At 40.0% G+C, this 144,179-nt stretch overlaps 1 protein-coding gene across 6 annotated transcripts; it reads left to right on the top strand.

The window, feature by feature from the left end:
* The first annotated feature begins 30,981 nt into the window (after positions 1 to 30,981).
* On the top strand, positions 30,982 to 128,787 carry pde4ba (phosphodiesterase 4B, cAMP-specific a). 6 transcript variants are annotated; one of them, XM_029500931.1, is made up of 15 exons: positions 30,982 to 31,582; positions 81,370 to 81,564; positions 82,735 to 82,771; positions 83,040 to 83,110; positions 84,052 to 84,095; positions 88,572 to 88,580; positions 109,904 to 110,016; positions 119,650 to 119,743; positions 122,578 to 122,861; positions 122,958 to 123,122; positions 123,687 to 123,786; positions 123,894 to 124,048; positions 124,161 to 124,283; positions 124,787 to 124,969; positions 125,085 to 128,787. In XM_029500931.1, the coding sequence occupies exons 1-15, from the start codon at positions 31,359 to 31,361 to the stop codon at positions 125,523 to 125,525; spliced, it is 2,238 nt and encodes a 745-aa protein (XP_029356791.1). In that variant the 5' UTR covers positions 30,982 to 31,358; the 3' UTR covers positions 125,526 to 128,787. The 6 variants fall into 6 exon arrangements, with proteins under 6 accessions (XP_029356791.1, XP_029356790.1, XP_029356794.1 ...); XM_029500930.1 differs by lacking the exon at positions 88,572 to 88,580 and having other exon boundaries at positions 84,052 to 84,104; XM_029500934.1 differs by lacking the exons at positions 30,982 to 31,582; positions 88,572 to 88,580 and adding an exon at positions 44,433 to 44,521 and having other exon boundaries at positions 84,052 to 84,104.
* Positions 128,788 to 144,179: the final 15,392 nt, after the last annotated feature.

The following is a 144,179-nucleotide window of genomic DNA, read 5'->3' as shown; positions in this document are numbered from 1 at the left end:
ACAGCCTGCTGAAAGCCATCGCTACAAGGGCCTGTCAATGGCAGTGTGAACATAATGTAAGGTGATGGTGGTTGTGTTGGCAGGATGAGGAATTACCTTAGGCATTATATCAATTCAAGATGTTCATCAAGATGCTTCCAGCATACACTTATATTGAAAAAGAACTGGTGGAGTACTAGGGCTGCAATGTTAGAAATTCAAATCCTTGTTAAATGGGACATTGCTATATGAAGAGACAGAATTTATTAATCTGCGAAATCAGTAAACTGGGCACCCCCCAGTTTCAAACAAACACAACAGTACAATGACAGAGCTGACAGAGAGATTTGTTAAGTAAACTGCTATTTTCATGACATTACAGCAGGATGATGGAGCAGAAGGATATGTTGAAATGAATTTGTTAATGGTTGGACAAAATATGTTGTGGCTATTTCTAAATATGGTTGTACAGCTGGGCTGAGTGATGAGATACTGCTACTCATGCGCCATAGCTGGAGACTCTTGGCTGGACTCCAAAGCAGCTGATTGGCAGTCTTGATGGCAAACTGCGTTGACGCATTCACATTAATATAAAATTATATAACTCCACCTAATGAGCGAACATTCACACTTTTACTGCAGCCTCACCTCAAGCCTTAAGACACTTTGGGAAACACTGCATTCAAACGCAACTTGACAACATTTGACTTGTTAGATGGACACATGGGTCATCTTTTGATGACAGTTTGATGGCACAATTGTGGAAGAGGACATTGGAACTCTACCAAAATGTAAACTTCATTATTTGTTTATTTATTGCAAGTCATATCATCGGCACAATATTGAGCAGATCCTCCTCTGGCAAATTTGCATATCAGCAGGAAGTGTAATAACAGACATGCATACATGAATTAGTTTGAGTAAAGATTTTAGAAAGACATGAGGAATAAGAAGTTGAGTGGCAACTCTAAAGCTGCAGTGACCGTAAAAGCACATTTCACAGTTTTTTAAAAATCTTTGCTTCCAAGCACAGAGTGAACTAAAGTACTAACATTTATCATTAACTTTTTAAAAGCTGAACATCTGCACACTTAGTCGCTGTGAGGTCTGGCTGAAATTGTGTTTCAGATGTTTGGACATTGACACGCAAATCTGTCATCATCTTCATATATTGCTTTGGAAGATTATGAGATGATAAAATTGAACAGGATATATGAGTTTCCTCATAACTCCAGCTCCTTGAATGCTTTGAAGCAAGGATGGTGAAGATCCAATGCAACTGCATATACAGAGATACATTTTCCAGACAAAAAAGTTTGGACATTGTATTTCTTAGTGATGTGAGAAGAGATGACTGGCCTCAACTGAATTTCCTAAACTTGCTTCAATCGCACTTGTACACATTAAGAGACAGTCATATCACTGTAGCTCTTCTTGAGCTTCAAGATGCAGTCTGCTCAGTTACTGTTGTTGGGTTTTGGCAGTGTATTGGTGATTGTCTATCAGAAGTGGACAAAACATTAATATGAAATAATAACTTTAATATGAAAGTTAATCTAGAGGCACCACCTTAAAATGGGAAACAATACCAAAATAGCCAATTCAGTCTAATTAAATATTACGTGTGTTTGTGCTGCTGTTAAATTGGGTAGTAATAGAGGCTAATTTGAGGCTCTTTGATTAAAGGAACCAGCAGAAAGTTTTAACATCGAATCCTCTGGGGTTAAGCTTCACTTTTAGGAATCCTATGCGAGACCTCGCCACGCTACCATGGAGGAATGTGAATATTGGTGGAAGGGATGAGGGTCAACAGAGACCTCCAAGCCAGGAGAGAGAATGAAAGAAAGAGGGTCCATGAGAGGCCTGAGCGGAAACAGGGCAGAGAGGGGGTTCAGGCCCAAGAGAGAAGGGAACCAGAGGATTAACGAAATAAAAACAGATTTTGTCGGCCTGGATCACATGTTTTTACGTGATCAATAACAGCTGCACTTGGGGTTAGTGGCAGGCTTCTAGTGGCAGCAAAGGAGCAAATTGTTTCATCTATTTCTTGATTGGGTTCTATTTCGTATTTTTTTCTAGTCTTGTCATGTGAAAAGCTGACAACTGTAGTTGATAAGAGTGTCACCACATTCATTTCATCAATCTTGTGGCTTTTCGGATATTGTCAACTTATTATATATGATGTGGCAGATATAACCAAAAGACAAAGTGGAGAAAAGGCAGCTATTAAGTGTTTTGGTGTAAGTCCTGGAAAAAATGAAAAAAGGCTTTAGTTTGTTCAGCTCCATTGTTACATGCTAGACCTATACAATATTTTTGTTGTAGGTGGCAAACTAGATGTGGTCCCTCTGATATACATTCCTATTTTTTTTTTACTCTCCCATTCCTCTCTCTCCTCTCACTCACTGACTCTGAGAAAGGATTACCCCAACAAAGCCTTAGCTGACAGAGATGAATAGAGATTGACGGAGGGCTAAGAGGGTAATTAACCTGCAGCGCTTGCATGTGTTCATATTCAAGGGAAGCAGGAGTTAAAATGGGGTGATAAAACTGTAAACGATTTAGGTCTTGATAGTTTTACTAACTTATTATATGCTGAATATATTCTAGACTGTTCTATTTGTCATATTTGCATTTAAATGATAAAATGAGACTGTGCTCACCAACACAAACTCCTCTATGTCCATTTCCGTGGTCATGAGAATACATAACCTTTTTTAGTGAACACTGTTGGTGTGAAGAGTGTGAAATCTCAGCCCAGAGTTTTTATGCTCTTCACTACATACTCAGCAGGAGTGCAGCCCTCTCTGATTGCTCACCTCTATATTAGAATGTCTCTGCTTGGGGGAATGAATAAATAACAGATGCAGGGCTAATCAGGTTTTTTAATTGTCTCAACAAAAACTTATGAGGCACTACTAAGTGATTTCTTCAAGACATGCAAAGGATGGTCAGACATGAGAATGCATACACAAACTGTGTCTGTGTGCTCATCAAATGACAAAAGAGAGTCTCTAGTGCCACCAGAGCAATCATTTGTCAGTGGTGTTGGTGTAAAGCTAGTTTAGGACACAGAACTTCAATTTGTCCTATGATGGTTTGAAAACTGGGGTTTTAGGAAAAAAAAAGGTGAAAAATCACTGATGTAGAAAATGTAGAGGCAAGGAATCTATTTCCAGAGATCTGACCTCTTGCTGAGAATTGTTTTTGTCCTCTACACTATTCTCATGTGGGGGCCTTTCACAGGCTGTAGGCAGCAACATGATGTTGTAACATAGTTTCTCATATATCCATCTGGAATAAAGCAAAGCAAGTGTGTCATGAATTATGAATCACGAGTGGGCTAAAAATTTCAGTATGACACCTGAGGACCACATCACTTCCCGTCAGGTTGTGATGTTCCTTAATTGTGTGTGCATGTGTGAGCGCAGCCAAGGCCACTGATTTGGTTTTACAAGTTGCTATTGTTGTTGTATTTGTTGTTGCTGTCTGAGATGGAAAATGCAACACTCTAGGACAGAGGTTGGCAAAACGGTGCCTGCAGGGACCAAGTGAAAAGCCCACAAGGCATATTCTAAAAAATAGCACAAGTCACCCCCCCCAAAAAAAAAAACAAAACACATTTTTTTTCCTTCCTGTTCTTTTTTAATAAAAACTCTTGCATTAATGTCGATTTTTAAATGACAATATTCAATGTAAAAATGTCTAAACAAAAATGTTTCATGTATGAACTCTGGTCTGAAGTCAAAGGTCAACATTGTGCGCCTGTCACATCACCACCATCTCACGCTTTGCTGAGACAAAAGCTAGAGTAGTCTCTGTGCACCGTGCAGCTGTAATAGCTATGAAACAATTACAGAAAATGCAATAAATGCAAATGGGCTCTTTAATGACAGATACTTATCTGCAAAAGACTTAGTATGGGGTAAAGATCAGAAAATGGTGTTTTATTTATTTGATTTATTGTGGTTGTACTTGTCCTCACATTCCCTCTGCTGCGCTCTTCGTCGTGCCAGCAGACAATAAGCAAGCTCAAATACAGATCATAGTGAATTCATAAATTCATCAAAACAGGCTGGATTCTTCTTGTTCATGTTGGTTGCATTAAATACACATCTGTAGCACTAGTTTTCCCTAATTTGCACCTTAGAGTTTTTCCTGAAAAAGTCCTTAAAAAATGTCTCTGAGCCTTCTAGCCATCATGCTGATTTGTCCCCTGTCACACTATGCCTTAGAAATCTTGTACATAGCTTCACCCTAAGGATTAATTGAACAAGAGCCCAACATTTAACAGGACTAAGTAGACAAGCAGACAGTTTCAACATCAAAACAGGTTATAGAAATGTCAGCCAGAATGTGGGCAGACAGAAAGATGGACAGCTGGTTCCTCTCCCATGTCCGCGGTCTCAGAAAGCTTAAAGCTACCCACCGATGTTTCATTGATACAAGTGAATTGTCTCCCCCTCCGTCGTATTTGAAATGAAATACCTGGGAACTGGTGTCTTGACAACTGAGGTGGCCTTTAAGGTACTGCGTATGATTCATGGACTGATGGCTTGGAGTGAGGAAATGTTTGCCAAGCAGCTGAGCGTTATATACAGATAAATGAATAAAAACCGATCTGGTTATCCCACAGATTACGCAGCCATAGACTTTGTAGTGATCCCTTGAGAATTTCCTGAGTGAAAACTTTGTGTAACTAATAGCCAGGAGGTTTAGATTTCGGATTCATGAGCATGTATTATTACACTATACAGTACAGCAGAGGTCTTCAACCGCGGGTCCGCGGAAGTCTGCAGGTGGGGCGCGAAATTTTTGGCGACATTTTTTTTTTTTTTTTTTTTTTTAAATCTTTTCTCCACGAATTCAAATGTCTTTAAATACACATTAACGTGAATCCAACACTCTGTAGCGAACAGATACACGGAGGCAGGAACTCTTTCACGCGGCGCACCGGTTCATTCACAACACCTGTCCCCGCCCCTATCGCTGCTGAGCCAATCAGGAGGCCGCGTGTGATACGCCGGAGATTCTAATTATGCTAGCAGCTAGCATTTTTTTTTTCTTCACAAAATGGATCGTTTTGTAGCACCACAAAAAACCGAAAGCAACAAGAGAGATGGGCCTCACGTCACCCTCCGCCCCCAGACACCGCAGCTGCAAAGCGTAAGACCCGGAAACACACAGACAGTTATTTGAAGTTTGACTCTCTGCTACAAGCTGAAAAGTTGTGTGCTGCTCATCTCACTAATGTGGCGGTATGACATCCAGAGATGGCTTGATGATTCTGCATGTTTAAAATGAAAACATGAATCTGTCAGCTGTGTTAATAGTACAGTGTTGTATGCGAGATAACAGGCATGTTCATGCATGCCGGTGGCACAAACAAACCACTCATTTTCGTTTCCACACTTCAAAATGCCTGTTTGAAGAGCTTTTATGCGTGATTGCATGCAATTGACAGACATTGTTGCTCTTGGCAGGTATCGGTTTGAGGTATGTTTATAAACGGCGGTGCACTCACTGTGCGTTCAACATGTTGAAAATAAAAACGTGAATATTTGAACCTGTGTATTATTTGAATAGCTTTAGTATTGAATGCGCAATAAGAAGGTACATGTATACATGGCGCTACAGGACCAGTTTAATATAAAACGTAATTTTCAACATTTTTTATAAATAGGGGATCCCTGCTCCATCTTTCCATCATTTTGGGGGGTCCTTGGCCTGGGAAAACGTTGAAGATCCCTGCTATACAGTGTTTTCATGACGCATTACAGGACCCTAAACACCAACTGACCAATGGGTTATTTTAATGCTACAGTTGTGCTAACCAGATCCAAATTCATTCCAATGGCCAGTCCTGTTCTCAAGTCTCATAGGGATGTAGTCGCATGAGAAACATTAGAAATACAGGGCTGAGGAATACTATCAGCTATTTCTTATAAACTGCAGTCTGTCGGTTTTCTCTCTACTTTTTTTGCGTTACTTCAGTGCAAACAAAAGACACAAAATAAATTGTGACTAGCAGATCATCTGTAATTGCAGTGATTTTCTGGGAGAAGTGCTGCATTATCCGAGAAAAGTGTATAGGTGCCAGTATTTTTGGCCATGCCTGATGTATGCACATTGTTGAGACTAGACAGCTTTCAAATGCATTCCCTTTGAAATTCTAAAGAAACACAAACAAAACATAAACCCAGGAGGCATGAAACATATGTTCAGTCGTCAAAATTACTAGTAGTTGATGTAAATTTCTGTAGGGCCATATTGACACAGTCCAGTATTTACATGGAGTTCGCAATCCCTTTTTTGCTTTGCAAAAAGCCTTTGAAAAGAGATGTTGTACTGAGCGGCCTCTCTGAGAAAAGCAGCATATGTTGATGGTTTTGAATTAATTTCACGCACAGAGCCACTTTCTGTTTTGTTGAAGCTTAATGTTTTTGGTCATGTTTGTGTGCGCGCTTGTCTCCTCTCTTCACACCTGTCTGCTCTAATACTGTTAATAAGGCAAAAGAAATGCTAATTAGGGATACCCCACAACACATGCGCGCGCGCGCACACACACACACACACACACACACACACACACACACACACACACACACACACACACACACACACACACACACACACAGAGACTCCACTCCTTGTTAGTGCCATTGTGTTCGTCCTCTGAGGTTGCAGTGCTAATCTGTTTTCATATGCAGAAAGCATCTATGCTACAGAGCATAATTTTCAGACCTGCTCTGAAACACAATTTTCCTCCGTGCTCACTAATTATCTGCTCATGTTGCTAACTGGAACAGGTCGTCATCCCTACTGAGACGCTGAACTGTTCATAATTTCCTCCATGAAATTTATATGCAAGATAATTTTTTTTTTTTTTTTTTAATGAATTACCTAATTGATGTCATTCACCCTCATCTTGATTATCACAACAGTTGCCAAACAAAATGATTTGAAAGGTTATCCATCATAAAATGCTTTCAGGGTGAAACTGCTACTTTAAGAAAATGCATTTACACTCAAGTGTTTTTGTCATAATGGAAAGTATTTGTTCATTATGTTTCATGATCCAGGAAGCCCTGAAGGTACAGTAATTCCAACAAACACATTAGCAACTATTTGAACAACTCTTATTTCTAAAAAAAAAAGTTGTTGTGGACAACAGTTTTATTTAACTCGAAAGAGGTATAGGAATCCACAATTAAGTTTCCTGCATGAGAAACATGATTATTCATCATCAGAAACTTTGCTTTGGCTGCAGAAAGTTTGTACACATGCCCTTGTCATCATAGTTTTTTTTTTTTAAATTAAATATCAGTTCATTTTACCTATCTCTTAACTTTTTGCTCCTCTTTCGCTGCAATACAGTGCTGGAGGTGTTTTTATGTAACAGTGGTGCTTACTCTGGGCTTCAATGTTGTCCTGCCCATTCAAGCGGAAAGATGTCCATCTGCTTCAAGGACATAAACGCTCCATAAATATTTGATTTCCTATCATCAAAAAGAGTACATATGTCATCTGCAAATGGCAAGTGTACCCTGTGTCCAAGCAGGTTAATATAGGAATAGTTCAGTAATTTGGAAAACACGCTTTTATGACAGCTCACCATGGAGAAAGTTGATGTTGTTGAGCTACTCAAGGTGTGCTGATGATAGTGTTTCCATGAGCCTGTTCATTATTGTGTTGGCCAATGCAGATGCAGGTTCCATTTTTGTGAATGTAACATCTCAGTAACATCAAATTTGTGAAAAACATTCATTTGGACTGCATAATGAATGGGTACAATTTTGGTGGTCAAAGGTCAAAGTCACTGTGACCTCCCAAAACCTTTCTCTGCCATAATTTATGAACTGAAGATATTCATATAAAAATGGCCAAAGGTCAACCTCACTGTAACATAAATTACACATGCATTAAATGTGATAATTTTTGAGCTAGATAGATGTGCTGATAGTAGTAAGAAAGGTTAGCCTTTTGTCTGTTTTCAGTTTTTGCGTTAAGCTGAATTAACACCCTTCAGACCTTCGGACAATTTAGAGTCATCAATTAACCCAAACATGATGTCTTTGGACGGTGGGAGGAAACCGGAGTGCCCGAGGAAACCCACGCAGGCGGGGTGGGCATGCAAACTCCACACAGAAAGGCCCCGAGCTGAATAATTGGTTGTTTGCTTGTGGCTCTGTTTTCATTTCATTTTGTCCATCTCATGACATTTTTCAAACCCCTCCTCATCTAATTTTGCCTATCCTAATCAAAACAGTCTCCTTAAAATTGTCATCCATCTTCTTTTCCTGCTTCTGTATCCTTCAAACATTGGGGAAGGAAAAAAAAAAGTGGAACGTTGTGCATTCAGGGGCTTTTAATGATGCCTGAATTGGTTTGTTAGCAAGAGGCTCAACGTTTGCGGAGTAAATCTTGTCTTCTGCTTTTGAATGATTAGTATGGGGAAATGAAAGCTTGCTGTTTCGTCAGGAAACACTATTGAGAGGACAAATTACATTAAAAAAGTATTATTCCACAAACAAAAGATGAGACAATTTACTGAAAGTAGACTGTTTAATAACGTCAGATGTTTTAATCTGTGATTGGTGTTGTAAAGGAAATGGTGGGATTTGCATGCATGTTTAGTGTGTGTCCTTTTGTCTGTTAAACTCTACCACTGATGATTCATCTTAAAAGCAGGGACTGTTCATTGCAATTTGAGCTGTTGGCAATAAAATACTATTAATGACAATGCTGTTAACTGGTGATATCAAGCATTCATTTGTGTAATTCAGTTCAGACAAGCAACTTGAGCAATTCTTTATTGTTGAAAGTGTCATTCTCTGGTGCTGCTTCTGCTGCTATAACAAGAGGGAATTTATTTACACTTGATTTTTTGTGAAGTAGACATAGTAACTGTTTGCCATATGATGTAGAATAATGAGAAAACATGTCATTTCCCCAAAAAACCAAGGAGATATTCTCAAATCTCTTCTTTCACACCAACATTAACAGCTATTTGGTTTCACAGAAACATATGTACAATGCCTATAAAAAAGTATTCACCCCTTTTACTGCTTTTAGAAATGAAATCATGGTTAACATCATTTGGCTTTTTTGACAAGACGCATTATTTCATTTATAAAAGCAGTAAAAGAGTGAAACATCCAGTGTGGGGGGTGCTTTTTATAGGCATTGTAAAAGGGAAAGCTAAGAAAATCAGGAATAAATAGTTTTCAACAATATATCCATAATCTAAATTTTGTCAAATGAATTTTCTACTGATTAAATAATTGGTAAATTCATTTATTGTTTAAACTTGACAAGCTTCTCAACCAATCATTTAAAGCATTCTGTCCTCTATCTGTAAATGCATAGAGATCAAGGAAGCATGGTGCATTTTTCAGCACTCACCTCATAGTAAGAACATTTTAGATTTCAACCTGCCAGTCAGCCAGGCCTTTGCACCACCATTTGTCTGCATAGATTTCCACCCACAGCCAGAGGCATACTGGTTTGGTTAGTTGGCAACTGATTTTTTTTATTTTTTTTATCCAGCAGATGCGAATGGTTGTTTTTCTCCGTGTGCCAGCCTTAACTTCAGTTTGCAGCTTGCTTCTTATCCAAAGTGATTCGACAGAGTTCTTTAAAAAGCTGGGATAAATGATTGTTTTAGGGTTTCTCTGTTTTATTTTATTTTATTTTCTTCTACTTAACATCTTTGAGGTACATTCTAATACAAGTCTGCCAGGTCTTAAAGCAGAACTAATGCTTACATCACATATCACAGCTGTTTTAGCCTCCTTAAACCAGCTGCCAGAACGTACTTTTTATTGATTTTATTGTTTGTGTGTGTGCACGTACACATGCTATTACAAGTGATGTGGCCATTGTTTAATAATCTGGAGAAAGTTGTTGTCACTCCAAGAGTGTGACAACTGTACTCAGCAATCCTTTAATAGGCACTCCTCATTGGTGAGAACATGGTCAGATGGCCACTGCAGCTGTTTTGATGCCTTGTACTTACAGTTAGAGATGTACTTCAGCGTCCCTAAAGTCTCACTGTGGCTTTGTCCCGAGCTGGAGTTGTGAATGCTTTTTAAATCTATCCTTACCAGACCTATGGATGTATTTCTTTTGTCACTTTGATTTGCTTTGATAATAAGGATTGAGGTCATTTACATTAACTCATATTTCTACATTGCTGGTGCAAATCTGGTGCTGCTGCTCAAAATACTAATGGCGCAGCACCAGTCAAACTCAAGATACCTTTTTTTTTTTTTTTTTTTTTCAGCAGCAACTACCTTTTGCTGGCTCTGTGAGTGATAGCCAAGAAATATAAAACAAAAATTAGGTCCAATGAGAGTGATCACGTTACCCGGGAAGCTAGCCAGCCTGTTATTTTTATTAGACCTTAAAGAATAACTTCTAACAGTGTCACATAGCAGCGCATCATGTGGGATTCCACAGTTCCAACAGTGTTATCATGTTGGTATACTTAATGTCCCTCAATGGAGCAATTTTGAATGCATGGCTTTATTTATTTATTTATTTATTTTTTGTCTGCTTTGCTTTAGTCTTTCTCAGAGAAGCCATTATGGTGGATTATGCTAATCATGAACCTCAATTGACTCAGTTTTTATAGATGATTGTTGTAAGAGGAAGTCATGTAATCCTTTTTTCTATTTGTCTTTCCCAGGTGTGACCATAAAGCTGCTCTGTTTGAACAGCAAGGGAGACTTGTGAAAAGATGAGGAAGAGCAGAAGTGTTCTGACAGTGTCTCCCAACAATGTAAGTCATCATATCCCCAAAAAGTTCCAGTTGTTGAATAACACGCGGCATGTTGATCGATTATTATTGTTATAACGATGACATAGTTCTCATTGTCCTAAATTCAGAATTATTGTTGAAACACTATGAAGTCACAAACAGCAGGAGGGAGCAATGAACAACAATGATCACACGCACAAGCTCCTCGACTGAGAGATTTATTTTCAAATGGTGTGCATAATTGACAATTATGAGATATTCCAGTGACATAATCAGCGTACTTCATGTATTTATTTTGCGGTAGGAAAAAGGAAAGTGCTCAGGGTTTTCCACATAGGCAGAGGATATGTAATGGTATATTTTCTTCAGTGTACTCTCTCATTTGTCCCTTTGTCAGTCTCCTAGTGTTTGACAGCTCTTTCCTGTGCTTTGCTCGGCATCATGTTTTTCTGGCACTAGGTATCTCTTTTGTTACCTCTTTAGCTTTAATGTGCGCTGCTCTCCCCTTGTTTCCAAGTCTTTCTCTCTTCCGTTCTGTTCTTTTCTCTTCTGCTCTCCTTCCTTTCTGGCTAATAGGTACTGCTGTTTGCAGGCGTTATGCAGAGCATTTTAAACATTAGCACAACATATCCTGAACCCCTGCCTGTCTTATCTACTTGTACCTGCTATCAGCAGGTACAAATGGATGGTGTAGCGTTCTAAATCTCAGCAATGTTGGAGTATTTTGGGCACAGTTTGCCAATGTATGCTACATAATACTATTATGATGGCATAGTCTCTCAGCCAGGATTAGATACTGTTCAAGGCAAGGGTCAAGGAGCAAAGAGACATATTTTATGTTAACTTATGAGCCATTTTTGGTTCATGAGACAATATGATGAGCATATGATGACTTTAATTTGTTCTTTACCATATTTGTGAGTGTGAACAGAGAATGATAGTGCAGCATTTGGCACTTGGGCTTAGAGAATAATGTATCTGGCTTTTCTGCGTAGAGTTGCTTACATGTAAAATCAGTTTTAATCAGAGAAATGCAGATTATAGATTTTTTTTTTTTTTCTTGAGGGGAGGGGGTGTATTTTTGTCCGTTGTTGTGAGTAAGGATGGTTTTCTCCCTTTGTGTGTCAGCCAAGTGACTAATTCATGACCTTATCAGCATATACCACGTCTTAGTGCTGGGACCAACTCCAGGTACACGGAGGTATAATTAGTGGATGGATGAACAGTTTGTGAATTCTGCTTACTTAGTTCTTTCGTACAAAATGCAAAACTAAGATTTCCTATTTTTTTATTGTTAAGTATGCACATGTAAACATTTTCTATAAGATTTGAAGCCCTGAGTATTTACATTATATATTTCAGTGAAAGTAAATGTTTCCTGAATCAGTGCAGTTAAGTGTGGTGAGGTGGGACTTTGTCATTGGATTTTAGCTTTATCAGAAGGGATTTGGTTTAGCTGTTGATGCTTAGCTGGGATTAGATAGAGTAGTGTAAGCGTGTGCAGATGAGTCAGTGTGTTTGTTAATGATTTGGCCCATCATGAGGTTGAAATTGGGCTTGGAATATTTTGGTGAACTGTTTGTGTACAGTGAAGTTGCATGCACAAGGACTGGATCTCTACATATTTACATTGGCAGAATGTCTGACTCCAGCTTGCCTCGTAGTGTGTGTTATTCAACTGTCGTGTGCTGAAGGCTGGTTATATTAAATAGTGTGTTTGCACCCTGCAGACCTAATGACCTTATTCTCACACAGATCACAGTTAACAGCTCCGATCTAATCAGCTCTGACTCTCCTTTGCTCTGTGAGACTGTTTCAGTGCTTGTTGGTCAGTGTCCTTACATGCTTGGCACAAATGCATGTGATTTAGCATTTTTGTGTACATGCATTTCTATGCTATAGCTCCATAATCACATACACATTTCAGGAGATGTGAATGACATGGCCCAAATTGATATCACAATAAATTTCTTAATGTGGTTGTGGGTTCGATTTCTCTGCGAGTTTGCATGTTCTCCCTGTGCTTCTGTGGGTTTCCTCCCACTGTCCAAAGGCATCATGTCTGGGTTCATTTGTGACTCTAAATTGTCTGTAGGTCTGAGTGTGAGTGGTTGTTGGTCTCTGTCTGTCTCTGTGTGTTGGCCCTGTGATGGACTGATGACCTGTCCAGGGTGACCCCACCCTTACCCAGTGTGAGCTGGGATTGGCTCCAGCACCCCCAGATAATTGGGAGAAGATGAATGACTGAATGAACCTGTGGTGCCATCTTCACACACCAACATAGCCTGTTGTGGTTTGTTGTTTTTACTCAGCTTAAATGGAATGAAGTGATGGCCACACCCTGTAATGAATGTCAGTCAGTAATAGATGCTGCATTTTACAATTTATTCATCGCAGATTACCATAACAAATAACTTGCCTGCACTAATGGGAAGGGTGAAACTGAGATCTGGCCTGCAGCACGTTTTCACAGCACAGTCTTTGATGAATTCACCCTCGAATCCACCCTTCTGACTTTCAAAGGCCAGATGCCTTTCAGTGTGGAGTTTTCATGTTCTCCCTGCTCCTGTGTGTGTTCTCTCCAGGTACCCCAGTGAACTCCAGCAGCTGCAGCACACATGCACATTTAGCTTAATTGGTGACTTAAGAATTGCCTATAGCCATGAATTTGAGTATGAACTGTTGGCTCTGTATGTTCTTATATGTCAGCCTTGTGAAAGACTAGTTATCCGTCACGGGTGTAGTCCGCCCTCATCAAAGGTCAGCGGGGATTGGTTTGGGAATCACGTGATGGAAGATGGAAGGAAAGATACAGATAAGATGAATAATTATTAGGGCTGTCAAATGTAAACGATTAACATTTTTAATTAGATTAATCTCCTGGCCGCTGTGGATTATTTTAAATTAATCACAATTAATGTTCATTCATTATTAATTGTGTTTCATTTTGGGCCCAAAAAAAAACGTGAAAGAAGGTAATATAAAAATACTTTACGTGTGTTTATTTACACTAAAGGGCAGATGTGGTGTCCAGATATATATATATATATATATATATATATATATATATATATATATATATATAAATATATAAACCCAAAAGAAAACATACCAACCACATCATATTTAGAAACCACTCTTTCTTATACTTTTTTTTTTTTTTTTTTGGTGAACAAACAAATGTCCACAGCTGCTGAGACAGACTCTCTTGTTTACTTGTTTATCAGAGAGGAGAGTTGATCGCTTCTTATGTCCAATGTAACCTAGACTGGTGAGATATTTTTGAGTCAGCAAGTGTGAGCTTTTCACGGGCTCCTGAATGAGCTGACTGCGAGTGATCGCCCATCACTACTGACCCCCTCGCCAAGGGACAGTCCCGCATACTAATACTCGGCTTGGCTTTGCTCTGCACTGCCGACTCTTATCTTGGACAGTGACTTACAGCAACATGCCATGGACACATTAGTGTGCTGCCTATGAGATGCGTTAACTGCATTAAAACATTTTATCAAATTATTTATTATTTATTAATTTTTCTAATTAATTTCGACAGCTCTACTGATTATCATGATTATTTCTTACTCTTACTTTCTTTCCTTTACTTAAACTTTTCTTACTTAAATGTAAACATTTCAGTTTAGCGTTTTAAGGTACAGCTTCAGTGCTGTAAAAATTCGACTGTTCCTTTTTCCTGTGCAGACTGTTTTGCGACAATGAGTCAAAGGCAATGACTGCTGTTCCTGTACGAAGTAGTGACTTCAATGGAAATAATTCATAGAGGAGATATCCAGTCTAGACTCTTTCCCCAACTGCCGTACTTCAACATGGAGATGTAAGAGTGGTGTGATTTTGATACTGATATATTGTTCTCCCATAAATGGAATTTTTGGGCTTTCACCTTCCAAAAGCGTAAGAGTATAGATGAGAAAACACAAACATCAAAACAATCAAGACCCAAACAAATCCTGCTTGTAATGATTGCATGTGTTTTAGTTCTAGAGGGCACTGACCAACAGTATTGTCCTTGATGGGCCTTCCTCAATTTTTTTCAAGGCAATGTGAACAAATGACATGGCTTCTACTCTTCTTCTTTTTATTTTGTATTTTTTTCCTCCTTTTTGACTGTTAATCTCTCTACCCCCCCTCCTCCACCCACCCAACCTCAGTTTCTCTCACTTATTTTAGCCTTCCATCTCTTCTACTCTGTCAATGGCTCACTCATTCGTTCTCTCTGCCGCTCTGGCAGTTGAGCTTGTATTTACAGGGAACATGGATCAAACTGACCAGCTGTTCATTCTCCAATTGGAGAGGTTGAGGTTGAATCTGAGCCAGTGAAAGCAACAGTTCGCCAGTTTTATCTCTCCCTTCTTTCAATCTTCTCTGCTTGTTCTCATTCACCTCTCCTCCCTTCAGTGTTTCTATATTAGTCCAGCCAAACATTGTAATCTTCCTCCACCCTTTCTGTGCTTCTCCTTTGTTACTGGTAAGGAGGAGTGATGCTGGTTACCACAGCAACAATAACTCTTCTCTCCCATGCACCTTGGGATTGAATGAACTTTGACCTCATTGTGCTGCATTCAAAAATAGGACTTTACATTTTGCATGTTGCTTCTTCAGCACAAGCTGAGAGAAATGCTGCTTTTTTTGCCTCATGTTGCCTCTGAAATTCTGTCCAATAAAAGACTTTTTTTTTTTTTTTTTTAATTAAGGCCAAAATTGGCTATGAAAGTAAATGAAAGTCAAGTTTTTATTTGTTCTAATGTAATTGTTGTCAGCGCAGGGAAATAATTGGGATGAGACCTTGGACTGTAGCATGAAGCAAACTCCCAAGGATAAAATCATTTTTTAAACATACTCATTGAAAGTGAGGTTAAAATGGTTCTTGAAACCCAATTTTTAATCAGTGAAAATCACACCATTTATTTTTAGCGTCAATTAATCTGCTGATTATTGTTAATTTATTTATTATTTATTATTTTCTCAACTAACTGACTAGTCATTTTGTCATTAATGAAGGTTTCAAGCTGAAGATACATTTGTCAATCTGAAAAGTTTGAAAATATAATTAGTCAGCACAGGAATGATCCACAGTTCCTTTGTCTCCTCCGTTGTCCCTGTCTGTTCAATAAACAGTGCACAAACTGTGTGGACATGCTCAGTAAATAGAAATCTCTTGAAGATGATACCAAACATGTTTTATGCCTAGCCCTCCGACAAACTAAATTAATCACACATTTTTCTTCAAAAAGGGGGAAAATAGGCAATTTATTTTATCTAATCGGAGACCCAGAGATAAGGCTCTTCATAGTGATAAGGAAGAGACTATGATAAAAGATGGAAAGGAGAGATGGTAATTCAGTTTTATTAGTATCTCGTTTTTCTATCGACCTCAGGGGAATATTTAATTCCTTCTTCCAGCCTATGAATTGAACTGAATTAAGTTATTAGTCCTGAAATTGCTTTCTGTACAAAGATGACAACGCTCTTTGTTATTGCATGAAAACAGGCTCTTGGTTACTTTTGCTACATAGTTTATTTTTATCCGGTTTAATCTGCTTACTCTTCAGCGACTCACTTGAAGCCATTAATATAATTACAAAGTGCAAGCATCCCGTTCTGAAGAAGATATTTTCAGGGTAGCACTATAGTGGTCTTAGCAGGACAGACTCTGCCATAATTAAATATATATATATGCTCAAATAAATAAATAAATTCATAGGCCTTAAAATTGAATAAATGAGGCAGTAAATAAAAATGCACAAAAAATAATTGTAGGCATTAATTAACATATGTGTTAAAATGCCTTTTCTTTTGACATTTACATTCATTTGTACACTTAGTCTATATTAGTGCATGCACTCAATCAATCAAATGGCGAAAGTTCGCCCCGTACATATGTTTCTTTGTGCATTTCTGCACACATTAATAGATTTAAATATGAAAAGAATGCAGGAAGGAATGTAAATGCATGAATAGATGCAAATGTATGAAAGCTAAATGTCAAAAGAATAGACACATTTTATCCTAAATTAATGCCTCATGGATTAATTTATTGGCCCAATTATTTAATTGAAAGACAGACTAATTTATTTATGTATTCCCTCATTTATTAGAATTAATGGCACACACATTTATTTCTTTACTAATGTATGTTTTCAAGTATTTTTTTTTTTAATATACATTTTTTTTATGTTGGTGTTGGCCCTCCATGGAGTGAAGCATTGAAATCCCCTCATTTACTAACCAACTTATAGCAACTGCTATCTGCTAACTGCTATATGATAAAATCTGATGATCACACATAATATATACATGTTTATGCAAAAAGTTGTAGTTTCTTTGTCTAATTAAATCTTCAACACAATAAACTGCAAAAAGTTATAGAGTCAGAATATTTTCTGATGCCACTATGTATAACATTCAGACGGATAATGTATGAACCAAACATGAAGTTGTAAACAAAAAGACCATTTTAGCTTGAAGCCACAAATGTACTTGGGAGCATGCTTATTTGTGTATATATGCATGGATAGGCGGGTTTTTTTTTTCTTTTTCTCTCATGTCTGTAGGAAATGCTCTGTATGTGTAATATAGAGTAGATGTGCACAGTGCTGGAAGCAATACTCAGCTGTAGATGAATATGTCTTATTTCATACCATACTAATCAGTCTCTCTCAGTAGCTCCCTCACTGCTCCCCTCCCTTACTCCTTCTCCTGCTCTCAGTAATCTTAATTTCATTCTCTCCAGCTATCCCGCCTATTCCTCAGCTTTACTCAAACTTCTCTACAAGTCCTCCTCTCATGCCCTGCCTAGCTGCCCCCCCCCCCCCCCCCCCCCCCCCCCCGTGCTTTATTAACTCCCCTCTCTGTAACGCATGGGAAGCAGGTGTTGCTTTACCAGCTCATTTCCTTCTTGTTGGTTTGTTGGTCTTGGTGTCAAAATGGCAAGAGTGCAGTTCGTGGGGGTGGGTTAGAAATGGGAAAGATGCCAGTCAGGGTGTGTGTGATGTGTTTGTATATGCAATTGTAAAAGCTCATTGTTTTTTATCGTGATTTTCTATATATAACGTTATTTTGTGTTACATGTGTTACATGTGCATGCTACACAAGTAACATGCACATGCAAGCAGCAAATGGTTGCTGAATGTTGTTATGCAAACAAAAGACCAATGCCTACGCTTCTCCGTTTATCATCTAGGTATGATCTGGTTTAAATTTAAACTTGACAGGGCGTCAAAGGTACATTATTGTCTCTCTTTTAATCTCATCCAGCAGCTAGCCCTTGTGACCTGACTATTTGGACTGTGTGTTTTGCTGTTGATGAAGTGCATGCTTAAGGAGGTGAACAGCCACTGTTCTCATTTCTATGATGAACATGTGTGTGACACTGATAAGTATGTCATAGGCTCAGCATTTCGTGGTCCCAGGAAGACAGAGAAGCCTTGAGGGCAGTGTTGCGAATACGATTATGGACTTGCACCTGACTCATTCTGGTCCTGCTTCGCAGATACCCGCCTGCATACACGCATTAATCACAGCAGCTGAAGGTAAGGATAGTAGCTAAAGTATGTGGGAGGATTCTAATCACAGTCTCATCACAGAGCTTACTATTGCAAACGATTTCACTTAAGTAAGATATATATTTTCAGGAGCTTTCTTCCCCAAAGTATTTGTGTACTATTGGTGTAAACAGGGGCAGCACCGCGGCATAGTGGTTAGGGGTTTGATTCCTGGCCTGTGGTCTTTCTGTGTGGAGTTTGCATGTTCTTCCCGTGCCTGTGGGTACTCCGGTTTCCTCCTACAGTCTAAAGACATCATGTTTGGGTTAGTTGGTGACTCTAAAAGTGTCCGTAGGTCTGAGGTTGAGTGTGAGTGTGAGTGGTTGTTGGTCTCTGTCTGTCTCTGTGTGTTGGCCCTGTGATGGACTGGTGACCTGTCCAGGGTGACCCTGCCCTCACTCAGTGTCAGCTGGGATTGGCTCCAGTACCCCCACGACCCAGAAAGAGAAAAGTGGTTGAAGACAAATGAATGAATGAAATAGGAACATGATTACAAAGGAGGGAAACTTGACTTTTAAATCACCAACTTTGTCAGTGCTGACCACGTCATGACTTTGCATCAATGTCCAATTCCCAATCATTACATGAGTATTTAATTAAAATTTTAGCTGTTATGTTAATTTTTTTTTTTTTTTAGATTAGTTTATGACATTGTATTGTCAGGGAAACATTGTGTTTTGTTTTGTTCACTGTATTTTATTTTTCTTTGATGCATCGTGTATTATCAGGTTTTTTTTCCTTAATGGTTTCTGTGTTTTTATGTGGGACTGCAGATGGAAATTAGCGACCCGCTATAATCGGGTCCTGTCCTTCCAAGGAGCCAGGGCACAAACACACACCTGGGGCACAACGGCAACAGGCCAGAAGGAATTGTAGCTGACACAGCCTTCCGTTTGCCCAACTGGATGAATGGCAGCTGCTTGTCTCTCTTGAAAAGGGGAAGGAATAGGAGGACGCCTTCCACACTAAAAAAAAACTTTGACATATCACCATGAGCTAATTCTGATAATGGTTCATTTACAGTTTGAGCAAAGTTTGAGGTTAGACTTGCAGTTGCTTTTTGTGTACTATTTTTATCAGCCTGCATGAAACAGGGGGTCCTTCAAGTTCAACCCCAGCCAGCTAACATAATGCATACCAAACGTTTTAACCTCCAGCTTTCAGCACAAGAAAGACTTCTTTTGGTGTTACCAAAATACATTTCTCCCTCACTTCATTCCAGAGATTTATTGTCCCTTAAGGGGAAATTTGATATGCAGTTTGGGCTACAAAAACAATTAAAAAATAGTATTGAAGGAGATAAGGTATAAAGCAGCACACATCACTAACCATACTTCAGTAGAGGCAATCCCAGTCAGAGTTAAAAGCAGATTATAAATAAGAAGAATTTAAGGAGTCATCTTGGCCATCCCTTTGATTGAGTCATAGTAATGGGACCTTGCACTGAGTAAGAGATAGATTAAAAATATCATGTTAGTGTTCTGCACACACTCAGAAGTTTTCTGGTAACCATATTAGGCCCCCGACTCTTCCTGATATTGCATAAAGAACGCAGATTTGTCACCAGGGGCACTCTGGAGAAGCGGAAAAATGTAAGATCACTTCACTTATAAAACAAGTTGATAGATACATTTGAAAAATTCAAATGTTCAAAACATAAATAAAAGTAATTTAGTCCATTTGCAAGCTCTCCTCTATTTTATGTTTCTAATGCAATTTGATCCTCTTAATTTCATGTCTTCCCTCCTTAATGGCTTATAATTTTCCTCTATCCCCACCACACCCTTTATTTTATAACTGCCCTATTTAACCAAAATATGTATTTTAGATAATGTATATAAGAGAATGTCACCTCAGCCCACATCAAGATCAGAAGAGTTAAAACCGTTGCAGTCTGCATGTTCAAGGGCAGCGTTGTTGTATGTCTTACTCTTTCTGTTAGCCCTGTGTTATCTTATCTAACATCACAAGCCTTCTTCTCCCTTTCTTTGCCCTCTCTACTCTGCAGTACAATTCCTATCACTCCCATATCTCACTTTGTCCTTGCTTTTTCACAGCACCATCTCTTTTCTGAACTGTCACTGGGAAAATCGTGTTGTTGCTCCTGTCCTGTTATTTATTCTCCAGCTCTTAGGCCAAATATCTCTGAAAATCATTGAAAAACAATATTTTACTTCCTCCAGGTTTTTCCTCCTGTCTCTGTTTCATGCTTACAAAGTGGAGCACAGAGGGGCATTTCGTTTATTTCTTTTACTCTACTATTAATGCCTACTGCTTTGTATTTCATGACATAATGATCCTGCCTTTTGACTGCTGCCATGCGCATATTTTCAGACAACACTGACCAAGTTGAGTTGTCTCCTTGCTCAGTTTTCTCAAAATGTGCTTCCTCATCTTCAAGACATGTAATGAGACTTATCAGTGCCAATTCTTACTAAGCCTACCAAAATCATTCTCCTCGAAATCAGGTCTAAGGTTTTGACTTGTAAGAATAAAATTCTTTTCCAGCTGGTGCTGGGGAAAATACAAATCTTTGTAAATCTGCCTGTGATGTGCATTAAGCCAGGACCTAAATTAATAACTACACATCCTAGAATCCTAGTGGGATACACTAGGATAATTACAGCTGCAGACACTGACCATGCAGACTTGCAGAATAAGATAAGCAAAACACCTGTACAATATTATTGGCAACAGCATGGAAAGTGATGCACAGCCAAGGTGTGAAAAACTGCCTCACATTATGAACAGTGTAACTGTACTATTCCTGGCGTAAAATCCCCCTTTAGTCAGGGAACAGCTATTGGATATAGACAGTAAAAACTTGTACAGCAAAAATTGTTGAAGCCATTGTGCTCTCAGGATGGATACCGATTACCTGTATCATAGTGTACTACAAAAGAGTCAAGAGTAATGTTAGGGTACCTGACTAAATTGCTGGATGATAGTGAATTCATACATATAAATGATCTATCTGCAGTGAAAATTGCGTAAGGTGATTTTTGCAACAAACAACAGGTGTCTGGTATTAGCAGGATACAGGTTTAGTCCAGTCTATCCATCAGTGTACCTCTCTGCAATTAGCTCAGAACTGTCTGAATTTGTTGACCTTTCTCAAAGAGTGGACGGTAGTTAGTCAGCGAGTAAATTTACTGAAGTATTGTTTTCTACATTTAGCGTTTATCGAACTATCGAACTGTCAGACAGTGGCTACATCAGCTCACATGTAAACTAATGTAAACACTATTATTTTAATTGGTAGTTTTCCAGTGTTGAATTTCATTGAAAGCAACAATGCCTATTCACATAATATTTCCAGTGCGCAGTTCATGCTTTATGCTTGCGCTTCCAAGACATTAGGGAAAAAAAAAAAGAAATCTGTAATAGGTGAACATATTCATGCAAGCTTTTGTTTTAGTGGGTAAGTGATCCTTAGTCAGGGAAAGGCTTTAGAAATGCTGCAGGAAGCCCCAAGGAAAAAAGACAAGTCACCACCAAGGCAGCTTAAAGTAAGCGAGGTCTTTTTCATGCTGTATTAAGCCACATAGTATGAAGTAACAATGAAATTAGGTTGCAATGCTTCCATCACGATCACCGGCAGTATGCAGTCACACAGACGCAAACAAGGAGGTGGAGAAGTGCTGCGGGAGTGGGAGGCTCTATTTACTGCAAGCTGCACTTACTACTGGTGACGCAGTACTTATCAGTCCCAAATGATTTCCTCGTTCAGCGTGAGGTTGCTCTGATACAGTCTTGGACTACGCTTTAGACTGCTGTACACTTTAAAACATATACTTTGTCATTTATTTTGCATTTTGGGTGTTTTTCTCACTTTTTTTCCATGTGACTTCCTCATTAAATGGAGTAGAAAAATAAAAGGATAAGACATAAAGTTATGCATCTTGTACAGTAATGGGTGGTCACCTCGTTGTCCTGGAAAAAGAATTGTTCTCCCAAACTAAATATACCAAGTGTAGCTTCCATTACAGTAAAAAAAAACAAACAAACAAAAAAAAAAAAAAAACAGCAAAACTGTTTTCACCTTATGTATGATTGTTACCAAAGGAGGCAGCAGAATAATAGATAGCAGGGGAGTTTGTTGTGATGCTGACCAAGAAGAGTAGCCTGGCCCCGTTCTCATTCAACACATGGCTGTGCCATAGACAAACACTGATGCCTTCTACATATTACAATTGCACGAGGATTGCATGGCAGCTTTTTTTTTATGCATATATTTTATTCTTGCACAAACACCATACTGCAAAATATTTAAACCAGATTTCATGGTCATGAGGGGGTTTTGTATCAAGTCAGAGATGGGAACTTCACCTTGAACTATTAATTAATTAATTAATTAACTATGAATTGACTTTTGTGAATTGTATTTATTCCTATACCCACTACCACATGCAAACATTTCTCCCTGTGTCTTTTGCTCATGTAGACTTGTTAAGGTTTATTATATTATGTGACAGATGAGGAATAAATGTTATTTATGGCCATGAATTCAGTTTTCACATGGTAATATTAACATTTTAAGACTAGTTAGGTCAGGAAATGAAGCAGAAGGAAAGAAGTATTGAGAAGTATTGTAGGAGAGGTGTTGAAGGAAGATCTTAAAATCATGTGTTGTTCGTGCTTTTGAAGTGTTTTTCAAAGAATAAAAAAAATATATTACAATCGTAGTAGTAGTAGTAACAGTTGTATGAATGATTTTGGGTCATTTTCTAAATGGCCTCATCTAATTTAACATTAGGAAGCAATATTTTGGGTTTTGTAAAAAGAGTTGGGGTTAGCAAGAAGAATGAGAGTATGACTGAAAATAATGTAATTTCAGATATTGTTTAGGTTTAGAAAACCACAAAGACATTTGTGGTTTGCAGTAACACCAGTTTTAGCCAAGCATATGCCTCTGGCGCCCCTTAGTGGGAAAAGAGATGAAGGGGTCGCATGGGAATTAAAACTATCCCTCTTAATGGAAGAGCAGGATCATTTGATTCATAATCTCTGAACTGCCCTGTTCAGTTTCAACTTCTCTTTTTGCATTTTATGCTTATGTCATGCATCTTTTCTGTCCTTCATCGCTTTCTTTCTGCTCTCAGGACAGCAAAGAACCACTGGATGGCTGCCTCACTGAGTCTTCTAATGCTCCGTTCTCCACACTTGGTGTTGATCTGCGCCGAGGCCGACGCTGTTACTCAGGAAGTCTGCAGCTACCCCCGTTGGCATGGCGTCAAGGAGAGAGGTCCCGGACGCCTGACGAGGAGATCATGGCCAGGCCAACATCCCTGCCATTTGGGGCCCCTCCCAGGATAGACATCACACCAGTTGAACCTGAATGGTAAGTGGACTGTAAAGTAGATGATAAATTTGCACCAAAAAGTCTGTTTTATTTTTTTTTGGGGGGGGGGCGCTTGTTATGCCCTTTTTATGGACTTGTAAGTGACAGAGAGAAGGGACTGATACTGCAGCATCGGTCATGGGCTGGAACTGGAGCTGGGATGCTTCTTCAGCTGCCCCTGCTGTGTTTATGAAACTTAACAGTTGGCTGGTTGTCTTAGTTCTTCACAGGTTGAATGTTTTCACCTCAGTGATTACTACTTGTGTTCAGTGAATAGCAGTTAGCACCTCATCTACACATACGCAGTCACTACTTTGTTGCTATTAGAGTACAAGAAAATGGTTCTTTGGTGGAACACCATCTCTTTCTGTATGTCCATACAGCGATGACTACAGATGGAGTTGTATTGTTTTCCTGGGGATTGTCAGTCAATCCCATTTTCACTGACACCCCGATGCAGATATTTTACATTTCAAATTTGGCATCAACGTTTACTTGGACTCATCGCTAATTAAACTTTGGTGATCAAAGATTGAAGCTTAAGGTGATGTTTTCTTGCAAAATGTATTTTTGGCCTTGTGTATATCCCTGTAACATTTTGAATGTCTTCCAATTTGGTAAAATGTTCACAAGGAAGGAAGGAAAAGAGCTTTCAGTTCTTTCCAAGGAATTTATTAGAAGGAGATCTCTGGCTTCATTGGCTATCTGAACTAGGTGACCAGTGCGGGGTGGTCCCAAGCGGTGCACAATGTAGTTATGGGGGAAAAAAAAAAATTCAGATGTGAGAAGAGCAAAGGGAGAGCATGTTACCCTGAGTGGTCCTGGCAAAAATGTCACCTGACCGGGCTTCTCTTCAGAATGGTTGGTTTTGAATGGAGATGTAGTCACGTGGTGAACAAAGTTTTTGAGAAGGCAGTGCAAACATCTTCAATGCATGTATTTCACTGCAGCTTGCAAAATCTTGATACTTGCATGTTGGAGTAAAACACTGTCCCTCTTCCACATCCTAACTGTCAATATTGTGTTCATTGTCAGAGGCTTGGTGAAACAGAAGTCAGCCTCTTAAATATGTGTATGCCATTGAAATGGCAACAGAGTGTTTATTTTTTCATACTTTTGAAGTGAGTTATGCGATAGTCAAAAATTTATTTCATGCAATTTGAACAAATAATAATTGGAGACACAGTTATGTCAGCAAACATTTCTGACACTTGTAAGAATACTCCTCCACATCAGTGACTGTTCTGTCATGTTGCATTCAGTTGTTTGGAGCTGCCACTGCTTTGTTTGTGATTCATGCACCGAGGCTTCAGATGCAGTTGTGAAACAAGGTCAGTTTATGGCAGGTAGCCAGTCGTCCAGTCACGTCCAATTCAGAAATGCTATTACTTAAATTGCTAGTCCATCTCAACTGGCTCAGGACACTCTACATTTTGCTGACAAATGTATTTGAAATACAGAGAATAAACACAAAATTAATAAAATAATTGAGTGTTGGAGGAGCTGCAACTTCTGTGTATTCCAGTAGAGGGCCGTGAGCTACTGGTTGACTGGACAGACTGAAGCACACAGACGGTGGTGACTGATGAAAGGAAAAGGATAAATGAGCGCAGAAAAATATATGCAATTGTTGACACACGTTTTATGTTTTTGGAAGAACGATTTCAAGTCATTCTAGAGGGGCTCAGAGTCTCATGGCGCTTCAAAGTCTCTATATAATGATCCATGATATTTTTCGATTGCATAGCCATTATTTGAATAGGATTGTATAATTCCCTTCATTTACAATTTATTTGTTTATAAGTGGCCTGTAGAGGTTGCTCAGAAACCACAAACTCGATTGCATGTGAGACATGTCACTCATCAGTCACCCTCATGTGTGTTTTCCCTTGGCCTCTCCTCTAAAAGCTATCACAGTATGTCTCCTTCAGGCAGCACTGCAGCTGAATGTCAGGTCAGCAGAACCTCCCTGATGGTCCTCAAGTCTGATTATTCTCTTCCCTAGGAATGCCAGAAGTGGGGAGCTGTTTTTATAACATATTCAACTTGTCTGTAAAACAATGCCGTATATATTATAAGTCGTCAGCACCACCTCTTTTTCTGGATCATCTCTTTGTCAGCTTGTTCTTGCTGTTGCTGTCAGCCAATATTTAGAAAGAACAGGAAGGCACAATAATGTGATGATGTGTGGATGATAGATGGATTCTGTGGGTTTTCCTGCTGATGTACACGATTGCTTCGTACGTTACAGGTTGATTTTTGAAATTATGTGTAGTGTAGTTGTGCTTGTGCTACTGTTGGGTGAATGCCTGTGCTGCATTGTGGGTGTTTATGATTGAATGTGAGCACCTACAGTAGTGAAAGTGTATGGATAGGAGAGACACAACAGAACTAAGTGAAAGCCAGTGGATGCACAGTTCAACAAGTGAAATAATGTGTGTATCTTTAATTTTCAAATTTGTTTTGGTTTATTTGAAGTTTTATTTTGGTCATTATCCTATGGGGTGAAATGATATGTTGAATAAATTTTGAGAACTAATTGAATTACTTATTCCACAAATAGTTAATAGAACATGAACATGTTCCATGCAGTGACTTCAAATGTCAGGTATACAATGATATAAACCACAAAATGGCAGCACATCCCTTCAGTGCAGTAGGTTAAAGAGAAGCAGTTTGGATTTTTATCTGGACAAAAGATAAAAACATGCTATTTGTTTCTGGTGTGTTTTCAGTTGACTGAGCACTTGCTTCGTTGTTTGGGCTTTGCTAAACATGGCATATCCTGCAGCCACCTTCGAGACAATCCAGAAATAACTTTCATCAGATGATTGGTTGATTTTTCGTCTGATTTCAGCTTTTATGCTTTATACATTGAGTAGATTGTCCTTTTTACAAATGTAATTAAATGCCATTAAAATGCTGTTTTATATAATAGTGTTACTACAGTTTTACTGAGGTGATAATTAAAACTTGGTTGACAGAATATATGCGCCCATATCTCCTCAGAATTCTTATTAAGTGCTAAAAGCACCGAAGATTTATCTCTCTGAAAATCAACCCAGTGCTCTCAATGATGTAAAATGAAAATTTTCATGTCTAAGTGAGGATGATACTAGTCAGATTATGGTGTGTCTTGTCTTGTCAACATACTTTCTTTGTGCATTGTATTGTTGAGCAGAGATGTTCCAGTTATTCAGCTTCAGCCATACTGAGCATATAAGATCCAAATACTTTATTTTCATAGAACTTTGAATATCAGTATCTTAATTACACGTTTTTTTTAACACCTAAGCAGAAAAAGCCCTTAATTTCAGGAAAAGAGGTCATGCCAGTCAATATCAGGAAGTAAACAAAGGCTAATGATGCGCTGACATCTTCTTGCCGCTTCATGTTGCCTTTTAGTTGGTGGGAGTCTCAGTCTATGGCCAATAATCTCCAATAAAAAAAACAAAATAAAACATCTCCAGTCCACATGCATCCTATCTTTGAGCATCGTGCTGCCTGTTTATACAGCTTGGCAAAAGCATGGCCAAATAAAACCAGCTTTATGATAAATCCTTGGAATGAGCGGTTGTGTTTTTCACGATTTTATCAGCTTTGGGAGTGTTTTGGTTCAGTGACAAGAGAGAGCCAAAGAAAAAAACTATCGCATTTATCTTACACTGCATGCATGGTTGTCAGTTTGTGTTGCATGGCAGTCTTGCATATGTTTTTGAATGAAACCTGAGGCTAAAGGCTGTTTAGTTTGTTAGGATGTGAGTTGCCAACGATGTTATTTAATGAGCTAATGTCTTCATGCTATAATATATTCAAACATCACCTGGAGAAAAACCATATATATCATATATCATATGCAGATATGGCTGTCTTGGGCTGCATTATGAGGTCAACTTCAAATCTACAAAAATACAAATAAAATTCTCCATGTGCTATTGTTTTTTTATCCCCTTTTTCACTCGTAATTTATTCTTTATTTATATTTACATTGATCGCTGAGATATCATTTATATGAAGAAATAATGCACAGTGCTTGTGCTTTCTAATGCAATGTCTATAATTTATTTTGTCTTTGTGGCCTTGTCTTTCCTCTTTATGTTCTTTGGATTATCTATGAGAGACGGTGTGCGAAAGGAAGAATGAGGAAGAGAGGGCATTATGTAACCAGAGATGCTACGTGATTTCAAAGATTTTTAACCCTGTATTCATTCAGAAAGGTAGAGATGAAAGAACAGAAAATCTGTTACTGATTAACCAGTTTTAATAATGTTAATTTTTATTCCTCATGAGAAACATGCTAACATGCATAATTAAGATGTGAACAAGCATGTAAACTGTTACTGTTTACACAAAGCCCAGGTATGCCTCACACCTCCTTGGTTGTAGAATGCACTGTTTATGGTAGCTGACTTGATTAATCAATAATTCAAATAGTTTTAAATTAATTGTCTCCCAGTCTAAATAATTCACAGATACACAGATATCCACATAGAGGTCTGTGCAATGAAGGAAGCAGAAAGCTGCCAAAGCTCCTTTATGGTTAGCAGCAGGACCATCTCTGTTCTACCTTTGCTGTGACTGTGCATTTCGAGCTTTCGCTCAAGCCCTCATGGATGCAAAAGCTAGAGTTCAGTATGGAAAGGAAATTGCCTAGTCACTCCCTGATTCACTCTCTTCCAGTTTTTAATCACTTAAAACGACTTGTTGGCATCGGTAGTCTTTCTCATTTATGCTCTGTCAATCACTTTTTCCCATCCACTTTTTAATGCAGACGGCAGCAAAAATATTAAATTTTTTTTTTCTCCACAGGTGTTTTGGATTTATTTCTTTGATAACAGCACACGATTCAAGAAAACATGGCAAAAATTACCTGCAGCTTTCTCGCCCTGAAAGCAGGGGAGTAGGAAATGCAATACATTTCCTCTTATTCTTTTATCATCATCTTAATCTTTATTTTAACCTTGTTATTACTTTATGCACTGTGAGGTTTTTCTGAGCACACAGATACCAGAAATTTCTGTCATCTGCGAAACACGGTTTTGTACCGTGGTTACACTGCTCTCAGCAATGAAAAGCTCTCTCAGAATTCTGAAATGAGTTTTGAAACCAGACAATCAAGCTATTGAAGAAGACGACGTGTTAGGTAGTCTAAAAGGAGTCAGTCCCTTCATATTTTTTGTCACGTTTATTTTCTTTAAAGAAATGTAATGCCTACTAACTTTTGTGTGAAAGGTTTTGGAAGGCTGAAAGATCTTTGACCAAAAAAAAAAAAAAAGTTATGTTACATAACATCTAAAATTAACAGCAGTGATACAAACCATCCAGTATCTCTGGATTAACAAACTTCTGTCCTCTTTGAACCACTATGGTGTTGTTGTGTTGTTGTGTCTTGATAGTTTGTGAAGGGTTTTCCATAATATTCAGTGCTGCCTTCTGTGGTGAAACTTTGGCAATCTCTCATGTAACACCATCAAGTCAAAATAGTATTTTTCCAGTGGTATATGACTGAACATTTGTAAAACTACAACAGTCCTGACAGTCTCAGCTGCACTTTGCCAAAACATTTCCGGATCGTGAGGGCTGCTGAAGCCAATCCCAGCTCACGCTGGGCGTGGGAGGGGTACACCCTGGACAGGCCCTCAGTCCATCGCATATCGTCCATCGTAATATGCTAACTAAAGTGGCGAACACAATCTAGATTACAGTTCCAAAAACTCTTCATGCCATGTGACCAATGTTATTTTAAACATGTTTGCCTTGTGCTGTTACCTTTTTTTAGATTGAAACTTCATGAAGCAGCTAGCTGTTATGTAACTACTCTTCTGTCAAGTCACATCACTTTGGTTGAGCAGAATTAAGAATTTACAGTGTATGTTTTCCAACTAGTTCACATATTGGATGCTACCGGGATACATTAGATAGTAAGAAGCATATAGGTTGGTTATTTTAAACTCTATTTCCTGTGTCCTCTATGTAGGCTATGTTTGCAAGAATAATTATTAGATTTGTCAGTTTGCTTTCAAATTATTGAAACTATAGAAGAATAGACAAGCGGAGAAGAGCTAGGGAATGCCAAAATCACTGATTTCAAACTTCTTGCAGCACGCTATAGCCTGCTGAGCTGTTATCATGCTCTATATTACTACGATTTTCTTTTTTATGCACAAGCTTGGAAGGATTATTTTCCAACGATTTATTGGCCAACATTTAGTGAAAAGAACTACTTATGATTGCCACTGACTCACAACCTAAAACAATCGGTCTGCCGAGCTGACGAGCAAATGCTCACATTTCCAGCTTTTGTCACGCTGTTTTTCAGCTCCTTCTGATGTTTCTTTTGGATTTTCTTCTCAGTTTCTGCCTTTAGGGCACTACCCCCCCCTTTTTTTTTCTCTTTCCCTTTTCACTCAAAGCAGTCCTTTATGTCCGTGCTCGCATATGTGTGTACATGTCTTTCTCTCTGCATTTAGATTTGAATCAGTTGACCTTTTAGCAGCACGTATGTATGTTTCAGCTCACAAATGCCCATTAAGCTGTTTGCCTTTATCACTTTTCTGAGTCGCCTTTTTTTTCCTGCGCTGTACTTACCAGTTGTTGCCAGTCCCACTAAAGGTCACAACATCATCAACATTATAACAAATCCCAGCTAAACAGAAAATAAATAATAAAACTGACAACCTGTTACTGTGCCTGCCTGCCTGTAGTCACGACAGCAACCAGCCAATCCTGAAGAGGGGGGGCGTGGCCTGTGCTCACTGCATGCCAGCTCTCCGCTCCTTGTGTATATTCTGAATGAAACAGCAAGTTAAGCATTTGCCTGCATGTTGTATAGCGCTGTGCTGTGCTGTGCTGTGCTGTGCTGTGCTCTGCTCTGCTCTGCTCTGCTCGCTGCTCTGACTGGACAAGGTGAAGGGAAATCTGACTAGAGGCGTAGTGGGGAGTCTCTGTGCCACACCATGAGTGCCTTTGGAAGAGGTGGGGGTTGTTTGCAGAGAAAGGAGGTCAGTCATGCACTGATGGATTGAGGGAGAGCAAAACAGGAGGAGACAGAGCAGTTTTCAGCCCCTTTGAATCTTTCATAAGGGAGATCCAACATCAAGCTGCCTTGATGGATTGAGAGAAAGAGCTGGTCCTGAGGTGTGCATTTAGCAGGCACCAACTGTGCCAGAGAGACAGTGGGACACCAGCGACAAGAAGAGAGATTGATATAGCAATGGGTTGCGCACTTCACTGAAAGCAAGACCAGGAGTGAAATGGGGGCGAACCAGTGCTGAAAAGAGGATTATTTACTTTTTCTTTTTCTTTTTCTTTTTTTTTTTTTAGTGGAAGGAGATGTATGTGACCCTGCTGTGAATAAAGCTCCTTTGAGAGCTCCTGATGAACAAAAGACCAGCAGAAGAGCATGGTCTGTGAGCCAAAAGGAGAGAGAGGGATAGGGCATGACTACTGGCTACTGGCAAATCCTTAAAACCCAGAAGAATAGGGAAAAGGAGGAAAATAGGAAATCATAGAGGCAACACAAAAAAAAACAAAAAAAGCAAAACAAGTGCTTGATCTGAACTTACCTGTGTGAATGTTAATGTGTTGGGTAGACAGGAATTTAGTTTTAACATCTCTGTGCCTGGATAAGACACAAATTAGCCATACATGACAGACTGGTAGGAATTTGATAGAGGAATAAAAGCCTGCTACACCGAACTGATCCCAGCCTGCAGGAATGTCGTCCAATGAGCTTAGCGTGGAGATGGACTCCTGCATTCGGACATTCAAGGAGCACATGCACCTGGAGCTGGAGCCTCCCAAGATGCCAGGTGTGGGTGGTGGGAGGAGAGGTGCCACATCTCCAAAACTGTCCCCAAGAGGCTCACCTCGGCTGTTCCGCAAGCTTATGGTCAACAAGAGCATCCGTCAAAGGCGACGCTTCACTGTAGCTCATACCTGGTAAGGCGTGGGGCGGGGTGGAAGATGAGAAAATAAGGTAGAGGAAGCGGGGTAAAAAAGGGGTTCCTGTGTTCAAGAGATGTGCTAACTGAACTGACTAAAAGTGGAGGAAGATATGACGGTACAGCAGAGACAGAATGGGGCTAAACTGACAGAGGACAAAGACATATAGAGATAAAAGGTACAGGAAAAAGTGGGGAAAGATTGAAAAAAAGTTCAAGGGAAACTGAAAAAATTAGTTTGGAAAAATGTTATCCCTTATCAGTAAAACAATTTAATGAAAAGTGTCTGAGAGGTGAACTCAAAAAATATGACTGGGCTGCTGTCTGTTGATTTGTGACTGGGTGGGACAATTGCATAATAGGATAAAATCACATTCAGCACATTCTTTTGTCCTGTGTTTTAATCAAGTGTACCTCTGCCTGTGTACCTGGGTGATATTTGTGTGCGTGCGCGTTGTTCAAATCAGTCCTTGTTTTAAATGACTGCAATGATGGGGAGGGAGTGTTCGGCTCATTATGTAACCTGGTTGTTCTTAACCTTTTTGGTTCCCAACCCCCATGAACCGATGGATGTCCGCACAACACAAGCTCCACATAAATACAATAAATATATAAATATACAGTATGACAATATCACACAATATGGTTTTTGTTGTGTCATTCACAATGATGCTATTTATTTCACACCTTTCCAAGAAGAAGTTGAAAGTCTGAAGGACTGAAAGTGTCATTAGACAAGATTATAGATTATAGTCTCTAAAAAATAAATAATGAAGTCATATGTTCTTGTATTAATCTTGATATCCATCTTTTTGGCATCATTTTATCTCCCCATCCCCCATCCCCAGAGTTTTTCTTTCCAGCATTTAGGCATTATACTAGAACTGAAGGGAGGGCCCACTATGTTATGCAATGCATGGATTAGAGGCAAGAAAAGAGCTGCTGTTATTTGACGAGGGAAGCTTCAAGGTGACTCTTATCCATCATGAAAACAGCTACCAGTTGAATTTGTTCACATCAGATGGTGGTGGGAAAGGGATAGTTTGTTTTCATCATGCTGTGAGGCTTGTGAAAGTGGAAACCGTCATATGTGATAGGAAGGAATAAACAACTGTCCGTAACATCTCTCAAATGAGTCTCAGATGAGTTACTTGTATGCAAATATTGGTAAAATGATGAAGCGGGCTTGTTGCTGCTTGTACGGTGTAGGATATGAATCTTCTCCTGTATGGTGTCGAAATGCTATGCTGTTTACTTGATGGAAAAAGATAAAATGCAAATATGTGCGTTCTTCCGTGCATTTGTCTTACATGTAAGAAGTCTCAACTGTGTGCATGTATCCTAATGTGGGTACATATGAGGCGTTTTGTTTAAATGTATAGTATATTTGCTGATGTTTTCTTTACCGCCCCTCTTGCTCCTCCTGTCTGGCTCTCTCCTTAGAGATTGGGTCTCATGTCTGTTTATCTCTCTCCCTCTCTTCTCATTGTATGGCCTATTTCTGTACAAGGTTGGGGGTGCGCATGCTAGGAGAAAAACAAGGAAAATCGTTTAATTTAGATGATCATTAAAGATGTCAGTTGTGTCCTCTCCCTTGTTTGCTCTCGCATTCTCACAGAATATGGACTTGATCCAGGAACATGATGACAGCCATTACAGCTATTAACTGCCTGTCCAGCCCATTAACAGCCATGTTTGTGACAAAGTGTCCTTGAGTGAGACACTGCTCCCTCACTTTAATGTTCAGGGTAAAAAAATAAAAAAATAAATAAAAAAGCTGAAAGAGTGTGTCCGGAGGGTTGGACATGGCATGTAGGTCTGAGGGGAAATTGAAGGATTTAATGGCGCCAGCCGACAGCGACTGTTATGAACATGTTTTTATTTTTCCTGCTGATTTTTAATCAGGCAAGCATACATGCATATAGATAAGTAATCAAATGAATTACAAGATTAATTGTCATACTCCCAGGTCATTAATTCACCACAGACTATCCTGAAATATCAGCCTTCTACAATAAAATCCCCCCAGAGCCCTGGTTTATTACTGGTCACGGACTCTCTCTTGTGTAGTTTTTATCTTCACCTGTGCTGTGGTAATCACGTTTTTATACATTTTCCATAATTTAGCATTGGTCACCACTGAACACTGCACCGTACCAGACTGTCCTGTACATCCAATAGAAGTTAGTTGATGTTTGTGGAGTCTTAAGCAGTTGAAGAGTTATTTCAGTCAGGAGTTGGGAAGAGACCGAGAGCAGCCGTAAAAGAGTGAGAATATTAGACTTAAATTCACCCATTCCCAGCTGACCAGAAACATGACCTCTAATTTCACCACAGGAAGGTGGGTGACCTTTAATCAGGGATGTGTTCAGCATTTCCTTTCCACTCTACTGAAGTATTTATACAAAGTCTTCCAATGTAACAGACTTAAACCATCATATCGTCACATGATTAAAAAAATTTTGCTTTTGTACTCTCATTTGTAATAGTAAAATGATCTTCATGGATGGGAAAACAGTGGTTTAGAAAGCATCATCTCCATCTTGTCAAATACAAAACTTTGATCCATATTGGGAAAATTTCAAAGGAGTATTATTTGTTTTCAACACACTAACCTCAAACGTTTTCCCCTCGCAGACTTAGGAAAGTGTGCTGTGTCATTTCAAAATGATTGTATTAAAAATTCTTCCCAGTAGGTTTACAGTCCCGCATGTCTCAAGCTTTCTCATGATGTGTTCAGAGACTTCAAATGAAAATCTCTTGAACCTAGAATATAAGGAAGCTTTCCAGACCCTTGTGTAATCAATTATACATTCCATTCTTGCTATTACTCACGGTAGCATTACTTGGCACTGTTGCGGACCAGTGGCTGGTGAACTCCTGACCTATTGGCACTCAGACAATGATCCTTTTGTTTGAGCAGCTCAGCTGTTCTCTCGTCTCTCTCTGCCTTTTACACTCTCTTTGTTTGTGTGTGTCTGTTCAGACAGTTTCAGTCTTACTGTTGGCATCTTTCTTTATATGACTGCCTCCTTTTTTTGTCCTCTTTTATAGGCATCATATCCTTTTCCCTCTCTGTCTCTCCCCACTGCCTTTCTCCGCACTCCGAAGCACCACAAGATGTAAATGTTTGATGGCTCTTCAGTTTTCCACTCACACATAAAGCACATTAAGGGGGCGAGGGCAAGACTGGACAGAAGCAAACGACTGCCATGGGAGTGGGAATAAGGGAGAGGAGGGAAAACAGAAAAAACAGACTGACAAAATGTTGACGGGGATTAAATCTTTCAAATAAATGTTCTGCGTTTAACTGTTAAACGTTACATAACAGACCAAGGATTATCACACCTACATATCTGTGAAGTGTTAAGCACTTAAGGCTGTTTTTGGCCACAGCTGCGTCAGGAAACAGGACTGTGTTGAACTTTGCCTTCTCCTGTATGCCGATGTTCATCAGATGCGTTTAGGGGAGGGGGTAACCCTAGGAAGGTTAAAAGGATGGATGAAGTGGAGGCGATAAAATGCAGAAGGAAACTGATAAACAGAAATGCTTATTTAACACAGTGGAGTCAGCCCTGGCACAAATAAATAGCCTTCACTGGAGATGGAGGGCTATTTACTTCAGCTTTAATGTCAGGCTAAATGTCCATCTTGGGATACTAGTTCATCCAACTCTGTCTGGTATTGATTTGCGCCTTTCTCCACTTGGCTCTGTGACTCACCCAAAGTCATCTTTGTGTGAATCAGAGAAGGCTTGACATGATAATTGTCTGGCTGCAGCCAATGTGTTTACGCCAACTGCTCACTTGAGTAAGAGACAGGGAGACAAAGACACAAAACAGAAATCTTTTCATCACAAAGCAAATGGCTCAAGCATCAATCATGCTATCATTTTGATACTTTATTATAGATGTGCATCATCCGCAGCACTTTCATCTCTTGTGTGTAAAGACTTTTCTCCATTTTCAACAGGGCCTTCACTTTTTATGTGCGTGTGTGTGTGTGTGTGTGTATGTCCACTGATTGCATAATGTTCTGCAACTGTGTTGGAATCTTGGCCACTAGGCCACTAGGTTTTGCCCTTATGAACCAAATTTGTGCCAAGAACAGATTTTCGGAAGCATTTGTTTGATATCTGCAAAAAGCGTTTAAATGTGCCCAAATTATTCATTAGTTTTTTCTGTGGTAGTTAGAAATGTAAAGCTAGACATTATCAAATGAATTACAACAATTGCATAATAGGATAAAATCACATTCAGCACATTCTTTTGTCCTGTGTTTTAATCAAGTGTACCTCTGCCTGTGTACCTGGGTGATATTTGTGTGCGTGTGCGTTTTTCAAATCAGTCCTTGTTTTAAATGACTGCAATGATGGGGAGGGAGTGTTCGGCTCATTATGTAACCTGGTTGTTCTTAACCTTTTTGGTTCCCAACCCCCATGAACCGATGGATGTCCGCACAACACAAGCTCCACATAAATATAATAAATATATAAATATACAGTATGGCAATATCACACGATGATGCTATTTATTTCACACCTTTCCATGAAGAAGTTGAAAGTCTGAAGGACTGAAAGTGTCATTAGACAAGATTATAGATTATAGTCTCTAAAAAGTAAATAATGAAGTCATATGTTCTTGTATTAATCTTGATATCCATCTTTTTGGCATCATTTTATCTCCCCATCCCCCATCCCCAGAGTTTTTCTTTCCAGCATTTAGGCATTATACTAGAACTGAAGGGAGGGCCCACTATGTTATGCAATGCATGGATTAGAGGCAAGAAAAGAGCTGCTGTTATTTGATGAGGGAAGCTTCAAGGTGACTCTTATCCATCATGAAAACAGCTACCAGTTGAATTTGTTCACATCAGATGGTGGTGGGAAAGGGATAGTTTGTTTTCATCATGCTGTGAGGCTTGTGAAAGTGGAAACCGTCATATGTGATAGGAAGGAATAAACAACTGTCCGTAACATCTCTCAAATGAGTCTCAAATGAGTTACTTGTATGCAAATAATAATAATAATAATAATAAATCTACCTCCTTACAAGCGTGCATCACTCCTTCAGTGGTGGTGCAGACCTCTGAAATCAACTGCTGTCTCCTTCCATTTTATTCTTTTATACTGCATAACTTGGTTCAGCACCCTCCATAGCTGTCTTCTGTCTCCCTGTACTGAACCAGCCAAGCTGAAAGTTAACTATTATGGATGGGCAAATGGGAGTAGAGTGCTCAGTGCTATGAATGTGTGTACATGTCTGTGCATGTGAACATTTTTGGGCATGAATTTCTCAGCTGGGATTTGGGTTTAAAGTGATGAAATCCTGCGACAGGTGACAGGTTTCACACCTCTTTTTCCACGCTGCAGTGGGTAACACACTTGGCTTATTAATATCTCAGATCATTCATGTTCATTTCATAACTGGATGATAATTACAATACTTGCCCTGGATGTAGGCAGGCTTCTTTTTCCCCGGCAACCTCGGCTAACTCTGACTGGGGGATCTTGAGGTGCTCCAGGCTAGTGAGGATATACAGTATATAATCTCTGCACCTGGTCCTGGGTCTGCCCCGAGCTCTCCTCCCAGTTGAACACCCTGGTGGCATCTCTATCTAACCCCAACCACATCAAAAGGCTCCTTTCCACAGAAAGGAGCTGCGGCTCTACTCCTATCAATCCTGGATGACTGAGCTTCTCACCATATCTCTAAGCGAGATCCCAGCCGCCCTGTGGTGCAAATCCATTTCGGCCACTTGCATTTGACCATAGGTGAGGGTAGGAACGAAGAGTGATCAAGAGCTTTGCCTTCTGGTTCAGCTCCCTTTTCGTGACAACAGTGCAGTACAGCAAATGCAGCGCTGCGCCAACAGCCCTGCTTCTCCGGTCAATCTCACGCTCCAGAGTTCCTTCACTCGTGAACCTCGAGATAATTGAACCCCTTTACTTGGGGCAAGGACTCATTCCCCAACTGGAGTCAGCAATCCATCGGTTTCTTACTGAGAGCCATGGCCTCAGGTTTAGAGGCGTTGCTCCTCATTCCTGCTGCTTCACACTCAGCTGCAAACCAATCCAGTGAGCGTTATGGATCTAAGTCTGATGGTAAAGGACCACATCATCAGCAAAGAGCAATGATGTGACCCTTCAGCTACTGACCTGCAACCCCTCCTCACCACAGCTGCACCTTGAAATTGTGTCCATGAATATCACAAACAGAATTGGACACAAGGCACAGCCTGGAAACAAGTTGGACTTGCTGCCGAGTATCCGCACACAGCTCTTGCTTTGGAAATATAGGGGATTTTTGAACCGTTGTTCTTCTGGCCCCTTGCCTGAGACCAACTTGCCTTGGGAGAGCCTACCAGGACCCTATCCAGCCTTACACACTATCCTCACAGCTTTTTTCTAATGTACATATCTTTTCTAAGTTGGCATTATGCGTAAAGTGAATAGAGAGTTCCTCTTTTCTCATTTTTAAAGAATGTCAACCCCCTACCTTTTTTTTTTTTCCTTTTCTAAATATTCACAAAAATAAACTAACAAAAAAATCTGAAAACGCTTACTGCAATGGGATTCTCAGCAGCCTTTTCACATTACAGGGAGTCATTTATCTTAATATGAAATACTTGGCTAAATTATCTTTATTCAATATGTTTCGATATAGAGATAGATTTATCTGACAGCTGCACAGCCATTAGTTTATGTATTACATGAATCCACATTCGTTTCCAATGCAGACATGCTGCCAGCTGCCTGGGGGTTTCTGGAAAACATGTGGCCTTAAACACGAACACTCAGAGAATGTTAGAAAACCTATTTGTCTTCATCACATTAGGTGCTCTTTCCTTTTCCTCTTTCCCCTATTCCTCCACATGCTTGTCTTTCTACAACCCCATTCGCTAGCTCTCTCTTGCCATCCTGTCAAGTGATTTGTAATGTAATTTATGCCATGGTCTTAAATGTGTATGGATCATGCATTTCTTCATACTATTCTACTCAGGGCGGCTACAAAAGAACTATAACTGGATTTTGCCATCAACAGCTACCTCCTTCTCTTCTTGTTAAATAAAACACATGGGTGAAATGTGTATGGGATTGTGACTGTATGTGGAAGAAGCAGCTTTACATGTTTCTCTGGGCCCATTAGCATTTATTAATAACATGCAGTCTGAAGCTCCATTTGTATGAGCATAAAAAAAAAAAAAAAAAAATTTCTTTTTTTGCTTTTTTCCCTTTCTGCCTGCTCTAAACAGAAGAAAAGAAGTGGGGATTACTCGGCACTACAGTAGATTGCTGTCTGTCATACTGACTGGAAAGAATTGTGGCAACATCATTTTTTCTGAGGTGACAATGTGCAATGGCGCGGAAGCGAGGCGGAGCTGCGCTCTGCTTTATCTTGTGAAATGAATGCAAACTAGCTGCAGGAGGGAACTGAATTTGTTGCAGAAACTATAGAAAGTTGTTTCTGATTCGTGATCATCCTGTTAAATTTGTAGAAAGAAATACAAAATTAATAAATAATTCTGAGGTGTTACATTGCGCCCTTCGTTTGATAATTTTTTTAGACAGTGTATAGAAGTTGTGAAAAATTAGACATTGATGGTGTTCAGATCTATAACTGTATACAATTGTGCTTGTTGACTATGTCCTTTTATTTTTTATTTTTTCATTTTTTTTTCTTTGACTTCCGTCAAGGTAAATTACCTTACTAGTTGAAATCTTGAAGGTTTTAAGTTGTTTATTCCTGAGTGTGTGTGTGTGGTGGTAATCCTTTTGATAAAGTCACACTTGTAACAGCAATCCCATAGCTTGGGGAAAAAAGTGCTGGGTGGGCAGGCATTTGACAATTCTTCACCCCCCCCCCCCCCCCCCCCCCCCCCCCCCCCCCTTTTTTTTTTCTTCTTGTTCTTCTTTACGCTTTTCTGTATTCGGGGTCAGTACGAGCATTTTTTTACATCTGATGCCTTTGCTGTCCCAAACCTCCACACTTATCCAGGGTTGCGACTGGCACAAGAGTACCACTGGTTTGCGTTGTAGTTGGGGTTTGCACCTCGGGCCTTTGCTATGAAAACATGCAGCTCAAAAATTGAGTTACAATCCCAAGGATAGACTGTCTGAAACAAGAAATCTGTAACACAATACTATTTGAGGGGAATCATTTGCTTTTAAGGAATTCCAGATCAGATTGTTAATTACATGATTTGGACAGGAGATGAACTGAATTTCAACTCTAGTTAACAATTCTGTTAACTATCTTGCTCCTTTGTACCTGGTCCGAATCACAACAATCCTGTACAATGAGTTTCTTTGTGCTGCTGGAAGACAATCAAGATTTTTTTCATACATTCGCACATTTCTGCTCGTTATGTCTGTTTGTGCCTGTGATTTCTGTCCGTGTACATGTGCTCTGTCTACTTCACTCATTGTCACCACTGGCCTACGGGGAACCCATCGCCCACACATGTTCTGATAGGCAGTGGGAGAAGCTCTGCATGTTTGTGCATGTTTGCATGGGCATCGGTGTGAATGAAATTAGCCACGTAGAGATGCAGAATGGTTTAGTTTTAGTTGTTTGAGTTGTTTGAGTGTGTTAGGAAATAATACATGTATTGGATTTTATACATTCTTACTGTGGTCGTTTTGGTTGGAATAATGAAATATGCAAATCATTTACAGTATCTCTGAGTTTACGACAAGAACTTTGGTTTGTTTTTTTTTGTTGTTTTTTTTTCACCAAACTCCTGGAAATACTTTAGAGCATATGCTATTCACCTACACATTTAGCTGCTTTATTTTTGTGTATGTTACCGTTTGCATCAAACCAGTTTTGTCAGATGACCACAAATAGGAGAGAGACAATTTCGGAGCAGTTTATTAGCGGCCAACTAACCATTTGTCTGTTTGGCCAATCTGCAGGGATCTGATATGTGTCTGTGTATGTGATCAATTTTTGTATTCATGTCGGCATGTTGGCTTTGAAATATTGGCACGCTCTCTCATGCTGTATCTGTCTCTGGTGCATATTTTGCACCTAGTGGCTATGGAATCACCCTAGTCTCAAATTTGCTCCTGACAGATCCTAAACTTTTAGTCTCTGCAGAGAATCATTTGTGGCGATATTCATGTGTCAGTTGGGAACGGCTGGAAAATTCTGCTGCCTCTGAATTTCTGTGTCGTGAAGCATGTTTTTCACAGCCAGCAGAAGCAAAAGACTCCTTACACAGTAACGGACTGTTACTGGCTGTTAACTCCCATGACACCAGATGGCATGTTGGACGTATTCTAAACACTGTTCGAAGCTGTCTATACCCTAAAAGGTTTTTATTAGAATTAAATGTTGAGAAACAATAACAGCCCCAGTCTGATCTGTCTAACACATCTGCCTAGATTCTGTCTTCCTTTCATGTTGTTTTCAAACTGCCCTCTCCCCTCCCACTCTCCATCGTGTCTGTCTAACGATTAAGACCCAGTTTGCCTCCAGTCCATCTCTGTTCATTATCCCGGCTCTCCAGCAGTGCTTGTTTAGTTAGTGTCACATTGATTTATACACATGCAAACTGTGAGAGGCCTTTTCATATACTCATCTAACTTCTTTAATGACCCTGGTGCCCTGAGAACATGAGGGACTGGAATGGTTAGCTGTCTTCTAACCACTGCAGCTTCGTGTGATTTTTATTTATTTATTTTTTTTTCTTTTTTCTTTTTCTGGTAATAGAGGAAGGACAGAGAATATCAAATTGAGCAATCATGTATCTATGTGCTGCACCATTCTCTATGAGAACACAACAATTTGAAATCATTTTGTTTAGATTTTTGTACTGTTGCTAAGCCAAACATCCATCCTCCCATCTTCACCACCTGGGTACACACTGGAATAATGACCAGTCTGTCACAGGGCTGAGATGTAGAGACAAACAGCATCCCCACCCATCCACAATAGAGTCAAGCTAATATAAATTTATTGGACTGTGGGAGGATTCATGTGAACATAAATTACAGCTCCCACTTTTCTAGGCTACAAAAAGAAGTCTGGCAAGCTCCTGGAATAATATTTGCTTTACTAAAAATAGCAGCAATAAATTACACATTCACAGATCTGGTTCATCGTAAATACAACAAGGGGAGACACAAAGATGAAGGCTGTGCATTTTCTGAGCCTTTTTTAATCTACTTCTATAAAAAAAATGAATTTTACAAAAAACGAAAAGAAGAAAGATTGAAATTAGAAAAAAGAAAGGAAAGGGAAGACACTAATGAAACATGCACAGCATATATTCCTTGTAATAATTTATTTCTGTTTATTTCTTAAAAAAAAAAAAAGGCTCAACTGCTATATCAATGGACTGTGTTAAAAATTTGTCTAGATGTTCATAGTGTCCATAACATTAATTGCAGTGAGTCTGGAGATAGTGACTTTTCCTCTGGCACCACCCTGATATCATTATGTCATTCTGAAAGAAATGTCTTGCAAAAATGACCTGCTAACATTTGGCTTTTGTTCACAGTGGAAAACATATAAAATTGTGTTATCACCAAAATTATCAGCCTCAATGGTCTGAGGAAGGACAAATCATCTCCATCCATCTCCTGCCGCGTTTCTATTTCCAGGTCGCGGGGGGTGCTGGAGCCAATCCCAGCTCACTCTGGGTCAGGGCGGGGTCTCCCTAGACAGGCCACCAATCCATCACAGGGCCAACACACAGACAGACAGAGACCAACATGATGTGTCGGTGGGAGGAAACACACACAGACACGGGGAGAACATGCAAACTCCACACAGAAAGGCGACAGGCTGGGAACCGAACCTGCAACCTTCTTATTGTGGGCGCTAACCACTGTGCCACATGGGTCTATCCAATACCAACAGATGAAAAAATGTGCAGTTGGCAGGGAGCCTTGCAGTCAGTTCACTGATCGTTTGAAACTGAATATACAGAGATACGGTTGATTCTGCACAGCCAATTCCACCAAACAGACCAGTCTATAATGAAGCACTATAAAGAATCGTCAAACTTTTAGCCAGAGATCTCTAAAGTGGATCTGTGGACTGTGTGGATGGGTGAGGCCAGATCAGTAGCGCCAGCAAGGGTCCTTTCTGTCTACTGTAGGCTTTGATGGGAACATCATAACTCTCCCACATGCCACTGCATGTGGGAGAGACTACGTACAGGAAAACATTCCAGATGGTGCAGTGGAAATACTCACATGAATGCATGTCATACACTCTTATAGAGGTATACGGTCCATGGAGACAAACACACACAAAGAAGTGTTCATAGAGTGATGCTAGGGAGGAAAATGTAGATTTAAAAAATTTATTTGTAACTTCATAGAGTAGTTATTTTGGGTAAGGTGATCACACACACAAAAGGCCAAAACCATCACCAAAAATGTAATCGGCACGACAAGTGGCTGGCTGGAGTGTATATATATATACTCCAGCCATAATATTCAGACAATATATTATATTTCAGACAATCCGGCCTAGAAAAGCCATAATGTTTTTGCAGAGGATGCAGACACTATTGTTTTAAATGTCCATTAGGAAAAAACTATGAGGAAAAAAATTGGACAAGCTAACAGTGATACTGTATGCATGCTAAGAGAATCTTTTGCAGCCTTAAATTGGAAGTGAATCATTCCTTAAGCTGCAATAAATGTTGAGTTATTAGTTAGACTGAAGTAACTCTGTAAATTCTTTTCAGGAACTTTTGCCTGACTCTGTTCTGTTCTATCGTTTTCCTCTCTGCATGTGTTTATGTGCGTCAGACCTTATCTCCGTCTTCTTGCCTTGTTAGAATACCCATTAGCTCATTAATGTCACATCTTTCACGCATCCTCCCATCCTTTGTTTCTGTTCTCATATGCAGCCTTTCAAATTATTCCATGAACCAGTGAGCCTGGCATTTGAGGGTCAATTGTGCAGGACCACGGTCAAGCTGTGAAACACTGATCAAACGACAAAGCAGTGGACAATAGAAATGAATACAAGCACTGTGGTGTATGCATAAATGAAATCCATGGAGAACAACGAAAGTTTCCTCTCAATTTTGTTGACTTCGGTAGCCAAAATTTTACCTCCAGCTTTTATTTGGTATGTGTGTTGGTGGAAGTCGATCACTGTAATTTGCTTTGGCAACAACAACAAGATGACAGAGAAAATTGTCCACAAATGAGGCTCAGAGGTCTAAGTTAAGCAAAATTGTGTATAATGTTGAAGAGGACCCAAAATGTATTCAGTTCTTTGATTTAGTAGATGTAGCTCCACATCTCACAACTAAACACCGCCTGCATCTTCCACTGTGTCCACTATGCTTTTTGAATGAGCTGAAGACTGAAAGTGGTTTCACCATATATGTAGACATCAGATCAGGAAAAACTGCTGCACTGTGCTCGTGCTGAGGCTGGACTCACTGCAACCCTTTTGAACCACGCACCTGGCGCACTGATTGCTTTGCTCCACTTTTGAAATGCCAAAAAGTAAATACATCCCAAATTCATTTGTGTCACGACTGTCGTGAAACAATTGCCCATTGTGTGTGTATGCTTTCTAATGTGATTTCTCTTTTGTGTATTTGATGTCTCCAGTACAGAACCCTGTTGTGTTTGTGTCCCTGTGTGTTCATCCTGTCACAGTTTATTGGCATAAGTGAATCCATCTTTATCTTCTTTTCCCTCTCTTATCTCCTAATGACCTTCTGCCTCCTCCTCCTGTCACTTCTTGTCATGCACATTGCTCCCGACAGTATTTTTTCCCAGCCTGGTATTTTCTTGCGGTTGACTCCCTCTTTATTCAACTGCCGTCCATGTGTCCGTGGCAGCAGAGTGCAGACTGCGTTGTAGTCATGACTAATTCAAAGGAAACGTCTGATTTATTTTTTTGTTCTGTTCTCCCTCAGATGCATGCTGTGTACAATATTCACTCATCCTCACAAGGTAATTTCTGATTGCCAGCACAAACGCACATGCTGTAGAGGAAGTAAAACCAAATTTGAAATTTCCCAAACCTCAAGTTCAACAAAACAAAACAATATCTGATTCAGAGATTACATTTTTGTAGGCTTTCTGGCTAGGACAGCTCAAACAATGACAGGAAATGGGAGCGAGAGAGCAAATGACACCAGCTGGAACTTAACCATCATCGCCAGTGAGAACCTTTTAGCATCCTTTTCATGGTGTGCGCACGTTATGCACTACGCCACTGATGTACCACCAGATTTCCAAAAAAAAAAACAAAAAAACTTCCATTTGGAACAAGCCCGCTAGCATGATTATGTGGGAGGATTTCACTGATAAATGCCTGTCTATGTTTCCCCTTGTTTTTTTTTTTTTTGGGATGTCACTCATACCCTGAGAGACTTTCAGAAACATTGACATTTTCAAACGCATTGAAAATGTGACTGTGACTTTGCAGTGGAGCTAAGAGGACATTTCATGTAATCTTGCTGTGTTTTCCCTCTGTTAGCTCTGAATTAACCTTAAAAAATTTGCTTCAATGTGATATAATCCCCACAAAACTGCATCCTATATATAAAATAGGATATATAATCCGTGTTTAGCCCGCTGACATCCAATTTAGGACGTATACTGCACATGGGTTGTGGGTTTGCAATGATAGAAAGCCTAAATATTTCATTTCAATAACATAGGTTTATAGCTGTGACCCAATCAACTGTGCATGTTTTTGGAAAATCAAAAGAAGAAAAATGCAAATATGTTCATTCCTTATATTTACTGTGTCAGCGAATCACACATCATCAGTGCTCAAACATTAAAACGCTTTTTCTCTTTTAATAAATGAGGAACATGAACTAAACACACGTGCACACGTGCCCGTGCCCAATGGGAGGAATTGGCTTGCTTTGCCATGATTTGCTTTGCAAATTATCCACTGCTTTTGATGCCACTCATGAGAATGGAGTGTCTACTTGAACTACTTGAGGGGGAAAGAAAAAAAAAAAAAAAAAAAAGGCCTTTACCTATTCATAGTTAGCTTGTGCTTTCCTTGGCAGTCCCGTACAGTCCAGTACATCATTTTGTGTACGATATGTATGATGAAGGGTCATTTATTGAAATCTAGTAAAACTAAAATTGCATCACCAAATAAAAACTACTTGTGGAACCAACAGAGGATATGCTAAGGTTGTGTGTGGGACACTACGACGTCATTTACTGCCCGTTAATGACCGTGCATCGAGTGCCGACGGGCTAAGCCAGCGAACAGACAATGAAAACACCCGACCTGGGATTCAGATAGTATGGTGTGTATGTGATGTACAGGCTATTAATCTGGATCATTATAGAAAGGAATCCAATTGACCCATGCAATGAAGTGTATAATCGCTTTCTGAGAGGTATGATGGTGATGTTGATGGGATTTTTTTTGTCTTTCATAATCAGCGCTAATTTGGACACAGATATGTTATTGAGGTCTAACAGATTAAAGTGAAAAGCGTGCAAACACAGTTTTTCATCAAAATCACAATGCCAGCATTCTGTCCATCAGCAATAACACAATTAGTAGCATGTCGTATTGTTTCTCATAATTGTTTTTCTTAGCCCTCAACCCTGCTTCTTTCAATGTGCATTTTTCTGTTTTTTGGTTTTGTTTTAATATACTTTACACTTTACTTTTTGCATTATGACAGCGGAGGCCTACAAAAAGTATTTACTCACTGCACAGTTTTCAAAAATGTATGAATTCCATTTGCAAATTAGACAATTTTTGGTTTTCTTTTTTATTATTATTATGTTGCCTTATTTCGCTTATTGACATTTCACATTTCACATAAACTTTTTCAGTTTACTGATCAACGTTTGCGTCCCTTATATCCAGAAATTTTTATGATAAAAAGCTTCTTATTATCAAAATAAATTCTAAACTTGAGTTTACCGCCATATTTTCTATGCATTTTAATATTCTGTCCACAGTTAACATTCTTTTCAAATTCACTAGAACCTTTGTCATTTAAATCAAATCTTTAGAATTGACATTTATTTTATGGCTCTTTGTGCAGCCCTTTATGTAAACAAATGACATTCACATGGATTGGTATAAGCATAATAGATGCAAGCAGCACATTAGCCAGCTGTTGCTTAAAAGCGAGTGTCCTGTTTACATAATAAATAGAAATCATATATTTCACAGTTTCACTACAAATACAGATTGCTAAGGAGTGTTCGGTACATAAACGTACACACTCATTCAAGTATCCTCTATGCTGTTGTGCCGTTTGAAAGGATTAATGGTTTGTCTGTATTTGCTGTGTGACAAACCGTTTGTAAGGTATTCTGGGTGCATTTCCATATTTTCTGTAATTACTTGTGTCAATTTGTGCTAAGTACTTAAGATAAGGTTATGTGAGGAGCTTTAACTAGGTGTGAACTTATCAAATAAATAAAATTAAGATTGAGTCACTTTCCTATGAGCAGGATATTTCAGTACTTTGATCTGATGTGATCCTTCCATATTGTTCTTCCATAGATTTTTGCAAATGAATATTTTTCATTTTTATAATGAGGGGCGGGATGCATTAATAAAAGAAAATAAGTTTTAACGTTACAATTTCAATTATATAACAATTATATAATCTCTAATGGTTTATTACTTTTAATGCCACCTTTTATATGTGAATATTGATTTGTATTTCATGCATACGGTATAAACATTATTGTCATTATCAATTTCTTTGCCTTCATAAATAATATATTTTATATATGTTCCAGTTACTATATATATGAAATGGACAGCTCAGGTCAGTGATGTGCGGTACAACATAAAACATACAACTAAGCAAAAGAATCCATGTGAAAGGCGATTATCTAACGATGAGCGTGAGAATGTAAAGATGTCTTAAACACATGAATGGACTGAACTGGATGCCAACTCTAGCCTGCCAGGATATGAAGGGAGACAAAATAAGCAGCAATCATAGACAGAACAACACCAATGTGTGAGGTGTACAATCAGACAGGGCTGGTCCTGATTGGTCACATAAGGAGACTTTGTTACACAATTCAAAACACCTTCAAACACTAAACACTCTGGCTGTCCCTGGGGAGTTAGAGTGGAGAATAATGAGGGGGAAGGTGAGGGAACTAATAGGTCCATTTATGTTCGCAGACATTTTTGTGACCATCTGGCCCCTTGGGGAAATCATTAAGCGACATAGTGTGTCACTTGTGACAAACGTCATGTCTGAGTGTTTTTGTGTTTGCCTGGGAAACAGAATCAGTTGGGATGTTGTCATTGTGTCTGTGCAGCTGGTAAAAGGGAAATTTTGACTATTTTATTTGCTGTTGGCTAGCTTCAGTGTGATACAGCATAATAATTTATTTATATTTTATATTAATAATTTAAATTGGGTAAGTGCCAAAGTATAAAGAAGCATAAAATGGAAATATTCAAGTGACATACAAGTACCTAAATTAAAATTCCTGTCTTACTGTATTACCTCACTGGATATAATGTCCAGCAATATAATGCCATACCTCTTCAGTGTGTGTGAGTGTGTGGCAGATTCTAATACCTTGGTAAGTTTTATATCAAGAACATTTTGCTAGCATAACAGCACTGTGGGTCCTTTTGGATTAATGATTACTGATGTGAAGGCACAGAAGTTCCCATGGCCTGTTGCTCCCCACAATAATTGACAATATGTCCCCAAGCAATTTCAACCAACCATTGTGGTGCAGAAGTGATGACAACTGAACTTCAGTCACTGAGCTCTGCTGTAGCTAATATATGGAAGTGCAGCTGTTTAATCACCAGTTTAGAATATATGTTCAGAATCAAATTTAATTCCTCTGCTTGCAAATGTCTTGCAAGCTGTTTCTATTTCCGTCACTTATTTTATTCTACCAAAATAAACATGCTAATCAGCTGGCCTTAGCCTTGCCCACTGTTTTGACACTTTTTGTTTTAGGAACATTTGTCTTGTAAATGCAGCAATAGCTGTCTATAATAAAAATTGTATTATTCTTAGTTCAAAAATGTGGAGGTCTGTTTTTATACCTCAGATCATGAATCAGAGCAAGTATCCGTCTGTTTTCATAGCGTGACTCCATTCTTGTTCCACATCGATCATATATATCTATTGTGATATTACAAACAAACAGTCAGGCTCATGGATCATGTAGCTCCAGTACATAGAGGAATTGTCTAACATTGAAGTGAGGATGCTTCAGAGTTGGAAGAGCAAATCCTGAAAATCTCAACCAAACTCCCAACAAATCTTGAGCCTGTCGTTGCACAAACACTGAGCTGAGCTCAAGCTACAACCAGTCAATCATCTGAATCATTCCTCTGTTTCTTGTGGTAGTGTGTTGCAAATCACTGTGTAAAACTAGCTGAGGAGACGGGGCTTAGTCGTGATGATTCATTTTTTCCACAGAAATGTTCAATACGAATGTGTTAATAAATTTCTTTTGATGGTTTACACATAATTTGATTATATTTAGTTGAAGGAGGTGTGTATCCTAAGTTTACTCCTAATATATATGATGTCACCTCCAGAGAAAGTGAATGTGCATTAACACCAACCAACAAACTTGCTGGGTAGCTGTACTGCCAATCAAGAGGAAAATAAATTTACAAACTTGCTGATACAAATCCAGGAGGCTAATCGAAAATTAATTGGATTGGATTGGACAAACACAGACATGTCTGCCTGCAAAGTTATTAATTTTCTTGACAAAGCCGCACACTCACTCACACGTGTGCACGCGCGCGTACACACAAACATAATTTCCTGTCCCCCCGTAATACCAATGTTCTGACTCTTAGATAATCAGAGGAAATTGCATTATCTGCTTGTTTGGCCTTTGTTCCTCAAATCCAAACAAAAGAGCCTTAGTTACTGTTTCCACAGCAACGAGGTAATTGGATCACAACAGAATGACCCATCACAGTTGGCTATTTGAAGCAAAATCTTTAAAGTTTTATGTCTAATTTTTTCACATCTGCATAAATGATCTAAAACTGGATAAATCATCTGAGGAAATGATGATAATTTGTTAAAAAGTTTGGTTGGAAAGCATTTATATTTATTCATGTACATATCTGAGGGAAATATAGAACTTATTATCAGATTGTCATATAAGTCGTCCTGGGTTCAATTAAACTTCTACTGCTGCAGGTCACTCCCTTTTCTATCTCCTGCTTCCTGTCGGCCTCTCTGGCACTTACTTCTTATAGTACAGGCATGAAAAGCATGACGACGGCATTAACAAAAAAGAAAATGATTTAGTTTCTTTTCCAGCCACTGGAAAAGAAACTACTTACTAATGGATCACTGGAGTAATTTACTTGTATATCAGTGTTTACTCCCTCTCTGCTCCACTTCAGCCATGCGCAAACATCCTTTTCCAGAGCTGTAAACAACTCTGTATCAGGAGAGGATATCTGTAAATATTTTGACCCTCCTGGGGGGGGGGGGGGGGGGGGTTATTTTGTTAGTGGCAAGGGAAAGAGTCCACAAATCATACAGTTCAGTCTTTTCTTGAAATTCTTTCTAAGGTAAAATATTATTGTAACGTATCTCTCCCATCTACCCATGAAGGATCCCAAACGTCACCATCTAGTCGGCCACTGTCCACATGTGCAGCAAAAAGTGTGTGCATGCATGTTGTTCTGCCGTGTGTTTAACGATGATCTGTCTGCTCAGAACCTGTGTGAAGTGGGTGTCGCCCAAAAAGCCTCCCCGTGGAGTGCTGCCCTGCCTGTTGGCAGTCGCTGCACAGCACCGAGCCCCTGCCAGCATTCTTTCAACACATTTTGCTCATCAACATGCAGTGACTGTTGGGGGATGATGAAAATGAGGATTCACATGATGAATGCCAGTGACTCTGAACAGGCATAATGGTCTAATGATGGCTAATGGTGACAATGAAAGTAATAATTTGAGGACGATGAAGATGATGGTGAAGATGACAGTGATGATGCGTTAGATGATTTGTGTTTAGCCCCGGCAAAAAGTCTTCATCTTAAACTGACTTTCTCAAGATGAAACTTCATTTAACATTGTCTAACCCACTGCACGTGAAAAGAAGTAAACACTAAACACTGATTTCCAACCTCTGAAGAGCTGATCTAAAGCACAGCAGACAAAGCACAATGAAAGACATAATAAGAAACAAAGACTTTGTGTCTAATGCTGTGAACAGCTGGAAATGCTGCTCTGAAGCTCTTTGGGTAAATAATCCTGTCACATGAAGAAAAAAAATCCACTTCCTGCCAGAGAGAAGACGAAAAGAGATCTGCTTTTAATTACTTTCTTGTTTGCTCTTGTCATTTCATCACCTAAATATATCCCAGAGGGGTTATCTGATGCTCAACTTGTCTCGTGCTTTTTGTCTTTGTTGATGGAAAAACATTTCTACTTTAAAAATACCAGAAAATACAGTATGTAAGAGGATCTTGTGAGCTTTGAAGATGGCAGACAGAAAGGCCATCTGTGCTGGTGCCCATGTTCCTTCTGTTCCATCGCCATCGTGGAGATGACTCTCCGCCTTTTCTGATTAATATGAACTCTTCAGAAACCTGCCAGTCATTTGCAGTAGCAATGACTCATGCAATGTATTCTGAATATGCCACTTCATATGAAGACATAACTTCTTAAATGCTGTATAAATATGCTTCTAAATGAGTCCGTGCTAGCTTTAAATAATTGATATTGATCTCACACAGGTTGGATGTGGTTTTAAAACAGCTGCATTTAGAACTACTGGATGATTCCATCTCACAGGAAAACTAAACTAATATCCAAACTAATATGGAATCAATATGGAGTAATCATAGTGAGGAGAGGAACACTCAGTGGTAGGACTCTGCCTACACCCTGATGACTATGATGGTGAGAGCAGTGTTGTGCCAGCTCATACTTTAAAAGAACCAGCTCAAAGTTCAGTTCATACTGATAAAAATGAACTAGGTCACATTCATAGTTCATTTTTTTTAAAACGTGGAACTAAGTTTGCAGTCCTTTTTGTTCAGTTTTTTTTTTTTTTTAATAAATCAATAGAACCTATTGCTACCCATGAACACACAATTAAACTAATTATTGTGTACCATTTAAGAATCACGGACGGGAGTTTCGCTTTAAAAGAGATATTTAGTTTCATATTAGATGCCGGTGTGGCTGATGTATGAACTTTAGTGTTCAGACAGTTTGCACAGAGATGTGAGGTTTGTTTGTTTCTTCTGTGTCTGAGTGTTAATTTGTTTGTACATAAATCACCACCAGATACAATGCAGCCCTGCTGACATTGCTTTGCCATGCTGGACAGTCAAGCTGTAACCTAAGCTCTGTCCGCTCACGTGAGAAATTTCAAACTGTGAACGAACTGCGCCATGAACTCTTACGAGAGAGTGACAAACGAGTGAGCAGTCATGATTCTGTCATTTTCTTCTGTGACTGTGTCTCTTCTCTCTTCTCAAGTGGAACACACAATTGGTGAACAGCATTTGATTTGTATTGTTTAGGCATGGAAGGTATTGGCACTGGAGTTATGTGGTTATTAATTAACAGTGTTGACAGTCTCACACACCATGAGTCCCATGGCAGAAGTTCAGTTGTTTGGGTTGTTAATTTAGATCTGTTTTATCTCTCTGGCTCACTAAAGCTTAGGCGCTACAGAGAACAGAGCAGTTCCACAGTCATAGCCATTTAAATAACTTTTTGTTTACGGGAGTCTGCCTGAGATCGCACTGCTTTATGGAATTTAGGTGCATAACTTCCGTCTCGTCGCGTGGCTGTTCTTGTGCTAAACTAAATGCCACCACAGGTGGTGTGGCTGTGTGTTGGGAGAATTCATCAGAGCCCATGGCATCGTCAAATGGACATGGTGTTTCAAAAGCAGATCATGATTGATATGAATCTTTTAATCTTCTACTCCTGTTGCTGTGCTTTGAAATAGCTTCGGAGTGTATCACACACAAATGGACAGTTTGAAAAGCTATTTTAGTATAAATCGAAACGACACCACCACTAGAATTAATTAGTGTGAATGCAATTGAAACCTGGTCAGTATTAGTCTGAGACAGTTATTCTGTCCGTGTTGATGTTCTGTTACTCTGAAAGGAAACAAGACCAAAGCAGTCCTTGACGACTAGGTGCGAACCTTTGGAATGAGTTTAGAAATCTGCCCCATTCAGCTGTGCGGTCGGCTGATGCAGTGTGGTGCATTAGCATATGCCCGCATGTATATGAATTTGAACTGGTTAGGCAGCAGTGTCAGTGCCAGAGTGGTGACTGTGACTGTGCTTGTTGATAATTTATCAGGGCCAGTCCTGTGAAATGAATGCAGGGCAGACCAGAGGTGGTTCAGCTCTGCAGTCGCTCTGCAGTGAGTGACTCAACTGCATGAGTTTAAGAAGACAGTGTGTAGTACGCCTGCTTATGGTGTTCCTGTTTTGGTCCCAACATCACTTTGATCTCCTACATAACTTACAGTGTGTTCTGCGTTTAGTCTCTCTGTTTGTTTGAAGCTTTGTTGTTTTGTTTTTTTTATCGACTCATTATCTCATTTCATCTTATTGTTTTCATTGTCCTTTGTTACTCTTCTCAAATTATTTTTCCATCAGCGCCTACATAACAAGCTGCCTTTTTCTTCTGGATGATTAAGTCTAAATGCTGATTTGCCACATGGTTGGGAATTTTGTATGTCATGCTGCATTATGAGAAAACAGTAATATTTCTTATTTGATCAATCGTTGAAGGTTTCTGAATCTATAACTGCTAACTTTTGGCTGCTAGTGGCACCTGTCCTCTGCCCGACTGCACTGCAAAGTTCCACCACCAGCAAGCACTCACCCTAAATAATCCAGCAGGAGAAATCCTGGAGGGTAAAGTGAGATGAGTGAGTGACAGAAAGAAGCCAGGAGAAGAGCAGAGGAGCACCCGATGAGTATGAGAAATGGAGAGGCGGAGGATAAGTGGGGCAGAGGATGGGGCGTAGAGGAGAAAGGAGGCCTGTTCTCCTGTGTGCTGATGCTGCTAAAAGACCCACTGTTCTCTGTCATTTGTGAACCAGTATGACGCAGGTTTCCTTCGAATCTGCTCCCATGTGGTGTTGGTGTCATATAAATTATGTGGCTCTCTGTCAATGCTTCTCAGACTTATTGTGAGGCCTGTGTGTGTGTGTATGTGTGTGTGTGTGTGTGTGTGTGTGTGTGTGTGTGTGTTGGAATCTGATTCCAAGACTCAGGTTGCAGACAACACAGTGTGTGTGAGTGTTTGCCTAAATGTGCATGCACATGCAGGGGGTGGAAATGTGTCTACTTTCATACCTTAAAGGCTCTGTGGGACCAATCTACACAATGGCTGTGCAGAAAGAAAGGCCCCTGTTGGAAGGAGGAAGTGTTAACAGTGATGCCACAGGCCCATGACACAGGATAATCTGGCACCTCAAGGGGAGCCTGGCTTTCTGCTCGGCCATAGCCCGTTGGTTTCTAATGTGTCCTCATGCCTAGACGAGTTCAAACCTGCAGCGTGGAACTTTTGGATCCCCCCCTCTGGAATGTAGAGTCACTACTCAAACCACTGGGTCTGGAAACTCTCTAACTGCTTATAAAAATATAAAGAAATATTCACAATAGAGTGATTGTAATCACTTTGTATACTACTGCAAATGTTTTATTAATCTGAACCTTTCCAAGAGCTGTCAGGTGGCATCAATGCCTGCCCTCTGTCCATGTTCTTCTTTCAGTGCTCTCCAGCAAGGACGTCCTCCACCAATGTTATCTTTGTCTGGATCTTCACTGGGCTGCATTCTTAACTGGAGACCACAGTTGATCACAATAGTAACACAATAGTAATATAATAATCCAAAAACACAGTAATCTGTGTGTTACCTCTCTACCTGTTTGTGCCAAGCAATTTCATAAACCAGAAAGTACAATATACCAGACAGTATATATAAGATCTTCAACTCTGGAGGATGTTTCTGCATCTTGCAAGAGCTTTTGAAAGTATAAAGCTTCTATTGAGCATTTTGCAGTTTGTAATTGTGGCTAGGAGGTGATTGGCCCCTGCTGTGGTGGCAACCCAAGTGGACACTGAAGGACCACAGGGGACTCCTGAAGGAGAAGGCAGATTTCAGGAGGACAGCACTGCAGTTTTTGTCTTGGCGTTTTGAGAGGTGTGCCTCACTGCCAATAGCTGAAACGAGAAGTAATTGAGCGTGTTGCAGGTTTTGCTATCACAGTGGTTCCAGATTTCTAAAAGACAAGCAAGAGGCTGTGTTTCAGTTATTAGAGTATCGCACCACTCAGCCTCCGGCAGCTTGCTGGTGGTAAGACTGCAGCAGATCATCAAACCTCTTTATCGCCTGCAAATATGAATGTAAGTGTGAATGTGTTGTTTGTATGATAGCCTTAAAAGACATACTGGAACTAGTTCCAACTAAGACAATGGATGGATGGGTGTATAGATAGATGGGCGAAAGGACTGCTGGATGGCTGGATGGGTATAGAGAGTCGTAAAAGAGCAAAAACAGGATTTGACTTGGATTATGTGGAGATGGCAGAGTAGGTTTATGTGCCATATTGTTGTGTTGTGCCATTTAGTTCAGACAGAATAAACAAAATCTCAAAGAGTGGAGACGGTCGATCCAAAATCCCAGGCGGTCCATTTTATTATTATTTGTTGGATTCAAACTCAAAAAATAGGCAAAGCTCCCTGGTGGAAATCCATCGCAGTCACAGACAAAGATAGGCACAGGTAAGTATAGCTGCACACAATGGCCAAACAGACAGACAGAAATAGTGTAGCATTTAATGCAGGAGGGAAAACTAGATCTTTTTATTTATTTATTTGGGGGGGGGGCTGACAAAAGAAAGGCAGGTGGAAAAGTAGAACAGAGGTAGACCGAATGCCTAAGAGAGGGAAAGCAATAACGGGGAGAAAGAGTGACATTCAAGGAAAAAAAGGGGGAGACGAGATAGGAAGGAGATATGGGAAGCTATTTGAAGCTTGGCTTTGTTGAGACTGTCAGCCATGGCAACCACACAGTAATGTTTGCTGGTAACTACGTCACGCTGCCACACGTTGATAGATGCACACACATTGCCATGTGTGCAGTGACTTACATAGGCACAGATGGTTGAGCACAAAAAGTTCCTTGATGTCTAATGTGTGAAGACCTGCACATGAACACACAAACACACACATGCCGAGATGGTATATATTTGGTGAGGCAAACCCGGACTGGGCCTCAAAGACAACTCAATTCAATTGTATGCTGTTACCTAGTTGTGGTGACAACTGTGGTGGTCTTTGTGGTATTAGTTTTGTGCATTGGTGTGTATTTAATGGCTGATCAAGTGATCTTCCACTACAGGAGACAAACTCTGGAATATAATCTCTCTACTAATAATAAGATTTAACCCTAATATTGAACTGTAATAGTTGTTTGTTTTGCTTTTTTTTTTAGCTGCATCGCCTCCAAGAAACAGCACTCATCTATCTTTATATGTTTTCTTAATATGTTGCACATTCCCTCAACCATTTTGTATATCGACTAAGAAAACGTTCATTTGCAAAGAAGTAAAAAATAGATTGAGACTAAAGGTTTCATGTTGCTCTCTGCCAAACATAATCTAAAGACAGCTAAAATGGGAGCGGAGGAAGATCAATGCGGCCCCCTGTTGGGAGCCATGAACAAACAGAGCCCACAGGTCGATGCCCGGGTGATGGTTGGCCGTGACATGCATTTGTAGCAGCAGTGGTAGTGCCAGCAAGCTGAGCAGTAGCTTTTTTTTTTTTTTTTTTTTTATAAATCATTTTTCCTTTCGTTAACTGACTTGACAGTGGTAAGAGGAGGAGAGTCTCATAACATGAATTATACCCTAACTGTGAAGAAAGCAGCCAATTTCCACATCAGTGTGTATTACCTCTTGAATATTGATTTCATTCACTCCTCAAATTGCTCAGATATTTAAAAGGGCTTAGGAAATACATTTATTCCTCCAGATGAATACTAAAAATATAAATGAAAAAGTTAACCATTAAAAATTTTTGTGTGTGACAGAACTCTTAACACAGTGAAGTCATTTTTCTTCTAAAATACACACTGATTCAGCAATAACTTAAAAAAGAAATCTCTAATAGTCAACTTGAATATGAATAAATATGGTGCAGTGGCAAACCAGCAGAAGGACGGTTGGTAATTCTTTCCACATAGCAGCATGTAGTTTGGTGAAGCATATTTTCTTATGTTTGATATTTATAGGGATTTCTGTCAGCAATATGCCAGAGTGGGACAACAAGATGCAAAAAGACGGCGAACCCGACTGCATCAATCTGAGTACAGAAACAGATAAAGCGGTTGAAGATGAATGAATGAATGAATGAATGAATGAATGAATGAACAACTCCCACACACTTGACGCAAAAACAAATTATGATCAGGTTGGTCAGAGCCAGAGAGTCTATGTAAACCACTGTAATGCAGGACGGATCATTTAGTTCAGCCTTTTATCCCGTTAATAACAACTGAGACTGGTCCTCCTCAGTAAAGCTACTGCTAATATTTGACTCCTGATGCCAGTTGGGCTTTTAGACAATACACAATACAGTACAGATACAACACTAAAATAAAATGCATTGATTGTGATGTGTAGTCAAAGACAAAATCAGAAACCATACATCACAAAACATAATTGATGAAATATAATATATCAATAAAATAATAAAATAAACAGATGTACATTCTAAAATGAAACTATAGCTCCAACGAATAAAATGAACTCCTTGGTCTGTTCAGAAAAACACATTATCTACCTACCATGCTATTAAATGAAAGTAAATTAAATTCATGAAGTGACTTTTATATATTTCTTTATACGGGATGAAATCACAACAAATCTGATCCAGTAAAACTTTAATCCTTAAAGCACTGCATGCCAAGTCATTGCCTCAGATTTATGAAGGCTCCTTGGGCTCACTATAAGGTCACAGCCCATTGGTGAAGTCAGGCTTACAGATGTGGTTGCCATGGAAATGTCTCTCACCTCAGTGCCCTTGTCTCTTTTTTGTCTCCCCCCCCCCCTCCCCTCTCTCTCCTGCTGGTATGGAGAATTTCCCAGCGGAGGAGTGTTTTAAAGGGTGTGTACATGCTTTTGTGTGCATGCAGTTCACTCCGGCTAAGTGATATATCCAATCTTTACTTGTTTTTGTTTCAAGAAAAGTTGTCTCCTGACTCTTGTGACTACATGCGTGCTGATCCTAACTAAATCATATTCCAACTGTGAGTTTTTTTACCCAGTCATCTGGAGAATGTCTCCCAGCTATGACACAGTGTTTTTTGTCTGTTTGTGTTAGCTTGTAACATGTTCCCTCAAACGAACTGACAAATTACAAATCACATTTTTGTGATAAGGCAGAGGTAAACCAGAGTATTTTATTCATTTATTTCATTTATACAGCATGGGGAGAAGATCCTAACAGGGCTGTTCTCCAAAGACCTACAGGTTGTCTCCAAAACAAAGAACCAGGTAGAAAGAAATAGCATGTGATTACTCTCTCAAAAGAAGTTCAATTCTCAGGTCATAAAAACCCACCATTGTAGTCGTTTTGCTGATTTTTTGATACAAAGTATGTCATCCAAAAAGGGTGTGAGGTTTCTGTCCACATTGCATGGAAAAAAATCTCCTTCTTACCTTTTACATTTCACATTTCTCTCAGTCCCACATATCTGTGATTAATTCTAGTTAATGAACTGTATCCTATGTTCACTGTGGGAGTTTATAAAGTCAAAAGGTCACACAGCTGACTCAAACAAGTCCTACTCTGAGCATTGACTAACAACTATCATTAAATGATTAATGACTGGTTGGGAACGCTGACTATGTTGGCAGATTAATGAGGAAAAATGACCTGTGCATTGCCCTCTTCATTATTAATTCTCATCAAAACTAATCATTTTTTAATTCAAATTCTATCTGATCCACCGGGCAATTCATCAAATAGAAACCATTTCTCTTTCTGTTGAGAGAAAGTCTCTCATAGAATCATTTCCTGAATTGAGTGCAAAAGTACCAGGTCTGAAAGCAAAGAGTAGCCGACCACACAGAGCCACGAGTCAAGTGCTTTCAAACCCACTTGTGGCTACAGTATGCAGTTTCACACGTTGTTTAATGTAGGCACACAATCCAAGTGGAAAAACACTTTTTGTATTCAGCTGCAGTTGTTTTTGTTTGCTGAATGCTACTTGACACGTGTAGTATCATGTGGCAAACTACACATCAGCGAGTAGTGCTGGCTTTCCAGTCGTGTGTGCCGCTTTCAAAATTGAGGATTGTGTGTCTAAACGCTGCTGTAGTGCTTATAGCTTCATACCGTGCGCTGTTGCGCTGCGTAATCTGAGCCCATGTAGGTACAATCACCACATACGGTGAGGTAGACGATGCTGCTTTGACACACAGGCTCCTATGAGGGAAGTGGACGGGTAATGTGAGGAGAGAACCAACGGGAACGTGAATCCTTTTGCATGTTGTTCCCAGAGGAGGTGATTACTTTGTTGTTGGACTATTATTTGAATAGGAAGTGCTCAATTGATTCTTTGCTCGTTTTAAACTGCTGTGTGGCTGTTGATGGGCCGTTCATTTTACAGTAAGCTAAGGTTAGTCAGGTGTTGTGGTCGAAGGCCCACATAGATGTAGCGCCACACACAAAAACAACTGATGTATTCTCCCATGATATCTTGTGGATGTTACTGTTCTCGTTTATATTAAAGCTTTCATTAAATATATAGAAACGTGGAGAGATTAACACAGTGAAACTTTTTTTGAGACTATTTGGTGAACTCACAAATAAAATTCTGTTACTTGGAACTATATTCATTGAAAAAATGGAATAATGGAATAATGTTGTTAATGAAAAGTGTCCTCATTGGCAAGAAACTCTGTTTGTTTATTAGTTGTTATGGTGGGCCATGAAAATATATACCTTGGCTGCTTGGGCCCAGGGGAGCCAAGATCATTCGTGAAATGTGACCTTTACGTGCTACAGCAAACCTGAAGTGAGACGAGACGAGAGGAATAGCATCAATTTCAGTGGAACAAGGAGCACGGCGATGAGTGCCACATGGCTCTGGAAAGGAAAACTGGCATTGAGCACATGCTGTAACTTACACTCTGTTGGGAGAGTTAAATTGTCGTCACACAGGGAATTAATTTTATTCTGATTGCAGCGTTTTGTCTGGTCTGTTTTTCAACGAGCTAGTCTTTAATTGCGGGGACTTGGAAAGGCTTTGGCAGCGCTGCAAATATTCTGCCGTTTCCTGAATGACAGGAGGATTAATTTTAAATTCAAACCCACTTTCTGTTCCAACTCGGCTACTGAAAATTGCTGATGTGCCGATGGGAATGAACACGGGAGAGTGATTTTCTGAGATGCTACCACCTGCTGCTTCACTGAACATGAGGGTAGCATTGAAGTAGCAGATGTAGAGATTATCCTGACAAGTTTCTGAAACAGTCCTGTGATGGTCCACTTTGAGATTCCAGGATGCTACAGTACATCTGTGTGCCAGACACATCTTAAAAAGATTGGCTTGCTAACACCAGTCTTTCATCTTCATCATCAATGAATCAAATCAAGTAAGTTATTGCTTTTCAGAGAAGAGCAAATAGTCGGATTTGAGTTTTGATCCCACCGGCAATCAAGATGATGACAGCAGTATCATCCAGTCCAGAACTTTATCTCAGCCCTTTCTGCTATCGTCGCCACTCCTGGGTTTGGTATGTGAAGAAAAAGGAAAAGTGGGGACCTTATTGTGGATTTTGTGTTTGTGTGTGGCTTTGAGTGTTTAAACCCTGTCTTCTAGAAATTAGATTTATTGATTACTAAATATTTTCCCCTTTTAGTTGTGATGACAAACTCAGTTGGTAAGTCGAAGGAAGGGTCAGGTTAAATGTAAAAATACAAATCGTCTCCGGAAGTCACTGTGGACTAAACAATAACAATCTAAGAAGTGTTGTGAGACTCTGGACATAGCCAAATGTTACAAGGAATGAGGGGGCACTAAATGATTCTGAAAATGATGCGAATCACATGAACTTAACAGTGGCAGTGGCCAGATATTAATCTATCTGAACAAGTGAGATTTTCCACTGCTGTGTTTGACAGTGCTCTCCACCATCATCAAATGAGTGAATATATTCTGGAAGAATGGAGTGACATTCAGAGAAAATTAAAGTTGTTCTGGCAGCAGTGGCTTAACCAAACACTAAGGCACTTACCGTTTTGTTTTGTTTTTTTTTTCCTTTTAATTTGTTACCTGCCTGCAAATCGATCCCGATATTCCTAACTACCGATGTTGATCGATATGTAAACATAATTTCCACAACACAGTGTTGACTGTAGTCTATTCAGCCCATGCTGGTGTGTTCATAGTTTGTTATTCTGATAAAACTCAGTGCGCTGTAGTTTCAACTTGTTGCTTTCGTCTCGGCAGATTGCTTATAGAAAATCTTGATAGTCATTTGACCTTCAAACTCAAAGAGTTAGCAGGTAGAAAGGTGTAAATACTGCGAGCTTGCATTTAACCCCTGCAATAAGTGGGTTTCTGCTTCTCAGGTCTCAAGTGAAATTTGATATGACAGGGCTTCATCAGCAGAAAAACATTTCCTCTCACAGGACCTCGGTGGCACTCTAACTAGCGATTGTTTAAAGGCTGATCCTGAAGAGTCAACATGATTTTGTTAATCACACTGAAGCAGGATGGGGAGCAAATAAAGGAGCAAGTCACTAGAATGCGCTTTTGGTAAAAATGTGATTTATTCTGACCACAGCACCAGCGGATTAAAAAAACAAAAAAGGAACCTCTTAAACGTGTTCTGAACAAATTGTGTTCAGACCTGGTGGTTCAGTAATTTGGTGAGCATTCCCTCATTCCCTCTCCTTCATCTGTGAGCCTGAAATGAATCATTCTTTCGGAACACTTTATAGATTGCCCTCCTAGAGATTCTGCAGCCTGATCCTTGGGAGATGAGCTGACAAGAAGGTGCCTCATGTAGAAGAAGAAAGGAACTAGCCAGAAAGAGAAAGGTTGGCACATGCTTGGCTTTGCTACCCGATTAGGACAGCATCAAACCTTCAACCCATGTTCTTCTTACTCTGAAATACTCTAATCACAACATGAGAGAAACAAACTATTGCCTGGACTAATATTGCATTAACCCACATGATGCAATTAATATATCTTTGATGCAACAATGGCATTCGTAGAAGGTTTTTGGTTGTGGTGGCATATGTATTAGTGTTTAATAATTCACTCCAACCATTGAGTGCATGAAGCCAACTTCCTTATGTGAATGAATGGTATGTTTATCTTGACAGAGCAGAACCAGATGCAACATGGACTGACATTTGACATTTTTCACAGAAACAGTAAATCATGAAGAATAGCCAGATAGCAAAACAATGCCGCTACGTTTGTTGGGCATGTGAACAGCACCAAAGTCATTGTGGCTGGTCGGTGTTTATTTACTTGTGTTAAATGGCAAAAATCCTCTTAGTTTAGCACAATATTGTTGTATCAGTGCTTTTATTGTGAAGCTCTACTGTGCTGTGGATTTGTTCACTGGTTTTCGCTTTGTGGATTTTGCTGTTAGAGCCCATTTGGTAGTGGAGTTACATTCTTCATTATTCATTTTTTTTCGGAGTGCTGCCCATGGTTATCACAGCGTGAGCGCCGCTGACGTCAGGTATGATGATGTTGGCAGTAAAAAAGAGAGCTACTCTGTAACTAGGGGATTAGGTTAATCACTGACTGACTGCAGTGCCCTGTTTTTCAGAAAGGAGTTTTAGATTTACCCAGACACGAGGAGATGGGGAAAGCTATGTTATGGCAGACACCCGCTGCTCTCTGTGCCAGTGGCAGTTTGTATAAAGGTTATTATTTGTTTTCTGATTTGCACTGCTTACTCTTTACTTACGTACCTTCTCGCCGCCCCATTCAATCCTTCTTGAGAGTTTTGTCATACAAAGTCATCCCCAGTAGCACGAGACTGCAGAGTTCAGAGACGCTTCACGTAAAATCACACTCCCCTGTATAGGACATTCTTCATGAAGAGGAAGTTATATAAATGTGTGCTTAACTGTTTGTCGGCTTTGCCCACCTGACATGGAGATGGAATGAGGCAGTGATCCTTAGTGATGGCTATTGATGGACAGACTAATCTGTTTTGTCAGTTTCTGTTTTTCTATTGCGCTAAACCCAAAAGTTAAAATTATATTATAATTCAACAGGCAAAAAAAAAAAAAGCAATCCACAAATCATCTTCAACCTTTGCCCCCTTCAATTCATTTTAGGATTGATTAGTGCGTTCCTAATCCAAAGTTGGGAACTGTGGACTAACACAAGTGTTTTTATGTGTGAAGGCAATTTTATTTCCTTTCAACACACATTCAGTGAGTGAGTCTGTTGGAAGGAACTTCGGTTTTGTGTGTAATATTGCCTACACACACTGTTGGAGATACTATATAATATCTATATTCAGCACTTGTGGGTGAATGGGCTCGATTTGGTCCACAACCGCAATGCCAGACACAATGTCTGCTTGTCAGCTGAGGGGTGCCTCCAGGCCATTGTTAAAAACAATATAAATGCATTTCAAATGTTGCTGCTTTGCCATTCGCCCAAAAACCAAATTTTTCCGCAGACTGATAGCAGCCCCAGGCATTCATTTCTGTTGGCCAATTGCACCTTCAAGTTGCACTCAAGGTCAGGCTAGTTGAATACATTCTTGGGAAATTTGAGTCAGCGTAGACAATTGGGGTATGAGAGTACTGAGTCATATATACATATCTATATATGACTATCTATAAAACATCTTTTTCTTCCTGCTCTACAAAGTGCCTCAGTACTTTCATTGCTTTACCTCCCTCTGAATGCCACGATTTTTCATAAACGTCGCTCCATCTGTCTGCCCCCCTGAACTTGGCTCAAGTTTATATTTTAAATAGCTTTGAGCTCCTGTTGTTTGATCCTCATTTAATATGATTGTGCTGGTGTCGGGGAGACAGATTTCTTTTGAGAGGTGATGTTGTGCCTGTCAGGTTCTGTCAAACGCATCTGAGATTCTATTTTCTTACCTTTGTTTTTGGCGTGCCGGGGCCAATATTTTCATTTGCCTCATCTCCAGCGTGATATTGAATCAAATCACCAGTGGCAAGCCGAAGCATCGGTCTTCCAGCAACAATTTGACAGGCTGCTCTTAAGCTGTCAGATGCATGTCTGAATGATGTTTAATTATTGTTCTCAGTTTCTATGTCACATTGGTGACGCTACACATCAAAAAAGTGTCCCCCCCCCCCCTGCATTTATATGTATTATTTTAAAATTTGTGGTGACATTAAGTCTAGGCATTGTTTCCCAAAACAGTGTTTAAATATAAGATAGACGATTTCTGCTTTGATTTTAGCTTTAAGGAGATTTCTGTCATGTAATTAAGAGGTTTTATTGTCTTTCTCAGGATCCTGCTATCTTGTTATTTAAAGCACAGCTCTCTAAATTGCCTTGTTACACTTCCATTGTGGCTGCTTAACCACAACAATTATTCAACATGTAAAAACCATGTTCACGTGTGATGACGGTGCTGAATGCTGTCTACAAGGCATGGCTCATCTGGAGGCACGCAGACCTCAGGCACAATAAAACATACTTACATACTGCCATCTTGTGGCTGTTAGCCCTAAAAGCCTAGTTTCCTTTTTTTTTTTTTTTATATGAAATTCAATTGTGCCCTCTGATGGTCTGAAGGGGGTCCTGCCACATCTTGTGAGTAGGGAATAGCTGGAGTGCAAGAGGCTGCAGGTTTACACTGGCAGGTGAAGGACCCTGCGCCACAGCGCCACCTACCTATTAGGATAATCAAGAACTGCATTTCATGATATGAACACTGTGGACATACAACAAACAGGCGTTAGTAAAAGTGAAATAGGAAAAAAAGAAATAAATTGATAATTATTCAATTCATAAGATTGAAATATCCATATTGCAGCTTCACTGATGTGAATATTCTCTTTTTTACTTCTTTGGCTGTGGATAAAATAAGTTGTTGATTAATATACAAAATATTCAGCAGATTGATTGATAATGAAAATGGCCGCCAGGAAAGACATTTATGTGCTCAGAATGTTCAGACCTGTTTTTCAAGTAACAAAGTAATTTTTAAGGCCAAAAATATAAGATTTCTCTGATTTCAGCCTCAATGTGTATATTTTCTGGTTGTCATATTTGTCTTTGTCTTTGTCATTTGAGCAAATGATCAAGAGATGAAGTCTCAACAAACAAGATACACAGCTGTATTTTGATGAAACGATCCTTTCAAATAATAAGTTACCCAGAAAGGTTTTCTTGGATGATAAGAGTCTTTCACATGATAATCACCTGGCACAAAGTAGTAGTAGATCAACAGAAAGTAGTAAAAAGTATTAAACCTTGGTGGAATAGTCCTTGCCAACTTAAAAAAAGGACCTTCAAAATTATATCAAAAAAGAATTTTTAGTCTCCTAAACTAGGACAACAGCAGTGCTGATACTCAGCCCCATTTTGAAAGGTGGCACTGTGGCACAAATCCAGGATGTAATACTGTGGTTTTAAAACTGCAGCCTCATGTACTGCTGCAGTATACTAATGCAAACCTGAGAGCTCTGTTGGGTTATAGGAAAGCAACAAGAAGATGTAGCAATAATAATAATAATAATTTATGCATATGGCACCTCTCAGGTCACCCAAGGTCGCCTATCTTGGTTGACCTGTAATGTGAAAGTTGTAAACAGATGTGGCAGAAGAGGTGTCCTGCCAAAAGGTGAATAGTTTCACTGGGTGGTTACGTTTCAACCACAGCATTCTTCTGTACACACTGCTTTTAGAGCTGCATCAGATGCTATGTCACCAAGGTTTTGTTTATAATAATGCTACTGTGTCTTGGCACAATGTTTATTTTACATTACTGATTCATTTTAAGGAATGAATCAGTGGATTCCGGCAGGACTGGCTCTTCGAAACAAAAGCGGTTTTGGTTTTGTTTTGGTTTTTCTGCCAGTGTTCTGCCAAATCTTCCACTGGTGTGTGTGTGTGTGTGTTGTGTGTGTTGCGTTTCTGATTCATTTCCAAGTAATTCTTTACAAGGAAATGATACTTTCTTGATGGGACTTGAGAAGCAACTCCTCCCATTGTTATTCAGAAAAGGGAAAATTTATATGATGGTAAAATCTATTCACCTATTTAAAAACTGTGTTCCAAAAGTGGTGCTAAACGAAATTATGTTGTTTCTTAATCTGTTTTTCTCGGGTCGATTGTCTGTCTGCTAAATGTTTTCTGGGTCTTTTGAACCAAAAACCTCCCCATTCAAGTGAACCAGTGAATGCCTTATTATACAAAACGACTTTTGGTTTTTGTTCACTGGAAATGAAAAATATGACATCCCTGCATCAAATTTGTAAAATAAATAAATAAAAAATTAAATTTTAGCCTGTTTCATACCCTTTTTTTGGCAGTTTAGAAATTCTTAACTGTCAACCAAGTTTATTTTATGTGCTGTCAGTTCAAATCTGCCATCTCACTTATTGCTATTTGAAGGCTGGGTATCATATGTGCTGCATTGTGCCATAAGGCTCAGTGGGCCCCGCTGGTTGTTGCCAGATGGCACCTTTTTCTCACACAGACACACACAAACAATTAAGGTAGACCAACTTGCCAGATTAACAGTGAACCCAGTCTCACCGTCTTGTTTGTTTTGTAGGTTTTTGATGCAGCGCATTAAATGCTAATTTTTGTATTTTGAATTGTTATACTTTATACTTCAATATAGCCTTATATAGGCAGAATAGATGCATTTAATACGTGGTTCATAACATACAGAGAAGTAGGACAATTTCTTTATTGCTGGTCGATTATTACAGAATTTCCCACAATTTTACTACAATTACAATTTTATTACTATTAGAATTTTTGTTGTTACATTCCGTTCATAGACCAGCCTCTATAACTTATCAACAATACATACTGTTTAGTTGAGTAATTTTATACAAAACTATCTCTCTTGAGTCGTCATAATGTGTCCATAGCTGCAGTTGCATTTATGGGTAGTCTATCTATGGACTGACTATAGTGACCATGTGTGTATGCTTTTCTTTATTTTCCATTAATAAAAGCTTAATTAAAGCTAACAAGGCTGTGAAATGATACATGGATTATGAGTCCACTCCAGTGAGTCCACTCCAGAACTTGGATGTTGCCTCTTAAGGTGCTGGGTTGGCTAAAGGGAACAGAACTACTAACACACATAGAGTAGTACACACACCACACACACACACACACGCGTGCACATACTCTGTGGGGAGGAAGTAAAGCCTGTGACGAAGAGAAGAGTCTGCAAAGAGATCACAGAGTGAGAGAGAGAGAGAGAGAGAGAGAGCGCAAGACAGAGGGAGAGAATGGAGAGTCAGAGTGTGAACGAGGTCTTGAAGAGTGACGTATAGACTGCTGTTTATGTTGTTGCATGTGATGTAAGCGTTGTGTGTTTGGATACCTGTTTTCTACTTTCATTTGTACCAAGGAGGGACCCTAACCCTGATGGATAATCTTCAGAGTAACTTTTTGTCAGAGGTCTCATAGGTAACATGTAAATGTATGACTGTGGAGCTTGAATGAGTGATGTATCGCTGGTTTATAAGTGCTGAAAGTGTGTGTGTGTGAAGGTGTTTGTGTTGCGGGACTTGCATAGATTTGATGCCCGTCATTTAAAGGTGTTAGTTTGTGTGACAAATGTGTGTGTGTGAGAATTGTATTCTTTAGTGCAGCTTTCACTTATGTTGCTGACGTGTAGGGTGTTCATGTGTTTGGTCTGTGTGAAGTACTATACTTTTGATGACACTTTGTGTGTTCTAGTGGATGTGTGTTTGTGGTTACTCATGTGATGGCATGTACTGTGTAGTGTGTGTATGAGTGCATGTGTGTGTCGGGGCAATGTACCGGCGTTCACCTTGTGCCCGAGGAAGGGTTCACTTTGACTTCAGTGAGGAAGTCATCAGGAAACTCCACGCCGCCAACCGTGGTCATGCGCACAGGTTAGGACACACAGCCAACCACACAGCCACACACACACATTTCAAGTGGTCAATGTTGCTTTGAATTTTCTATTTGAGATGTTTATTTTGCTCTTTTGTTTTTTTTTTTTTTGTTGTTTTTTTTTTGGCTGATTTCCAGTAATTTTACAGCTTGTTGTCCAACACATGAACTATTTCACAGCCCTGATTAGTCTTGTAGCATTTCTCAGTCTCTAAACTCCTCCCATTGCTGAATGCGTGCCTAGTCTGTGAATGTGTAGTCTTACTTCCTATTTCCCATACATTAGGCAACCCGCTCATGTGTTTCCCACCATTATAGCAATCCCTGACTGAACTGCACTGTCAAATTGGGATGAGAAAATCCAAACTAACGTTGTTTTGATAGTTTTAGGGTGGAACTGTTTTGCGAGTCATTTGGATGAGGTTGGATGAGATAGAGTTATGTAGGTGACCATGCAAATCGCATTGAAAGTGATGAAGTGAAGTGGTATATTACCGTGATGCCTTTGTTCAGTGTTTGCAGCTGTAACAACCAATTGGCCGGAAGGATGTATCTAAAAAAGCAAACACACACACGCACACACAAAATCCTGACATTGAAGGGTCTACAAGAAATTTAGCCTTCAGGAACTTGTTACTCAGATGCATCTGACTGTTTTCAAGCGGGAAAAGTTTTGTTCTGAATCCCCAGTAATATTAGCTCAAGTCTTTCTACATGAATTTTACTGAGCATATCTGCCGAAGAACAGCATATGTACCTGCAACCAACCTGGTCAGGGGTTGCGAAACAATCTGAGGAAAGGCAAGATTGTTAACAAACCAGGAAAGAAGAAAAACAGAATTTTTCCTCATTTCAACATTCACATGCAGTATACAGTACAGTCCGACATAAGAGGTCTCAAATGGGCTTAGCAAGAGTCACAATCCATTAAACGTTGGAAAGAGTTGACCTCATTCAAGGGTTTCGCTCATAGCAAATTCACAAAAAAAAAAAAAAAACAACAACAGCAGCACATTTTTAATGGGAAAATGTGACTTTTTATCTTACATGGCTGAACTAATGATTCTACTATGAAATGAAGTTGTTGCGGTGCCACAATGCTAAAAAAAATGTCCATTCTTCTCAATTTACAGTGAGTACATTTACTTAAAAGATCAGTAAAACAGGAGGAACCTAAATGTACACTACAACTCAATACATCATTTTGGGAAAACGTAAACTGGAAGAACTTTATATTATCTATTATTTACCATATGTTATTTATATTGCTTTGCGACCGCACATCCGTTTTCGGGTCATGGGGGTTGCTGCACAGATCACCAGTCCATCACAGGGCCAACACACAGAAACAGACTACCACTCACAATCACACTCAGACCTACGGACAATTTAGAGTCACCAATTAACTTAAACATGCATGCCTATGGCCTGGGAATTGGACAACAGCACTAACCACTATGCCGCCGTGCTGCCCACTATAATGGAAGAATCACTTGTTTTTCTTTAAAATCATCACAGGATCAAAGGTTTTCTATTGTTAAATGAGTAAAGATGTGGTGCATCATGGAATATGTTTTTTCCATTTGAATAATCCTAATTAATGAATTTACATAAATGTAATTTTTGTGATTGAATTAAGATCTTGATTGGAGTGATGAGCTATTTGCTCAGTGAAGTCCAAGCACTGTAGTAATATATATCATATCTTATCTCACTTGCATAATCTTGATGTTTATTTTTTACTATTTGATCAGTAATGATAAGACAGAATGGACATTATGACGGTCTCACAGTAGGGCTGCAGTGTTGATTGTGATGCAGGGATGAGTAAGTGTCAGTGCTGAGAAAAATGTTCATTCAACTCTAGAGCCTTAGAGTGAAAATTAGCAGCAAATGAATAAACAAGTTAGCGACACTGATGCTGATTTGATTTCACAATCTCACCTCAGGAGGACTCAGGGTATTGTGGGTCAGCTGAAGTCGTCTCAACATTTAAGGGGATACAAGGAGAGCAAGGAAAACATGAAATGAATCCACCAAGATCAAGTATACCCAAGTTTGCTGAGCAGCTTGTAATGTAAGCTGTCATTTATTATTATTATTCTTGCCATGAGTGACTCTAATGGTAAATGTTTATCGAGATGAGATCTTGAGCTGTGCAGACATCGGGCATCCATCTAGGGTGGGTTCCACCACTGTGACTGAGGGTTTCCTGTGGAAAGTACAGCGCTATGCTGAAGAAAGCAGAAGTAGAAGACACAGATGGCATACTCTACTGTGCTGCATGTTTGAATCATTAGGCAGGTAGACGAGAGCCACGTGAGCACCAGCGGATGATTACTCCCTGACCTCTTCCTCACGCAGACATGCACACTATAAATGCACAGGTTTTTTCTTTTGGTGTATAACTCTTGCAGTTGACCTGTGCTATTGTATGCCGACAAATTAGTACATATACTGTATGTGTCCCACGCAGGGATTGGTAGTCACATGTCCTACCAGACCAGATAATCTCCCAGAGAGTAAGAGCTTAACCAAATATTTGGATAGTAACCCGGATTCCTATGGCATAATAACAAAGATCCCAGCATGTTTTTATCTCGTCCTGGGTGCTTAGTCGCTTTTGTTTTCACCCATCGATACTGGGCACACCACATCATTGCAGACAAGTATCAAGGAGTGAACTGTCTCATTGTATAGGGCATAGATGAGCGCTCAACATCCAAATCTCATTTGTGTAACTGTGGAAACGGTGTTTGACACAGTATACAAAAAATAATGTCACAAAGCTTTTTAATGCTGCTAGAGGAAAGGAGAAGAGCAGTGATGCTTGTAAACCGATGGTACAGTCATTGGTCACTAGACCAAAAGCAACAAGACTTAAATAGAGACTGTTGTTGGGAAAATGACCCCATACTACCTTAAAATGTCACATGTATCTGTTTGAGACAGCGACGATTTTCAATCCACCAGTATGCACAGCTGAACTGAACAAAACTGACACTGAGGCTTCGTTTTGTATTTTGTTAAATAGCTGTCAGCGTTGGAAACCAGATTCCTTTTTTTTTTTTTTTTTTTGCTTGGTGACCCATTTTCCTTTTCTGGACCTAGAATAACCATGTTCTGCGCTTGTTTGCCCATGGGTGGGGTGCTGTGCTGGATCGTAGACGTTGCGGTTCAGCACTACTTTTTTTGTAGTACACTTTACCTACATTGTAATAGAACATTGATGGTTCAGGGATCTCAAAACACAGTGGTGATGGGAAAAAAAAATGTGGATCTGATTTGAGGTACAAAATATGTAGACCCTGTATGCAGGACTTTTACAATACATTGATGTGAATGTCCTGCTTTCACATTTATGCTGAAGTAAATGTATCGGCTGAGTATACTCAAAACATCAAAAGCAAAATGAGTCAGTGCAAAAGAGGTCGCTGAGTCCAACCTATATTTATTTCATTCATTCATGCTTTTTTTTTTTTTTTTTTTTTTTTGCTGAATATAAAGTTATGAGTTTAATTGAGTTGTACTTCCTGCACACACGGTTCAATGTGAGTAATATAGAGAAACCACAGACTGTGACAGCAAGTGGCCAGACTGTGCAGACCGGGGAATGTAATGCAAAACAGATGCCACACTGCAATTCGCCAGCCCAGGAAGGATTTTTTTAAAGTAATCTTTCTCCAGTTTGTCTCTGTCTTCGCTGTCCTCTCTCAACCTAAAGGCAGATTTCAGTTTCACAGTGCCCATCACTCTGTCAGCTTCTGCTCTATGCTATTTCTCATTTCACATATACACACCCAGAGACACACACAGTCACGCAAGCAACCTCTAGCCCCTTTCCTTAATCATGACCGTTGTCATCACCTTTAGCCAGTTCTGCTTTGTGTTTCCTCATGGGACACGAGGGCTTTGTATTTATGCTGTATGTGACTGTGAATGAGAGCATCTGCTGAATGAGCTTGTCCCAAAATTTTTGTCCCTTTTTTTTTTTTTTTTTTTTTTTAAACATCTAGTTCAAGCTTCTTCACTTCTTTCTTTGGAAAATGCCAGAGGACATAGTGAAGTGAGGACTTGTTTATCTTCTTGTGCTTTTTTTTTTTTTTTAATTGATGTAAGGCTAGTACCAACAGTAATTTATGGACATAGGTTTTAACTTCCTTGCTTTACAGGGAACACAAATGATTCACACTTTCTGATGCACTGTAAAATAAATCACATTGATCTCCATGATCCCATTTTCAGTCAAGGGTAAGCAAAAAAATAAAAAAAAAGAAGCAGTGCAAAAAATGTGTGTCGTCTTGCTCCACTTAAAAAAAAGGTTTTGGTCATTGTTATTTTACTCGGATGTTTGAGCTTCACTGTGCAGAATAATGTACACAAAGAGTTTGACATTATGAAGGAGTCAGTGCAAGTCTCAAGCACACATACACTTGAAACCATGTGAATTGGAACACAATGAAGTTGTTAATATTTTTTAAATTAATAGTAATGCAATTTTAAGGAATATTACAGCAGGAGTAGATACATTTTCTGTATCTTGATATATGCAATATGGAGGTGACCTGCCAGTGTTTGCGGGTTAGCTTTGGAGTGTGGCGTCCTCCTTAAATGTCACCACATGTTAAGGCTACAGAAATACCACACGGGAAGAGCGAGACCTGTGATCAACTGTGGTCAGCTTGGGCTTCCTGTGTTTTCCCCTACAAGTTTCTAGTCTCGGCAGACATTGTCAATATGAAAGACAGCATGAAGGGACTCGAAGAGAGGCCCAGCAATCTGTGGTACATCTCAAATAGAGCCCCTGACATAGACTGGCAACCTGTCAAGGGTGTGACCCGCCCTCGCCTGGAACCTTAGCTGGGATCGGCTCCAGCAGCACCCAGGACCCTGTCAAATAAACAGTTAAAGAAGAAATGAATTTTTAAGAAATATATTCACTTCTTATTACCTTGTATGAATGAAATTTAAGTGATGTGATTGCATGACAAGTAGATCCATCTAGTGCTGCGATGCCATCAAGGAGTGAAAGCCAACATTGCTATACATCACAACCTGTGGTGTACTTCTGCAAATTACTGAGAAAAATGATGGTTTGTTTTACAAAAAGAAAAGTGATTAATATGTAAATTTCTGTTTTTGATGACTTTACTAATACACGTATGGCGTCATCATCATGTGCACCATCTGAAGTAAACCCGGAGTTGAAATTGTTGAAGTCAATGCTTTACAATAATGGCATGATCGATTTAGAATATTTTGATCCATATATGTCCAAAAATTTGGAAATGTCTAACTCAGAATGTGTGTTTCCACCAGCTCGGGTAGTTAAGCTATTTTTGGATATTTCAGCTGCAGATTCATGTCAGGAAATTTTTACTGCAATCTTTGAAACACCAAATGCAGCTTCTATTTATGACGACCTGATGGGATTGTGCTATCAGTTCATCAGTCCCTCTGGGGTATTTCAGAGCTCTGGCACATTTCACAGAGACGACTGGTTTGACAGAAATTTCTTTTAAGGATGCACAATCTAAGCCCAGGCATCTCTCATTTGTTCTTTAGACATTGATAAGGATTGTTGGAAAACATCTGTGTTCGGTTGTCTTTGAAAAAGAAATTGTACAACAATGTGGTAAAATGGAACAGATGGGTTTTATTTATGATTGCTCGGGCCATAAAATTGTTAACATTAGTATGATTGCTCATTCAATAACATAGCTAAATCCAATTCAAGTGTGCATCCAAGAAATGATGTTTAAATCTTAGCTAAGACAAACAGGAGGTGTTACCATGGCACCACTGTTTGCACAGCCTGACAGACAAATGGTCACTGGTTTCCCCTTCGCCATAACACACAGGAAGGAAGAAATTAATCCAAAATCTAAGAAGACAATCTCTCCCTGTTTACAACACTGTGCTTCTATCATTTAGAAATCCCAGCCATGTGTTTCTTCTGAACAAACCTTTTCCTTTTTTAGCTTTACTGAGGAGAGAAGTGGCCAGTATTAAAATGTAAATTGACAGTTAAAAGAAAAAAATGAAAGGGAGGGATCAAAAATGCAACAACAATGATATTATCTATCGTCCCATTATTTCTCAGGATGGAGGGGGACAAGAGCCAATCCCAGGTGACACTGGGTGAGGCAGGATATGCCTTGAGCAGGTCGCCAGTCCAGGATAGGGTTGGCATACAGAGACAACCATTCACATTAGTCATGCCTTAGGGTGCCAATTTAGAGTCTGCAATTAACCTAAACCCAGAACCTTTCTGCTGTGAAGTGACAGCGACAACCACTGCATCACTATGCCACACTCGTACTACCTAGTTGTTGGGTTTTATTTTTTATTTTTTGTCTGTTTTTTTTTTTATTTTTTATGTAAAGTCACAGTCCATGAATATTCCTTAATTTCCTCATTCCCTGCTTTTTGCAATCTTCGCCATTGATGCAAGACCAACGTTGGCATTAAAGGCATTAAAACATCTCTACAAAAGTTTCAGGTTTTGAATCAATAATAATTCCTTCTTGTTTTGCCTCTCTCATTTCTAATTTTATTAGAAATACTTATTTAATACTTATTTTTATATGTTAGCGCACAAATCAACTGCTGTAGCCGCCCGGAAGGTCCAGATGCTGCGCTGAAAAAAAACCCCCAAAAACTTTACTCTCATCTTGTAAATATGCAACAATAGCTGGAGGTCATAACAAGACTGGTAAATAAGTAGTGTCAATTATATTAATGGCTATGGAGTAACCCGAACTAACAAAAAAACTCCTTATGGAAATATCCACGCTGCAGCTAACTGCAGGGACACTCCATTACAGTAATTACATTTTTATTGAATTAATCTAATTTAAAGCTCAGAGTATGGCTATCTAAGTTTCAATATAAAAGCAAAATATGTAAATGTACTCAAATAACTGAGGTGTAGACCTTTGATTTGTGTCTCCTTCAAATCTAAAAAATAACAATCTCAGACTTAGCCTGAATAAGCCCTTAGTCCCTCAAGATTTGACTTCAAGTTGTATGTTAATACGATTAATTTGATAAAATATATAAACAGTGGTTAAATAAGGAGAGGGAGTCAAATGAACCTCTGTTACTGACAGAGTAACCAATGCAGCAGATAGCATAGCCCCTTAACACACAGCGTAGAAAATAAGCAAACTCAGTCTCAGAAAACCTTATAAAGTCTCTGACTTTGACCTTTGACCACAGGGACCTTTATTTTCCTGCTGTATTAGAGTGTGTTTCATGCAGTATGGCGGCTGATAATTCCATGTAACGTTTGAAGGTGTATGTATAATTCACATCTCTTTATAATCAAATTATTCACTCTCATATGGCATTAGGTTTATCAGGACATGAAAAATAAGTGTGTAAGTGGTGTATGTGATTATTTTTCGCTGAAGGTGATGGAGCTGAGCTCCTGCAGGGTGTGTTGTGGATCTGGGAAGGTGGAGCTTAACTCTGGTGCACTCTGGCCCAATTTCACCTCTGAAGATGAATAGAGGACTCTTGAACATATTTTTTTTTCCGGGTTGTTCTTGTAAGAACTTGCTCACAGCTGTATAAAAACAATATCAAATGTCTTTTTTTATCACTCATCAGGCACGTAAAAACTGCTATCTTGTAATAGCTTGACCTGAAGTAGATAGAACTGGAGACCTGACATTAACTCCATACTGTCCTACTTACTGTCAGAATGAACATCCGTTAAAGATTACGCAAAAATTAAAACATGTCATACTAATGGGGAAACAAATGTTATTCCACTCTACCAGTAAATGAATTTCAGTCTTACCAGCCAGTGGCACCTTGAAAAAAACACCATTGTCTCAGAACTAGGAAGTGGAGTCATTTCCCAGGAAAAAAAATATTTGCCACAATTGTTTCCATGCATCATTATCTTCACTGTCTGTTGCTGTCTGTCTGGCTGTTTTGTCTGTTTAGCAATATTGCCAAGCAGCCGCCTTACCCCCGAGTTTGATTGAATTTCTATGGACCCTCATCATTTAAAAAAAAAAAAAAAAAGTTTGTCAACAGTGTGCAGTGTGTTTCTCACAACAAAGTTCTGTGGAAAATTACTGAGTATCTCATACTCCAGGACAGTTTTCTTCAAAACAGCATTCTTTGGATTTTTGATACTTATTTTCTTTCGTTTCTCATCATGTCACCTACTCAGAAAACACACTGCACCCAAACAATCGATGTATATTTTTATATATGACGAAAAAACATGTATGACGACAAACTGAGAGAGGGGGAGAAAGCGTCACTAAGTCTGTCATCCTTCCTGCTTCTCGATCACTCAGTCAGTCAGACAGATGCAGCTGGATCATGGGAAAGGAATGCTGTGTCACCCAAGCAAATAAGTCTGGGGTCAGAGCCTACACTTCATGATTGCTGTTGTGTATCAGAACACCAGAAATATTTTTCTATTTCAAATGATCATAGTCATCTGTCAGCAATCACCGTCCACCGCAGTTACTCTGAGATGATTTACTGCATGAACAATGAAAATATGAACAGATTCAGCCTGGTGAATGCCTGACATCTGAAAGAGCAAAGACTGGAAGTTAGCATTTTGGCGTTAGTATGTTTGCATACAGCAAAAATGCCAGAGCAAAAAGAAGGCATGGGTGAGATTTGTTTCCCAGGCAAGGGCGCTAAGCCACAAAACCACCAGGACACCCTGTCTCACACTGATGGGTCTTTGTTCCCAGGGTCTGTCTTTGTGTTGTTATTTGAAGGGTTCCTGTATGTGTGTGCATGCACGTGTGTGTACATGGAGGTGATCAAAGCAACGTACATCTCAGAGTGTGTATTTAGCGCATGAACCGGCAAAAATAGAGACATTTGGACTGTGTTTAAAAAAAAAAAAAAAACTGCAGGCACGGTTTAGATTATTTACTGTTCATACTGGTTTAAAAGGGGAAGACTGGAATGGCAGTATCAAATAACAGTATCAAATAACATATATATATAACATATACATATTCATTTGTTCGGCATCATTAGTCATGAAACAGTCACAACAGATTATGAGACCAAGTCAGAATTAACTGATGAATCACTCATTAGGGTTCTTGCCTGCTGTTACAATGTTTGCAGGCTATAGTTTCTTTTGGATTTTTTTCCCTTTAGCTTCCTTTCCATCATAATAAATATAGAATTTAGATAATGGAGTTCTGCAGAGACTGACATGCCAAAAACATCTACCCCAAGAAGGCTTCCTGGCCAAACCACTTCAAATGTTTCCTCTTGATGTGGAGGAGCAATGGCTCGACTCCTCTGCCTGTTTTCACAGAGCTTGACCAACTTATGGAGGAAGTTCTTTTTGGCCTCTTGCTTATTGTGACGTTTACAAACCTTCCCACTCTAAAGCACCTTCGTGAGGGTATAGAGCTGGTCCAGAGCTCTTTAAAATTGCAGCAACTTCAGCCTGATTGATGAGCGGGCTAACCTCTGAGGGAACTAGCTCTGTTCTCTCTACAGAGTATGTGTTGTAGGAATTGAGGAGATCCTCAAAATATTCTTTCCACTATCTGACTACTTTCTTGGTTCAGGTTAGCAGCTTCCCATTAACCCCATAAATGGTGGGGACGCACTGTCGCTTTCCCATCCTGAGGTGCCAGATGGTTTCCCAGAATGTCTTTGGCACCAACTTCTCCCAGGTCTGAGTTTTTTGTCTGATTCCAAGAGCATGTCATTCTAAGGCCAAAGCAAAGCTCCATAGGCCTCCTTATGAAGCCTGTTAGCATCCTTCACCTAAAACAGCCACCATTAGGTTGGAGGAGTACCACCACAACTGCCACCAGCATTGTGACGGCCATAGCACCAAACAACTGCCCCAGCATGGCAGCACAGACCATGGACCAATCAGATTCCACGTCCCCTGCTACCAATGGGACATAGTTGAAGGCCTGCCAGAGGTAGCAGTTAAGACCAACCTGAATGAATTTCTGATAAAGTAGCCAGTAGGATCTAAAGATTTGTTTAGACCTGTTGGGTCTGTCCAGCGTCCCTCCCAGCCATCTGATCCAGCTCACCTCCAGTTTGTGCTCAGTTGACAGCTCAGCTCCTCTCTTTATCTGGGTGTTCAGAACAACTACAAAGTTCATCTGGTTCATCCTGGCGCCAGGTGCACTGATAGACTCCTGTGTTTGGACATGGTGCTAGGTGTGGACACACGGGAAATAGCACAGAAGTCCAACAACAGAACACCATTCAAGTTCAGATTGGGCAGGTTTTTTCTCGCAATCACACCCGTCCACATCAGTCTGCTGTTGCTAACTTGGGCAGGAACCCTCAGTAGAACAACAGGGTCTTCCAGCACCAATCCCAGGGACTGCAAAAAGGGTAGGCACTCTGAGCAAGTGCTTGGCGCTTAGGCGTCAACCACAGTCAGGACCCGCTCCCTGACCTGAAGGTGCAGGTCAGGGAACTTAACTGCTAAACCTACATCCTACTGCCACCATTTACGTGGTGCAACTCAAGCAAAATAACGAGTCCAGCCCGTCTCGATAAAATTGGTTCGGCTGTCGTCCAATCCACAATTCACCGGATTAGCACAGTTCTTCCCATTGACGGGTCACCCTTATTAGGATGGACACATGTTCTCCTTTTGGGTTAAACCCAGCTGGGCCTCATGGGTGAAGGCATGGCTAACAGGTATTTGTATGGCTCTAGAGTGGAACCCTCCGGGCTGGGTGATCTTTGTCCTGTTTTCTTTGCCATCAGTAGTCTTCATGAACCACACTTTCTCTGACCCTTCATCCAGAAAATCAATGGACTAAGCATAGACAATACGTCAGCTTCAGCATGAAACTTTTCTCATTGCTGTGCTCAAGCATTTTATTGCGTGTTATAGCATACACAACACAAACACCAACAGCCCTCTTGGTTGAGGTCTGTGATGTAGCTTCCTGGTTTTATTTTTTTCTCCTCTCTGTTCAACTTACCTTAAAAGTGCAAAGCTGCGTCATAACACCTGAGCCCCGGATGTTCCCTTCTGAAATGAGCCAGACTACTTTAAAAATGAGGAAGTGACTCATCTTGTGGACAGTATATACTTGACGTCAAAGTCAAGTCAACGTCAAAGTATATTTATTGTCAGGACACTCAAAAAATTTTAATTTGGTTTCTCTCAGCCCATCAGCTCAGAGAATAAAATAAATAAAATAAAAAAACTTTGAGACAAAAAAATATATAAATAGTCCAAGAAATTGAAAAAGACACAATAGCAGCGACACAATGCAATGTGTTGATCCGGCAGCAGTTAAACACATGACAGTTCAGCTAGCCAGAAACATGCATGGGCTATAGACCTATGGCTTAAATTTAAACTTCACTGAATTTTACACAGTTTCTCTCCCTGATGTTACCAGCTTCTTCTCACAGCATCTCACACTTACTGTACAGAGACGTTTTACAATACACTAGGCCTTTGCTATATTTTATTGAAGGTCTTCTTGAAAAGGTCATCTATTTTAATTTCCTTGGTACTGTCTATCATTTACAAAGTCAAAGGAAAGGCTTCTATCTTTGGTCCAGAGAAAGCATGGAAAGTTATGGGATCTATGTGTTGTGGCTGACTAGACTCGCCAGGACTGGCGCCAGAGTTGGTAATTTCTTCTTGTGATGAAAACACACAAAGCACTGGATTGACCTGAGGGCTGAGGGCAGAGGTAATCAAGCTTTCAATGCATGATGTATAGCACAGGCATGCATGTGCAAGTGTGAAGTACACACTTGCCTCATTCTTTTCTTTTCTTTTTTTTTTTCTTTTTTTTTTTATTTCATTGTCCCATTCTACTCCATTTAGAAACAGTCATAAACAGAACATTATGGAAAGAAAATGCTTTACACCTAGTTTCAGTCAGGATAACGCCTCAGGCAGCAAGGCTGGCTACTGATCTCAGCCCTTCCTTTACTTTGAATACCACTGAGGGTTTGAGCAAATCAAATTAGCATATACATTTATCTGTCAATCCATCCTCTACCACTTTTTTGTTTTCGGGTCACGGGGGTGCTGGAGCCAATCCCAGCTCACTCTGGGTGAGGGCGGGGTCACTTTGGACAGGTCGCCAGTCCATCACACGGGCAACACACAGAGACAGACAGAGACCAACAACCACTCACACTCACACTCAGATCTACAGACAATTTAGAGTCACCAGTTAACCCAAACATGATGTCTTTGGACGGTGGGAGGAAACCGGAGTACCCAGAGGAAACCCCTTCACACACAGAGAGAACATGCAAACAGAAAGGACCCAGGGCCGGGAACCAAACCCATGACTTTCTTATTGTGGGCGACAGTGCTAACCACCATGCTGCCGTGCAGCCCATATAAATTTATCTCTTATTTATTTCATTTTTGTCCACATTGAGACTTTTATTACCCATTAGGTTTCCCATCTGTAAATGTATTTTTGTTGAGCATTCTCATTTCATTTTCCGTAAAAGGATAAAGAGCATGCGAATTCCCACCCATTAAATCACAACTGTCAAATGTCTATTTAAAGATTTATTGGAATTGATGTACTGGCAGAGGGACATCTACAGCAAAATATAGTATAGTATGTACCTAAAACAACATCTTATTCCTCAGAGTAAAAGTCCATTTTAAGTATCGTCCACATTTTAGCTCTGTTAAGCGACATTAGAAAAATGTACAATACCTGAACACGCAGCTCCATAATTACAGAGTTTTGGGTTTATATTATGTGCTTGTTTCTTGTTGAGTTTAGTGTAGTGTAACCAGCGGTCCCTTTGCTGGTGCTTGTTTACTATACACTCATATCAGTGACAGCAGAACAAAGCAGTGAAAGAACCCGACGTGCAGAAATTCAAACTCGAGTGGAAAATGCACGATAAATAAACCTGAGAAATAAACAAATGTCTCAAACAAGGTGTACTTAGTCTGTGTTGGTTTGAGTACCTTACAAAATTCCCCACATAAAAAGGGAAGGTATCTTCATCATAAATGTGTTCTTTTTTTTCCTATATCCTCCTTTGTTGCTCCACGGCCTCCTAATTAATGTAGGATCCTCCATTTCAGTGAATGAACACTGTCCACTCTAGCATGTCACTCTGCCCTTTCTTGCTTGGTCATGTCAGCTCGATGTGTGTGTGTGTGTGTGTGTGTGCATATCCACCTACTAGTGGTCTATTCATCACAGTGCTAAGGGTCAAAATTCCATAATTAGAGTAACACTGCTGTCTGAACTCAAGACCACACTTTTTACAGTTGTTAGCTAATAATAATTACTGTTGTTATTACTATTTTGTTTCTAGATTTCTTTGTTTTGCAATTTTTCATTCAGCACTTGGTTGCCGATGGTAATAAAATGTGCTATACAAATTAATTGGCCTTGCCTTGCCATGTGTGAGAGTGTAGTGAAGGAATGCTTCCCTGAAATGTTATCACAATAAGGAGGCAACCATAATTCTGTGTTGATATTTTTCAAGGTTAGAGTAGGAGTGCTTAATTGCTATTTCTGAGGAGATAAAATGAATACTGGCAATTAAATTTGGAATAGAATTTGGTCATCTTTAACTCTAATTCTGCCAGAAAACATTCAGTTGGCTAGAATCTGAAAACTGGAAATAATCATATGTATCTGTAGTTTATTGCTCTACATGTCACGCGAGTGAAATAGACCTTAGACAGTGTGTGTGTTTGCTCTTTTCAGTTTTGATGTGGAGAATGGCCCATCTGCCAGCTGCAGCCCTCTGGACCCGCAGGCCTCCCCCGGCTCTGGTCTGGTCCTCCACACTAATTTCCCTGGTCATAACCAGCGCAGAGAGTCCTTCCTCTACCGCTCTGACAGTGACTATGATCTCTCACCCAAGTCCATGTCACGAAACTCCTCCATCGCCTCTGAACTGTAAGTTGGAACACATGGAAATAAACATTGCAAACACACATCACAGAAGTATTAACAAGCCGGAATTTGACAGGTGTATAATCACAGTGTTTTCAGGACTCTAAACAAAAGCCATTCATATTTAAGTTATATTTCATTCTGCATTTATAGTGTAATAATTCATTATTAGGGTTAGGGTTACTAGACAAAAAATAATAAGTTATATACAGTGGGAGTGTAATGGAAAAAAAAGAGCAATATTCATAAATTCTTCAAGCAGTAAGTGAAGAGGCCTCTATATCCTGTTATTATTACAGCATGTTGGCAGCACTGAGGTATATGCTCAGGTCCACAGCATGCACAGGTTTTGAAGTTTGTACTTTATATTCCTTGAATTGGTTTAATTGTTAAATTTGCTCAGTTGCTCATCATCCTTATTTTATTTTGGACCATCAGTCAGCATTGAAGAACAAATTGTTTAGCTGAGAAGTGCAGTAAAATGAAGGATTAGCATATGGGTAAAATTTATTTTAAAACATGCTATGATTATGATCATTAGAACAAAAACAAAGTTCCAAGTAAAATGATTAAGCTAACATTCACATTTTAATTGAGCCTCAATTAAATATGCATTTATTTTATTTAATTTAAATTGGATGACACACAGAATTCCAAAATTGCTCTTTTTGACACAATTAACATCTCTTTGTAAATAATGATATTGTTTTCCACTGAAGTGTATCAGTGACCAGCAAATTGCTATGGATGGTTGGTCTGTCTCTGAAATACTGTTCTGCCCACTAGTGGTAGATCAGCTGCAAGATACTTTCTTTCTCCCACCGCTATATGACTTTAGACGGTGTATAACATGCTCATGATTTGAGAAGCACAGTAATTATTATATTTTAAAAAAAAAAAGTATTTTTCTCCGTCAGAGTTAACAAAAACAGGCTGCTCTTGGCACTCAGTGCCTTACAAGGTTACATCCCTCTGGAACAGGAGACTCCTGTTTCTGACCCATGGCCGTCCTCCTCTCCCTCAGAAAATTACTCTAATGAGACTGACCCGGTCGTTGTCACTCATTTCCCTGTTGCCCCTGACCGCAGTGGGAGAAAGAGCTCAGGTTACGGTATACTGTACTTCAATACAGTCGCACAGCCTGAATTTGGTGTCTCTTTTTTCTGTTTCCAGACATGGCGATGACCTGATCGTAACACCTTTTGCTCAGGTAATTATTTTACCGTGTGGGTAATTATAGTCATGGATCCAATGTAAGCATTGCGGGCTATTAGAGTGACGTCACAGATAAAAGTAAATAGAACAGTATCCGCGTCTGAAGCGCAAATATTTTTGTGCTTTATAATTGCATCATTTTAGAACGATTAACTCACTATGATTATGGTATGGAAACTCATTGTTGTTTGGAAATACAAAGGATTCTAAGTAATTGTAGTAAAAAAATATCCTCATCATTATTGGTTCCCCTGCCTTTCTAGGTTTTGGCAAGCCTTCGAAGTGTAAGGAATAACTTCACTGTGCTGACTAATGTCCAATGTGCCTCCAGCAAGTAAGTACTATAGAATAAAGCTGTTAAACGTCCTTGTTGTTGATGTATGCTTATCTCTTTTCCCTCAAACTTCTCCTCTGTGATCACTGTATGACAGCTGCAGACTGTAGTTCCAACATTTTACCAGAAGGTGGAAGTGTTGAACTTTAAATAGACTATATCTGAGCAGCACACGGTCTGAAATGCATTTACCAACAGTAATACACACAAAATAGTTCTTATACCACTTACTATTTTAAACATTTTATAAACAACACTTTTGAGTGTTCATCAGTGCTTTTTCTAGTGAAGTTGCCACCGCAGTAGAGTTTGTTTTGGTATACCAGTGTGGTCTGAACTTCTACAGAAAATACTGTCCGCAATATCTGTGAGTGGCACAGTTCTTTAAAGCTGCAGCAGTACATCGCTTTGCCATCATACTTTTCTATGGAAGTGAGACATCCGATGCAGATTCACTGGGAATTTCTATTCAGGCCAGTTTTCTTCCCTCTGCTATTCAGTGTGAAAGCATATGTGTGTGCCTGAAATGCTAAAGGGTATTCGTTAAAAATAGCGCTGCATTTTTGAATATGTTATATATTTCAATATTTTTGAAATGTCCCGCTTTGAGTTAAAAACCTACGCCTTTTCTGATTCATTAGAAACAGTAGTGTGATGTTTCGGGAAATGTAGTCAATCACTCTTTTGCAGAGGGTTAGAGGAGAATCTTCTGATGCTACAGGCCCATGTGATGGGCAGAAATCAATGCTTTTATCTAGCCCCCTGTTGGAGAGCAATTAAGGGTAATTCCTGAAATGATTCACTCACACTTTAACTGAATACTTTAGTCATTAAGTGAAAGATTATTAGATGTGGGGGGATCCGTTCTTTTAATATGAAAGCTGCATACAGTGTCTTTCTTGGGCTTTGCTTGTTTTGTAACATAATTTTCTTTCTTTCAGAAGGTCTCCTGCAGCAACAACTCAGCCTCCAATCACCAGAGTCTGTCTCCCAGGTAGGAAACTTCAAGAAATGACTTTTTTCTGCTATGACTTCTCTCTCTCTCTCTCTCTCTCTCTCTCTCTCTCTCTCTCTCTCTCTGTCTCTCTCTCTCTCTCTCTCTCTCTCTCTCTCTCTCTCTCTCTGTCACTCTCTTTTTGATCTGTTTTTTTTTTCTTCTTTTCATTATTCTCTCCTCCCTCAATCTCTGCCACTCTCCACCGTCTCTCTCTCATTAGCTTGCCTACATGACAATTTCAACTTTTTGTGTCAAGAAGCTCCAATATTGTCATCCAGAGTATGTTGACATCACGTTCAATAACCTTGTTCAAACACAGTTGAGCTCGAAGCTCAGTCAAATGCATGCAGGCACATGCAGATTCACGCACATCATGTGATCTATTACAGCAGCGCATTCAAAGATGGGAGAAAGCCTCTCCGTTCTTCTGACTTTAAGTAGCTGTGTGTGTGTAACTGTAGGTACACACGTACTGGCTAGTCAGAGATTTCATATTCTTTGAGTGTGTGCGTGTGCATGTGCATACAGTATTTGTATGTCAGCATGTGAATACAACTGAACAACAACTGAACCAAACTGAAGGACAAAATATTTACACAAAGAGCAGATTTCAAAAGTAGTATTTCTGGATCATTTGCATTAAGCTGATGTTCCGTGTTAGTACTCTTGGGAAATATCACACAGATTTTGGCACAGATTCTTTTGTGTGTTTAGGATTGAAAGTGATTTCTCCTTTTTCGTGTCGCGTCCCGGCTGACTGAAAGGCAGCAGTCATACTTTCTAGCTATGGTCATCTTGAATTATATCAGTTACTGTACTGATTTTTAAAAGTTAGCATTATTTTAATATTAACAAGACGGTTTTAGTTAAAAATAGGTTTAATTCATCACCATGAATTTGTTTTTGTTTATTGAATAGGTCTAACAAGCTCTGATTTGAAGAGACTATACCATTATAGGTTTTTTTGTGTCTGAACTATAACCTCACAGCTGTTTGTGCATGTCCCCGCAGTCTCTTGGTACTTAAAAACAATGACATATGTTGTTGTGTAAAGAGAAGACAGAGATGAGTAACCCGGAGACTGAGAACTGAAAGCGTAGTCAATCATCCAACAACTATATGGTTTTCTTGGAAAACTAAAAACAGTTGTGTCGGTCTTAGTCTTTTTATCTCAACTTCTGCATGTGGCTCACAGAAGCTTTTTTTTTTTTCACCTCCTCCACAGAGATAAAACATAGGTCTTATATCAGATCATCTCATGAGATGTCATTTCATTTTTAGTTGGCCAAGTTGAGCAATTTTGAGTACATAATTGTGTTTTTACAAAGGGAGCAGCAGTTTACTTTGATAGTTCCACTTTATGCTCCACGCATGTGCGCAGTTATAGGTGGGAAAATAAGCGCCAGTTAACACAATCATGAGGTTGTAACTGATGTATTCAAAATTAGTGTAATGTAATTTTGCAATTGTGGATTGACATGGCATATGGTTTGAATGAGTGTTTATTGTGGCATTTATGCATCAGATGAGTGTGTGTCTGTGTGTGTGCTGGAGGGAGGTGTTCCTGTGGCTCTGATTGACGTCAGAATGCCTGTATGTGGCTTCTGTTGACTTCCTGTCTGAGCAGATGGACTGAGGTTTCGTTTCCTTCTTCAGAACCTCAGCTCATCAGGTGCAGTGAGTTTATGTGCTCGCATGTGTGTATGTGTCTCTAGCATGTGTGTGTGTGTCAGAGTTTTTGGAAAAGAATCATCTGTGTGTATCTTGTAAACCAGCTCTAGAAAGTACAATGTGACCTTTAAGTTGAAGGGCAAACACGGTCGTTACTGAATTACTTGTTCTGATCATTTCTGTTGCTGTTAGCAAGTTGAAGTTTTTGTTTCATGTGCTGTCTGCTTCTCATCTGCACGCAAACATTTCTCTCCTCACGAATTTCTAGCCTGACATTTGTTAAACAAAGAATTATTCGGGAAAATAAACAGTAGATTTAGCCCCAATTTAGTCGTATTTACAATGTGCGAACATGCAACACACACGTGAACACATCAGCTATAACATTATGACCAAATTTTGCCCCCCCACACCCCATCGTGGTACATTATGGGCTCCGTTAGACATCTGGAGCCGGCTGTGATATCTTGCACCATTCCATGGATTGGAATTGTTTGTCCAGCACATCCAGCACAGTCTCTATTGTCTGGAAATCAGCAGAATTTTGAATCAGAACCTTGAAATCGTTGGGCTCCCCACTCCACATGGATGGCATGACCCAAGATTTTCCCAGCAGAATTACGCTGCTTCAGCCAGCTGGTGTTGTTTGCATGGTGCCTCGTGGTGCCTTGTCTTCTTCCTACAGCTGACGGGCATGCACCTGGCATATCCACATTGTAAAAGCACTTTTGGTGGTGGACAGGAGTCAGCAGTCAGACTGGGATCATCCTACAAGAGCTGCAGTTTTGGAAACGGTTAAGTCTTCTAGGCTTGTTCTTGTCAAAAACTCATTTGCATCCTGACACTCACATATTTCTCCTGCTTCCAACACAATAACTTTGAGGAAAAAACTGTTCATTTGCTGCTTCATATATCCCAGCCGCTGAAAAGTTCCATCGTAACAGGACAATCAATGGTGATCATTTCACCTGTTGAATATGTTTGGACAGCATCAAAGTATGAAGCCACATTTACTACAAGTAAGCAGGGGAGTAAATGATTGGCTTTCGTGGTCTCTCTGCAGGAAATGTGTTAATGATGATAAGAAGAAGAACAACAACAATAATAACAAAAATAAATACAAGGTGACACAAATGTTATGTTTTGCAATGTATACATTTAGAATTTTTTTCTACTTTTAACACTAACAAACGAATTCCATGTGAAATAAGTAGTGAACTTTGGATGAGATTTATATGCGAACGCAGGACACCTTAAAAACATTTCCGTTGTTAGTACCTGCCGACTAGACCTCTCATCCCTCGCAGTCCCACTGTTTTTATATGATCTCCTGATCCACCACATCCTCATTCCAGAGTACCTCCTGTGCATGCAAATACACACATGCGCGCACACACACACACACACACACACACACACACACTTAATTTACTCGCCTGCTTACCTATAGCACATGTACATACACACACACACGGCACCTGTCTAGATTTCTTTTCATTGTCTTCATTCTTCCTTTTAATCCATCTGCTGGTCTCTCTCACTCTTTCTCTTGCTGTATCAGAGAGCTTGGGGGCAGGAAGTGCGCGGCAGGAAGGGAAGATCAGATTGTTCCTGTTTTGCTGTCTCTAAACTGTTGTAATTTGACGGAAGCCAGGAGGTACTGTGTGTGTGTAGATGAGGTGTGTAAAAAAAAAAAAAAAATAGGATGCAGAGAGACAAAGGCCCATTGTCTGTGCCCACTCACTGCACAAACATGCACATGCTGACACAATGAACCTGTTTCATCCTCTCTCATGGCACACAGCTAATTCTTCTAATTCTTTGAACAGGTAAATGGATGACATGATGCAAAAGCTGTACATCTTGCATGGTGTGAATGCCATTCATAAAATAATCAATTGCAGTCATAAAACACAGGTGACATACGGCACAGGTGAAATGCCGCACCGTCTTAAAAAAGATCAATCTGCCACCACTTTACAAGTATACATATTGCATTTGCAATTTCCAAGTCTGGGATAAATAAATTATCTATTTATCTATCAATCTATAATAACTTTACATATAGATTTCTTATTCATACATAATTTTAATATACATCCTACTTACCGCTCAGATTTTTTTTTTTTTTTTTTTCCCAGAGCTTCAACATTTTTTCGCTTAATCAACAGATCTGCAACATACCTCAATAATGAACTAAAAAATAATTATGACTTCACGCGACTTCAACATCGTGCTTCACTGATGTGTCTGGTGCCATGGTGCACGGAAATCTTTGGCAACCTGAAAAAACTAATCTTTTCCCACCAGATAAAGGTGGACATGCTGCCGATAATCTCAGTCAAATAAAGCTATAAATAATTTGATCAGCGTATCCTGTATGACTGGCTGCAAATCAAACCCTTTGTTGGAGGGTGAGCTCTTAGCTTGTGTTCACATGAGAGGTTAGAGTAGGTCCTGGTCTGTGTGACTGGGTTTCCTATGCATCCCAATATTTCTTCAGGACAAGGCACCCTCTTCTCATATTTAGTAGGGAGGGCAGGTGGCAGGAGTGAATGAGGCAGTCTGGCAATGTCAAAGTAGAGCAACCATCCCTCATCAGAGGAAGAGGCCTCAGACGTCATTTACGATCCCCCATCTACAATGCTGGCTGCTCATTCCTTTCCAGGAGAGTAAACATACTTACTTGACCTTATGAGACTCCAGCCACGGTTGTTCACACCTAACCTCAGCCCACTTTGACGTTACAACAACCAGGAGAACAAACAGTGTATCAGTGGCCTTGTGAACGAGCCCACCAAGGCTAAATACCTGAAGTACCCCACCTGAAGAAGTCTCTTGGAGAGCTCTAGGGCTATTCAATGATCCACAGCCAGGGGAATCTTCAAAGTCTTGTTTCAGATTTTATTCTCATTATCTGCTCAACAATGTTTTTAACCACTACAGCGATTGAGCGTTACACTGAAACGGCCAATTTTTTGGCAGTGACATCATCCCGTCACTGTCACAAACAAGTAAGTTGGGGCCGCTTCCAGATGTATTCAAAATTTCCACATAATGGAAAACCACTCACCCAAAGCAGCTGTTTTGATTTGTGATGTCATAACATTACAATGAAAACGTCTGTCTCATTTGCACAGTGTTTGGCTGGGAGAGGTCCATAAAGGTATGACCTGACTTCCTGCTCCAGTTGAACTCCGTGATGAAATGCTGTCATACAGGATATATGTGAGGCAAAGGGCTTTTGTCCTCCTCTGGTCCTTCACTAAAACACTGTCAATTGTGTGTGTGTGTGTGTGTGTGTGTGTGTGTGTGTGTGTGTGTGTGTGCGCGCGTAGCTGCATGGTAGTGTGGAAAAGTGTCAATGAGTTGGCTTTTTAAATCCCATTGTGCCTTTCCATTGTGTAGATGTTTTCACACGAGGCGAGCTGGCCCCCATGACATTTTCTCAAAAAAAAAAAAAAAAAACACCCATACATGTTATTTCAAAGCTGGTGCTGGTATTTGGTCAACACCAAACAATAGGTGTGTGTTAAGTGCATAATTGAAAAGTATGTGGACGATGTGGAGTTGTTATGTAATAGGGTAGAAAAACACCACACATATGTGTTATATATTACATGGTACATGAGGCTCAGTCTTCTTGGCAGTATGGTTTTTAAAACATCTCTCTTTGTCTCAGTGTGACCAGGAAATTCATCTAGCGTTTGCTTGGTCTGAGGGCAACGCTTTGATAGAGCAACACAACAGTGGAAGAAGACAGTGCTGCTCTGAAAGCGTTTAGTTTACATTAGAATTCTGGAGGTGAAATCAGTTTTATGTGTTTTCCCCCAAAATTCAAAGTGACTAGTGAATTACGGTAATGTAACTGCTTAGATTATACACATTTTAAGCGAGTGGATCCTCAGCAGCTCCTGTACGTGATCTGTAAAGAAGCAGAGCAGGAGACATGAATACACAAACAAAAACAGCTCACTTGTTCATGAGCTTGAGAACCCATATACTCAAATCAAATCAAATTGAATTTGTTTACAGAGTGCCTAGTCATAACAGAATCGCATCAAAGCACTTGATATACAGAGCAGGCCTGAAAACAAACTCTGGATAGAATAAATAATGAATTTTGCCTTTTGTAAGTGTGCCAATCTAAATGCTATCCTCAACTATTAGGGTATAAGAATGTGTCGTGTCTCCATTGACCCAACGCAGACTAAATCAATCCATGATTTCTGTTTGCTTTTTCTCAGCTGCAATTTCTTGTTGAGCAGGAAAAATTATCCCCATAGTGTCATCAAGTCACAGAGACATGTATAACAGTTGTTTGGTCTCAGCTCCTCTCGGTGTCAGCAGGGGTTCACAGGTCAGGGCAAAGAGCAATGAATGAAGAACACCTCATTGATCTCTTTATGGATCAGTGAGTTGCTGGTTGTTAAAGCATACGTCTAAAGATTGTTATTATTCATAAATCTGCAGTGCACTTTCTCAGCACAGAGGCACTGATTGGGATGAAAGGTCTTGATTCCGTCATTTAAAATATGCATTATCTGAATAACAGCATCTATTAGGTTCTGTAATGTTTAGTTTCTTCAAGCAATACGACTTCAACTGGGAAATATTTTTAAAAGACTGCCATGATGGCTTTAGAAACCTATGAAAACAGGCTTTGCACTCAGTTTGCACAGTGAAAAGCATTTAGCGAGGCAACAGTTTGATATATTTGGTGTCAATCCAGGGATTCAGACAAAGTTATAAAAATTACTGTCATAAAAAAATGATCTTTTTTCCAGTTCAGGACATCATCATACTTTTTTTTTTTTTTTTGGCTACTACCCAGCTCTCTTTTTGCCATATGACACCCCCGTCTAAAGCCAGAAACTCCAGTAGCAATAGCTCCTCTGCAGTAGTGCACCTGTCTGGGGCTTCTTTCTGACACAGCCCCCAACTCCAAATATCTTCCAGGCTGACCAGTGCACTTGCATTCACGTTGAGGTGAAAAGGCTTGAGCCTCTTGGAGGGAAAGCTCATATTTTCCAGTTTCGGGTAGTGATGTTAATTTGAGAAGAGAAGTTCAAAGACTTTCAAGACTGACTGATCGATTGATTGTTTGCTGATCTCATATCAGGCCCAGTCTTCAGTATTGGCTTGTTCTATAAATGTATAAAATAGACACTTTATTACATTATTGGTAACATATGAGCTTGTTCTTTTTACTTGCATTAACAACTCAATAAATTACATGGCCTTGCTGGAATTCGGCTGTTTTACCCTTAACTACACTGGGCAACCCTGGAGCTACCATTTTGGGGCTGAGTAGCTTTTCTGGTCAGCATCCTTTTTATAATCATTTTTTATGTATTTACTTCAGAAACAGCAACATCAGTGCCACACATCTTTAGCCGGTGAGGTAATCCTGGCCCCGCGCCAGCCTCGTGGTCTTGATGTGGCACTGGTTCACGAAGGGATATTTGGGCAGGGATAGCATGTCTAAATGTCACAGATACAGTATCTGCCAAACTATCACTCTGTCTCTCACCTCACACTCTGCTGTGCACATCCACAAAATGCCAACATGAGCTGTTGCCATGGCAGCAACTCCCTCCCTTTCCCCTTACTCTCACTCTATTCTGGTCAAAGCTCACTTGACCTCTGCCAACACCCCTTTCTCTCTTTTTTCTCCAGGTGCTTTAAGATTGAGAGAGTATTCTTGGTCCTCTTTCCCAGTATGTTGCTAGCTAATACGTCTCTGTATAACTCTATGTCTTGTGTTACCTGCATTCTTCACTACTTCCCGTTTTCTGCCTGCTTTAATAGCCTCTGTGGGGCTTCCAGGTACGTACATGTGCATAGACGTCTGGCTGCTGTGCAGACCCCAATATTTTTTCTTCTGAGCATTGCAGCCTCATCCTGCATCATATATGAGGCCAGATTTTTAAAAAAGGCCAAATTGCTAGAGTTTTTTAAAGAGTTTTCGAGCCCACTCAAATTACTTCGGGTACCCAAAAAGGCATTGAAGTGAAACCTTAGCCAACAACTTAAGTGACGTGACAGGGTTTCTGTTTCTCTGATGGTAATTGTTATGACAGCTGACTGCAATGACCGTTATATCTGAAGAATAATTTCCCCCTCATATTTACAGCAGCTACGAAAAACAGTCTGGATAAGTACGTGTGCCGGTCTGTGAGTTTTGTTTAACCAGCAGTTCAGTGTTGTTTGCCGCACTTTCTGGTGGACAAACAGCTCCTGTCATTACCTAGAATCAACACATTGTGTGTCACCTCTGGGTGTCTGACAAGACCTTGTGAGCTGTACTACATAGGTGACAGGCACATTTGTTTACCGGAAACAAAGATGACTGGATATTGGCAGGTTTTATACATTTCCTGGCCTCTGTGGCACATCTCCCACAGCATGCAGATAACGAGAGCTCACTAGCATAAGTGAATGGATAATGGCACCAGCCTGTGAAGTACAGCCTGGCTTATGTCAAACAAGGGCCATATTCATTTTACAGCCAGTGGAATACATTAGTTAATGATAAAGCATAATTTTCAGTTATTTATAAGACCTGCAAATTTTTGGCTTCATTTTTCACTTTCACATAGAAAACCTCCAATCTGTCCTGAGAATGTAGTGCTGCTCACAGGGATATTAAAACCTTGTCAACCTGGAAAACAATAGCTGAGAGCTGAAGTTCTTGTAACGTGTCAACCAGCCATCCCCAGCAGAAAGCATGTTTGAAGGAAAAACAAAAAAAGCAAACAGAAAAAAAAAACCTAAAAACTTTTAAATGCCTCCTTTCTATGAATGCATGAAAGATTCTTAGCATAGGGAGAAGGCCTGTATCTTCCTCAATTGAAATTCCTGGTTGGCTCCATCCATGATAATTGAAAAACCTTACTGAGCTTAAAAGAAAAAAATAAATAAATAAATAAAATCTCATGAAATATATGACCTATGATATTTTATTTCAAAGGGCTTCAGAATCAAAATAATATAACAAAAAACTTAAACTAGCTGGCATATCTTTCCTCATAATATGACATAATCATGTTATGCTTCATATTTGACTCCATCGCCTCCAAATAATTCCCATACTCGCATATGAAATTCCAGGTTTCTATAGTTTGTGAAATGTCATAATCTGCCCCACAAAAGGAGAATATTATGGTACTTCCCAAGCATAACTATAAAGATGCTGCATATGTTTTTTAGATGAGAGTACAGGTAAAGCAGTCTTCAAAAGAAGCCCAGAAACAGTTTGCCACTGGCCTTCACGTTATGAATATTTATAAATAGGGAAGGAGGAATGCAGGTTTATATGATGAAAACCTGTACAGACCTTCATTAATATATCTGCTGATACGCCTGTTAATTATACATAATAAGGACTTCTACAAAACTGTGTGCAGAAATCTGTCAAAGTTGGCAGGTGCGTTGTGGATGCATGTGTCTGTGTGCAGACCTAACAGATGACCTAACAGAACTTGGGAATGTCAAGTGAATGCTTATGGATTGAGTGTGTGTGTGTGTGTTTGTCACATTTCTGTCCACAGAAGGAAGTCCACGCTAGGCAGGATTGTGACACTAATGAGGAAACAGGCCAGTGGGACCACAACAGCTTCCTCACACACACACACACACACACACACACACACACACACACACACTGACACAGAAAAACACACTCTGCGCCAGGTGTTTCGACCCCTCCAACCCACTGACCCCCATGGAGTCTTCTCAAACTACAGAAATAGTGTGAGGACATTTTTAAACTTAATTTAGATTTAGATTATTTAATTTAGAGCTTGTCCACATGTCCCGTCTTAATAAAAATATTAGTATACAGTTGACAGTGTACATTTCAAGTGAGTGAAGCCACCGATAAGGTGTAGATGGTAACCTTCATCAAATCAAATCACCAAACCAGAACAAAGTTACATCAAACTCTTTCACCGGGGTGCTGGAGGAAATCCCAGCCAAAGTTCTGGACGAGTGGCGGAGTAGACCCTGGACAGGTCACCAGTCCATCACAGGGCCAACACACAGAGACCAACAACCACTCACACTCAGACCTACGGACAGTTTAGAGTCACCAGTTAACCCAAACATGATGTCTTTGGACGGTGGGGGAAAACCCACACAGACACAGGGAGAACATGCAAACTCCACACAGAAAGGCCCCAGGCCGGGAACTGAGCCCTTCTTATTGTGGGGCGACAGTGCTAACCATTACTCCACCGTGCTGCCCTGTTCTCAAAACATAAACCATAAATATTAAGATGCTCAACAATATTGCAATTGCATGAGAAGTAGTGTACGTTGCTGTACAACTACTCATTGTCAGACCTTTGGCACAAATCGGCACATACAGTACAGAACAAAATGTGAACGATATTGACAGATGGTGACTTTTTCATACCTGTGCAAACACTTAATGTAGCGCTCAGTTTAAACAGGTGAAAGCTAATCACACAGAAAGTGCTTTTGCATCACGAGTCTATCAACAGAGAAATAAGAATGGAGAGAAGAATCTGTTCTTGGTGAAGGCAGATAAGTCTGTTTACCTTCAGTCTCTCACTTTAAACAGAACTCCAGTGTTTGCGCTGCGCTGGAATGTGGATACAGTATTGTTCCCATGAAATTCTTCTTAACGTCTGTCTGTTTGCACATGTGTTTCAAGATGCACATCAGTAACACTTTAATGATCTTCCCTGTAGGGTATATCTACACTAGGCTGCATGCGTTTGTCTATCCGTGTCTCTGTTCTGTTTACTGTTCTCTGTTCACTGTTTACTTATGCATGCAAGTGCGTGTGTGTGTGTGTGTAAAAGGTGATATAATGGCACAGTGAGACAATCAGCCAAATCAAACAATGCTTTGTGTTTATTTTTTCCCTCCCTGCTTACAGTTAGAAATGGTTACGGTTTGCCATTTAATTTTTTTCTTTTCAAATTCACCCGAAACTACCTGAATGGGCACATACCGTTAGAGGAAAATGGAAATTAAGTTGGGTTTTTGATTTGTTTTCTTTTCTTTTCCTGGTTCCCTTCTCCTAACTTGTTATCACGTAATTAAGAAGTGGATGTCACTTCTGTGTGCTGAACACAGCATCTCATTTATGAAGTGCAAATGTCAAGCTCTTTATGAGGACTATTGTCAGTGGTTCTTGACCTGGGGTCATGTATTATCCTCGTCAGCTCTCCATTGTGCACTCATCTTTCATTCTCATACTCTTGCTGTTGTGTGTATTTATATTCACTTTGTGTTTTCAGTTTTTCCCACATCGTATATCTGTTTCATTCAGGACAGCAACCTGCACACAGATGTGTTCTAAGATGACTTAAGTTTGCAGTGCTGACAAGAGTAGGACTAATCGGATAGCAGCCAATTGAAGTTACACTGTGTGTGAAAACTGAGCATTGCAAGTTTCATTTGGTGCATGCTTAATACCTTTATTACTCTCAATCTGATTCATAGTCAGGCAGCACAGCAGCATAGTGGTTAGCACTGTTGCCCTACACTAAGAAGGTCATGGGTTTGATTCCTGGGCCTGTGTGGGTTTCCTCCGGGGTCTCCAGTTTCTTCCCACCGTCCAAAGAAATCATGTTTGGGTTAACTGGTGACTCTAAATTGTCTGTAGGTCTGAGTGTGAGTGGTTGTTGGTCTCTGTCTGTCTCTGTGTGTTGGCCCTGTGATGGACTGGTGACTCGCCAAGGTGTACTCCGCCCTTGCCCAACGTCAGCTGTAATTTGCTCCAGCAACCCCCTCAGTCTGGAAACTGATAAGCGGTAGAAGATGAATGAATGAATGATTCATAGTCTTCTCTGCACATTATTCAATCTGAATGCAGACCAGTCAACAACCCCAGGAAATCCAGACAAGTCACATCATCCCAGTTTCATCTCATCCATGTTTGAAGTGAGCTTAGATTTGGTTTATTTCTGAATAAGAAGAAAATAAAATAGTATCCTATATTTTAAAAATGTGCAAATGTATGACATGTTCTCCATTTGTATCACAATGTTTTTTACTATTATCTGGTATTATTTTTAAGACTTGAGATTTAAGTGGACTAAGGTTGCATCCATATCTGTGACAGATATTTATTGTCTAAAACTATACAGTTATACAGTTATTTAAAAATGAATGAAATGAATTTTAACATTCTCTTGTTGTTTCTTTGTAGTGTATTCTGTTCTGCAAAAGTGAGTACTATGCTTCTGTGGTTTAATTTCCTGTGTGTTCTACATCTACCACAGGATCCTACCACTTGGCGATATAATGGCAGAAACTGTCATGCCAAACTAGAATGTGGTGCATTCAAACAATACTCATAAGTATCTTTTAATGACTTCAGATACCCTTTGCATTTATTTGTAGTTCATTTTTTGTTAACATTGTGAGATCTTCCTTATCTGTCTGAATAATCCTGGAGAGTGGTTGCCCTGAAACAAATCAGTGAATATCTATCACACACACTCTTTCTAAACCCTCTTTTTGTTCTTTAATTCGGCCAGAAATATAAAATGGTAGAACAGCTCCATTTATTGTTGAGGTGTGATAGTGTATTCTTCAGCTCGACAGAAGTAGCTTAGCTTCAAAAAGGAGATCCAGATGAAGGACAGATATGAATGTTTGTGTCTGTTTCTTGAAGGTGATCTCTTTTGGCCCATGCACCTCATAATATATGTGCTTCAGAAGAAAATGACTGAGGCACTGTGAGATGCTTATAAAGCTGTAAAAGAGAAAAGCTTCATTGAGTTCATCAATTTTGATACAATCTTTCGTGTAACTCAATAGACTGCTGTTTCCTGCCAGTAGTCATCAGTGGTTTAATATACCTATGACCATAAGCTTATTATGTTGTATGCCAGCCACGCAACACACAGTAAATGGCACTCACAGCATGTACCTTAGCACGATTAAACCTTCACTTCGTCAGTGACTGACCAAAAAGTCAGTTGGCAGAGTCAGCAAACTGTCCACCTGGTGAAACAGCCTCTATGGTTCTCTGTGGGAGACAATAACAATGACCTTTTTTGTCATTTCGTTTGGAGGACTTGTTGTTTTTTCATTGATGACCTGATTAATATAAAGTATGTGCAGCAGTCCGGGGCACACCATGAGCGCGTCAGCTGCTTTTGATTTATGTCCAATCACCCTCATCTTTATAAGAAGCCACATAAGAAGAATATTATTATCATCATCTCACAACATGTTACGCAGAGAATGAACTTGGAATCGAAGGCTCGGTTCAGAAAAGATTAAAGCGCACCAGACGTCAAAGTGCCTTCTCTCTTTCTCTCTCAGTGTTGACTATTCCCTGCCAATAACAGTGCTACGCTACTTGGAAGTGTAGTGTGCATACAATCCTGGCTACTTTGAGAAATCCACGTCCCACTGTATGTCCGAGTCTACAAATGCCGACTTGTCCAAACGGTCCCTTGCATCATCAGGTGTAGTCTGTGTGTTTGTGAGTGTGTGTGCGTGCTTGCGTGCACTTTTTGACAGATGTTAGTACCTGTATCTTTGCTCTCAGTGAGGAGGTGAGGAATATCACGGCCCTTCTCTAAACCTCCCGCTACCCAGCTCAGCTCAGATCTAACCGTTGTTTATATAAGCTGACTCTTGGAGACAAAGTGACGTCACCAATAATATTTTCTTCTGGAGCTTCTGTATCATACGGGCCGCAGTAAGCGTTTGTCTGTGAATGCGTAACTGTGCAGCGTCACTGCGGTATCATTTCTCTTACCTGCATCATAGACCGTATCTCTAATCTGTCAGTTGAGCTCAAAAAGCTTTCAGTTCATTTGTTGTGGAGACCAGAATGGAGTAAAAATTTTGGTTTCTTACCGACAAAGATCAAGGGAGCTGAGTGGATGGCCACGGCTCATCTGTTTGACCTGTGCCTACGTGTTGTTAATTGAATTTCACCATCTCTGTCTCCTTTGTTTCCAGCGCATTTTCTCAGTGCCTGTGAAAGCAAATATATTTATTTCACTGGAGGAGATTGAGAGATTGTTCTGGTTGTTGGAAAAGATAAAAAGCACCTATGTCCAGCTTTACTGTCATTCAACAATACAGGAAAGGAACAAAAACAAAAAAATATTAACAAGATATACAAATATAGATGTACAGAGATGAGTCTGGATGTGTTTCTGCTTAAATACTGCAGACAGGGTTAAAATTCTACAGCTGTCTAAAACTCTATATGGATTAGATTAAAATTACAGAGGGGGAGGGAGGTCAGGGTAGATTATTAATTTTGCTCGTGAGTAAATTTCTGGTTACAACTATAAGCACAGGAAACTACAGGATTGCTAGCCAAGACAATACAGACCAGAGGACAATATTAAAGAACATCATCGTTAATTGGCCCTTGCCGTCCTGATTTTTAAAGCATTGGTGTTAAAATGTTCCCATTTATCAGCTCATAGACATTCACAGAAAGCTATGAACCAAACTGGAGGGAAAATCAGCTGCTCCTGTGGCAACACTAGCTTCTCTTCAAAACAGGAAAAAGTTCAATGTGTGTGTCTGCAACTGCGTCTGTTTTTGCTATTTCAGGTTAATGCATTTGGAGGAAACTATGTAATCTATCCGGACGGTCATTTGTACCTAACGATTTCTTTTATTTTGACATTTCAACCTCTCACCTGAAGGGGTTACACATGCGTCATTCAAAATTATGCTCTCCTCTGTTCGTTGCTCCTTTTCTAAGAATTTAGTTCTTTGTCGTTCCTTTGTAGCTGATTGATGAGTTGGCTGCTGCCCAAACCCTCAGAGAAAGAAAGAGAGAGAAAGAACATGGTGAGGGAGGGAGGAAAGAGGAGAAAGGTAAGGAAGGATCTGTATGCCTATTTGAACAGGGGAAATGTGTTACATAAGAGCTTTGCTCAATACCACATGGTGATGGAAACACACTTACATGTCAGTGCTATTGCTTACTCTCTTTGTCCTTTGAACCTGAATGTTGTTCTTTCTTGATGGCAGTAAGCTGATGGTACCTGAGGTAACCGAGTGTGTGCTCTTCTGTTTTCTCTGCTGTCAAGTGACACAATCTAAATATTCCTTTCCTTACTTGTCCATTTGTGATATTATAAATTAGCCCAATATTACAAAAGTGTAACACCTGAATGAGGCTGCGCCGGTCCTTTGTAAATCCATAACTACTTTTGTTCATTTGAAATTCTTCCTCGTACTGCAACTTAGTTTTAATGAATCAGTAATGAAAACTAAGAAATGTCTCCACAAGGACTAATGTGTTATAGGTTGCAAGGATACATATGTAGTACAATCAAATCAAGAGCAATGACTGTAGTCAACTAGAAAGTTATGACGTTTTACTGGCCGTATCATAACTTCATTGAATAAAAAGGGCTATGTAAATAATATGAAACTGTCAGAGTTCATGAAATTTTGAAAATAACTATGCTAACCTAACCAGAACTAGTGCGATTATTATAATATGGTTTTTCTCAGATACTGAAAGTGCATCAGGCTTATTGATACATTACATCCCCATGAAACAGTATTATCACATTACACTTTTACAGAATAACTTGGTTATTGAAGTGGCAACATTGCTAAAATGAAGTAAAGAATTATGAACAGTAAGATAATCATCCAGCTTTTAAATGGTACATGGAACATTTGAATAATTATCATCTTACCAACTTGGAATAAACTGAAGGTTTTCTTTAAAGCGCATGCCTAGATTATGTTGCATTATGCCACAGGACTGGATGTGCGGTGTGTCTGTCAACCAACTGAAATGGTATAAAGGACATTGCCAGCTGAATGTCATGCCTTGACAAGTATAGGATAGTCCCTCAAAGTAAACAACATTTGAGAATAAGTGGCACAGCCACCAGATTTATTGGTAAAGTACCACCACAAAAGAATTTATTTTCAATAAATTAGCTCAAGTAATCTTTTGATCTCCCTCTTTCATTAAAAAAAAAAATATTTTGAAATGTTCAACAGTGGTGCCAGTGAGTTAGTTTAATAGAAAGTCAGCCCAGTTTTGAAATGACGTCAAGAAAAGCAGACATGGCCTTTGCCTCGCAAGTGTCCTGTGTCATAAACAAGCTGCAGTGCCAAGTATTTACCCTACTCAAAGCTCTCCATACCTGCTGGCACTGACACCCGAGGCTCCCTGCCAAGTGGTATCCAAAGCTGAGTTTCAGGAAAAGGCCTACTTTACAGTGTGTGTGTGGGTGGGTAAGAATGTATAGTATGAAATTGCTTAGTGTGAGAGTAAGTTGTGTTGCTGTGATATTAGATATTTAGCTTTAAATGTGAACTTGTTTGTTGGTTCCCCATTAGATCACTATTTCATTGGATGAGGATAAAACAAATTGAGGCTCAAGGCATTAAGCGGAACATAAATGCAAAAATTGCTTTGTAAATGTGAATATAAATGTGATTATGAATAAATATGAATATGTGTTGGACTTGAAATGACTGTCTTGGACTTCACAAACAAGTCAACTGTGTATCGTCTCTCAGTAAGACTGGCTAAACTGAGCTCAAAGTCAGTTTATGACTGCACTACAGGCCAGTGAGATGAGAAAAAGTGACAGAATTATTGAATTATTCCTCATTAACCATTATGTTTGAATAGTCATTGTTGCGTTGTTGCAAAAACTTGATTTGTGATACCTTGAATTGTGATTTATTTGTTTGCAGCTTGGCCAAAAAATGCATTCTCGCTACAGGTATATGTTTTCCCAGAGAGCTCCATTTCTCTCACCCTCGTGAAAGCAAACCAAAATTTGGACTGTTCATCACTCCGTCTGTGGTCATCCACAGCTCCAGCCAATTATGTCATTCTCACTTGTACCATAATGTAAGTCATGATGTCATCTAAACTCTTGAAATCAATCCATCCACATCTCCTGTCGACAGCACACAGCCCACAACCTTCACTGAGCACAAGCATTCAGAAAGTTTTAGATGAGGCCCAAGAATTTGCCAAATTCTTTTTCTTATTTTGGTTTGTCTTTTAATTTGGTATTTTTCTTTCTTTCCTTTTTTTTTTTTGCTTGTTTTAGCCACTGCTGATTCAACTAAAAGCTTTTTTCATTGTCAGCCAATCAGTCATTGATTTTCAATTAATTAATCAATTTCTCTTGAAATTGTCAAAAAGGGAAAAATACTCATAGCAAAGTGTCATCAATTAAGCAATATTATAAATGCAAAAATAATGTTATTCATTTCTCATTAAACATGCCAATAACAAATTTTTGGTTGAGCAACCAAAATTTTGTGTTTTTTAGTTGTGGACACTAAATGTTCATACTTAAATAACACGCAAACCAGTTCCCAGAAACCATCACTTCCCCCTTTTGGTAAAAGAGAATGGCTGTTCACAGAAAGGGGTTTACCTGATTTCAGTTTGGTTTCTTTCTTCCCTTTTTACATGTAAACAATATAAACATATTCACATTTCTCGCTAAAGTGGCTTATTTTTCCTCAAACCAGTTAAAGTTTCAAAGGTTGGAACCAAAGCAGTATTTCACTCTCTGCCAGTACATATGCAACGACTTTCCAAAGATGTGTCAATCTGTTACCGGTCTTTGTCTCAACTGAAGGCCAAGAAAATTAATAACATGTGGTTTTGTGCTATTTCCTCCTGCCACAGCTCCGCTCCAGTTGTTGTTTTGTAATTTCGTTTTAACGGTGCTGAAATCCATGTCGGGTCTTAGCTGTGGCCTGCCGCAGAGACAGAGCAGGTTCAGAAAGCTGGAAGCATGCAGTCTGCAAGTATTTGAATTATGCCATTGACGTCAGCATAGTCATAAAGTAGACTGTTGCCCTTCCCCTGAAGTATTCCCTTGCCAGAAGGCCTGTGCAGCTCAGCGCAGATGGATTCAAACGCTCTCTACTTCACAGACAGGCCCTTTTGTTTGGGTATTTGGGAAGCATTTGGATTCCCCCCTCCAAAATCACCACCACCACCACCACCATGCCCTCTTTGTGGCGCATGATAGAAAGCAACTTTTTAGTCAACAATAAAATAGCCCAGTTCTATTAAAACCCTCCAGTTAATCAACACCAAGGAAAGAAAACAGCCAGATCATGTTTTGGTTATCGCTACTCTGTGGTAAGATGGCTGATTTTTTGACAATGCCTTTTTTCATTTTCTTTTTTTTTTTTTTTTTCTTTTTTCAGGCCATGGATGCCACATGCTTATTTACTTGTTGCTACCAGGGAATTTGTATTTGATCTTGATTCAATCAGGAAGTTCCTTTTTAGCCAAAATGAACAAACAGCAAAAAAAATCTATCTTGTTCTTATTGAATTAATTTTTTGTTGTTGTTGTTGTTGTTGTTGTTTTTTTTGGTGGTCTGGGGTCCACATAAACACACACTCTGGCTTTGACCGGCACACACGCCATGCTTACCGTTTTAAGGAGGTTTGCTGTTTGAGGTCATCTGAGCTTTGATTCAGCTGGTCTTCATATGCGACTGATCCTTCGCATATGAAGACACTGATCCTTCATCGCATGCAATTGCTTTCATCATGGAACCCCTCGGGTGACTTTCCTCGCCACATTCATCAAGCTTGTTCCGTCTGGTTCATCTGGCTTAGCCCTATTTCAAGGCCTGCCCTTTAAATATGTGCAAGGTAATGTTAATAAGACAGTCATGCTATTCTTGACAACAGTTCAACAACAGTTGGAAAAGCATTGCGACCATAATGATTTCTTGCCTGGCCTGGATGCAATGTTTTATAATGTTATAGAGCCATAAAAAAGGAAGAGGCATGACACATGAACCAGGCCTGTCCAGTTACACCAAGCTTTTCACTTTAAGCAAAAAAACCTCATCACAATTGCCTGCTCATTATTTGAAATAAGACCTGCAAATTTGATCTGGAAGCTGCCACACCTTAAATTAACAACAAAACGTTTAAACGGGTCAACAGCAACATGACATAATTTCACATGAGTCAAAGTCATGTGTTAATGTATATATATATGTATGAAGCAAACATGAAGGTCCCCTTGGATTTGTAAGGAAATTTGTAAGATGTAAATACATGGAAGTCATCTGTATGATTTTAATTAAATGTTTGCTTCAATCGGTGATTAATTTTTCTCCTGCCCAAATTTCTCATCATGCCTGACATCAGATCTCCCACTAAATGAACAGAAAACCCCCGTAGTTGGAATTCTAGACACTGCTTTGAGACCTTCAGAAAAAAACAATATCAACAAGGACAGAAGTTTGGCTTGCCTCGGTTCACGGCTCCTCTCATCCATGCTAATCAGGCCGAGGGGCAAATGCCAGTCAGCGTGACAACGGTGCAGTCAGTGCTGTTGCTCCCAATATGGGAGTTCATCTCAGGTAGCACAGACAAAGCCTGGTCTGTTTCTGTGTGCTACATGTTTGTGTGCGGGCATACTGAGTGTATAGAAGCTGAGAGGAAAATGGGAGAAAAGAATATGTGAGAGTTTGGGTGAGGAGGGAAAACAGATGAAGATCATGTGAGAAAATCTGGCTCAAGGATGGGATGCTCATTGGTCCTCTGAGCAAACCTGCTGATACGACACACCAACAGCTTCAGTGATGTCTCAATGTTTCAGCAGAGTGAGCAGGACAGATGTGGAAACAAAACATCTCAGATGTTTGCACAAAAGACAAGAATCCGTCACAAAGTGTACAGTAACTCTCTGAAACTTACGCCTCAGGTCTCAGTGAGCCCGTGATGTTAGTCTCTGAGGTCACTTCCATGTTTTCCTGTGTGTGAATAATATGCACGTGTGAATCATTTCAGAAGCATCTCCATAACAAGAAGTGGATATATTTTTTCTCGTGTCAAGCAAACGAAATAATCTCAACATCATATGTCTCAGACAGGACTAAAGAGCTGTGTAGACATGATTCATAAAGATTACTAACTCTTCATTTACTCATCTTGAAAAAAATGACATTTCGGCCATTTCAAAATTACAGGAAGTTGTTCAAAAACATTACAGGGCCATCATCTGACTTGATGGGATTATGATTTATCAGCAATTAGTCCCCAAAATATCCAAAGATCCACACTGACACTCCCTTCGACAACACCGTGTTCTTGCATACTTAAGAACTCCTGTACAATCTCACCAAAAGACCAAGTATCTAAAATAAAATGAGCTCCCTAAAAGCTCTCGCTTTACTTGTTTTTCCTGGATTTAGGGTGTCGTCTGATGTTGGTCTGAGTCTTTGTGTGCTTCTTGGACTTATAGCTCTCAATGTTGAGTTCCATAGGAAATCAGACAGGAATGTGCTTGTGTGTTGAGGATGGGGAACATTATGTCCAAACAAAGGGGGGCAGTAGTCACACTCACAGAAATACATACGTGATGGTTTCACAAGCTCTTCGGAGCATTTTTGTTTTCCTATCAGAACTTTATTTCAGGAAAAGTGCCAGCAGAAGATCATCACTTCAGGTCTGAATGTATATGATTCTGCTTGTTTATGTCCGTAGTTGTGCATGTCATCCTGTATTTCACTGCATATATTGTACTGTAAGGGAATGTCACTTTTGTTTTTGTTTTTGTTTTTTTTTTTTTCAAAATTTACCACAGAATTTCCACTTGCCCTCATCTTAGATACCAACTTCCTTCATTGAAGTTCCTCCTGCAAATTCCTTTAAGCGGCTGGAACAGAAACAAGCTTTGTTTCCTATCTCTGAATATTCAAAAGGGACAGACAACTAATGTGCAAAAACTTGTAGTTCTAACCCAACTTGGACGTGTATGAAAATCATGCATTGAAGCATTTCTGTTTCACCGTTTCTACTCATTTATTCTGTTTATAACTCACAACTGCAGGGTGACAACATTCTGGAGCCATCTATTTTGCCTCTGTGTAAACCAGATTACTCCAATAGAATATAGTCATTTTGGCAGTTCTCAGAACGTGGCATATGGAAAGGTTTCAAAAAAACTGCCCATGTGTGAAACATGCGTGCTAAACCACAAACTCTGTCCCTACCCATCTTCCCTTTTTTTTTTTTTTTTCATTTACTGCAAGTGATTGATCTTAAAGTGTGTAGTCGTAATTCAGTTTGCAATAGGAAGTGACGGGCTACAGCAGCCCACTGCTTCACCCTATCATCTCTTCTCTGCTGAGAAGTGTTGTGTAATAGCACAGTGGGTTTCTGATCAACTCATCTCTCTTTCTTTTACTGCAAAAGATGCCACTAGAGAGTGGTTTCCCCCTCTTTCTCTCTCTCTCATTCAGGGACATAGCACTGCTGCCAGTCAACCCACGTCAATGCTTAGTTTCTCTTGAAGTGTGTGCACCTGTTGTTAGGTAAAAAAAAAAAAATGCTTGGTTGGAAAATAAAGATGAGTGGAAAAAGAGTGCTTGACCGATGCTTGTTTTGTATTCAGTATGTTCATGAGTGTGTGTTTGTGTATGCAGGTCACTTCCACTGATGGTTTAACTACCACTGTGTCATGTTTTGGCTGCTCATAGCAAAATGCATCCCGCTTGCTCTTCTGCATCTACCATCACATCGCAGACAGGAAACTCTATCCCCATGGGAGGATGACAGATACAGCTCTCTCACTCACTCACACATTCACACATACACACACACTTACTGTCAGCTCATCGGCTCTGATGTCCTGTGGGCTCACTTGTCCTTAAACAACCTGATAGCACCATTTGCCATGAACTGTTTACATGCAGCCTTAAGGGGTTTGTGCGAAGCTGCTGAAATTACTTAGATTCCGGTTAATAAACTGTCACCAAACACATTTCTGAAAGTAGTGCGAATACATGGTGTCATTTATTCCATTCCAAAATATGAGACTAGTTTCCATTATAGAAAAGATATCTTGTGCATATCAAGAACCAGAAATGTGGGGCCTCTTTGATCTAACCTGGGAGGAAAAAGGAAAGGAAAACCTGTGATGTTTTTGCTGAATCATGGATGGCTTTAGTGAGAGGAGCACCAGTATAATACTACAATTTCTTTCATTATTATTATTTTTACAGGTTGATATCAGTTCATTACCTGCATTTTCTCATTTTTAGTGTCATGGCTGATGCTGGTACAATTGCAGTTTGGCACCAGTTCACACATTCTTCATTTACTTACTCAGAGTTTCGGGTAAGAGTTTGTTTGACATGCACATTTGCACTGTATTTGTTCTATTGTTTGGTTTACTTGATGGTTTTGTTTTGTTGTGTTTGTCAATGTAAGTGATAACTTTGTCAACGTAGGAAACAGTGAATGTTTCTATGGCGGTGGAGTTACTGAGCTGGACTGATCCAAATATTAAACTGGAAGAGAGACTGGGGCAGCTGACCTCATATCCCTCCTAAACCTCCCTGACTCTGCCTATCGTGCCTCTTTGGGTATAAACACAGTAACTAGAAATCGTAGTTCACACATATGTACATTACCTTTGTGTGTGTGTAAGAGCGATATAGTGTGCGAATGTATCTGATTTGTGCATGTGTATATGTACTGTAAGGTCTGAGCGCTCATCAGAAAGGTCCTTGTGTCAGGGTGGAGGCGGCTGGAAATCCCCTCTTAACATCGTGATGTTTGTGTGTGTGTGTGTGTGTGTGTGCACAAATGCATTTGTATTAGTAGATGTTTGGCTTTTGAATGCTGTTTCCTGTTCTCCACATGAGGTCATGACAATACACAGTGCAAGCAGCTGTAGCACCAGTATATTGCAGTAATAAATAGTATGCAACCAATGGCCATGTGTCCACTGTTTAAACTAGTGAGAACAGTTTTTGTTGCGTTAAATGTAGTATAAGAAATGGACAAAGAAATGCCCATAAATTGGTCAAGATACACGTCAGTTTACATTTACAACTGATAGCAAACAACCAGGAGATATGCATGTAGTGTCCTTATTCTAACACAAGACATTTTAAGTAAAATGAAGACTCAAACCACATGCAACTGTTGACCTATTTGAGCAAAACCCAGTTGGGACAACAGCAGACTTCCTCAACAACCTAAAAGAGCACATTCATATGCAATGATGCAGTCAATATCATAAGAGAGGCTCATGGCTGAATTAGTTGTCAACTGATGATTTTACTTCCACATATTGGCATTAAAAACAGCAAAGCCTCTAGTCTTCTGTTACTTTCACACAAAGTAGTTGTGCTTACTTTATGCTCATTGGCATCCCCCTTTTCTCTGAAGCATTCAAAACACTGGCATTAAATTTGATTGTTGCTGTAAAACCGTGCGTCAATATCCAATGCTCCACTGCTTACCACATAAATTTTTTGTTTTTTATTTGACTGCTGGTAAACTGGGTCCAGGTCTGGAGAAAACACTGGTGGTACTGGCTCTGCTTGCAAGGAGGGTAGGGATCAGAGTCTAGCTGTTATACAAGCGTCATAGTTAAGTGGCTCTGGCACCTACCAAGAGATTAAATTTAGTATGTGGGGACCCGCAAGAAGGTGGCCTCGTGACCAGTTCTAGATCCTGACTCACTAAACCAGATTTTAAAGCTCTGCACCCATATTTGTGTGTTTTGTTCAGTTAAGACTCCAATGATCAATCCTGCCATTCAGTATTGCCGTGGTGCAGCCTCTTTACTGCGCACGCACACACACACACACACACACACACACTGCTCCCTTCGCCCCGTTTTGATCATATCTTCGACGGTCTGGAACCCAATTCAGTTGTGCAAAAATACCAAAACAAAACCAACCAACCAAAACCTTTCAATAAGTGGAATAATGTGAAATGTAAGTTATCACATAAGATGAGGTACTCTGTCATTTACATGAGGTAAATGACAGAGTACCTATAAGTGTTGGAAAGAGTTAAGAAATTACTGGCTGGAATGGCTGGAGCTTACTGAAAAACTTTTACTTTTATGTACACTTCTAAAACTTCTCTTTTTGTTTTCTTTTTTTTTAACCACGCATTCGACTGCTAGTTCCTAGTTGCAAGAAGCTTTTATAATTGAAGCGCTTATATGTATATGGGAAATTACAAAGTAACCTCAATATCCACACGCACATGTTACAGACCATTAAAAGTGTTGCTGGGTTAGTTTTTACTTCAGTGGCATACTCCAAGAGTCCTTTCAGACAGTTTTGACAGTTACAGTATATCACAACATAGTGAGGCTCAAAACTTAGGTAGTGCACTTCCTTCTGTCGAAGCAAAGTTAAAAGCTCATATGAGAACACTGTTATAGGAACAAGGGTGTTTTCTATGCTCTTCAAAAATACAAACTAATTCAAAAGTGCTGGGAATACTGGAAAGAAAAATCTCAAATAGGTGTAAGCCATTTCAACATCAGACGCTGGTGGAGTTTAACTAAACAGACGCACACTCCGTCTTTTTCCCTCGCTCCCCTCATCAGAGTGAGAGCAGGCTGTGGGCAAAGCGCCAGGTGCCTCTCATGTTTGGGAGAGCAAACAGGCTTGTCTCTTTGATGGCGAGGAGATCAGAGCCGGGGACACATTCTACGTGGCCACGCTAAGGTCACCGCAGTGCACACCCTGCTGCCATGTTGTGTTTTGCAGCTAGGAGACCCAGAGTACACACAATGCAGGGGCAGTAGACATATGCATTTATGTATGTGTGTGTTTATGCGTGTTCGTCCATCCCCTCTAGCCACCTCATCACATACCCTCGCCGCTTTCCAACACGGAGTCATTCCGACCTTCACCCACAGCTGTAGTTGTCTGGAAAACACAGTCAAACCACAGGAACAGGGCTGGAGCACTGGCTGCTAGTTTATACAAGAAAATTTCAGTTGTTCCAACTCTTGTTTTTCTTTGTGTTTAGTCAGCGGCACTCTGCTTTAATTATAATGCTAATAATAAAAATGTACTTTTTCAAGGTAAATAATCACACTTACTGTAATATAAGTGGTCCAAACTTGTGTAGAGTAAAATGATGACTGGTGAGAGTTCTTTAAGACATTAGATGCCTTATTGTTTATTCCAACTCTTTTTGTGAGGTGGGAATTCGTAAACTGGCCTTTTCTAAAATTTTAGACCGAATCAAAGACATAACAAATTAATTGAGGAAATGATTGTTATTTGTGAGTTGATGTATATGTCAATTCGTTAGTAGTTGTTATGATTTCTGTCACAGTTATGACTTCTCTTCAAAGAAAATTAAGTAAAGTAAAAGTAAATGAGAAAAGAAATAGCCAATACAACAAGGAGCAGTGCAAGAAGTAATCATAGATTAGCATACACAGTTTGGCTGTTAATAAATGATGTGGGAATATTGTTTAATTCTGGTAAAGTTAATATAAATCACTTCCTGTAACTTTGTCTCTGCACTGCATTTGTGTTTGTGCTGTATGTGACTAGGCCTTTAGCTCATTGCAAAACATCCACCAGACAAAACTTCACAGCAGTTGTTATCATTTAATCCAGACCAAATTTGCAAGGAATGTTCCCACCTCTCTGCAGACTCATTAAAGCATCCTGCATCCCCCAGAGAGAGAAAGGCAGGAACAGAAAGGCTCATTTCATGTGTCAGCCTTTAAGCATTACTACTCATTCAGTGTTCTTATCTGTGTCAACAACAACGCGATGGCACCACATGGATTCGAAAATATTCACTAGTCAGTATTATTTGTTTGTGGATATGTTCCGGCTGAAAAATTGGAAAGGTTACAGTTAATGTAAAGGTTTGGTTTGATATAGGGAAATGTATCGTATGCATGTAAGTGAGCATTTAGAAGTGACTGTTAACTTCCTGTGTTGTGGGGTAAACTGTATGTGTGTGTTGGGGGGGCTGTTGATATCTGGTTTCCTGCTGCAGGAGGCGTGATTTTATATGAATCAGCTGAAGGCCTCAGAATGGGTAGGAGTGACGTGAAAAGGAAAAGAAGGAACTTAGGTCCCAGCTTTCCTCTATTCTACTCTACTCTGCTGACGTTTGTCTTGTCTGTCTCATCAACTGACTACAGATCCATCTCCCCGTGATGAGGGAGCGCTGTAGCCACATGCCACCTTCAGATATTCCCCTTCCTCTGCAGCAGCAGCAGCAGGCGCCCTGAGTGCGACCCCTTAGTTGATGTTGCCCGGGAGTGGCTGGGCAGCGCTCAGGCTCCATGTGCGGCGTCTGTGCTGACTGTGTGTCTCTGTGTGCCGGTTGCCTGTTGACAGATGAAGCATACCAGAAGTTGGCCATGGAGACGATGGAGGAGTTGGACTGGTGTCTGGACCAGCTGGAGACCATCCAGACCTACCGCTCTGTCAGTGATATGGCCTCCAACAAGGTAAGACAGGCTGCATCTCTGACTATGAAGAAAGCTTTAATTGAGCCAGTTCAGCTTTTGGGTTTTTTCGTTTCCACTGTGAGAAAGCTGTCAAAGCCGAGCAGTTGCTTGAAGAGCAAATCTCTCAGCATAAAAAACACACAATGAAATCCACAAATGCTTTTGCTGAACTTGGCATGACCCAAGCAAAGTCAGCAGCATAAGTCTGAACATGTAGCATAAGAAGGAGGAGTCTGAGCATGTGTGCTCATTGGTTATACAGCCTGTGCGTGGCTGTGTGTTTGTATGAATATCACTGAATGTTATTCATCAGATGATTTCTGCCTAAACCAACATGAAGCTCTATTGTTTCTGCAGTTTTTCCAGTTTCTGCAAAAGGAAGTGTGTGTTTTGTCTTTTGGCCTTCTTTCCTGTCAAACAGCCTTTCGCTGTCCACTGGTTATGCTGTTCCTACTGCATCATTGAGAGTGCGTGATGTGCTCCAAGGCTGCTGTCTCTTTATACACCATTCGGCCACAACATTAATGATTGGCTGGTATATGTATGCAACTGACAGAGCCTACAGCCGAGCATTATTTAGCTTTCTCCTTAAGGTTACCTCATTATCTGTATGGCAATTGTTGGATTTGATTTTTAAAGGGAGACACTAATTCATCCTGCTGCAACATGGTTGCAGGACCCTTTAGGCCCAGTGCGCCTCACTTTGATTGCTGGGCTTTTCCCCTCCTAACTAAAACTAACCAAAGAGACGACATCATGGCCTAAATATGACAGAAATAGTTTTTGGGTTGCAGAGGATATCTGTATTGCGGTATCACTTTTTGACATTGAGCATACAGTGTGATCACTCAGACTATTTGTCCCTTTGGCCACTTCACTGACAAAATACCCTGCTGCCCAGGCACTACAAGAGAGGCAACTCTTATAGTGTTGACAGGACAACAACTGCAAACAATTAGTAGTCTGTGTATTATGAATGCTCAACCCATGAAGATTTTACTTTTTAAAACTTTTCCAGCAGCTAGAAAGACAAATCCAAGGGCACAACTTCATACTGATTTAAGTCTTTGAGCTGAGTAGCCTCTGTTGATGAGAACCCCAAAACCAGAAGACTAGTTGGGCACATGTGATGGATGAGCAATATTGGGAACAGGATATTGGACTCAAAGATCCTGCCCATTCCTTTGAATTTAAACGCTCTTTTCCGGGTATTCACTTTATTTATGTTCAGTTATTCAAGTAATACAGGTTTTAAAGGTTGCTCTGCAGCAAAAATGATTTCAGAGGTACCAGAGGATGTTTTTATTGCAGTTCCATGAGTGGCCACTTGTGGAAATTGTTTACGAATTTGTCTGGACCCAGCTGAAGAGCAAACCACAATATTATCGACTTCTGTTGACTCAGAATATTCAGCAAAACCCGTTTAAATGTATTTCTTAGTAAAACTATATAAAGCTGGCCTAAAGTGGCAGCTGTGTGTAAGAAAGTCTGAAAACAGTTTGTCAGTGAGTCAAGAGGAAAAGCTTGTTATTGCTCATAAAAGTGGACAACAGGATGCAAGGGATCCTGCAGTGGGTCAAACACAATAAACTAGAGAGGAAGAGAGAGAACATTTTTTTATGTGTGTGTGTGTGTGTGTGTGTGTGTGTGTGTGTGTGTGTGTGTGTGTGTGTCAGATCCATTCAGACCCCTGGGCAGAATGACTCTCTCTTCCTGTCTCCTTCCTGATTCCCTCCTCTCTCTCCAGACGACAATAGACATCCCATCATATCGTTTTGGATGGTTATTGGTCCTGTTTATTTATCACATTGCTTTCGTCATCTGTACAGAGGTCCAACACTGACAGTTAGCTGAAGACATGTGAGGAAAGACCAAATCCCAGAATAAATACTGTTGGCCGTTTAAAAAACACACACACACACACACAGACACCTCGGTATGGACAACAAAAAAGACAGATAGTAAATATATGATGCAACATGTGAAGGTCCATTACAGGAAAATGAGACAAGACTGTTCTGAAAACACTGCTTGCTATGTCACATGTGGCAAAATTATTAGTTTATACTCACCCTCAAGGGCTTGGCTTACAGGACTAATCACTCTTATCTAACTGGAAGACTAGAGTAATTTCAGCACTTTCACAATCGCAGAAAAACTAGCAGGACTGAGCCAAAGGTTGTCAGCAGGTGATGATTTATTTCAGGTGATTCCTGCTTTGAGAAATTCCAAATGCTCACAGATAGAAAAAGGGGTACTTTACTAACCCTTGCCTGACGTTTCCCAAAAAAAAAAAGCAACAAAAAAAAAAAAAAAACCCTGCAGAATTGAACTGAAGTGAATTTCCCAAAAACGACTGAACCCTTCACCGGCTGAGGTAATCACAATTAGATTTCAGCGCACTGACATATCACAAATTAGTACAAAAATGTGTTGCCTATTGAAATGTGTGTTATCATGTGCGAAGCTAGCTAAGCTTTGAATATATCCAAATTTAGATTTTTTTTTTTTTTTTGGTTTGAAAAAAGAATGGTAGCATTAATGAACACTGACTGTGACTGAGAGACAGTAGTATACAAAATGCGTGTTCATTGTGTATTATGACCCTATTTCATTGATGTGACTTTGGTTGGTCGGTCAGTAAGTCAGACCTCGGACGTAACCTCTTGTGGATGACATCCTGATAAGGAGTTGGATTATGCTGTTAGTGTGTTCATGTGGCTGCATATCCAGACTGACAGTGCTAATCTCAGTGCTATCTAAGATGTCTTACTCATTTGTTTTTACCATAAACTCAAACATTACACAACTGCTGCCTTTTTGTCATATAGGCCATTACCCTTGACCTGGTTTTATTAACGAGATCATGCCAATCAGCTAACAAGGTTCCTGGCTATTTGTTGCATTTGATGTAGAAAGGAAAAAAAAAAAAACATTATTCAAGCTTTGGCAGAATGTGAAACATGAGTATGAGGAATATGAAATGAGCTGCCGCTGTACCTCCAAGGTGAAGTGCGGGGGTGCTGTCGCTGCTGAGGACGAGACTGTTCTAACGTAGACAGACCAAGGCCTGTTATGAGTTGAGTGATGTTTTTTAATGGGTTGGAGTATGCAGATAAACTGTCATGAAACAATGAGGTGAGAAAACAATCGGTGACCAATGGCTTGATCATTGTTCCATAACTGCTACAGAGGCTTGATTTTCTAAATTAATTGAAAAGCACCATTTAATTTTTTAATTATGTCAAGATAGTATTGGACCTTAATTAGATATGTATGACCATCCGTAAATTTCTAAAATCCAATAATTTATTCAGAAATGTGTTCTCTTTTTTTTTTAAGTGTGGATGCCTCTGTACCTTTGGTCATCAAACTTTCATCTGAATATATTTTAACTACAAGGGAACCTTTGTAGCTGAAGCTCAAACAAAACCAGTGTGTTCCTTGAAACAGTAAGCATTCTAACTTCATCAGAATAATCAATGCAATATTGACAGTGTAAAGAGTTGTGACTGCCAGCTGTAAGAGTAAGAAGAGCCAGAGACAAGAGGCGGGACTACCCCCACAAGGGAGTGTGTATGAAGCAGAAGTCTCTCTCATGCGTGTGCGCACACACACAAACACACACACACACAAAATCATCCATTGCTTCACATACACAGGGTGTGAGGTAAAGCCTAGTCAGACCTCGCAGCTCAAAGTGAGTCACTAGAGCTGTGGCGTTTCCCAGCGTCAGAGAGCTTCAGTCCTTTTACTCATGTTGTAGTCAGACTGAGACGGACACTTTAACAGACAGCAGTCCCGCTCTGCTCAGCACTCTACACACAGAAACATGGGAGCCTGTTGCTTTGACAAGAAAGAGAGGAAACTAGGGAAGCTGAATGGTTGGAGAAAGGTGAGCTATGTTGGAACTTTTATTTAATTTAATTTATTATTATTATTATTATTTTTATTTTTTTATTTTTTTTAACTTGTATGCCTCGTGAGGAATTTCACAAACTGTGGTTGCTGCCTTTTTGAAGAAGATTTTGGTCGTTGCGTTTTGTTGTTTCTGCGATTCGCCGTGTTTAATATCTACACCAAGAGGACTTTGAATGCTTGCTAGTAATTTGGCTTAAGCAAAAGCTGATTGTGTATGCATCAGTTGCCAAAGGTTCCCTTGTGGTTAAAGTTTAATGTCCAACGGTAGAGAGGTATCCTTACATTAAAACACAAATTTCCAACAGAACTGCACAAATGTGACTGTTACTGTAGCGGTATATAATCAAAATGTATGTTTGTAATGTCAATTTTCTCTTTAAGCGTGTATAAATATCTTTTACGGAGGGTCATGCAGAAAGGCATTGGATCATGTGTGTTGTCAGTGCATCCTGAGTCCACGTCTGTGAAAACTAAAAACACAAATGTTTTTACACAACGTTTTTATTTGAACACATTTGCAGAGCTGCCTCTGGCTCTTGGTGGTGCCTTTATAATATATGTGGATATGCCTTTAGCTTACAGGATTAGTAAGGCTTTTCACCCATGGTCAAACTGACTTGCATGCATCAATTGCTGTTTTGTTCTCTCTAGAAGTGACTTTTTCCAAAGTCGCAACATGACCTATAGGCAACATTAGACATTGTCTATTGGGGAGGGGGGTCTCCAAAAGAGTGGTGGTGTTAAAAAGTAGGAAGCATCTAAAGTTAGTATACAAGAAGACCGTTGATTTAAGCCACCTGAAGACCAGACAGATAGCTGAGAGTTGTGTTTCTAGGCATAATATGGATAGGTGCACAGTCATTTTCACTTTCTTACTCTGACTGGGGGAAAACATTCAGGTCATCTGGGGTGAAAGCAAGAGGTCGTAGTGATGTGTTGAACTGCGCTGGTCGGTTTGTTCAAACAGGGGACAGTGTGATTGAAGTACTCCTTCCTGTGGGCTCTTCCCAAAAATTTTGATTTGTGCATGACATTACCTGTTCAAATGTAAGTATGGGAACTGTTGCTGTCCATCATTTGAGCGTGGACTTTAGCTGTGCCTTTAATCCCTGCAAGCTACTCTTGGCTCTTGAGCTTTCAAAGACATTTCTGCCTGTGTGATATTTTACTTTGAGATGCTTTCTGCTTTCGAAGTAACCAGAGCGCTGTTCTTCTCCAGCCAAAAAAACGATGTGGCAGACCACATCTGACTCTACTGACGACCTGAACAGCCAGGAGTGATGAGAATGATTCACTCAGCTGAGAAATTTCTCACTTACTTTTCCCTCCTGCTCTTACAGCTAATTAGTTGTTTTCTATAATTTTTTTGTTCTTAGGTTCGGGGACACATATAAACGAGTACACACTTTCTTGTGGAGACACATCAGCATGGATGCATGAGTCAGAGGAAGTGAGAGGTAGTCAGGCCATCTCTCAGAATTGTTTGTACTTCTACCAACATACGCACGGTTCATACGTAGGTAGATTCCCTGATCTCCACTGAGTTATGTCTTTGCCATAACAGCGATGCTACCACACTGCGCCATACGTTAAAGAGAAAGATAAGCTACACCTTTAGGTTTGTGAAAGAAGAAATGATTGTTAACGCAGTGTTCCATAAATATTAGATCATTTCGATGAACTGAACAAATTTGGTTGACTGAATTTTGCGTCATTTCGCTGCTGATATTTTTATCCATGAATTCTTCATATCTCAGGGTAAATTAAAGTCAGTTGCTTATAACGTTTATGTGCATATTTATGTATTTGGCGCAGAAAGGAGGTTTACTGCTCTGTCACTGTTGCTGTAAGGTTTCAGGGTCAGTACTCTGTAACGAAAGGGCAGGCTGCTCTATTTCACCCTGGGCATAGTGTGCCCACTAGTGGCTCAGATACACAACTGCAATCCAAACAAATCTAAAGATTCAGAGGAAACAATTTAGACAAAAAAGAAGCTGGGCTTGTGACTTTTTAGTATCATCACTATTCGACATTGTGGGCAATTTTTATAAATTTGCTACTGTGGTGAAAAAAACATTGAATCTAACAGAGAAAACAGAAAATAAAAATGTGTACGTGACAAGTGCCTTATGTCGGAGGAGGACTCCTTCTTCCCTACCTGTCCGTCTGACTGCCATCCCCAGTGAGCGGTCTGATAAGAATGTGTCTCAATGGAAGAGGAGTTACGTTGTTCTTTTTTTTCAATTCCCCACTCTCACAGTGAACTACTATCCATGATTCTCTGCCTCCGTCACAGCAGCTCCCTGCAGAATCAACCCAAGCCCATGCAAGCAGATAGAGAGAGAGAAAGGAATGGGGAAATGTGAGCAACAGTGTTTAGGAGAGGGAACAACGACAGTAGAAATGAGATCATTCAACCAGAGTGAGAGAGGGAGGAGGTTGAAAAGCAAAAGACAGCTGAACATCTAAATGAGACTTACAGAGCTCTACATGTTAATCATTCTCCGGTGTCATGATGCCAACTCCTCCTCAACAATAAAAACATCGGGAACGCTTACACGTGTGCAAAAATATGCGCGTGATATATCAATATCAAATGTGCTTAAGTGCAGATAATGTTGTAGGCTGCTGCGGTGTGTGTGCGTACCAAGGCATTTCTTTCTGTCATGGGGGAAGCTTAGCTCTCCAACACATTGCAAAGAGACATCCCCCGCTGTTATTTCTGGTTTCTTTATATATTATTCAGTGAGCTATTATATAAACAACTGCCTCCTCTCCCAGTTTTTTTTTTTTTTTTTTTACTCTTTTCTTGCATCCTGCCTCTTCTCTTCTGGTTCTTTCCCTTAGTGGGTGGACAATCCCGAGTCCTCCCTGGGAAGCTATGCTCTCTCCTCATAATTTCAAATATTCATACACGTACACAAAATGGTAGGTTTGAAAGGTTCTCTGAGAACGCCTGTTTACCGTTTTGCATGGATTGGCTCTGGATATTCTTTTATTAATAAAGCATAGCAACTCCCACCAACGGGACTTTTGACAAAAGTGACAAAGCACAACCTCGCCTAGAAATTGGCCTGTGGTCATGATGTAACAGTATATTCAAGTCAGGTGGCCCTAGCCTTGTACGCTGCACGAGTATCAACATCTGCTCCAAGGACAGCCCATTGATCCTGCCAAGGAGGCAGACAGACAGGGAGATTGATGACTGTGTTGGCAAGTGGCAGCCAGGAGAGAAATTGACATGTAAGTGGTGGAGGGTGAGGGAGAGATGGAGTGGAGGGAGGAAGGGGGAGGAGGAGGGGAGGGTGGGACAATTGCAGTCTGTGCATTGGCGGATGTGAATGAAGGCGATGTGTGCGGTGTGTCCTTGTGACAGCTCAGCAGCTATATCACATGTCTGCCTGGGAAGGGACAGGGGAAACCTCTCTTCTCTACTCCTCTCTCCTCTTCTCAAAACAATCTTTCCACGGCCGACTGATGCTGTTGCCATGGCGTTGGGGTGTTCTGGTGATTGGCCCACACACACTTACTCACAAGCAGAGAGAAAAACCGTTGGCTGGTGTCACCTAAATTGGTGAAGGATGCAGTTATCTTCAATCCTTTCTTCTTCTTTTTTTTTTTTTTTTTTCACCCCCTCCTCTTCTTTTCTTCCTCACACTCTGGTTGTCTCTCAGCTGTTTAAAAATAGCTTTCCACAGACGCCCTGGCAGCATCTAATATTATTATGGGGTGCAGATAATGAACAGGCTTATGAGTTCTACACAATGACTACTGCACTCTGGGATGTCAGGAAACAACAGAAGAGTTAAAAGAGGGGTGGATGATAATAGTGATAAAAATACTGTCAGTGTGCATTCACATTCCACAAAACGTGCCCCATCCCCTTTCCCAACCCACATTGTTTGGCTTCAGATGGGAGGAATTGCTGCACGGCTCAATGCATTCCTTCACAATGGCTGACTTCATGAAAAATATGAAATTGCAGTGATAGTGAAGAGGACAGGATTTATCTGCTGCATTTGCACAGATAGAAAAAAAAAGAGAGGAAAAAGGAAAAGTTTCATCTGGAATCCTTGCCTGATCAAATATCAATCACTCCAACCCCACCCCCCCCTTCAGAAGTTCATATACACGCCAATGCCAAGCTGTAATTAGGGCTCTCCCCTACGCCCAGCTCTGTCAAATCATGGGTTCTGAATAGCGTTGCTGGGGCTGGCAGACTACAGCAGAGGAAAAAGAGACAGGAGAAGGAGGGAGTGGAAAAAAGGAGAGACATGGTGAGGGAGAGAGAGAGAGCAGCAGAGTAGGAGGGGGAATGAGTCTTACAGCAGTGGGAGCAGCGAAGCAAGGCAAATCCAGTGGAGGAACCCCCCCTCTAGTCAGATGAACATTGCTGCCTCACTCCCTCCTCCCCCAACCGTCTCCTTCGCAGTTTTTTTTTTTTCCCTCCTCCCTCCCTTGCGCCTTCTCCATTATTCATCAGTGCGCTGAGAGTCCCCAGCTCACGGCTCCAGCTGCTGCTGCTCCATCCCCTCCTCGCCTTGCCTGGTTACAGTGCCTACACTTTTCCCAACGTCCATCTATCCCTTCACTGAAAAGCATGGAGACTCAGAGCTGGCCCGTTTCTGCTGCTGAGAGGGAGAGTGAGCCATCATCGTGTTGCTCTCTAAGCTGCTGAGAAGAGAAACAGAAGAGGAGAGAGGAGTGGATTTTTTGGGGGCATTGAAAGAATCCTGTTCATCTGCCTCTGTTTCTTCTATTGGATTACAGTTCTGGCTTTGTGTAGGAACGAGAAAACGGGGTCCAAAATGCCTGAAGCCAACTACTTGCTGTCGGTGTCTTGGGGTTACATTAAGGTGTGTGGTGCAAATCTACGTACCTTGTTGGGATACTGCACTCATTTCATTATACCTCTCTGAACTGTGTTGTTCTTGTGTTAGAGGCTGTTTCTAAAGAAATTGAGCCGTTTGATATGATATGAGTGTTTCACAATAGTTTACTGGCCTAATTGCAACAACAGATATCTCCATCATGGGGGTCTGACAGAATTGTGTTCTGTGGCTCCGGCTCCATCTTGAGCACTCTGCAGAGCTGTGTGTTTTTTTTTTTTGTATGTGTGCGTTCAAGTAAATGTGTGTGCACGCACATGCATCAGTTTGTCATAAACAACTGCGGTGTCTGGATCTCCACGTACGGTCAAATGCATGTTTCCCTGTTGTTAATTACATAAAATATGAGCCTCTTAAAAATTTGGCAAAACGATGGGCTATACTGTAGGGAGGTGTGTGCAGGTTTTCCTCCTGACATCATTGAAATTCTTGCGGACAGGAGCAAGTAAAACAGCCACAAAGGAATAAAATATGTGATTCGGTGTAATAAAACTGTAAATTGGTTGCTGGAGGTGAATTGGGGGGTATTAAAAGGTAATGAAGTCTCCACTGGTAGCACACATAATGATCTGCTCTTTAATGAATTTCAGGGAAAATGGAGGGGAAAGTACGTTGTGTCTCCTCACTGATTGTGCACTTCAAATTAAATAATGTTTTTAGCGAATGTTTTTTGAAGGAAAACTGGACAATGTAGGATTTTCCAAGGAATCCTATACCACAGTATATCTCAGGCTTCCCTCATTGGAAACTGACGACATTTCTCTCCCCCCCCCTTTCTCTCCCTCTGGCTCCCTCCCTCCTCCTCTTTCCTTCCTTCTTGCAGTTCAAGAGAATGTTGAATCGGGAGTTGACGCACCTATCTGAGATGAGTCGGTCTGGGAATCAGGTTTCCGAATTCATTTCCAACACCTTCCTAGGTAAATGAAGATCTTGTGTACATGAACTCAAAATCACACTGACAAACTCACAAAATCAGTCACGCCAAAGAATGATTACATGTTTTTTTTTTTTTTTCACAATGCACAGGAAAATACAAACATCCACACATATTCAGCTGCCAACACAAATACCCAGTTCTCTGCTTTGCTGCAATGTATTTTTTTTTTTTTTTTTTTTTTTGCAGGTTCAGTCTTTCGTATGATTCTAAGCTGTGCAAGTTGCTTTGGCAGGCTTTTCTGTGGAGGCGTATCATAACTGCGCCATTAAGCTTTGTCTAGATGTTTATGGCTTTGGGCTCAAAATAGCAATTTAAACTGAAAAAATATATATAAATTTTTCTCAAAGTGTCGAAGAGAAATAAAGGGGTATCTTCAGGTGGATGGCTGCTCTAAATATATGCAGATATATGTATATATTTGACTGACAAGCGAGTTAGTTCGATGGAATCTGTTAAGTGGTTTGGAACTGAATGCTGTGGGTGGCTCGTCTAACATCTATTATGTTGCATTTGTGGAAAATGTATGTACATATATTCATTAGAGACAGTGGTTCTGTCACAAATATAGAAAATGTTTAATCACACTGACCAAACTGCGCTGTTAAGTCAGCGGAGGAAAAATGCACTGAAGCAGTGGGAATGAGTTTTTCAGATTTTATTTCGTATGAAAACTGACTAATCCTAAATTTAAGAAAATCTGGACGGCTACAGGATTGAACCATAAAGCTCGGCAATGGACAAGTAAAATAAAGAAAAGGACATTGTAAATAGTCAAACTGAAAGAAGAATATGATTCCAGACAGAGTGCATGTGGGGGTAGTGGAGAATATTTATAGACACTGCGCTTCCATTCGAATGGTATCCTGATCTGGTGTAGTGTTGTTGGCGGATCCCTCAGCACCAAATCATAGAGCGTGAGAGGAAGGGTGAGGAGAGACGGGGGGGAAGCAAAGGAAGGAAGGTGGGAGCTGACTGCAGTAAGGGAGAAATCAGAGGTACGGAGGAACCCCCTTTGCTGGTAGTGAGATGAGTTTGGCAGATTAGATGACTCATTCCCGTCTTAATGCATCTTTGTCAGCAGGGATACCTTGCTGTACTTCCACTTCTCCCACTCTTTCTTGCTGCCCTGAGAATCCAGATAGATGACTATCACTTCAATAACAGTAATTAAAAAAACAAAAAAAAAAAAACCAAAACAGGATTACTCTACTGGTAGTTGAAAGAAAAGCAGAAACATTGATGCACAGTTTTCCTGGTTTGGCCTCAGATGACCAGCAGGACGGTTTAATCCCCCCAATCTATAAAGATTAATATCCCCTCAGTAATGCACGTACTTCTGCTTCATATTATTTTTTAAAAGCATTCATTCAGGATCAAAGAAATTACGCCTGGCTATGAAGAGGGCGTTCTTAGAGCCGCCACGAAGCCTTGGTGATGCTGAGACAGATTGTTGACTGGTAAAACAATGCTCATGGAATCTGGATAATTCCCTCCATAAATAAAGATCCTAAGGCTTCCCATCGCAAACAAGGATTTTGGGCTTTCCATTATGGATTGTTGGCCGACAACATAGCCTGTCACATGTGCCTTTCTCCTGCCACAGCTGTCCTCACAGCATAATGCTATCATAATTCCCTTTGATCAGCAGCAGCAGAGCACACCCAGGTTATGGAGCGTACTGGGAAGTAAAAACACCTACTTGTTGCCTCACAATCAAATCGCTCGTGCACAGACAGACACACAAACCCTATACAGCAGTGGTTCTAATGGAGGCTTGTAATAAATAGAGGGCAATATATTGCTCTTCCTCTTTTTCCCACGCAGCACATGTCTGAGAGCGCTTAATTGCCCATTCTCAATTACCACTGGAGGACTGAAGTGAGACAGAGGGACAGAGACAGGCAGAGAAAACAGCGTAACAGAGAGGAGAGGGAGAACATGAGGGTGAAAGTGATTATTTGAATTACAGCTGGTAATTTAATAACCCTCCACAGGGGAAGGCTGATAGGCCAGCGATGAGCTGAGTCCAGGCTTGATAGATGAGGGCACAGCGCACATACATGCTGATGGCCAGTCCCTGCAGGATTTCATCCAGTTCCTCTGTTTTTGCACACAGGGGCCCTGTTAATTACCACAAGAAACTTTTTCAACATTTGTCCTGTGCTTTTTTTTTTTTTTTTCTGGGAGGGGGGGAGTAAAATCTAAAAGCTGATTTTGGTTCTTTTCTTTTTTGGGGGGGCTTTCTGGTTCACTATCTGTGGCCAGACCTTTCAACTTGAATAGGTTTTTAATCTAAATAAACCAAGTCTAAAAAATCCTACTCTGCTCTAAGTGGTTTGATAAAGCAGCAACTTATTGAAGGGCTGACTTTATGCGCCTGCCTTAACTGTGTGAAAGCTCCAGCTCAGTCTGTCAATGGGCTGACCTATGAGATTGAATAGAAAAGGAGATGAGACGTTAGCCACCTGCTGAGATATGAGGGGAATGAGGGTTATGAGGGAGGGAGAGAGAGTGAGATGAATGAACAGTGGGAGTTCAGATAGACTGCAGGTGGTGGGAAGGGAGCATGAATGAAAAAAAAAAAAAATGAATGGACGGTCAGATGATGAATGAATGAGTCAATCTATACATCCCTTAGGAACTAACCTGCTGCAGGTGTTTTTTCAGTGCACCTGAGTCCTCCGGCCCTTGTTTAGACATATACTGCAGCACAGACTTGTGCAACATGAGGGCAGATGGGAATTTTGGTTGCATCTTCCTTCCAATGTCCAGGCCCATTTAAAAACAGAAAACCACTGTTTACCTCATCCATAGACAAACAGAACGAGGTGGAGATCCCGTCGCCGACATCCAAGACACGGGAGAAGAAGAAGCAGCAGAAGCAGCAGCTGATGACACAGATCAGTGGGGTCAAGAAGGTTTCCCATGGACCCTCGCTCTCCAGCAGCAGTATATCCCGCTTTGGTGTCAAGACTGATAAGGAGGAGCTGCTGTCGAAGGAGCTGGAGGATCTAAACAAGTGGGGCCTGAACATCTTCACTGTTTCAGAGTACTCCAACAACCGACCTCTTACCTGCATAATGTATGCCATCTTCCAGGTATGGACAATCCCAGTTTTAATATTGTCTGACAAGAAAAAGTCTGCGTGCTGTTGTGCCCATATTCCATATCATAAAGTTTTGATGTTTTTGTAGGAGCGAGACCTGTTAAAGACATTCAAGATCCCGGTAGATACGTTTGTGGCCTACATGATGACATTGGAAGATCACTACCATTCAGATGTGGCCTACCATAACAGTTTACATGCTGCTGACGTAGCCCAGTCCACACACATCCTCCTCTCAACTCCAGCCCTGGATGTAAGTTATAATATCGAGTTTCCACTTGCAGTACCCTTTTTCTCACATTGCCTCATCCTTCTTCTTTCGTCTCTCTAAGTAGACAAGCTCCCCCAGCTCTAATCGGTGTGCACTGACAGAAATTAAGAAATGCTGAAGTAGAATGAGCTCTTATGTCACCCTACAGTATGTATCCGAATGCTCCTGGAGGGCTAGACTCCAGCCCTTCCACTGAATCTTCTGTTCCTATCCCCTTTCAAGAGAACCTCCCTTCTTTCATTCAGCCGTCATTGATACATGTTTTATTGGCTGGGTTTTTCCTGCTTGCATCTCCCCGGACTTTTGCTGAAGTGTTAGTGAACTATTACGACCCCGGATATCTGCTGTTTTCATTGAAGGCCCCGCGCGACTGAAACATTTGTGCTTCCCATGACATTGAAGTTAAACATATGATATTTTAATTGCAACTTCTTGCACGAATGGCCCAGGTTCTGCTCAGTGCTGGGAAAGTTTTTGTTTATTTTTTCACATTTTTCCAAAAGTGCTTTAATGTTCTATCTTCCCTTTATCTTCTTTCTTTCACAGGCTGTCTTCACAGATCTTGAGATCCTAGCAGCCATCTTTGCTGCAGCTATTCATGATGTTGACCATCCTGGAGTGTCAAACCAATTCCTAATCAATACTAGTAAGTGAATATTATTCTATGTGATGTAAATGATACATATCTATTTCCAATAACCAAACATAGGCGGTCACGATAAAGACTATAATCCTGTTTTACCCTCTGTATAGACTCTGAGCTGGCATTGATGTACAACGATGAGTCTGTGCTGGAGAACCATCATTTGGCTGTAGGATTCAAGCTGTTGCAGGAAGACAACTGTGATATCTTCCAGAACCTCACCAAGAAGCAGAGACAGTCCCTACGCAAGATGGTCATCGACATGGTAATTTATCGGGATTCATATTCTGCACTCCTTTTCTGTCACCTTGATTCAAATCACAATCTCCCTGAATTATTTTGATGCCCAACAGTGTTTTATACTCTCCTTTCCTCAGGTTTTGGCTACAGACATGTCCAAACACATGAGCCTGCTGGCTGATCTGAAGACCATGGTTGAGACGAAGAAGGTGACAAGTTCTGGGGTGCTGCTGCTGGACAACTATACGGACAGGATACAGGTAGATTTTTGTTTTGCTTTTTGTTCGTTTTTTCTATTCCAGTGCACATTATATAGACCGTATGTGTGACTGAATATACTGGAAACCCCTCCACCTGTCTTTTACCTGCTTTTAATAGCTCTAATCAATACCAGTGTTGGCAGAGGTTACTCTGGCAATGGTCATTAGCCGGCTCTCCCACAGAGCTGACCTCTGCTCCTACTGTCACTCCTTCTCTCACTCCATCCATCTTCTTCTTGTCTTTAAGGACTACCTTTCCACTTTGCCTGTAATGGGCTTCCTATGGTTTCTTGTGAAGCTGATGTGTATACCACATTTCTTTTGTAACTAAATGTAATAGAATTAACTTTAACTGACTGTTCTGCTGGACTTTTCCTTGACTGTACTTTCCTCATTGTTGCGGTGCTGTTTTAATTGTATTGGCTTGAACAACGGAGAGTGCAGGTGCACAGTCATTTGGAGTGCGCTGTTTTCACTAAATTGAAATTCCGTGTTACTTATAGGTGCTGCGTAACATGGTGCACTGTGCTGACTTGAGTAACCCCACTAAATCCCTGGAGCTGTATCGTCAGTGGACTGATCGGATAATGGAGGAGTTCTTCCACCAGGGAGACAGAGAGCGGGAGAGGGGGATGGAGATCAGCCCCATGTGTGATAAACATACAGCTTCAGTAGAAAAGAGCCAGGTAGGCCACAAAGCACATAGAAATCAATTTAGGCACGAGCAGCAATGAACGTGCCACATAGGTGCAAGAAAAACCTAACACGAGACTCACACAAACTCTCATGTCTCTCTTCCAGGTGGGTTTCATCGACTACATTGTGCACCCTCTTTGGGAGACTTGGGCTGATCTGGTGCACCCAGATGCCCAAGACATTTTGGACACGCTGGAAGACAACAGGAACTGGTACCAGAGTATGATCCCTCAGAGTCCCTCCCCTCCATTTTATGACCAGGGCACGCACGGACACAGCAGCAGCACTGGAGGACAGGGAGGCGGGGAGAAATTCCAGTTTGAGCTGACCTTAGAGGAAGAGGATTTAGATGGAATAGAGAAGGATGGTGAAGGGGAGGAAGACGAAGAAGAAGAGTTAGAAGAGGAGGAGGAAGATAGTCTAGGAGATTCTCGATCTCCTCCTCCAGACTATTTGGACGATCAGGAAAACGATGAGGGCGGCATGATGGAGCCCACAACAGCAATAGAAATCGTGACACACGAGGCATCACCCACTGATACATAGGGCTTGCGTCATCAGGCTCATGTTGTGGTTTTGGCATAAGAGGGGAAATCCTCTTGCAGCTGTGCTTTTTCATAAGCCCGCAGAAGCAAAGGCTTGGTTTTGGCCTGCACAGGGGCGTCTTGCACTGGGTGTTTGAAGCCAGACACGGATGGACAGTTTCAGTAAAGCAGCTTAAGAGTTCTCAGGAAATTATTGCGAACATTTCAGTCTTTGTAGACAGACGGGATGAGGGGTGGAACTTGAAGGATTTCGGCCAGTTTGGGAAATGGTTACTTTTCTGGGCTGGCATTAAATGGACACTGACACTACTGAGAGAAGTTTTGTACCTTAAGACTTTTTTTACAGATATGATCTAGAAGTAGCATAAAGTAAGATCTACTGATGGAGACACATTTGTATAGCACGAGAAAGTGTTTACTTTTTTCCTGTACCATTTGTCAAAGGACTTTTGTGTGCCTTTTTTACTATTGTCTTTATAATAGTTTTTTTTTTTTTATTTATTGAAAACTCTAGTATGTCTGTGAAATGTCTTTTTTTTTATCTGAAAGAGCAAAAGCTTTTTTGTACGTTATAAAGAGAACAGTCTTCCATGTATTGGACAATAGAGAAATCCAAACAAATGTCGACAAACAACTCATCTAAATATGGAAACATGAACACACACATTCAATCCACATTTATTTTTTTCTCTAAACCTGAGCACACCTTTTTTATACATGGAAATCTAAGGATTTGTTCACTCGTGTTTCATTTAGTAGTTTGTTTGTTTGCTTTCTAGATGAGATGAGATGAGTCAATGAATGTCCCACTCAGATATCACATCTATTTCCTTGCTACATCTACTATATATCTTTCATTTCCTCTTATTCTTTGTAACAGTCTGCAGACCGTTGGGGCATCCCATCTTTTCACAACAAAACCATTACTTTTAAGCTAATAATTACTTGGTGAGGATTGCAACTGCAGGTATTCCTGCAAATTTGTCACTGTAAAGCTATTAAGACATTTTATTTATGCTTTGGTTTGAAATGGAGGTTAGCCCAGTTCAAACCCTCGTGAGCTTCAACCTACCACCAAATAAGGGAAGCAGAATAACAAGCAATTTAAAAAAAAAAAACTCAAGAAAAAAAATTAGATACATGATAAAATCAGAAATTAAGACTCCCAAGGACAAAATGTGCAACAGTGGTGAATCTATTTTGAGCCTACAGGTATGTTGCAGTCTTAATAATCCTGTTGGTTGGAACAGTGCCTGACCCCAGACCTTTCTGATGTAATGCCCCACTGCCCCTCTGCATGCCCCTCTGCAATCAGGCCCAGACTAGATGATTAAAGGTGCTCTTACAGCTGCCTGTCTGAATGGCGCTCTCAGCCCCTCATCAACGCCACTATTCACATGGTTTACAAACCCCTCTGGGTTCCACAGACGCAGCCCCAAAACAATTAGGCCAGCTATTTCTTCCTCACGATAAAAATCCCTCAAGTGCTGCTTCTGCTCATTGACGTCAGTTTAGTCCCCCCCCGCCTCCATGTATGAGGTTTCCAGGACAGTTGAGTTTTTGGAATGTGGCACAGATGGAATTGCTGGAATCAGCATGGCAGACTGTCCCCTATGATAAAATGGAAACTAATTGGGCTTTCTAGTGCTAAAGCAAACCAAATAATACACAATACTTTTGTTTCTCCTAATGCAGTGGGGAAGGTGGGTTGAAAATGGTTTGCATCTGGAGTCAACATATCTCCAGTTTCATGTTAGTTTACCGGTATACTCAAAAGGTACTTCATCTAATTCACTCCAGCATGCTTAAGTGCAATCTTTTGTGTGCAGACTGTATGTATGGGAGGTTTTGTAAGCATGTGTGTTTAGATGTACTGACTTTGTCACTGGCCTTACCCCTATCACTCCACTCCTTTGTCGCTAGGAGCTCAAGTTGGTCCTTTTTGCTGTTTATAACAGTGTGTATTTATTCTATACTTTAATCTTGTAAATAAGATACTGGTTAAGTGTAAAATATATTTTAATTTATATGCACTTGCATTATCTGGAAGTGGTGGTGTCTAATGTGTAGAAGACTCTGGATTAGAGTCTTTTTATATATGTATTATATATTGTTAATGCACACACACACACACACACACACACACACACACACGTACACATATATATATATATATTTATATATATATATATATATGTGTGTGTGGGTGTGTATATATATCCGCACAATGTTTTGAGCGCCCGGCAGAGCAGCTAAAAACACATGTTGTTGTCACATGAAAACCTTGCAACTTAAACAGCCTTTTAATTTTTAAATTAGGGTCAAAATCATCTTTTAACGTGATGTCGGATGGGAAAAAACTTTAATCACAGTATGCATGAATAATAAACCAAAAATGTTCTCATTTTGACATCATTTTGAATTTGAATTAATATTGCGGTATTTCTAGAAATTCTAGTGTTTCTCTTAAAATTTTCCTTAGTTCCAAATAGTCAGAATTTTGATTCCCACATTTTGTTTCATTTTTTGTAAAATTTCCAAATGGGAAAACCTTTTTTGGTTCATAAATGCACAAGGTTTTCATCTGACTTGCAGCAATTTGGCAACCCAGAGGTGGCACAGAGGACATGTTAAACTGCATAGGCTTGGATATAGGATACATGCAAACTAGATATGGAACACACACAAAGCAGCAACTTGTCACAACCTAAGCTTTCCCATCCAGCATTTGAATGCAGACTGCTGATATAAGAGGCCAGACACAGGTTCGACTGACAAACGCAAAGTGATTGTCTCCTTTTACACTTAACGCACTTCATGTAAAAGTAGATAAGGCCGGTTCAGTATTGATAGCATGCTACAATATGCCCGGCACCGATGTGAACTGTTCTGAATTAACAGCAAAACATGGTCTTATGTATCTGGTTGTTCTAATGTGTGAACTCTTTCTGACCAATCTTGTTAGCAGTTTTAAAATTCTAATTTGTCAGTATTAGCATTGTTTATCCGTGTTCAAGCTTATTTTGGTCCTAGTAGTGTCCAAATGGTTAGCCAGATTTAGCACTATCCGCATGAGAGATGGGAGTTTTATTTTTTATTTTCAATTTTTTTTTAAATGTCTATAATATGTTCATCTCCGCCAGTTACTGCAGGTGGATTATTCAATGTTTCACACAATGTATGGTATTATATTGTATATTGTGTTCAAAAATAAATCTGAAATACTTTTTCTATGAAGTGATTAAAAGCAAAGCATGAATATATTTGTTTTTCCTGGGTTTTTTTTTTTTCCACCTCACAGCCTAGCTTTCTCCACTATGGGTGTGAACAACAAAGTGGGTCACAGTCACGCTTCTGGTGTGTTCCCACATGTTTGTCATGTTTCATTAGGCTGTGTCCCAATACAAAACGGTGCACCTGGGTCCTGTGCTGAAAAAAAGAGAGCTATGAATATGTAAAACAGTATCAACATTGCTCAGAAATCCCTGCTTCTGGCCCCCGGAGGCTTGCAGTGCTCCTGACTCCCGAACAGTCCAAAGTGCTGTGAACCAATTATCATCACCAAAACAAACAATTACAGATCGAGAAGATACTATATTGTATCTGATCAAGACCCCATTAAATGGATTTATATCAGTTACAGTAAATATGCAAACAATAGGTGCCCAATAAATGTGTTATGGTTATGCTACATATTGTTTAGTCAGATACCTACATGGATGAGAATAATAAACTTTGTGTAGCATTTTCTGTACAAGAAACAAAGATATGCCTTGTACCACATGCTTTACATAAAAAGGTCTTAAGTCAGCATAAAAAATATATAATTTCCAACAACTAAAAAGCAGTCAAATCCTTTTCTGGCAGTCAACTCGTCAGTTAATTGATGATGTTACATTATATTGGCACGTCTCTTTAAACCTTTCTAATTGGTAAAATGGTAATCTTAGTGGAATGGCACTGGATAAATATAGAAATGTTCACTGATAACTTGACAGTGTGATTTTGTCTTTAAGTTACTAAACTAAAAAAAAAAAATATATGAGTATATATATACTAAATGTCAGAAGACCCAGCAACTTCAGGTGTAACAAAAGTTCTGCAGAGTGACTACTGAATTATATCATAGCATGTGGAAGCACATCTGTACGAGGTTACTCTTCGTCCTTCTTGATGTCATTGCGTTTGCTGCATCATCGCAGGAGGTTTGGCTCTAATGTGCTGAGACAGGAACACTGCGACAGAGTCAGCCCCGCACACACTGACAGGATTGTCTTGATATGCCATAAGGCCCTGAGATATATACAAACAACGGAATGTATGTGTTGAGCACAACAGCTGAAAATCTTGGATTTTTCTCAAAAGTTTGTTACAATTTTCAAAATGAGCAAAGGAGGTGTAATTCAAATGTATTGCCAGAAAGGCCACCATATGTTCATGCCAAAAGCACTTCAAACTTAGCGTATCACTCCCTTTTCTGGGCTCATTTCATCCAGTTGGGACCAAAACAAATTTCTCTACCATTTTTTCAATTTCCTCAGTGTCATCTATGTTCCATAAACTGTCATAACTTTTAAATTTTTTATGTTTTTCACAAGTCCAAATAGTTCCATATAGGAATAGTTCATTCATTCATCTTCTACTGCTTATCCGTTTCCAGGTCACAGGAGGTGCTGGAGCCAATCCAAACTCACACTGGGTGAGGGCGGGGTCACCCTGGACAGGTCAGCAGTCCATCACAGGGCCAACACACAGAGACAGACAGAGACCAACAACCACTCACACTCAGACCTACGGACACTTTAGAATCATCAAATAACCTAAACATGCATGTCTTGATGCACAGAAAGGCCTCAGGCCCAGAATCAAACCTGCAACCTTCTTGCTGTGAGGAAACAGGTCCACTGCTATGCTGCAGTGCTCATACAGGAATAAAATCTTACTTGTGGAAGTAATATTTCCAGGAATGCTCTATTTCTGACTCGTTTTCCACAAATGACAAGATTCAAGGGTCTTTGGCAGAGGTGTCCAAACTACGGCCCATGGGCCAACTGTGGTCCACCATCCATTTTTAATTGGCCCGTATTAAATTCTAAAAATGTAATGGATAATGGCCTGCACATAATATACTATATGAACCATAAGTATATTCTACATCCAAGTTTTAAGAGTTGATGATTATTTTTGCATTACCTAGGAACTGCTTGATCTTGGGTGTCTAAATGGGACCACTGAACAACTTTGAAGCTGTGTCAGATGCAGTTGACCAGATTGGACTTAATTGGGACAAGCTTTGTGGAGTTACAACAGATGGGGCTCCAGCAATGACAGGTGAGCGCAAAGGGATGGCATCTACGGTATGCACCAAGGTGTGGGAGCACAGCGGTGAGGCTGTTAAAATGCACGATATCATCCACCAATAAGCCCTCTGTGTCAAGACAGTTCGGCTTGGTGATGTGATGAACACAGTTGTGAAAAAGTTGTGTGGCGCTGAATACGGGGACCTACTCTACCATTCTGATGTACACTGCCTAAGTCGTGGCTCCGTGCTGCAGCAATTTTATTCCCTGAGATCAAATATCACCAAGTTTTTGAAAGAGAATTGCCAACTTCTTCATGAGCTGAGTGTTGGCCACTATGGTTTGCAGACCTGGCTTTTCTAGTTGATCTCAGTGATCATCTTAACATACCGAAAACGAGACAACAAGGCAAAGAGCAGTTGGTACCACAACTGTATGCACACATGAAAGCATTCAGTGCAAAGCTCCATCTTTTTGAGTCAAAGCTGTGCAGCTTCAAAGTAGCGCAGTTCTCCACACTGTCCGAAATGAAATGTGCATTTCCAAAGGCCAAGCTCTCTATTAAAATGGGAGAATATGTGTCTGTGATCACTTCTGCCATAACAGAATTCAGTCAGCGCTTCCAGAAGAGTCTGCAATTAGAACTTTTCGAAATGAGTTCAAAATATACACAGTTTACTCAATAAATTTAGCCAATTAAAGCTGATAGCAATTGTTGAGAAACATTAGTTGATGTGTTAACAAGTTCTTTGCTTAAAAGGTATATCCCCTATTTCTCTGCTTAGGGGGGTCACCATCCTAAGAAGCAATCTGAGGCTGTCATAGATAGAATGACCTGCCAAGCCTTTTTTTAGAAATAAAATGAAAAATCCATGAATGGAGAGCTGTGATGTAGGCTTTTTTTCTTCAAACATGTTGAATTATCAAACATAATTTACCTGCTTTTAGCTCCAGCACCCAGAGATGGATAAGCAGTAGATGGATGAGTTAATTAATTTACCAGCATTTTATTGATCTTTGTAACATTAATGCATTAGAAGTGAGGAAGTATACCTCACCTCTAGTGAGTGCCCAGTCCTTTGTATATTTTTCTGCATGTGGCCCTGAAGAAAAAAAGTTCCCGGTCTATGGACTGATACACCTTGGGGGACATCCCATGGAACAAAGCACTGCAGAGTTCTTAATGGATTTTTACTGTATTTCGTGCAACAATGTTTTCTCAATATCTCAATCTTGTGTTGCAAATAATCAGAAGTGTGACAGTCTTACATAACTGTGTTTTTTTGGGGCTTTTTAGTAAATTAGTTACAACAAAATAGTATAGTAAGATATTGAAAACATATTCTTTTCATTTCAAGACAGGATAAAAAAAAAAAAACCTAGGCACTGATCGGTTATGCTCAGTCCCCTCTTCAAAATTCATTGCCAATTATTTTTAGACTATGGGCTGGGAAGGAATCATTCAAACCTAATAAGTCTGGGTAAGGGTAAGAAGTGTATAATGTCTGTACATGACCCCTCATATCCAATTTCATTGTGATCCTCACAAAAAAAACAAACAACAACAATAAGAGCTCTGCCCTTGTATCCATTCCAATTATACTTTAAAAGATAATCATGAATGAATTATATCACCAGGGTCAGTCATTCCATTCTCAACCTCTCTGTTCTTCTCTATTGCTATTTTTATCTTTTGACCTACTCTTGAGGCAGCATGGCGGCATAGTGGTTAGCGATGTTGCCCCACAATGAGAAGGTCGTGGGTTTGGCAGAGTTTGGATGTTCTCCCCGTGCCTGCGTGGGTTTCCTCCCACCGTCCAAAGACGTCATGTTTGGGTTTACTGGTGACTCTTAATTGTGTGAGTGTGAGTGGTTGTTGGTCTCTGCCTGTCTCTGTGTGTTGGTCCTGTGATGGGACTGGTGACCTGTCCAGGATGCACCCCACCCTCGCCCAGAGTGAGCTGGGATTGGCTTCAGCACACCGTGACCTGGAAACGGGTAAAGCAGTTGAAGATGAAAAAAGATGAAAGTCCTACATCCTCTTCTTGATTGTTTTATTATTATTTATGTCCTCCAGTTTCCTCCACCCCTCTGTACTCCTCCGGTATTTTCAACTGTGGAAATACCCTCTCCTCTTTTCTGCAAGACATTTGAGGTTATGTAACTTCTTGCGTACATGTGACGAAAAAGACTGACAGAGATACGGTGTACAAGACCTGTTTTGTTCCACGTTTTCAAGGGCACGAAGGTCCTCGTGGTTGGCCAACTCATTTAATAAAGCTAAAAACAGACAAATTAATATCCCACAGGCCTACGTGAATGCCACCACTTAACTGCTTCCCTGTGCAGCACCGGGGAAAAGATGAAGGATATTGGCAGCACAGAAAAAGAAATGGTTAGTTCAGGAGATAATAAGGAATTTGCTGAAAGCTTTAGAATCCCCCATTGTGTCTTCTGTATGTGAATGATTGAGACACAAAAGAAAAAGAGAGCGTAGGTGTATTCCCTTGAAAGGAACCACTGTCTCAGATGCCTCTCATTTAAAAATTGGATAGTTGATATCTTTCCGACAAGGTAACCTCAATTTTTAGGACTTAAACGCACGGCAAATAGTTTATTGAAAATTCCTGATGTGGACTTGTGAGAACACTCAAGTGGGCAAATTCTCACTTGAAGTGAAAAAACAGTTTCTTTAGATGAGTTTCATTAGAAGAGGAGACACACACGTACACATATACACACACACAGGAGAAAGCAGATGATGTAAGTAACTGAATGGATGACAGTGTCATTGAGATTTTTGGTAATAAAATAACATTTTTGATTTCAAGCCCCCGCATTGTTATTTCACAATGATACAGTGACAAATGCAGATTTCTTAAGTCTTTATTATGTAAATCTACATAGAACTCTGGTGGGAATTTAAAAGACATCATAGTTTGAATAAAAGAGAAACTTTTCTCTATCATCTATTGTCCAAACAAACTATTTAGCATGGCAACTGTTTCTGGAATTTAAAAGTTTCAATTCAATGTCACCAATAAATTGCAAATTTGGGTGTAAACATAAAATGTCATTACATGAGAGCATGTGCGTCATTTGCACCGGATTAAATTCTTTCCAGATGTTGTAACTATCTGCAGAGGTACAGCTTATCATGAAAAGTCTGGCAGTAAATTGTATGTATTTAACAATTCAGAAAACCTGACTTTTAGCATGCTGTATTGTGTTAGAAATTTGAAGTCTCCAATATTCCTTGTGACTTTTTGGACAAAGTAGTCAGTGATTATGCCACATTACAAGAGTCACAATTGCGTCTGTCTAGTCAGTTCAAAGAGGGGCAGAGAGACAGTGGTGTAGAAGGAGGTTTTGATTTGTGTGAGAGACCAAATAAAAAAAAATCAGTTTCTTCTAACTGTCCCTCTCAACAATTACTTTACAAATAAATACATGCTAAATCACAGCACTATCTTAAATTACTGCAATGGATTTTGTAATTTGGGCAGCATGAAATTGGAATTTGCACAATTTCGGATGGGTTTCTAACAACAAAAGGACTGGGTACTGACTGAATCTTGAAATAAATTAATAATTGTTCCGCTATAATCACTAAAATCCAGGTGTGATATTTGTGATGATGGCGCATAGTTTGTGTTAATTTTAATTAAAATATTGATAGATTCGGACTGGAATCCATCTGGAGCAGACTGGACCAAACAATGAAGTCCAAGGACCTTTCAGTTTCTGTAGACCGCTGTGATCAAAAGTCAGAGCTGAAGACATGACTAGACTAGATTTTTGAAACGGTATTTGTGAGATCCCAAACATGTGGTCCAGCAGAATGCGTTAACCAGGGGTACATGACGGTCTAAGACAAGGGCAACCGCTTTCTGACTATGAGCAAGATTGTTAATTTTCAGAAATTAGATCGATTTAATAACTTGACACAGAGAAGCTAAATTACAGACACTGAGAACTAAGATATCACACATACAGTGTTCATTCAGTACCCAGTCTTTTCAGTGTTGATTTAACGTAACAGCTCTCACTTATGAGCATGAAGGGTTAAATATCTTCTCTTATAATGCAAATTATGTGGCCTCTGCTTTTGCGTCATTGTGGTTTTATAGCTGGGTTTAGGGCCAGCTGGGTCAAGCATTGCGACTTCTGCTCCCAGAGGAACACACTGGTAAAAGTAAAAAGCTTAGCAAGTGATTTTAATTAGCAGTAAGAATTACCGAAACCTCTTGTGGAATTGAAAAATCATTTTGTTTTTCACAATGAGACGATTCTTTCGGAATACTGACTTAGGTGAAATAAAAAGAAAAAGAAACTTCACATTTTTAAATGGAATAATTAATTTAAGCTTGTTTCTTTAATCACAAAGGTGTAATTTGGCTCGTCCTTCTGTACCTTTGCTCAACAGGCAAAGCTCGGTGGTGATGTAACAGTAAACAAAAACAAGAAATTCAGACAAAAATGATTCGTTTTATTTGCCAGTTTTTGCTGTTGCCAGGTAGCTTCCAGGAGAAAAAGGAAACACGATGCTCCTTTGGTGTCCCTTGAGTCCATATTAACCTTGTAAGTGAAGCAAGTAAGTCAGTCTCATGATGGATACACGTAGCTATTTATATCCCCAAGCCAATTAGAGGAGTGATGATGAAGTGGGTGGCTGAGGGTGCAGAGAAACACCACTGACAGAACCTCAGTAAGTCCACCTTGCTTGCTAAGGTGATGAGAAAACAGGTGGGCACAGCTGGAGATATGAGCCAACTCCAGATTGTAAGAAAAATATCTGGAAATATCAATTGAAACATCCTGTGTTGCTCACAAACACACAAAAAAGGTGTCTAACATGCACAGTACATCCAATGTAGCCCTGGTAAAAAAAAAAATAAATAATGAATTAACAAAAGGAGGATAAAGTTTTAACACTAGGCTACAGTTTGGGAAGAACAGTGGGGTGATGGAGGTTGTGGCTGAAGGTGCCACACCTGGTGCCAGACTGAAGTATGCTCTACTTTTGACACGTCTGCTCCACGTAGAGCTGTTTGTAAAGTTTGAGTGGTGAGCATTAAGATTCTAGGGTACAGTTACAATTTGCACAAAACAACATAGTGGGGATGTCATGTCACCAACCTATTTAATTTACTCAAGTGACTATGATGACTACGATAAACTATGATAAAGATTTTTTTGTATCACAAAATGAATTAACTTTATCTGGGGGCTGTACATTTTGACAGGCCATATACATTGACTGCAACTCCTGCAAGGACACAGTCAACGATTGTCCAGAAATTTCACCAGATACATTTGTAATCATGTCTTGGTTTCATACATTCAAGGTAACATTTGTTTGATTATTGACTGCGTTGTGTCACCTAAAGAAGTGAAATGCTGGTGCAGCTTGCCTGTCCTGGAACAATCGGTAATCATCTAAATATTTGATTTAAATGTAATATTTAGAAAGCATAAAACCTCTGGCTGAGATTTTAAATGATGAATGTGTCCAGATTCTGAAAAATTTTCAGCTTTCCAACTTTCTGTTTCTCTTACCCTGCTTCTTCCACAGCAGTGTCACCAAGCCCTTTATTACCCTCAACCTTATAAATCATTTGTTGCTCTCACGCACCCTTCCCAAGTTATACAAGCCTGCAGCACATGGGAACAATTCTTTGGGTTTCGTGAGAGCCTGTGTAATGACACGCGTGTGTGTGTGTGTGTGTGTGTGTGTGTGTTGTGTGTGTCTTTTATTAATTGTTCTTCCATAATGCCATTTCTTACAGCAATATTCTCTACTTTATAATATAATATCTATGGATAATGGCAGGCACACAAGGATCAGCTACAGGACTTGAAAGAAGGGATCATGTTTAACTACTCATTTTCTACAATCAGAAACAATATTCCTAATAGTTTTCAAAATTATTAATCACATAAAAAAAGCTGCATGTCACTTTGCATTGCAAAAGAAGAGTGATACCTCTTTCAGGACAGAAATATTTGGGTGTAAAGAGTACAGATGATGCAGGACATAAAAGACACACAAAATTACAATATATAACAATGAACTGCGAAGAATGGTGAGGTGGTTAATACCATCTTACAGTGGTGGGTCATCCCAACTAAAGGGGAAACAGTTAATCTGTTGGACTGCATACCAAGAGTCAGTGAATAGGTGAGGGGTGCAAAAATGATTTAAATCCTGGAGCTTTGCACATGAGGGTGAATGCTCACAAAGGGTTACAGTGTACAGTACAGTACACACCAAGAGACATTATTTTCTGAGAAACTGACTTTTTTGATTGGTACTGGGACCATGCACCATTCCTCCACCATTCATTGATTGAAATGTGCCTCCTGATGAAAGTATGACAATTGAAGTTAAGCTGGTCTGGGCTGCATCTGCGTGTGGACAAATGTGCGCATAAGTAAAAGTAAGAATACAAGGCAAAGATAAAAAGACTGTTGAAGAGAAAGATGACCAAACTGAGAATTTAAATTTTGACAGGGTGTTTCTCTGTTGTCAAGTCCACTGTGTCGATCGGGTTGCCATGGCAACTATGGCAGAGAGGACTACTGAGACACGCTCACTGGAAGTGTGGGATAATATATCCATATATCCATTGTCAAAAAGCAGGCATCATTCTCATACAGGAAGAACCACCACAGACAAAAACACACACAAAAATGAATCTACCTATTAATATGTACTCAGGTTATAGGGTCCTAAACATGCTAAAGGTCACAGAGATTCACCATTTTCATTTCCCAAAGCGGCTGCAGTCCTGGGGCCCAGTTTTGTTTTGCTCTTTGTTTTTTTTTTTTTTTTGTTTGTTTGGTTTTTTTTATTTTGGTTACTTGGTATATATGCAAATGTACTGAGTCTTTTAAACCTATGATGAACATAATAGTGGCTGAATACCCTTTTGTATGTGAGTCGTTTAACCAAACAAGTAGTCAGATAGACAGGCATTCATAAAACCCAGTATGCAACCATTCTGTCAACGGCTAAGGAAGAGGGTCATTATGCAAATGAGGTTGAGTTTGCACATACTCCAGGACATATTTCGGTCTCATAAGCTATAACAACCATTTAGGGGGAAAAAAATCAAATAGGGTGAGTTGGAAATACTATGGGACAGCATGCCAACACGTACTTTACCTGAGGACATTACTTCCCTAGCTGGGGAAGTGATAAAACAACCATCCATCACACCTTTACCTACATGTTTCAGATATTTAATTCCATATTATCTAGTCAATTTCATTGCAAATGTGAATAAATGAATCTAATGAATGAGGTAATCCGATGAATTAGCTCCAAAAAGTACATAGACAACTTTTTATTTCTTTTCGCATGAATACAGCTTTGTATCCTATATAGTCACAATTTTGAGTTTTTGTGGCCCAAACATAAACCAAGCATAATTTGACAACACGTATACTACCTTTAAACACCTATTTAGTCAGCTCCATACCTCAACGAATTATGTAGGTGATCCAAAGGGAGCAATAAACGAGGTCCAATAAATCCGTTTGTTTCTGTTTTTAACCAATCGACGGCCGGAAGTGGCACACCTCTACCACTCAACAACCAACAAACCAAAAAATTTATAAATAAATAAATAAATAATGTATTGACTAAGAATAAGATGCAAAAAAATGTATTCTGTTTTTCAATTAAATCAAAAAATACACCGATTTAAAAATATTTTTCTCGATTTGTTGACGGATGGTTAGACATGTCACTTCCGACGACCATTTTTAACCGGCCGGAGAGGAAAGCGGTGAGTTCCAAAGGCAGATGGAAAGCTCTCGTCACTGTTGAGGGAGGTAGAGGATCCAATATTTCATCTAAACTGAGCCGTAAAGAGAAGATCATCCCGTTTGTTGGTGAGTGCTGAATTTGTCAGTGAGAAAGCAGTTCTTAAATTGCACTGACGCAAACGTAGACACGAGTTCAACAGGTAACCGCTAAACGATAACGAGCAGCGAGCTGCAAAAATGTTGTGTTTTAGTGCTTAAGTGCTGAACCTCAACAGATCTAGTTTCAACTAAATTGTTCAGTGTGTCAACTTACTTCCTTTTAATTCTGATGTGTCAGAGTGTTTGTTGAGTTTGGGGTTAAATTAATCCAAACGAAATATCCTTCTGTCTTCCAGGCTAAAATAATGGGCAGGTGTACAGCTAGCGAGCTAGCTATTTAGACGCAAAGCCCTGTCTGCTGAAATGCTTATTTTTGTGGGAAATACTTTGACATGTCCAGGCTAGCAGATCACTAAAACCATTTTCACTTATCCCTTTCAAGTAAGTGAAGCAGTGGGTGTGAGATTTTTCCCATTATTGGCACTTATCTTTACATTAAACACCCAGTGAGCACATAAGTGATAATTACCCAGACGAAAGTAAAAGAACGCATGTCATGGGTTCATTTTAGTGTGTAATTTGCATGAACTTTTCTAATGTCTCAGAACACCTTGAAAACTGTTTGACTGAACTGTTGAAAAAAATTGAGTTCATTTCTTTTGTTCCTTCGTTGGGGATGATATCATAGCTGTGATTTCTAATAATAACTACAACAATTTATCAGAAATTCATTTACAGTAAATGACGTACTCTTCTTCTTCCCAGAGCTGGCCTGTGTATTTTTGGACTTAAGTAATGCTCCTGTAGCCATGGAAACTGCACAGAACAACTTACCGCCTAAAACTGAAAAAGAAAGTGCCATTTTCTGCAACAGAAATCATGTCTGAGTCATGGAGCTGATAAAGGAGGTAAACCCTAAAACTCAAGTGCTCCCGCTTCATTTCAAGTCTCAGTTGAGAGCTGGCATGGACATCACATGCAAAATAATATACATGACGTAAGCACAACGGGGATTCTGGATCAGTCTTTAGGGCTTTTGTCAAAGTGAAGGGCGTGCTTTTTAGGGATACAAGCCACTATATTCTTAACACGTTTGGCTGATGACCTTAATCACCCGGGGGTGTTGAAATCATTGAACCAATGACAGGGACAATCTAGCTGCTAGTTAAAGATTAGAACAGAATGTTCCAATAATCCCACATGTTTGAGCAAGTAGAGGAAAAGTGAAAGGAGAAAGGGACACAAGCCGTTTGCTTTTGTCATTTGAAATGGCTGTGTAATTACAGCGCACGTCAGCGTACTCAAGTCAATTCATTCAGATTGATTGGCCACTTCATCACACTTTGGCTCAAACAAATAATACATTTTACAGTTTGTTTGGAAAATTTATATTCAGTTTGATTACTTACACTAATTATGTTTCATAAGAGTTGTGGCATTGATGCCTGGGGAGGATAGATTCAATCTATCAGAAGCTAGACGCACACCATCAGCATGTGACGATATTTGTGCCCAATGAGTGTAATTTTTTTTTTTTTTTTGTTTTGTTAGTTTAATTGAACACGTTTTGTTGCATGTGATAATCACATTGAGCTAAACCTGAGTTCTCAGTCTTGATCACACTTCAGAGATCACATCTATCAAGTTATTTTCAGCCCATCTTTTATAATACACTATATTTTGATAGAAATCCAGGCAGAGAAAAACTTTGATCTTTGTTTGCTGCATTGAATCATCATATACAGTGTCTTGAGGCAATGGATTCTGGGTGCGACACAATACTGTGCCTCTATCACTGCAGCTTCAAGGATAGTAAATACATGAAAAAAAAAATAGTGGTTAGCACCGTTTCCCCACAATGAGAAGGTAGCGGGTTCAATTCTTGGCCCTGGGGCCTTGCTCTGTGGTGTTTGCATGTTCTCCCCTAACCTGCGTGGGTTTTTTCCGTGGGCTCCGGTTTCCTCCCATCATCCAAAGAAATGCATGTTTAGGTTAATTGGTAACTCTAAATTGCTGTCTGAGTGTTAGTGTTTTTGTGTTTCTGTCATATCTTTCATATCTCTGTCCAGAGTGTACCCCGCCATTTCCCAGTGTGAGTTGGGATTGGTTCCAGCAGCCCCTGTGACCTGGAAATGGATAAGTGGTAGAAGATGGTAGAAGTGTGTGTGTTTGTGTGAGTGTGCCCTACATACGCACACTCCCAAGTGGACCCACAGGACACCTCTTCATACTCCTTGACATAGCACAGATCAGAATGGCACTACACAAGACAGAATGTTTTTAATGTTTTGGATTTGTTTTGGTTAACTATCCATCACTTAAATAAAATAAGAAAATATTATCTTGGTGCCCTGAAGGAAATGAACAGAAGCATCAATTTGTGTGGCTTGCCATCTCAAAACCATCTAATATTTGAAGGCTTCTCCCTTGAATGATCTCATGACCCCATACAATGACTGATGAATTGAGCTCATGTTTTGTAACATGCTTAACCTTATCCATCAAATGAAATTATAGTATAAATGGAGCCTCGAGAAGTGGTGAGCCTGTGGGTTGCATTTAATCCTACTTGGGTTCATGGCCCATGACTTAAGATAACTGAAAGTGTGAAAGCAGGTCTACTGCTATGATTATGAGTAATTTGAGCCTTGCTCTGACAACATACTTTGCATACGCTTTGGGTCTGCCTCATGACCTACTGCTGTACTGTAAGGTCAAGAAGCAGGTTCATTATTCTTGCTTCTCTGAAGGGCTATCAGATGCAGAATTGCTTGGAAATTGGCGCTCCTAAATTAAGATGCACAAGTAACTATTAGTCCAGTATTCAATGTGTCATTAGGAGTCCCATCCGGTCTCTTGGCAGTACTTCACACTGACACGTATACATACACATTACCCATATCAGCAGTAGTCCCATAGGTGTCCAGCCAAACTAGAGTGAGCCAGTAAACAAGTATAGGCAAGTTCTTTTTATTTTCCAACTCCAATTTAGCTGTGAGTTGTTTGACACCACTATGGTTTTCTGTTCTGAATACAAGTTTTAGGCCGAGTCAATTTGCTGAATTCCTTGTTGGATTGTTTACCTCTTAAGCAGGACTAAACCTCTCAAATCAAATTAATATCAAGGTAAAGATATTTTGCTGTTTTAAATTATGCAAAATGCTGTTAAGTTATATAGAACCCATCCCTGTGCTGTTACACTTATCTTTGAAATACTCCTTTGAAACTCCCTGCAGTGAGTTCATTTGGCTCCATTCTGTCATCTCACCCTGACTGTCCAAGCAAAGACTGGTACTCTTGGGAGTGGTCTAATTTAACTGCTCCACTGTTTATAGATAAAAGCTGATTATAAAGCAAGCTCAGGCTCTGTTTATTTGGGCTCAGGCCATGTGTGGAAATGGTGGTAATTGGTGTGAGTAAGAGGGACATGTTGGACTGGTGTTGACATCCTGGAGACCATTAGGGAGACCACAGACCAGACCAGTGCCGTATCAGAGGGATGAGCTCATCTTTTCCATCCACTGTTGTGAGGTTGAAGGGGAAGACTAGGATGTAGCAGGGGGGCTGACTGCTGACTGAGAATAGGCCAGCATGTATTGGGCTGCACTTGCTAAGGGGCAGGGTGGCAGTGGGAAATGTAGTCAAGCAAGAATAAAAGTTTCAAATCTTTACATCTTTTACTAAACTGAAGACTTTGTTAGCTATGCCACCTTTAATGGCTTAATGTCCAATTCAATATCTTACTAACTGACCATTCTATTACACTTTTTAATCAACAATTAGGGTTAGGGTACTAAATAAATACTGCACTGTCTATTACTGTTCTTTTCAAACTAACATACTGTAAAATGAAATAATCTCCTGAGTGGCATTTGACATAACACAAATTTTAGTCCACCTATGAGCTAGTGGTCTGCTTATTCAGCATCTTCCATAACTTAGGAAGTCAGTGCTAATTACACAGAAAAACACTGCTGCTTTATCTATTGTGTGTTTCTGTATGTGTTTGGACAAGGCAGTAAGTGGGGTAATGGTCTGGAGCTGTCTGTCCACCTGCCTGTACTAACAGACCAAATCGTGAGTGGCTGGATGGCACGTAGGCACTCGAAATGGCAGCCCGCCATCACCACACCTTATCACCCTTCACGCCTTCCCCTGTCGCTAAATGGAATGTTGTTTTGATTTGACTGCACTCACTGCAGCCTAATCGGTTGGTGGGTGTTTGTCTGCGTGCATTTAATGACGACTGCCTAATTAGCATCCCTCATCAGGGCACTGTGGCGGTGGGATAGATGAGGTGGGGTGGAGGTAGGCAGAGATGTTGATTCAGCAGCATGCAGGAAATGGCCCAAAGCCTTGGGGCAAGAGACGTGACCACAGCAACATGAGTTGCGGAAGTTGAAGTATAGAGATAAAGTTTATTTACATGAGTCTTATCTGTACAAGTCCATCTTAATTTTGACATACCTCATTTTTGGGGAAAGTTACAGGGAGGTAAAAAGTTGAAAGGATGTTTTTTATAATCCAAATTATAGTTGAATAATTAAATAATAATAATACGAATAATAATAATTATTAATATTCGTTTGTGCATTCATTTTCTAAGTTTTATCTATTTCCGGGTTGCAGTGGGTGCTGGAGCCAATCCCAGCTCATATTGGACAAGAGCGGGGTACACGCAGCACAGGTGACCAGTCCATCCCAGGGCTGTGTTATTAATATGTTACTAGGAAAAAAATACTGATCCTTCAATTATTCTCATGATTAAATATGTTCTCTTGAAACTGTATAGCCACCTTGTTTCCAGCAACCCAGGTTGATGTATCAAATCATTAACTTTGTCTGTCTGGCACACAGTCTTAAGGTATGTGGTATGAATTGTAGAGAAATATCAATCCACTTCCCTTTTTTTTTTTTTCCCTCTCTGTCCACATAAACTGCATGTGCAAAGGGAAGACCCCAGTTTGTGTTTACTGGAAATTTTTGGAAGGAACTAGAAATGTGATGAATAATCAGCAATTCAGGTACCTGATGTAGCATCATCGTACCTCATCCCCAACCCCCAGTGGTTCTAAACTTGCCAGATGATAATATCAGTTACAATCTGCAGCCTTCTTAACTAAATTCATACAATAAGAGTGTTGACTCATCTAAATATGTATTTGTGGTACTTGCTGGTGGTAAAAACAGCTTCATTCCTGCAAAAAGATGCAGAGGTGTCATTCACAGACCCATACTGCACCCCGCAGGCAGAAGGTATGAACAAAGGTGGAAAGAAAGTAGGTCAGAGAGTCGGGAGGGTGGCAAGGGTGTGTGGGTGGGTGAACAAATAAAGACAGATACAGGCAAGGTAGTGGGTGTGAGAGAAAGGGTAAATAGGGTGGTAGTTGTAGTGGGTATAGAGAAGAGTTTCTTTTCTATTCCACCTCCTGCTTTTGAAACAAATAGACTCACACTGCATGGATTTCTGCCACATTGGGGGT

The sequence above is a fragment of the Echeneis naucrates genome, chromosome 4, assembly GCF_900963305.1.
Source record: "Echeneis naucrates chromosome 4, fEcheNa1.1, whole genome shotgun sequence".
Lineage (NCBI taxonomy): Eukaryota > Metazoa > Chordata > Actinopteri > Carangiformes > Echeneidae > Echeneis > Echeneis naucrates.
The sequence above is the reverse complement of the archived record's forward strand: the minus strand, read 5'-3'. Positions and strand labels throughout refer to the sequence as shown.

Bases quoted from the DNA above. Each gene is read 5' to 3' on its own strand.
- pde4ba (XM_029500931.1), top strand. From the start codon at position 31,359: ATGTCGTCCAATGAGCTTAGCGTGGAGATGGACTCCTGCATTCGGACA. The intron at 31,583-81,369 runs GTAAGGCGTGGG...TGCTCTTTTCAG, and splicing joins TTCACTGTAGCTCATACCTG to TTTTGATGTGGAGAATGGCC. The intron at 124,970-125,084 runs GTAGGCCACAAA...TCTCTCTTCCAG, and splicing joins CTTCAGTAGAAAAGAGCCAG to GTGGGTTTCATCGACTACAT.